Source organism: Jaculus jaculus, chromosome 6 (genome assembly GCF_020740685.1).
Source record: "Jaculus jaculus isolate mJacJac1 chromosome 6, mJacJac1.mat.Y.cur, whole genome shotgun sequence".
Taxonomy (NCBI): domain Eukaryota; kingdom Metazoa; phylum Chordata; class Mammalia; order Rodentia; family Dipodidae; genus Jaculus; species Jaculus jaculus.
Window position 1 is genome coordinate 18,729,044 of NC_059107.1, and position 144,179 is coordinate 18,873,222.

Consider the following 144,179-nt stretch of genomic DNA (forward strand, 5'->3'; position numbering starts at 1 on the left):
AAGGGGGTGCACGCGTCTGGAGTTCGTTTGCAGAGGCTGGAAGCCCTGGTGCGCCCATTCCCTCTTTCTCCCTCTATCTGTCTTTCTCTCTGTGTCTGTCGCTCTCAAATAAATAAATAAAATAAAATGAACAAAAAAAATATTTAAAAAACTGTAAAATCTAAAGATAGATGGTAAGGTTGTGAATATACTAAATGCTGCAGACTAAAATGGTAAATTTAATGTTACATCGGTAAATTTAATACTCTGTATATTTACCATAATGTAATTTTAAAAGTTACTGCCAGGATATATATTTTGCTTAGTGTGATACTGACTCTGGATGATTAGAAGAAAATTTAATATGACAACTATTTTTAAAAGAAGAAAGAGAAAACAAAACAAAAAAAAAGTTTATCCTCCCTGCAATAGCCTTCCATTTATATTCAAGCATGGAAACACTAAGAGTTTGTGTTGTACATTTCATTTAAAATGTGGACTGGCTGGGTGTGGTGGTGTATGCCTTTAATCCCAGCCCTCAGGAGGCTCAAGTAGGAGATCACTGAGAGTTTGAAGCCAGCCTGAGACTACATGGTAAACTTCAGGTCAGCTAGACTAGAGTGAGACCCTACCTCAAAAGAAAATAAAATTAAAAATTAGAAATAAATTAAAAATGTGGTCTCTGTGATAACAACAACAAAAAAGTCTTACCACATCTCAGCCTAAAGGGATATCAGGGGACTATTTAATAAAATGTGATTTAAAAAAATGTGGATGTCTTTTCTTTAAATCTCTCTGTTTGTGGTAGATATGTATTATCTTGAAAAATCCTCCCAGGAGAGCCAATAATATTGTTCCATCAATCCCAGACATCCCCCTCTGTTTCCATCCTACCATGCATCAGATACATTTGTTAGGGTAGCCATGTCAATAGGATGGGTGGGGAGGGAGAGGAAGGCAACAGAGGGGAAGGGAAACACAAATCTAGACCCAAATGGCAATGGTACCATAAAATTCTACATCCTACAAGGCAGACCAAATGGCTGAACCTTCACCAAGCCCTTAGAGGAAACACCTGAGCCACAAGACACTGGAGAGGGTATGATGAATACTGACCTTAATCTTCTACAGCCTCTCTCTCTCTCTCTCTCTCTCTCTCTCTCTTCTCTCTAACTCTTTTATATTAGTTATCTTTTTCTTCCTTTTCTTAGTAACCTGTAACTCCCAGTACCAGCATGTGGCTATCATCCACAATGAGCTTTTGATCAGAAAGACCTACAACGTTTCCTAAAAGAAAGACAGATTTCTGTCAGAGTACTTGATGACCTATCAAAGGTTAGTGGTAAGACCCTACTGCTGAAGACACCTTATGTGGTAACAAGTAAAATGGAATGGCATGGCTGGAAGCTGGAAGAGAGTCAGTCCCCAGACAGTCAGCACGTCCAGTGCCAGAAGGTACTACATGGGCGACTGGAGGAAAATGGACAATATCTGTCCAAGCAACTCATGGTCTAACCTACTTAGCAGCAAATAACCTGTCATGATGCTCACACAAGTACAATAGTGGCGCACAGCCATGGTGGGAAACCAACTGCTCTTGATTTGGCTAACTGAGCCCCTCAGTGGTACAGAACCCATAGCTGGAGCTGGGAAATAAGTCAGAACATATCCAAACATAAGCCTGTTCTCCATTATCAAGCTACCACCAATTGTGGGCTACAAGAGGGCCTACACCTACAAAATTCTCTATAAAAAAAAGTAAAGGTTATCTCATTTGTCTGGTGCTAACTTACTCTCCATTGGAGAATCTGTTTCTCTTTTTCAGGTAGATGTAGATCCTAAGGAGAGAGCCACCCCATCATACCTCAAAAGGGCCCTGGCTGAAACTAAGAACAATTGGCGAAACAATCTGGTGCCAGATACCAGCACAAGGGTGAAGGAGATCAACACAGAGAATAATCAACTCCTACCAAATCAGAGGTCCAGAGATCCAGAGGCCCCCAACACCTCGTCACTGAAGCAGACCAAAAATGAACCCAACCTAGCTCAGGGAAATTTTGCAGAAGAGGGGGTGGAAAGAATGTCAGAGCCACACCTTGGGTCATGATATGCAGAGACATTTATCCTACCCTAACTGTGGGTTAACTCCAGAATGCATTATCCATATACCTCAACAAAGAGTGGCCAAGGGGTGGGGGAGGTCAAGGATGTGCCTAATAATGGTACCAAATTGACTGTACTCACTGAGTACAAAGCTAATTAATTAAAAAAAAAAAGTAACAGACTGGAAAGCTCCAACAACAGAATTTTAGGTGTTCTTTTTTTTTTTTTTTGTCATTTATTTATTGTCAAGCACAGAGAGATAGAAAAGAAGAAGAAGAAGAAGAAAGAAGACAGAGAGATAGAAAATGGGCATGCTAGGACCTCAAGCCACTGCAAACAAACTCCAGACAAATGGGACACTTTATCAGGTTTCCATGAGTCCTGAGGAATTGCTTAGTGTGATACTGACTCTGGATGATTAGAAGAAAATTTAATATAACAACTATTTTTAAAAGAAGAAAGAGAAAACAAAAAAAAGTTTATCCACCCTACAATAGCCTTCCATTTATATTCAAGCATGGAAACACTAAGAGTTTGTGTTTTACATTTCATTTAAAATGTGGACTGGCTGGGTGTGGTGGTGTACGCCTTAAATCCCAGCCCTCAGGAGGCTCAGGTAGGAGATCACTGAGAGTCCCTTGTTAGCCTTAAGGAAAAAGCAAACTAACAACACCTTCAGAGAGGGCTAGGATTGCTATAAATAAGAAGTTATATAATAACAATTCATAGAGGTGTGCAAAAAATGGAACCATTCTACATTTCTGGTAGAAAAGTAACATGGTGCAGCTACTTTCCAGAATGATCCAGCCGTGCTTCCAAATGTCAAACATTTGCCTACTGAACAACTCCACTCCCGGGTATGTGCCCCAAAGGAAAAAAAAAAATTTTTTTTTTGAGGTAGTGTCTCGCTCTAGCTCAGGCTGACCAGAAATTCATTATGTAGTCTCAGGGTGGCCTTGAACTCACAGTGATCTACCTCTGCCTCCCAAGTGCCAGGATTAATATATTTTTTTGCAAAAAAAAAAAACTCGCCCATACATTTACATAGCATTATGATTCATTAATAGCCTAATGTGAGAAAAATTCAAATACAGCTGATGAATCATAAATAAATGTGGTACAAACACCCAGCAAAATACTATTGAGCATTAGAAAATGAATGAAAGACTAATATATGGTCCATAAACATACCTTGAAACTGTTATGCTAAATGAAATGAATCAGTCACTAAAAAAGTAAATAATACAGGATATCTTTATATAAACTGTTAATAACAGGAAACTATACACATGAGAAGAACAAACTATTGCTTTCTTGGAGCTAGTAGGAGTTTGAAGGAAAATGAAGAGGATCTTCTAGGCACTAGGAGAATAAGAATAGTGAAAAAAAAAATCAGTCTGGAGAGATGGTCTAGTGGTTAAGGTGCTTGCCTGTAAAGCCTAAAGACCCATATTCGACTCCCAGACCCCACGTTAGATGCACAAAGGTGAGGCAAGCTCAAAGTCTTACCAGCCCACTAGGTGGCACAAGCATATGGAGCTCAATTGCAGTGGCTGAAGTCCTGGCATGCCAATTCTCTCTGCTTCTCTCTCTCACTCTCTCTCTAATTTTCCTTAAATTTTAAAAAGGAAGAGTGAAAAATCTTCTAAACCATGATCATGTTTGACAATTTTATAAAAAAATAAACCCCATAAAACTGTACACTTGAAATAAATGAATTTTATGTTATATGGATTTTTATGTCAACAAGTTAGTTATTGAGATATAATATTAATTGCTGGTCTTTTAGGTGCCAACATTTTGTCCTCATGATTTTTCAGCAAAGTTCAAATTAGGCATTAACATAGAATAGATAGAGGTTTAGGGGCTGGCTCCATTGGTAAAAAGCTTTCCCTGTAAACATGAAGACTTGAATTGGGATCCCCAGGACTCACAAAAAAAGGTGTTTCAGAACCCACCTGTAATTCCAACATTTGGGAAGCAGGGGGATTCCTGAGTCAGGCTGGTTTACTAATCTAGCAGAACAGGTGAGTTCCAGATTGAATTAACGATTCTGCCTCGTGAAAATATAGTGGTGAGGAACATACTCAACACCGACCCCCTGGGCTTTACACACATGCACACACTTGTGCATGCAAACCCCCACAACATGTGCACTTACACACATGTGAAAATGTAGACACATAGAAAAAGAGAGTAGACATTGTTGACATAGTGGACAAGACATGCTTTTCTGCTTCAAGTTTTTCATGGTAATCATGACAGAACACTTAGCAAGGCCAGGCATGAAACTGGATTCCCTGAGCTCTCAGAACAGTGGTCTACACCAGCGGGATGGCTGACGTGTCTTTCTGATGCACTGCGTATTTTCAAAAGGCACATTACCAAGAGCGTAAGTGGCCCTCACTGGAATTGTGTCATGCGCCGCAGGAGCTGGGGAACATGCTGGCTGTAATTAGACTTCCATTTTAAAAGGTGACATAAGCCTCCCTTTAACTATTTAAGCTTCCCAGGGTTACAAGGCCCAATTTGTTTCTTGGAATCTGCTGTGTATCCTGTACTCCTTCCTTCCTTCATTTGAAAGAGCAAGAGAAAGAGAGAGACAATGGATGCATCATGGCCTCTAGCCACTCTAAAAGAACTCCAGATGAGTGCCCACCTTGTGCATCTGGCTTATGTGGGTACTGAGGAATCAAACCTGGGTCCTAAGGCTTCATAGGCAAGCACTTTAACCACTAAGCCATCTATCCCTCCAGCCCAAGTATCCTGTATCCTATTATCCTGTTCTAGGACCATGAAATCAGCATTATGAAAGGCAGAAACATCTAATAAAACCTGCAAATCACTTCTCTGAAAAGAGCCCAGCAACACCACCTTTTTTTCTACAGGGCAGCAACCCCAAACAGCCTTCAAAACAAAACCTAAATCATTATGGAATTAGGGGAATGTTAAAAAAAATCAACATATGATAGAATTTTGTGACCTAATTTGTTTCTCTTAATTTAATTTTCTCACGCCAGAGGCACAGTCTCAAGGAGTGTTAAAATGCAGACGCCACTTTGCAGAATTGTCCTTGCTCCACGCAGGAGGTTATGCAGATGGCACTGATGAGCATGTCCATGAGCCACTACATTGAGTTAATGCATGGCTGATTTAATGCATGGCTGGTTTAATGCATGGCTAGTTTAATGCATGGCTGGTTTAATGCATGGTTGACTTAGGCCTTTTGCAGTGAATCAGGGTTGATTTCCTTGAGATTTTACTGTGTATTCAATCATAAATGTTTATATTTGATGCTTCCCAAAGGTTCTATGTTGACTGTTTGAAAGGCAGTGAAATTCTGATGCCTAATTTGTGGAAATAATGAGCAAATATTTTTTTCTGTCAACATTGATTCTTCTTAAAAAGCAGCATTAATTAATCAAGAAATTAATACAGCTCAGTAATAGAATGAAAACACTGATACCTTAAATGTTAAAAAAAAAAAAAATCATCAACAGGCAGCTGTAGAGATGGTTCAGCGATTTAGGTTCTTGCCTGCAAAGCCTATCGACCTGACCCACATAAAGCCAGATGCACCAAGTGGCACATGCTTCTGGAGTCTGTTTACAGAGGCTAGAGACCCTGGCACCCCCAGTCTCTCTGTAGCCAAACATGGTGGTGCATTCCTTCAATCCCAGCACTCAGGATACATAGGGAGGAGGATCCCTGTGAGTTGGAGGCCACCCTAGGACTACATAGCAAATTATAGGTCATCCTGGGCTAAAGTGAGACCCTACCTCAAAAAGCCAAAAAATAATTATTATCAACAAATGCCAATTGTTCCCCTACAGTAGATATTTTAAAAATTAGTGTTACATTTACATTGGAAAAGTAATGCCTGCTTCTTAAGGAAAAGGTTCAATATAAAGGCCTTTGTACAGCCTCAGGAGCCACAATCATAAACAAAACCACTGGTAGCATTGTGATGCATTTCCTCCTTGTGCAGTATGCTTTGTTTCGCAAAGCGTCTGTCCGCTATTGTGTGCGTGAGTACTTTGCTATTATGGATTGAATCTAAGTTTCATGTACTCTGCTACTAAGCCACACTCCCAAGCCTCTGTGTACTTTTTGTTTTGAGGCAGGTTCTCACTAAGTTGCCCATACTGGCCTTGAATTTATGAGCCTCGGCTTTCTGTGTAGCTGGAGTTACAGGCGTGTGACATCAAGTCCACCGATAGTGTATATGTTGATAATTTGTGTCCAATATTTAAGTCTGGATAATGCCATGTCCTACACACACACATACACACACACACACACACACACACACACACACACACACACACCATCCATAATTCTCTTACTTAAGGTATATGTATGAAACATTTTGAAGCTAAAAGACTCTTGAATAGCCACCACTCTGATCAAAGCAATTTTCAAGACAGGTATCCTTAAGAATAACCCCAAATCTGAAGAAAAGCAATTGTAACTACAGCAGGATAGAAAGACAGAAAAAAAAAAGGAAATGAGTCCCTCACCCCAGAATCTGGTTGACATCTCTTAACAGTTCAGTGAAGCATAACGACATAGCTAACCAAGTTGGTTGTGGAGATTCCTGCCTACACAGAGACTATATTTTACGTAGAAATATTTCTCAAATTAAAATGTTTAAAATAGCAATTAGCCATGTGTAAGACTGGAATGTATATAACCTTCAAGAATGACCTGGCTCTTTCCACATGTGAGCCTGCAGGTTTCTGGGTGTCTCACTAAAATGACTCTTAACTTTGCTCGCAATGAGACCATAACTCCCTGGGCATCTCATGACCTAGAGTTTTACCTTATAAAATATAACCCCATTCAGTGCACCTCAGAGCCACGCTATGAATGCATTTATGTTCCTCAGCAACCCTTCCACATACAACTGAGGAAGACACCCTAGTAAGATGCACGGCTATTCCAAAGACATTTATGTGTGCCTCTTTCTTGAGGAGCCCATCCCGTATTCAGGGTGTCTTATTGTTTCCCTTAGCGCCTCTCCTTCTATTCACCTCCTTCTTCACTGTGAATAATAGTTAAAAATCTAACTAACTGGGATGGACAGATGCTCTAGTGGTTAAACACTTGCCTGTGAACCCTAAGGGCTCTGGTTTGAGGCTGGATTCCCCAGGACCCACGTTAGCCAGATGCACAAAGGGACGCATGCATCTGGAGTTCATTTGCAGTGACCATTCTCTCTCTCTCTCTCTCTTTCTCTCTCTCTCCTTCTTTCTCTGTGTCTGTCACTCTCAAATAAATAAATAAAAATTTTAAAAATCTAATTAACTGCCAATGATGCTCCGAATAAGCACATCTTGAAATGCTTCCCTGCTGAGAAGTCAAGGAAGCAGACTTCGCTCCGGAAGAGGTTTCTGAGATTTCCTCAACTGCAGGTGTCTCATCATCCCATGTCCCATGTCGCTGACACCACTGGTAATGCTGAGATGTTTTGTCAGCCAGCGCTACCTGGGGCTACTGCTGTGCCTAAGACTTCTTTAAAGAAGTTATTGCCCTCTGGTTGGATCATCATTTCTGCACAGTGGGAGAAATCTTTCCAACAGTGCTGGAGGGGTACAAAGGAAGTTGCCACCACTGGCCTTTGACCCCACAATTACAACTGCCTAGACCAGGTTTCACCTTGCTGAAGCAGGATCTCTGAGCGCATAGAATAATTCTACTTTCTTGTAACTTGAGCATTTGGAGCAAGACAGCCCCGCCATCCTGGGCCTGTATATTATTGGCCTGTGACAGATTAAACTACACTTGTCTGATCCCAAGACTTACTGAGTTGGATCACCTCAGAGCAGCCAAGTGAGGAGAACGAAGCTCTCAGATACTTGGAATGACTCTATTAATTTCCAGACAGACTTCAAGTTGCAAAATGAATGTTTTCTTTAAGAAACAAGCCAAGAATGTGACCTCACCAAACTTCCAGTCACTACAGAGGTAAGGCAGCATCCCATGTAAGTTAAGAGTCACACTGAGGACTGAAGAAGAGACGGTTTAGCAGTTAAGGTGTCACCTGCAAAGCCAGAGGACCCAGGTTCAGTTTCCCAGAACCCACATTAGCCAAATGCTCACAAGGGGGCGCACACATCTGGAGCTTGTTTGCAGTGGCTGGAGGCCCTATGCATCCATTTACTCTCCCTCTCTCTTTCTTCTCTCTCTCTCTTTTTCTACCTCTTTCTCTAAAATAAATAAATAAAAATAAAATAGTCACAATGACTGTCATCAGGATAAACAAGTTTTGGTGAGAATGCAGGGAAACTGCTGGTGGGAATATGTTGGTGCAGCCACTATGTAAATCAGTATGGAAATTCTACAAAAATTAAAAAATAGAAGCACCATATGGTCCAGCTACACCACTCAGTATATGAAGGAAGCTATGCCAGTATAACATTTGCATGACCATGTTATTACTGTATTATTTACAGGAGGCAAGACATGGATCAGACTAGGTGTCCATCAACAAGTGAATAAATAAAGAAATGTGGTGTGTATGTACACAATGGAGTTTCGTTAAACCAATGGAAGAATGATATTCCGGCATTTGTAGGGAAATGGATAGAACTGGTGATTATCATGTGAAGTGAAATAAGCCAGACTCAGAATGAGAAGCAACTATCACCTATTTTCTTTCATAAGTGGGACCCAGATTTAAACTTATTAAAATGGAAATGGGACTGCTTGTGGGGGGGAGATTAAAGTGAAAAGAAAGGTGAATGAGTTTAATGAAGGGGAGACAAATATAGTGTGTTTTCTCTCATGTGGAATCCATATTTAAATATATACATATGCAAAGTATAATGCTTCAGATACATTAAAATGTTATAAATGAGGCTCATTATGTTTGTATGCTAAATTAAAAAAATGATTTAAAAAGTTCATGGGGTCTGGAGCAATGGCTTAGCAGTTAAGTACTTGCCTATGAAGTCTAAGGACCCCAGTTTGAGGCTTGATTCCTCAGTGCCCAGGTAAACCAGATGCACAAGGTAGTGCATGCATCTGGAGTTCTTTGCAGTGGCTGGAGGCCCTGGTGTGCTCATTCTCTCTTTTTCTCTCTGTTTGTCTCTCTCAAACAAACAAACAAATTTAAAAATGCATGGGTTCCAAAGATAAAATGTCTGTGTTAAGATTGCATTGCAACATTTCTTTTCTTTGTAAACTTGATGGCAATGATACCATAAGTATTCTATACATAACTTCCTTGTGTGAATAGTGATAACATCACTATTTTAGTGAACAGTAGAGTTTCTTCTTGCCCTTCCTTATACAATTATGAATAATTGAGGTCAAGCTTGTTTTGATTAATTTTTTTTTAAATTTTGTTCATTTTTATTTATTTATTTGAGAGTGACAGAGACAGAAAGAGGCAGATAGAGAAAGAAAGAGAGAGAGAGAGAGAGAGAGAGAAAATGGGAGCGCCAGGGCTTCCAGCCACTGCAAACGAACTCCAGATGCGTGTGCCCCCTTGTGCATCTGGCTAACGTGGGTCCTGGAGAATCAAGTCTCGAACCGGGGTCTTTAGGCTTCACAGGCAAGTGCTTAACTGCTAAGCCATCTCTCCAGCCCAAAAAGTTATACCTTTTTTTTTTTTTTTTCAGTTTTTTAAGGTAGGATCTCACCCTAGCCCAGAATGACCTGGAATTCACTATGGAGTCTCAGGATGGCCTTGAACTCATCACAATCCTCCTACCTCTGCCTCCTGAGTGCTTGGATTAAAGGTGTGCGCCACCACACCAGGCTGATTTAAATTTTTTGACTTGGGCATTATCTAGCTCTAGATTCTAAAAGAACAGTTGTCCTCGCCCCTTTTATCTCTCAACTCTTTTTATTCTGCTTGGATGTGTGACACCACATGGTACCAGATGACACCCTAACGAGCAACCTGTATAACAAACCGTTCTCATGGCTTGCTTCCCGGAAAATTCAATATGCAAAAGTGTATCAGGAAACATCTGAGAATGAATTATGCAGCAGAATTAGTCACTGCTTATGCCAATTAGGATCCCTTTATTTGTGCATATGTGGTAGGAAGAGGAGAGATAGACCCTGGTACATTTAGATGAACAAGAACCAATACGTATCAGTGGAAGGGAAGGTACGAGCTATCCGGTGTAGAAGGCAGCTGAAAATTACGAGGAAGCACCGACTACAGGAACAAGGGAATTAAGTGCATATTTCTATGCCACATTCATGAGCTAGGGGAAGGATGAGAACCAATAGCAATGAATAGGTGATTGAAAGCCAGCTGTGAGGAGCGGAGAGCCTCGTCGACGGTACACAGACAACTCTCCATTACTGCAGCAAGAGGCACAAACGTGAAGGCTAACCCCACAATGCATGACCCTACACCCCAACACGGAGGGCCCTGTGTAAGGGGGAAGACGGGGGGGGGGGGGGGGAGGCTAACAATAGTACCAACTTGACTGTATTTACTGACTATAAAAGTAAAAATAAATTTAAAAAAATGAGATGTGAAGGATCAGTTCTAAGATTTAATTGTCAGGAGAAATTAGTACTTGTCTTCCCCAAGCCTCTGGGTTCTACAATAATAGAGGTAATAGACCCAAGTAGACAAAAGGAGACCAAAAGAAGGACTTATAAACTACAGATATTGATTCAGTATTCTTGTAACCAAATATCAGCTGGCCAATATAATTATTATCTTTATAAAACAGCTTCTGATCTTAAATAGGGTTTTATGTTTTGTTTCATTTGGTTCTACAATAACACCGGGAAAAGCCTGATACCTGTGGTTATCCAAACCTGGGTGGGCATCAGAATCATCTAGGGTGCTTTCATAACTGCTCAAACCTTAGGCTATTTCTACAAAGTCAATGGCAGTGTCAGGGAATGATAATAATAACAATAAAAATAATATTTATTTAATTTTTTTTCCTAATAGCATTACCTATTTTATTTTTTATTCATTATTTTCTTCATTTTGTTTTTATTATAGCAGTTTGCTTACTTTACATCAAGGAAATAAGCTGAGTCTTGTTTTGATCCAAACATTGATGTTTTAAGGTTGTACACAATATTTGTTTAAAAGAACATACAAAAATACCTTTTGAGGGCTGGAGAGATGGCTTAGTGGTTAAGCGCTTGCCTGTGAAGCCTAATGACCCCGGCTCAAGGATCAATTTCCCAGGACCCACGTTAGCCGGATGCAAAAGGGGGCGCATGCGTCTGGCGTTCGTTTGCAATGGCTGGAGGCCCTGGCGCGCCCATTCTCTCTCTCTCCCTGTCTGTTGCTCTCAAATGAATAAAAATATAAATTAAGAAAAATACCTTTTGAGTAGATTTTATATAAACAAAAACAAAACGTTTTAACCCACAACTTTTCTCTTTCCTAGAATTGCAAGCTACTGCTACAGTTTTAAATGGATTTGTTGTTGTTGTTGTTGTTGTTGTTGAGATAGGGTCTCACTCTAGCCAAGGCTAACCTGGAATTCAGTATGTAGTCTCAGGGTGGCCTCAAACTCATGGCAACCCTCCTACCTCTGCCTCCCGAGTGCTGGAACTAAAGGTGTGCACCATCACGCCGGGCTTAAATAGATTTTTGTTGTTTAAACTATGCATCCAGGAAAATAATTTAAAAATTAAAGAAACATGCATTTAAATGATTTCATGGTAGAACATGAACATTAACTGCAAACAGTAAAGAAATATAAGTTAGAAATAATATCAAATATACAAAGACTCTAGAATCAATTATTTTAAACACATTCCACACACATTATTTAGAAACCATCTTTGTTCTCTACAGGCAAGGCTTACATTTTTTTTTTAATTTTTATTAACATTTTCTATGATTATAAAATATATCCCATGGTAATTCCCTCCCTCCCCACCCCCACACTTTCCCATTTGAAATTCCATTCTCCATCAAATTACCTCCCCATTACAATCATTGTAATTACATATATACAATATCAACCTATTTAGTATCCTCCTCCCTTTCTTTCTCCACCCTTTATGTCTCCTTTTCAACTTACTGGCCTCTGCTACTAAGTATTTTCATTCTCACACAGAAGCCCAATCATCTGTAGCTAGGATCGACATATGAGAGAGAACATGTGGGGCTTGGCTTTCTGGGCCTGGGTTACCTCACTTAGTATAATCCTTTCAAGGTCCATCCATTTTTCTGCAAATTTCATAACTTCATTTTTCTTTACCGCTGAGTAGAACTCCATTGTATAAATGTACCACATCTTCATTATCCACTCATCTGTTGAGGGACATCTAGGCTGGTTCCATTTCCCAGCTATTATAAATTGAGCAGCAATAAACATGGTTGAGCATGTACTTCTAAGGAAATGAGATGAGTCCTTTGGATATATGCCTAGGAGCACTATAGCTGGGTCATATGGTAGATCAATCTCTAGCTGCTTTAGGAACCTCCACACTGTTTTCCACAATGGCTGGACCAAATTGCATTCCCACCAGCAGTGCAGAAGGGTTCCTTTTTTTCCACATCCCCGCCAACATTTATGATCATTTGTTTTCATGATGGTGGCCAATCTGACAGGAGTGAGATGGAATCTCAATGTAGTTTTAATCTGCATTTCCCTGATGACTAGTGACGTAGAACATTTTTTTAGATGCTTATATGCCATTCCTATTTCTTCCTTTGAGAACTCTCTATTTAGCTCCATAGCCCATTTTTTGATTGGCTTGTTTGATTCCTTATTATTTAACTTTTTGAGTTCTTTGTATATCCTAGATATTAATCCTCTATCAGATATATAGCTGGCGAAGATTTTTCCCATTCTGTAGGTTGCCTCTTTGCTTTTTTCACTGTGTCCTTTGCGGTGCAAAATCTTTGTAATTTCATTAGGTCCCAGTGGTTAATCTGTGGTTTTATTGCCTGAGCAATTGGGGTTGTATTCAGAAAGTCTTTGCCAAGACCAATATGTTGAAGGGTTTCCCCTACTTTTTCCTCTAGCAGTTTCAAAGTTTCCGGTCTGATGTTATGGTCTTTAATCCATTTGGACTTAATTCTTGTGCATGGCGAGAGAGAAGAATCTATTTTCATCCTTCTGCAGATATTTATCCAGTTTTCAAAACACCATTTGCTGAAGAGGCTGTCTCTTCTCCAATGAGTATTTTTGGCATTTTTATCGAATATCAGGTGGCTATAGCTACTTGGGCTTACATCTGGGTCCTCTATTCTGTTCCACTGATCTACATGTCTGTTTTTGTGCCAGTACCATGCTGTTTTTGTTACTATGGCTCTGTAGTATAGGTTAAAATCAGGTATGGTGATACCACCAGCCTCTTTTTTGTTGCTCAGTATTATTTTAGATATTCGAGGTTTTTGTGATTCCAAATGAATTTTTGGATTGTTTTTTCTATTTCCATGAAGAAAGCCTTTGGAATTTTGATAGGGATTGCATTAAATGTGTAAATTGCTTTAGGTAAGATTGCCATTTTCACGATATTGATTCTTCCAATCCAGGAACAAGGGATGTTTCTCCACTTTCTAGTGTCTTCTGCAATTTCTCGCTTGAGTGTTTTAAAGTTCTCATTGTATAGATTCTTTACTTCCTTGGTTAGGTTTATTCCAAGGTATTTTATTTTTTTTGATGCAATTGTGAATGGGAGTGATTCTCTGATTTCATCCTCTGTGTGTTTGTTGTTAGCATATATGAAGGCTACTGATTTCTGTGTATTTATTTTGTATCCTGCTACATTGCTGTAGGTTTTGATCAGCTCTAACAGCTTGCTAGTAGAGTCTTTAGGGTCCTTTAAGTATAGAATCATGTCATCTGCAAATAATGATAACTTGATTTCTTCCTTTCCAATTTGTATCCCTTTTATGTGTGTCTTTTGCCTTATTGCTATGGCTAAGACTTCCAAAACTATATTAAATAGAAGTGGGGACAGTGGACACCCTTGTCTTGTTCCTGATTTTAGTGGAAAAGCTTCCAGTTTTTCCCCATTTAGTAATATGTTGGCTGTAGGCGTGTCATAAATAGCCTTTATTATATTGAGATGTGTTCCTTCTTTTCCCAGTCTCTGTAGGACTTTTATCATGAAGGGATGTTGGATTTTGTCAAATGCTTTCTCTGCATCTAATGAGATGATCATGTGATTTTTGTCCTTCAACCCGTTTATGTAATGTATTACATTTATAGATTTGCGTATGTTGAACCATCCCTGCATCTCTGGGATAAAGCCTACTTGGTCAGGGTGAATGATCTTTTTGATATACTCTTGTATTCTGTTTGCCAATATTTTGTTGAGAATTTTTGCATCTATGTTCATGAGGGAGATTGGTCTGTAATTTTCTTTTTTTGTTCTATCTTTGCCTGGTTTTGGTATCAGGGTGATGCTGGCCTATAGAAGGAGTTTGGTAGAATTCCTTCTTTTTCTATTTCCTGGAAAAGCTTAAGAAGCAATGGTGTTAGCTCTTCCTTAAAAGTCTGGTAAAATTCAGCAGTGAATCCATCCGGGCCTGGGCTTTTTTTAGTTGGGAAATTATTGATAACTGTTCGGATCTCCATGTTTGTTATAGGTCTATTTAAGTGATTAATCTCATTTTGATTTAATTTAGGTAGGTCATATAGATCAAGGAAATCATCCATTTCTTTCAGATTTTCATACTTTGTGGAGTATATGCTTTTATAGTATGTCCCTATGATTTTTTGAATTTCTGGAATCTGTTGTGATGTTACCTTGTTCATCTCTGATTTTATTAATTTGTGTCTCTTCTCTCTTTCTTTTGGTCAGATTTGCTAAGGGTTTATCAATCTTGTTTATCCTTTCAAAGAAACAACTCTTTGTTTCATTAATTCTTTGGATTGTTCTTTTTGTTTCTATTTCATTAATTTCTGCCCTAATCTTTATTATTTCTTCCCGTCTACTAATTTTTGGTTTGCCTTGTTCTTCTTTTTCCAAGGCTTTAAGGTGAAGCATTAGGTCGTTTACTTGCGACCTTTCTAATTTCTTAATATAGGCACTTAAGGCTATAAATTTACCTCTTAGGACTGCCTTCATTGTGTCCCAGAGATTTTGGTATGTTGTGTTCTCATTATCATTTGACTCTATAAATTTTTTGATTTCCTTTTTGATTTCTTCATTGACCCACTCATCATTTAGTAGTGTATTGTTTAGTTTCCATGATTTTGTGTATGCTCTATAGCCTTTCTTGCTACTGATTTGTAGTTTAATTCCATTGTGGTCAGATAGAATGCAAGGAATTATTGCAATTTTCCTGAATTTGGTAAGATTTGCTTTGTGTCCTAATATATGGTCTATCTTAGAGAATGTTCCATGTGCTGCTGAAAAGAATGTATATTCTGCAGCCTTTGGATGAAATGTCCTGTATATATCTGTTAGGTCCATTCCTTCTATGACCTCATTTAGTCCAGATGCCTCTCTGTTTATTCTTTCCCTGGATGACCTGTCAATTGATGAGAGTGGGGTGTTAAAGTCACCCACCACCACTGTGTTTGGTGTTATCTGTGACCTTAGTTCTAATAGTGTTTGTTTGACGAATTTGGGAGCCCCCATGTTAGGTGCATATATGTTTAGGATTGTAATGTCCTCCTGTTGGAGTGTGCCCTTAATCAATATAAAGTGACCTTCCTTATCTTTCTTGACTAACGTCGGACTAAAGTCTACCCTGTCTGATATTAGGATAGCAACCCCTGTTTGTTTTCTAGGCCCATTTGCTTGAAACACCGTCTTCCAACCTTTCACCCTAAGATAATGTCTATCCTTTGTAGGAAGGTGAGTTTCTTGGAGACAACAAATTGTAGGATCCTGCTTTTTAACCCAGTCTGCAAATCTATGTCTTTTCGTTGGGGCATTGAGACCGTTGATATTAAGAGATATTATTGAAAGGTGTGTATTTATGTTTGCCATTTTTGTGTGTGTGTGTGTGTGTGTGTGTTACTGGTTCTACCTGTACTCTCTTCTGTTAACTGGTATTTGAGTATAGCTTGTTTTTTCTAGGTTCCTTATATGTGTGCTTTTCCTTTTGTTCAGCATGGAGGATTCTATCAAGTATTTTCTGTAGAGCTGGTTTTGTCTTCAAATACTCCTTTAACCTGCTTTTGTCATGGAATGTCTTTATTTCTCCATCTACTTGAATGGATAACTTTGCAGGATAAAGTAACCTTGGTTGACAGTTGTTATCTTTCAGAACTTGGAATATATCACTCCAAGCCTTTCTGGCTTTAAAAGTTTGTGTTGAATAATCTGCTGTAATCCTGATGGGCTTGCTTTTGTAGGTAACTTGATTTTTCTCTCTAACTGCTTTCAATATTTTTTCTTTGGTTTGTGTGTTTGGAAGTTTGATTATAATATGGCGAGGAGAGGTTCTTTCTGGGTTTTGTCTGGCTGGGGTTCTAAAGGCTTCCTGTAACTGTATTGGCACCTCTTTCCCAACTTGGGGGAAATTTTCCTCTATGATTTTGTTGAAGATGCCTACTATGCCTCTGGAGTGGAGTTCTTCTCCTTCTACTATGCCCTGAATTCTTATATTGGATCTTTTCATAGTGTCCCGAATATCTTGAAATTCCCACTCATACTTTTCTATAAGTTTGTCTTTCTCTTTGTTGGACTGCATTAGGTCTGCCACCTGGTCTTCTAGCTTAGATATTCTGTCCTCTCCCTCATCCATCCTACTGGTGAGATTTTCTACAGAGTTTTTTTATTTCATTAACTGTGTTCTTCATTGCTAGTAATTCTGACTGGTTTTTCTTTATTATTTCTATTTCCCTATTTATGTCTTGTATTGCCTTCTTTATTTCATTAAATTGGTGTCCTGCCTCTTCTTTGATTCCTTTGATTTCCTCTTTGATTTCTTCTTTGATTGTTTTCATGTGTTCTTTGACCTCTTTGAACATATTTATAATTATTCTTTTGAACTCTTTCTCAGGCATTTCCTCTAACTCTTTCTCACTTTAGGACATTTCTGATGCATTAATACTTTTAGGTGGATTTATATCGTCTTGCTTTTTAGTGTTTCTTGTGTTATAATGTATATATTTTTGCATCTTGGATTAAGTTAATGCTTGGATTTTCTAGCTAGCTGTGTATTCTTAGCTGTATCAATTGATTTGATGTAATATATTTTCAGGGTAGGACCTTAAGGTATTAGGTGTGGCTCTTAAGACTCTCAGAGTATCTACAAAGATGTTCTTAGGGGTTGAGTTTCCCTGCTATAGGAGTATTCAAGCAGGCTGAGTGGAATACAATACAGGTAGATTCTAAAATTTAACTAAACACTGTACACATTCAATCAAAAACAGCCCCGAGTATGTATGCAAGAGTAGTTATTATAATGACCAGATCCTCTATCAACAAAGAGGTTTAGATTTCTGGTCTGTTGAGGGATCCAAGTCAGCTTGTGACCAAGTGGGACCCTTCCCTGGTGCAATCCCAGTTACCTTGGGTGATTTTGGTCTCAGTCAAGTTGCTGCCTGGGTCGTCGGGCTGCTGTTCTGATTTCTGGGCACTTGCTTTTCCTACGGGGCAAACCGAGCCGCTGCTGCTGCCTCTGCTGCTGCCGTAGCTGCCAACACCGGAGCCACCACCGCTGCTGAAGCTGCCGCTGCCGTGTCCACCGCCGCTGCTCCCCCCTAAGCCGCTGCTGCGGGATCTGCCGCCGCTGCCACTCCTGGGTCCGCTGCTGCTGGGGCCGCTGGTACCGGTGCTGGAACCGCTGAAGTTGCTGCCGAACTCTGCTCCTGCTTGGGTCCCGCTGTCAGCCCAAGTTGGCGTGGCCGGGTCCCGGGCCGCTGCTGTGTTCACTGGAGCTGGGTTCAGGCGTTGGGGGAGGGGAGGGAGCCGCGGCTGCTCTGGATCTCTCGCTGCTCCATGTGTTCTTCTACCTCGCGGTCTTCTCCTCCACTGCCTGCTGCCGCTCTCCCCTCACGTTTCCCGAGTTGTGGAAAGCGCGGTGTGAGGGTAAAATCCCGCACCTGGCTTTTCCTGCGGTTCGAGCCGAGTCTGGCGGTTTTCTGCTGCGCCGCGGCCCTGGCGGTTGGCCGAGCTGCCGGAGCCGCTTTTTCCGCCTGTGCAGGCTCTGGATGCTCTATAACTCTTCTACTTCTCCGCTGCCGCCTCAATTTCCTATACACCTCACTTTTTAGTGAACGTGTGTATTTTGCTGAGTTTTTTTGGTCTTTTTCCCCCCTAGGCAGCTTTGGCATGGTACCTACGCCGCCATCTTAACCGGACAAGGCTTACATTTTTAAAACCAAAATTGAAAACTGTAAGCCTCTAAAAGAAATTGTTATCCCATAGTATTTCTCACCCATAGCTTCAAGCAAGCAGCCTGGATTTATTAAAGGTGGCAGCTTTTTATTTTGAAGTGAGATCAGACATTTCATGTCACTTTTTGAGCCCCAAACGATCTTCCAGAAAAATGCCAGAAATTATAAATATTTAAGGGTATTACTTCCTATTTTTAGTCATGTTCTGCACTGATTATTAAACACTGAGTAATAAGGCTCTTGCTTAAAACTGATTAATCATTTTTCCAATATTAAATGCCATGGCACCACACAATCACCTTGGATGGGAATGCTGGTTTTCAACTTCCCTCACACTAATAAACTGAGGTGGAGAGATCAAGCCTCCCTCATGAAGAGGTAGGCAAACTTTCATAAAAATGCACATGCCAAGTGCTATACAGATCAGTTTTATTACACTTTGTTAATAAACAAAATCTACTTTCAAACAATTTACTTGCATCTAAAACAGTTTTTAAAAATCCAACAACAAAACCTAAATAATAATGCCAAACAATACCCCTTAAATTTTAGAGTAACCACATAAGAACATTTTTCCCCTTAAAATTATTTCTGTCATCATTGGCATGTTCAAAGTTTAAGGAAGATGTTTCTGATGTTTATGTTCCAAATCATAGCAATAGAGAGGAGGGAGCAACAATGGCTCCATGTTTCAGTAAATAAAATCCTGTAAATCTCCTTGGTAATTCTACTTTACTTAACCCAAGTGGCATCATTCCCCAATAGTGGGGTTAACAAAGGAACTATTTCATACTGCATCTTAAAAAACCTATTATGGACCTAGACATCCTGATAAGACATAAAGGTCCACCCTGAACCTAAACATGTCTGAGCAGTCGGAGCTCTTATGTGGCTACCACCTCACCTCTGTATCCCTCGCATCATTCTGCCTCATTAGCAAGCTGCTACATTTTCAGGTTAACAGATCTGCCAGATATGGATATGAAAATTCATTTTTAATAAGATAGTGTGGCCAAGTATGGTCAAGCAACATCTTTTCACCAACTACTTCAAGCATAAAAAAATGAGAATATTAACAAAAATATACAGAGACACCACAAATTCGTAGCTGCCCATAACATTAAACAAACTGAACTCCTAAAAGTGGCTTCTCAACAGTATAACACTTTCATGATAACCATTGCCTGGTACAGGAAAAACAAACAGGTGTTTTGTCTCTTTTAACACATCACTGCCACATTGTATTAATGATAATTTAAGTATACCAAACTATGAGTAGATGAATGACACATGCCGAGATTTACACTATCAGTGGCCACTGGACTTAGGACTAGTCCAAGACCTTGACCTAGATTTTGACCTTGACCTACACGGTGATCTCGACTGAGTTTTTCATCTAGGTGGTTCTTCTTTCCTGATTCCTTTTCAAATCTTGAGGCAGACTTACAGTGTGTTTTGAAATCTGTTTTAGAGATGCCTCTCAATTTGGTGTGAGATGTAGGCCGAGAACATGATTTATCCTTCATTTTCTTCTTGGGCTGGCACTTGGACCAACATCTTGAATTGGATTTAGATCTTGAAAAAAGATCAGTTTCAGTGTTTGAGTCTATCATTGTTGGAATGGCTTCTGCTACTGCATGGTCTTGTGGTCAGTCTCTTTGTAGGACCATAACAGTGAAGTCCGGATCAGCCTGGACTAGAATGAGACCCTAGCTTGAGGGAAAAAAAATATATATATATATCTTCTATAGTTGTAATCAAAAGGGCTCCTTGACCTCTTCCCATTGTAACTTCTGCATCTATGTCTGTCACAACCATCAAACAATGAAGAGCTGTGCACATTCCTCCCTTGCTTTTATGGTCTGATGTCTTCATTTCTCCTTGTGCAAACCCCATGTCGATTTGACACCCACAAATCTGCATCACAAACATTGTGAAATTGAACATAAGCAGATCCTCTTGGACTTCGAGTGTGGAGATCAAGTGGAACATGCATATCAACTAAAGGACCATAATGACCCCATTCCCACAGCAAATCTTCAGACCTGGGGTCACCCCCCACGTTCCTGAGGAACATAGACATGTTGGGGTCGGCAGGTAGCAGGACACGATGGCACTTTGAGTCTCTGGTGGAGGCACTAACGGGATGAGCAAAAATATATATATATATATTTACCTTATGTATCTCATAACTGTTTAAAAACATCTGAGTATCTGCATTTAGAGACCTGAAACTTTCCCCTATGTGCACCTTGACCTCTGCTCCTCACTCCCTGACCAGCTCGCTGAGATTCAGTGAGACCAGACCACTGACTATTCCTTGATTGAATATACTCAGCCAAGCTCCCCACCCATGAACTTAGCTGTCTCTTCCATCTGGCCAGACTGCAAGTCTCACTCCTCTGCCAACTTCAGATTTGGGGCAAACTTTGTGGTCACATAGATTGACTGAATTCATTGACTGAATTACTTATATGAAACTGTCTCTTTCCACATAGCTGTTTATCCTGTTAGCATGGTTTTCTTTTCTCCCAAGCATTTTTCATGCCATTACAGGCATATCCTTTTTTTGGTTTTCCTTAGTTTCTTATACCAGCTTTCCATTAGCAGTGTAGCAAATCCCATATATTCAGTCTAGTAAAAGAGCACAGATGAATTGTGTTGCTGTGGTGAACATTCCCGGTTAAAATCAAGATGTCGGGAGGCATCTTCCTTGTGAATCCAGGAGAGAATTGGTTTCCTTTCCCTGGACAACATCTACCATTCCGTGGCCCATGGCCCCATCCCTTCATGTCAGAACCAGCAGTCACTGAACATGACCTCTGCTTCGGTAGGCACATCTTCTTTGTATCTAACTCAAGTGCCTTCCCCTGTCTCTTATGAGACCCCTTGTGATTATGCTAAGCCCATTCCAATAATCTAGGATAATGTCTGCCTCTCACAGTATTAACTCAAGGACATGAGCAAAGCCCCTTATGCTATGTCAGCTACCATAGCCACATGGTCCTGAGTATTTGAACGTCACTTGAGGACCACTACCCTATCTATGACAGCTCCTCATATAAAATGACTCTTCACTAAGGATGGATTTCTGCTGTGTTCCAAATACTTAGAGACTTTTTGTGTCATCAGCCACTTGGTAAATTAATTCATTAATTCAGTGGCGTATGACTCTTCCAAACCTGAGATAACCCCAAGGGCTCATCTTGAAGATATATAAGTAAAAAAAATCAATGAATATAAAAATAAACTGCACAGGGTCAGGTGTTAGGGAAGCCAGGAAAGTGACTTTGGAAGCAGAAAATATATCAGTATTCAACAGCATGATTTTTATATTCCTATAGAGAAATTGATTTTTTTTCACAGTGCTGTGAATAACCAAAATATGTTGTCCTAAATTATTTTATGAATATCTGTTTTATGTTTGCTACCATACCCACAAGGGTCAACCTCGATGGAATCAAAGGCAAAAATCATTCAGCTTAAGCCTAAAAAGCAGACAGTTGGAACAAATATTTAGAGGAAATATGCCCCAGATTGCAGGCTCCTCAGACCCACAGAAAGATTATGGCTAAATATTTAAAGGTTACTTGATATATTGCTGTTTTCATATAAGATAAAAATTTCCCAAACCTAAGCTTATCAGTACTTTTGAAGTTGAACTTGCCTTTGAACTCCTTGAGATAAGGAATTATATCTAATTTATTGATTATTCCCAAGGTCTGTTACCCATAAAACATTCAATTCAGGTTTTTAAATGATGTGTGTCAATGAATATATATGCTATGGAATTAATCCCACCCTCAAAACTAAAGATGGACCCGAGAAACAAATTTAGAAAAAGAAAAGAAGGACTTCATCTTCATAAACTAAAGATAATTTTGTGAGATAGGGCCCATCATCATACAATGACTCAGGCATAAATAATTTTACCGGGCTGGAGAGATGGCTTAGCGGTTAAGCGCTTGCCTGTGAAGCCTAAGGACCCCGGTTCGAGGCTCAGTTCCCCAGGTCCCACATTAGCCAGATGCACAAGGGGGCACACGCGTCTGGAGTTCGTTTGCAGAGGCTGGAAGCCCTGGCGCACCCATTCTCTCTCTCTCCCTCTATCTGTCTTTCTCTCTGTGTCTGTCGCTCTCAAATAAATAAATAAAAAATATTAAAAAAATAATAATAATTTTACCAAGAAATAACAGTTGTTGGTACAGATAAAACAAAGCACATCTTGGGCTGGAGAGATGGCTTCACAGTTAAGGTGCTTGCTGCAAAGTCTAAGGACCCAAGTTTGATTCCCTGATACCCACATAACCCAGCGCACATGGTAGAACATGTGTCTGCAGTTCCTTTGGAGTGGTTAGAGGCCCTAGAACAGCCATTTTCTTTCTTTCTGTCTTTCTCCCCTTCCATAAACAGAGTCTGCCTCTTTCTCAAATTCATAAAGAAAAATATTGCAAAAATAAAACACATCTTTGTGTGCAACTAAAGTCAAGCTTGTATTTATGTCAATGCCCTTTTTTTCCTGTTTGTTTGTTTGTTTTTCATTAAGAATATACTTTGGGGGCTGGAGATATGGCTTACTGGTTAAGGCACATTCCCTCAAAGTCAAAGAACCCTGGCTTAATTCCCCAGGACACCCATAAGACACATGCACAAGGTGGTGCACGTGTCTGGATTTCATTTGCAGTGGCTGGAAACCCTGGTATGCCCATTCTATTTCTCTCTATCTGCCTTTCTCTTTATGACTCTGTCAAATAAGTAAATAAAAAATGAATGTATATGTGTGTGCATATGGCCTCAGGACCCAGGTTTGATTCCCTAGCACACACATAAGTCAGATGCTCAAGATGGCATGTGCATCTGAAGTTTGTTTGCAGTGGCTGGAGGCCCTGGCATGCCAATTTTCTCTCCCCCCCACCTCTCTCTCTCCCTTTCTCTCCCTCTCTCTCTCTCTCTCTCTGCCTCTTTGTCTCTCTCTCAAATAAAATAAAATAAAATAAAAAAGTTTTTTAAAAGAATATACTTTGTATGGACACATTATGTGCTGGTACCACCATTTTCCTCCTCCCTTCCCTCATATCCCAAAGGGTTCTCCTTTTTCAACTGTTCTTAAATTTCCCATACCAAAGTTTGAATTACTTTCTAGTTTTTCTCTCATTCTTATATTCCATCTGTCACCAAGATTTGGGGCTCTATTTTTAAAAGAATTGTCTTACAGAAGTAACCATTAGTGGTTAGCATGCACCCTCTCTGTTTGCACAGTCCCTACACTGTGTTCAGTAAGGTTAGAGCCATGTAAAGCACAGAACCTGAAGGGCCAGGCTGAGTAGCTCACCCATTCCGTGGCAAACAGAACGTGGTGTGCGTGCCTCCTCCCATTATTCCAAAGCTACAGTGACATTGATAGCCACGTATTACTGTTTCCATGGTAAGAATTTTTGAATTTGGAGTCACTATTCAGAGGCTAACGGCTTTGAGGAGCTAACCAAACTATATTAATGACATGGAAAATATATACTTCTATGGAGTCACGCCACTACGATTATTTGAATCTAGCAGCAGTTAGCATCAATTAATCTTAAGAGAAAAACATAGGGCTGGGGATGTGGCTTATTAGTTCAGAATGCATGAACATAAGCATGAGAGTCTGGAAAACCCTGAGAGACTCGCCAACTCTGATTCCCTTCCCCCTACCCATGTAAACAGCTGGCTACAAATTTCTATATTCCTCAGTCTTGCAGTCAGCAGAGTTTGGAGAATAGCTGAAGATTGCTGGTCAGCCAAAAAGAAAGAAGAAAGAAGAAAGAAAGAAAGAAAGAAAGAAAGAAAGAAAGAAAGAAAGAAAGAAAGAAAGAAAGAAAAAAAGAAAGAAAGAAAGAAAGAAGGAAAGAGAAAGAAAGAAAATAGAAAATAAGAAAAAGAGAAAGCTAACTCTTAATTGACTGATAGACTCATTTCAAGGACACAGGCAGATGTCTAAAGATCAGGGCAACAAACATTCTCATCTGGCCTTTGCATACACAACACACCCATCAAATAATACACCATACCAAATATACTCTACACACACACACACACACACACACAAACACACACACACACACACCACAATAAGACAACAAGTATAATGCCAGGAATAGTCAGGTAGCAGAATGATTATTTACACATGTAGTACCTGCTCAGAGGTCAAGCGTCAGGGCAACAGGGAACATAAGTTTGGAAGTAGAAAACTTAATAATCCCTGTACATCAAGTGTATATTGGGGCTGGAGAGATAGCCCAGTGGCTAAAAGCACTTGCTTGAAAAATCCTATGGCCTGGTTCAATTCCCCAGTTCCCAAAGAAAGCCAAATGCACAAAGTGCTGCATCATGTCTGAAGTGTGTTTGCAGTGGCAGGAGGCTCTGGTGTTTTCATGCTCCCCTTTCTTTGTCTCTCTCTTTCTCTCCCTGACACTTGAATTCTCTCTCAATTACTCACAAAAGGTTATTTAAATAAGGTTATTTTAAGCAAAAGAAGTGTATAGGATGTTATATATCGTAACTTATGGTCATATGATAAGCAAACATCTCCAGGAGAAATTAGAAAAGAATAAATTAGTAATATGAGCTTCCCAGTCTAGGCCATAAAATTTGTTTTGCCTCTTCCCAAGTGCCTTTTTTTGCCCTACTCCCCACAGTTGGACTGTTCACTTTGCTCATAGCACTCATTGTTAGTATAAATTATATCTGTCTGTTCACTGAGTGTCTCATGGTTACAACTTTGTCATCAGAATATTTTTTAAGTATGTAGCACAGTAGCAAGACTGTGTTACACAATGAGGAAAGAACGCATGAATGTGCTGTGTAAGATGGAGACTCCTTACATTGTTTTTGCTTCTCTTTTCCTGTTTCATTCTCATTCACTACCATGTCTCTCCAACACAGTCACTTGCTTCTCTTTACGTTTGTGCTTTTTACTTTATTCTTCTCTCCCTAAAGGTTGGTCTTCCTGCTTCCAAGTCTGCATAGCAGCCCAATATCTTTTAAGTTATCACCAGGAATAGTCCAATTAATGTACCTGGGTGATGATGAATATGACAATTTGAAGGAAAAAGGCTTAAATATTTCTCTATATCCATAGCAGAAATCTCAAAAGGTATCTACTACACATGTTTTTGATTGATAAATGAATGATAAAGATAATTAATATTTAAAAAACAATCTCCTAAAAGATGAACATACATTTTATTGGGTGTTTTCTCAAGATACTAAACAAATAAATTATTATATAGAACTTAAAAATGTCAATGTAAACAAATTAATTCATGTCATCAACTGTACCAAAGGGTGATAATTTAATAAATATTTCTATTAAATTGAACATAAAAGCAATAGTCTGAAATCTTAAGAATGACTTGTTCAAAATTGCATATATACAACACTAATATAAGTGTATTTCACATTCAGTTTTTAACCTTAAATCTGTTAACACTAATGAAAACAATAAGTCTTCTTCCTAAGCAGATATCCTCATTTGGGGGACTATGCAAATATACACCTGATTGGATGAAGAAATGCCTAAGAGATGGGTGAAGGCCACTCCCCAATGTGTCCATCAGGGTATCACCAGAGATTGTTAGATCATGATAGCTGTAATATAACAGAGTAATCCCTTGGTTGAATAATAAGCTGACAGCATTGTTGGCAGGTACTGAAAGATTAGAGCTGGTGACAAGTTGGAATCAACAGGTCATTAGAGATGTACCTCTGGAGACTGTATCTCGTCCTGGCCTCCTCCCATCTGTCCCTTCCCTGTCCTCCTTAGTCATGGTTTCCCACTCAAGTGAATGGGGTTGACCATGGACTGAATACTCTGAAACTATAAGTCAAAATAAAGCTTTCCTACCTCTAGTTGTTTATGCCAAGTGTTTTGGTCACAATAACAAAAAACAAAAACAGCATAAAGTGTAAATTGTGCTATTCCATAACAAAAATTCTTATCTTTTCTCTACCAAATACATTTTAAGATAGCTAGGTTCTTCAATGTCCCTGTACCTGTAAAGCTTGTTCCTCCTATTTCTGGTTTTTCTTTCTCTACCTTTGAAACTTATGAATGGTCAACGTTTACCACTCAGATTGTATGATGAGACCCTTGAGACTGCCACCTTACAAGGTCATGTCCTTGTAGAATTCAACACTACCTAATCATACAGACGACCACAAAAGTATGAAGCCCTTCACACAATCTTATCATGGTTTCTGTGAGGCAAAGGCTCAGTGTTTGTAAGAGAAAGTTCAGAATTCTGCAGCTCCCAGAAAATGACTGCTTTTCCCACAAGCCCACATAAGTGCAAGAAGAGAACAATGGTATTTGTCTTAGCCTCGATAGAGTTCTGGGAAGTCTGTGGTCTTACGAACATGCTGAGGTGGGAGAAGAATGAATCATGGTGACTCATTCTGTCCTGATATGAAGAGGACAACGGAGTAGATAAACTCACATTTTCAGAGCACATCTCCTAAATGGCTTCTTGGAATAACAAGGGTCCTTCTGATATCTCACCCAAAAATCTGTGTTGACTAGATGGTTATTTGATGGTTCCTTCCATGGAGAGGAGAGGAATTATTTGATTCTGTCATGTAACTTTTGTCTTCATTCCTTTGTGCTACTACCACATGCTGAGTAATGTATAATGAGTGGAAATTTAGTTTCCATATTTCCAGAAAAATCCATGACAAAGATGTCAGACCCTGGGGAAGACCCTCTGACATCTCATTCAGTACAAGGTAGAAGGCCAGGAGTGGAAGAAGTCCCCTCATCAAGCCTCTTTGTAAAGGCACTTTGTCCCATTTGGCAAATGCTCAGGTATTTAAGGCCCACTATTGATACTCTCAATACCCGAATTTGAGGAGGAGACACTTTAAAAACAGTAACAGCAATCTATCTGTAAATATAAATTACCAACAAAGAAAAGCATGCTGGAAAACTCAGGAATATTTTTTTTAAATCTCTGGTGTCTGGGTTTGACTTTCTTATAAACACTTGGACATAACAAGATTTCCAGATGGTCAGTAATCATTCCTAAAGAGGTTTCTAAACAGCTAGGGAAGTAGCTCAGTGGTGGAGCACCCATCTAGAATGCAAAAAGCCACAGCACTGAAAAAGATGTCAAGGAACCAAATAAATATTGTTATCTTATTCCACAAAAATACTTGAACCTTTACATTATGTCATGCACCAGTGTGCAACCTGAGGAAAAATGTCAATCAGATCACTGTTAACAGACTTTGAAAGCTCAGCTTGTACTTTGTAGAGCATGAGAAGAGGGGAGTCCAGAATGGAGGGTGATGACCAAAACATAGCCGTTCTCAAGAAGAACTGGTAAGTCATCACAGCTGTAAAGGGGAAGAATTACCCCTGTAAATGCATTCATCCATTCGGGGGCGGGGGGAGAGTAGATTTCATCAGGAAAAGTGCAGACATGGAAGGCACTGAAGTCCAATTAACAGGAAAGTGGGCAAGGCAACCCGTGAAGAGAAGATCATCGGCACAGGCTCAGTGGCCGGGGGGATAAGGCACTCTCAAGAAATACTCCCAGGCTCCAGCGATGGCTCAGCACTGTACGTGCTTGCCTGCAAAGCCTAAGGGCCCGAGTGCTATTCCCCAGTAGCTCAGTAAGCCAAATGCACAAGGTGGTTCATGTGTCTGCAGCTCATTTGTGGTGGTTAGAGGCCCTGTTGCATCCACTCTCACTCCCTTTCTCTCCTCTCTCTCAATCTCCCCCTTTTCTCTCACTTTCTCTCAAGTTATTATTTAAAAAATAAATAAAAGTAATACTCTCCTCACCAACACCAAAGCAGATTGCTCTCAACAAACACAAAACACTCAAAAGGCTCATCTCGGAGTCTGACCCAGAAACAGTAAAGGTATGAAGCAGGGTTCATTTCCCTTATGGAAGTTATCAAAGTGGTTTGTTCTATATTGTTCAACATGTTGAAGAAAATTTATAATAGTTTCACCCAGACAAAGTTCTTTTAATAAATTATTTTTTAAATTATATGTAACATTTTTCTCCCATAAAAATGATACTTAGTGGTCCAGTATCTCTTTGTGAGCCAGTTATTAGATTAGAAAGCTCATATCCAAGTTTATAATCTTCTTAAGAAAAATATTCAGACCCGATGCAATGCGATTTTGTTGTACATGTTGTGGTAGTTAATTTTCTCATTGTTGTAGCCAAATACCTTATGACAAGCAACTTGAAATGAGAAAACTATATTTGGGTTTATAGTTCTAGAAAGTACCGCCCATCACGGCAAGGAGGCAGAGCAAGGTCAATGCTGCGTTTCATTCATGTTTGCAAACTAGAATTGTAAACTGAAATAAACCCTTTCTCACTTTAATTGATTGGGGAGAGTGTTTTTATTTTTATTTTTTGTTCCGGTAATGAGACCATAACTAATAAAGATACTATCCATGCACTTATCATATTTTATTGTTTTCTAATTCCCACCAAAAATGAGGAAAGAAAAAAAAATAAGTGAGTGAATAAGAACTATACAAATTGATGGTTTTCATATCTTTCACTCTCAAAGTGTGTCACTAGTTAAAAACAAATGTAATTTCTAAAGCTTTGATATTGTGAAACTTCAAGCCTAGGACTCAAACAAAATTTAAAATTTGATGTGGGCATTCTTTCAGTGCATATTTTCCACACCAGGAAGTTTAAGTTTTACTGACTTTAATCCCTGACTCTAAACTCATTTCATATCCAAACAAGCTATTTTATTCAATAAATATTTATAAAGCTCTCTCCTGACACACATTCAAAGTTCTGTCAAAGAGAAAAGGTTAGCAAAGCTCAATTAGACCAAATGGAATGCTTGAGAGAGCAGAGCTGTCCTTGGCATTTTTTAAACACTAATGGTGAGCTAGTGGATTTTGCGTCCTTGGACAAGGAATTTTGTAGCTCTAGGCTTGAACTGAAAAAAATTGTCAGCAGCACCTGCCCACACCAATCTTTGTGAGGATAGAGGGTAAATAAGTCATCATGTCAGCATGATTGTATAAAGAAAAGGCTTATTTCCAGGAAAGCATTTCTCAGTTATTCTGTGTACTTAAATGAGACCCTGTACTGTTGCATTGAGACTTCCAAGCAGTTGCTCTTTACTTCAGAGGATGATCTACTTCACATAGAACTTTTCAGAATAAATATCTAAAAACATATTTACGGGGCTGGCGAGATTGCTCAATGGTTGAGGCGCTTGCCAGCAAAGCCTAAGGAGCCTCATGCAATTCCCGGGTACTCATATGAAGCCAGATACACAAGGTGACACATGTATCTGGAGTTCCTTCGCAGTGGCTAGAGGTCCTGGTGTGCCCATTCTTCTTCTCTATCTGCCTCTCTCTCTCTTTTTCTTTCTCTCTCTCTCTCTTTTCTTTTCTTCTCTCTCTCTCTCTCTTAAATGAATAAAAATATTTTTTAAAAGAAAATATTTTTAGGAACACTTCTGTGTGGAGTAAAGGATGTTATGCAACAAACAACTGAGACTGCATTCATCTTTCAACGGCACCCCATGTGAGAGCATAAAGTTGCTCTACCTCCTACGTGTCACCAGATAATCTCATCAAAGATTGGAAAAGTTGAGACTTAACCTAAATAAATGTTCAGTTAAGGAAGATCAATGCATATTGGAAGGAAACTCCACAGCATAAAAGAAGACACAAATGCAAGACTTTTTCTTCTTAAGCTAACTCGTGTCAATGATAGCAAAAAATTATATTAATAATTAAGAAGTTATACAAAGCTAAGGGATCTTAGAAGAAAAAGCGTAAGAATTTTAAACCGAATTTAATTCTTTTTAATCTCAACAATTAGTTTCCTACATAAACATGTTTCTTCTGATTGTGCCCTATATAATCAAGTGTAAATGTGAGCAGACTCCCTGTGTGATTACCAGAGAGTTATTAGTGAGTGCTAGACATTTTTCTCACCAAATCAAAAATGAACCATTTCTGATACTTTATTACATTATCACCTTGATAATTCATTTTAGGAAATTTTATTCAAAAGCCAGTTTTTATCAAAATTATACAAATAATAGCACCATTTTCCCCATCTCCTAAGATTACTATAAGATTAAAATGAGATAGCTAGTAAATCAAGTATTCTGAATTTGAGTCAGAAATGTCAATTGGTTTAACCAACTGTCCACATGTAGGATAAGAGAGAATATGTTTATATTTATATTGAACAAAAATTAAAATAAAATCTGTCATAGACATTTTACATAACCATTTTGTAGCTGGTAAAATTCTAGTCCATGACAATAGCAGAGCTGTTGTCCATCTCAAGAGATAAAGCAGGGCATGATCTTCTGTGCTGGTCAGAGCTCTCAGACCCTCTTAAGAATATGTGACATATTTGGAAACTTCATAGGGACAAACTTGGATACTATCAGGGATAATTATACAGGACAAGTGAAGTTTCAGAAGTGCTGTCATTAGAAAGCTACATCACAAAGAGAAATATGATCCGGGATATGCCTAGCAATTAGAGCTGTCCATAAGTGAAAAGACAATGCAGCAAACTAATGAACTTCCTGTCATTACATAATCAACTGTCACAGTACATAGAAAAGATGGTCCTAGATGAGCTCCAAAGTCTCTTCCAACCAGACAATTATACACCTCTGAATAAAACAGGAATTCTTACACTAATAACATTGTGCAAAGGAGACACATTATCATCATGTGGAAATAATTTTTTTTCCAATGGAGAAACCTCTGAGTAACATGTTAACATGCAAATATCCACAGGACAATGGTTCTGAAAAAGAACAGAAGGAAAATTAGCTTCTTCTTTTACTATAACAATTATGAAAAATCTTTGTAGATTGGGTGCTACTATTAACTTCATGATTAAAAGCAAATACTTTTCAATGAGAAGATGTAATATATCTTTTGTTCCTATTAGAAGCATAAATTGCTTCTGATCTTAAAATAAACCCTTGATCAATTTGAATGTGTTGCCCTAATTTCATTTTGTAGAAACTTAATTCCAAGAGTTACATCAGTGGTTTTTGGAAGGATTTAGGATTAGAGGAGGTAATGAGGGTTGGGTACCCATGATACAGTAAGTGCCTTTATAAGAACAAAGAAGGCTGAGTGCCTAGTACTGGGCAAGTAATCTCCATCACGCCCACCAGGGTACAGAAAACACTATAGGGTAAGAGGCAGATTACATATGACTACTGCGTCCATAGCTAGTCTGAGATCCTTCTCCAGGTAGATGGTGGTAGATACTGAGGAGACTCAAAACTCATCAAAGCAGAAAATAAGAGGCTACTGAGAGCTTAACACTAAAAGAGGTGACTTAAAACACACCCTCCAAGTCTCAAGGAACATTGCCAAAGTGGAGGCAGGAAGAATGCTAAGAGCCACAGAATGGAAGGCATTTGGTGGGACGCTGTCCTCCCAACATGAACAGACTAGCACATTCATTACTCCATCATGATCACCTATATGCCACTGAGGAGGGCCCCTTGTGGAATAGCAGTGTACAAGGGGGGACAAAAGAAGGTAACATGGGCTGGAGAGATGGCTTAGCGGTTAAGCGCTTGCCTGTGAAGCCTAAGGACCCCGGTTCGAGGCTCGGTTCCCCAGGTCCCACGTTAGCCAGATGCACAAGGGGGCGCACGCGTCTGGAGTTTGTTTGCAGAGGCTGGAAGCCCTGGCGCGCCCATTCTCTCTCTCTCTCTCTCTCTCTCTCTCTCTATCTGTCTTTCTCTCTGTGTCTGTCTCTCTCAAATAAATAAATTAATCAATTAATTAATTAATTAAAAGATAACATTATGGGAATATAACTAATATAATATAATAATTTTATTAGGAAATTTAATATGTGACCAATATATTATGACCAACACACAGTATGTTCATATATTAAATTTCCTAATAAAAAGTATTTAAAAGGAAAAGAACAAGATGGCTTTGTGGTTAAAGCATTTACCTGCAAATCTAAGGACCAAGGTTTGATTCCTCAGAACCAATATAAGCCAAATGGACAGGGTGCCACATGTGTCTGGAGTTTATTTGCAGTGGCTAGAGACCCGAGAATGCCCATTTGAGCTCCATCACTTTCATAGATAAATAAATTAAAATAAAATATTATGAAAATAAAAGTGAACAAGAGAGAGCAAAGCTCATACATTGCATAGCCTGTGGGATGCCCTCTGCCACATTATAAAGCAAGGAGAAAGACCTCATCATATGCCAACTCTCTGCTCTTGGACTTCCCAGCTTTCAAAATCATGATCTGAATAAATCTGTATTCTTTGTGAAATATTAAGCCTATGGGCTTGAATTTTAATACCAGAAATAAGACCATGATAGCATATATACATTTATCAGACGTTTTATATAAACAATTAGCCACTTAAATAGAAAAAAAAATTATTTTCTGTATGTTGTCTCTGGGTCTAGGAAAGTTAGAAATTCATCCTGAAGTTATAATTGACTCTATGATCAAATTCAATATATACTTTGACTTCCTATTTATTTTATTGTGTTGTGTTTTGATTTTATTTTAGAGGCTGCTTTCTGTGTAGCCAAGTCTATCTCAGAACTCGTTATGTGGCTGAGGCTTATTGAACCCTTTGATCCTTTCCACTCCACTTCCCAAGGGCTAGAGCGCAGCATGTACCATCGCACCCCGCTCTCTCCCTGCTCTTTTTTGCTATTCAAGTTTATTGAGTAAGTTCAAGATGAATAAGCTGAGCCAACTTAAAATTCATAGGTCAGAATCATAAGATTTTGAGAACATAACCATCTTTATGGAATGTCTTCTGAAACAGTTGTTTTCAGGGAACAATCGGGTTAATAGAAAGGTACAAGGGAGCAAGGAATAACAGAGCTTGTGCAGAATTATAAATCAAATGCATCAGGGCTGAATCTCCAAACTGATTGATAACCAAATAATGCATGTCTCTGAACTGAATCTACTTGAGACCCAGGTAGATCAAATTCTAGATCTAAGGTCTGGTCATGTTATTGCATAGATAAGAAAACTGAACTAGATGTAGAGCTAAGTAAATGACCTATTCAAGGTCAAACAGCAAGTACATTTAAAGTCTAAGTGTTCTGTCTTTAGTCAAGGAAGGAAGAAAAGAAGGGAGAGAAGGAGGGAGAAAAGAAGCAAGGAAAGTGAATGAAAACAGAAGTAAAGTTGACACCTTCTTCATCATATCTAGTCCCATCATACTTTCATAGATATTTTTCTAGGGAGAACAGGTCATCTTAAAATACCCTGTATGATTACCCTGACATAGAGATTCACAGACTGCCATCAGTATAAGACACTGTGTTAGGACAAATGAAAGAAAAATAACTGCTTTCTTTATGGCAAATCATTTGCAGATAGACTATTAGCCTACTTTTTTTCCTTTTGTCTTGCACAGTCTAAACATCTCATATTGAGAAGGATTCATTTTTTTCTCAGATGAGACATAGCTAACAATTTGAGGCTTCAATCTGGTCATCTGCAAGTATGACAGTGAGCCAGGAATAATCATCATGTTTACATGGGTTATGTCTGTCAGAACATTAAGCAATTGTGTTGGTAAATAGGCCAGAGAAGGGAAACAAAAAATATCTAATGAGTATCATCATTGAAGTGCCTTCCATCTCAGGTTCCAAATTACAATTATTAGTTGCCTCTAAAGACTTCCGATTATATAGGGATTTTTCAATACCAATTTAACTCTTCTAGAAATTTGCTCTTTATTCTTAAAATAGAAGCACAGCACTACCTAGCATGCAATGATGAAAGATGAAAGCATGCAGCTCAGTATATTTCTATGAATGAGTGGGTTTGATTTCCTTTCTGGCAACAGCAACCTCAAGCCATTAGCCTAAATGTGTTCATTCAACAAAAATATGTCTTGTTTGATAGAATAATGTTCTGAGCCAAGTAAAAGAGTCTTATAAAAATGGAAAACATTTATGAGGAAGTGAGTGATATATTCATATCATAATAGAAATAAAACCATTCAGTAGTTTTTATTTAAAGCTATACTTAGATGTTCTTATCTGGAGCATAGATATGCTATACAGATGTTTTCTTATTTCTCAGAAATGCCTAAGCAAATACAATTACCCAGCTGTTCTCTGGGCCCAAGTTTGTTAATATTTACCCAGCATATAGTATTAGTAAGAAAAGTGTCAGAGAGAGTTTTAGTGGTTGTAATCAATAGCAACCAACATTAAACAACCAGAAAATACAAGAGATATATTAGAAGGCAATTGTGTAGCACATAATTCAAAGAGACCTGTGGTGGCATGGATTCTGAAAGGGATAACAAGTAAGGGAACTCTGGCCACTACAGAACTGCAAAACGGAGTTTTGTCTACCCAAATTTAGGACACAGTACTAAGAGTTCTCTCTCCCAACTAAAACTACACTGTAGAGACCCAAGTCCCAAAGCAGAGAAAAGCACAACTGAAACAGGAGAAATGGATAAACCAAAAATTTTGATGGAGCTCAAAACCGTCACTGCAGGCTTCTTTCCAGGCCTCCAAATTCTATTCCTCTCTTCTTGGACGGTAGGGACCTTTAAGGTATGACTGACTTGTGACTCAGTCTACCCTGGAGGAATCTTGCAGTTGTGCATTTTGATATGATAAAAAGTAAATCAAATGAACTGTCACACTCTTCCAATAGAAGGCAAGGGGAACAGTGAGCCTTCCACCCCTTCAGGACCTAGATCACAGTAATGTGTGGCCACGCTTGGTGTTTTACAAGGGTGCGGAAGGTCAGGCTCAATTCCTCATGCATGCGCAGCAAGCGGACTTATCTGCTGAGCCATCTCTCCCACCACAATTCAATTTATTCTTAACTGCTACCTCAGATTTTCAAGTGTAATTTTGCTGACACATATAGAGGGTGCTTCTAAAGTTTTAAATAAAGGGGGACTAGAATTCACTTTAGGAGCGCAAGGTAGCCTAAAATATTTAAATTCCACATGATTTGAAATAAATCAAAATAGCAGGTGATACTGAAGAGTAATTACATGACTAAAGATAAAATTTAAATTCACGATAAAATCATGGGTAATATTTATAGTAGTATGTGCGCTTAATACTGATTATTCCTATTTCTTTGTCCTAATTTTCTTCCTTTTCTTACATAGTTGTTTTCTGTCCAGTGAAAAATACTGTAAAAAAATGATAGAAAAAAGTCTTTAATTTCTACTGTTTAGTAAATGTATACATATTTTAATTTAATACTGTGCTATAGTAATAAAATGCTCACCATGCTACTAAGCAGATTAAATGCAGAACTGCTGTCAAAGTAAAAGAGAGTATTCACTGAAAGAGAAGGGGTTTGCAGAGGAAAATGCCTGCTATAAACAACCACCACCACCAGTCATACAGGAAGGGATGACACTTGCTCACCACTCAGCACCAACGAGGAACTGAGCAGAGCCCTTTACGTGCAATAACTCACTTTATCTACCAGCCACTCTCTTTGTAATGAGTATTATCACCAGTAACTTACAGGCAAGCTGAGAATAAAGACCACAGAGCTAGTAAGCTCCGGAGCCTATCTTTAAATATCACTTTTGTTCATTTTTATTTATTTATTTGAGGGTGACACAGAGAGAGAAAGAGGCAGAGAGAGAGAGAATTGGCACACCAGCACCTCCAGCCACTGCACCTGGTGCATCTGATCATGTGGGTCCTGGGGAATCGAGCCTCGAACCGGGATCCTTAGATTTCACAGGCAAGTGCTTAACAACTAAGCCATCTCTCCAGCCCAAAAATAGTTTTTGGATTAAAAAAAAAATCTAAATCAAACTGATACAAATATTTTAGACTTTTCCTACTCTAATTCATAATGAAACTGACTTGTAAAGAAAGACAGAGAAATCCATGAACAAACATTCAGACACTTAGGAAAAGTATGTAGGTTTATTTATGCAACTCCCCTTTATGTCTTGTTTTCCTTTGTGTATCTTAACTGCTTTGAGAAATCTCTTATTTTATTTTATTTTGGTGCTATATGTCCAATTCAGGGCTTTGCCCATGCTAAGCAAGCGCTAACCTTTTGGTAATGGTTTATTAATGCAAAAATTGGCTTTCAACCAATTGGGTGCTCCAGCCTTCAAGTAGATTAATTTTTTCAGCTATTTCAGTACATTCTCCAAAACCTGGCCTCTAGCATTATCTAAAACAGACAGGGAGTGAAGACCCTTACTGATGAGTGGGAAAACACTTGTCATATGTAACTTAAAAGGCCAAGGGAGTTATTTTTACTCTTGGGTTCAGAAGTTCCAGTTCATCATAGAAGGAAGTATGTGACGGAGCAGAATAGTTCACATCACAGCAGCTAGTGAGTGGAGAGACACAGCCAGGGACCAGGGCAAGATAAAGCCTGTGATGTCTAGCCTTGGTTGTCAATTTGACTTGTACCAGAAAAGTCCAGTCCATTGAAACACATCTCTGGATGTGAGTATGAGGGCACCACTAAGAAAATTATAACATGAAGGCTCCAAACTAATGAATGGATTCATAGATTCGTAATAGCATGGCATTATTGAGAGCTGGTAAAGAGTAGGATATAGGACCTACTTGGTGGAAGTCAGTCACTGGGGATAGGTTCATTGGAGATATATCTCTCTCTGACTGTTTCCTGTATACCCCTTCTTTCTGCCTTTTGGCCTGCGAAGAAGAAAGAGCCTCTTTCACATACTTTCCTTACCAGGATGGGCTGAACCCTTTAAAAACTGTGAGCCAAACTTCATCCTTCCTCCGGGAATTTGTCTGCCAGGTATTTGATCCCCTTGGGTGAGAAAAGTAATGGACACGTGCATGCAGTGGCCTAATTCTTCTAGCTAGGCTCCATCTCCTAAACCTTCCAGAACCTCTCAAAGCAGCAGCACTGGCTGGGAAGGAAGTTTTCAACAATAATCTCATGGGGGGCATTTTATGTGCAAGCTGGAGAGATAGTTGAGTCATTGAGGCATTTGCCTGTGAAGCCAAAGGACTCGGGTTTAATTTTCCAGTGCCCATGTAAGCCAGATGAACAGGGTAGCACATGCATCTGGAGTTCATTTGCAGTGGCTGGAGGCACAGGTGTGCGCTCTTTCTCTCTCTCTCTCTCTCTCTCTCTCTCTTTCTCTCTCTCTCTCCTTTGTTTTGCTCTCTCTCAGATAAATAAATAAGGTATTTTAAAACTAGGAATAAATACTTTAGTTCCAATGAAAACTGAAATGAGAGAACATTGTCCTTTATTCTTCCTGATCATTGGAAATTTCTCTTAAAAATATTTTGGTAGATTGTCTCTTTGGCTATGCAGACTGACTTAGCCTTCTGAATAGCTCTTACCTCCCCACCTCTCAAGAATTTACATTTCACTGAGTCCAGCAGGATTTTTGGATTCCTTCTTATAACTGGGGTACCGATTCTCAATCAAATTAAAGCCAGCCATGCCATGACTGCAACAGCCCCTCCAGAGGCATGTCTTTGCACAATGCTGAAGCATAAGTGAGAGGCATCTTTAACTTTTAACCACATGACCTGTTCATAGAGCCCTTGGAAAATTAATTCACATGGAGATACTAAAGAGAAAAGCTGCTTTCAAAACAGGAGAGTTTCATGGCAAGGAATCACTTTCACACTAAAGTACTCAGAAGCCTTATTCTCCTACTTACTATCTGGGTCAAAGTAAATAGTTGACAGCTCCCCAGTTCAAGGAGAAAAAGTAAGATTTAAATTTTTTTATCTTTTATTTATTTATTTATTTATTTATTTATTTTTTGAGGTAGGGTTTCACTCTGATCCTGGCTGACCTGGAATTCACTATGTAGTCTCAGGGTGGCATTGAATGCATGGTGATCCTCCTACTTCTGTCTCCCAAGTGCTGAGATTAAAAGTATGCACCACCATGCCTGGCTTTGTTATCATTGTTTTAATGCTCTCAACAAAATAAAATTGAATGGCAAAAGCTCCTGACATGGCTCAATGATAGATAGATAGATAGATAGATAGATAGATAGATAGATAGATAGACAGATAGATACTAGATAAAGAGATGAAAATGTGAAAACTGGGGAATATAGATTATGTCTGTCTGGCATGCCTTCACTTTTCTTCCTAATTCTCTCGTCTCCTGGGCAGTTTTAGTCACAATGTCCTTCTTTCTCTGAGCATTTGGAAGAAAACAAACCCCAGAGTGATTGATTACTGGTGTACCCCCCATGTATATGGCCCTAGCAAGAGTACAAGAGAAGACAATCAGGTAGTTGCTTACATTAAAGGCAGCTAGAAGTTCTCTGGGCTTTTCATTATGGAAATATATATCTGGAGATGAAAGAGGCCCTGCTTGTTTCAAGAAGAGTATGCAAATGGTCAAAAAGGAAATAAAAGCATCAACCCAAAAACCTCTTCTGATCCACCACACTGAACTGCACCTAAAGCCAGATCTTCTATTGGATTGCAGGCAACCAATGTCCATATCCAGTCAATGTAGTTGTACTTGGATTTGTGACTTATAGACACAAGAAGCCACACCCAATTTAGTGAATGAATTCTATTTTACAGATGAAAAATCATATGACCTGAAATGACAACTATGTTTCTTCCTATCACCTATAATGGCAAAACAAAGGTTTAAACTTACATCTTAGGCTCTATAGCATGTGTTGGATGGAAATTGGCATGGGCGTCTAAGTTGAGTCTATTTGAATCCACCATGGCCTTGGATTTTTGTTCCTTTTGTTGATGGCAGTTGGCCCATTGTTGTTTAAGTCCCAATCCTTATTAGCACCCAAGGGACGTGTTTCTGAGAGAGTGGCTAACACCAGCATGACTGGTATATCTAATATTCAGTTTAAAAATTTATATTTAAAATGATCTGGATGGGAATAATGAGCAAAAAAAGAAAAATGCTGCCCACAAGGAGCAGTGAAAGAGTGAATGCACAGACACATCTACAAATGACTAATTACAACTCATTATGGAAATAATTACATTATAGGTATTTATGTTCAGTGAGCTTCAGCAGTAAGAAAAACTTATGGAAAGATAGAAAAAGATTATGTTAAGCATCCTTAAAAGGGATAATACTTAAACTGAGCATTAAAGGATGAACAGAGCTTTTCCAGACCACAAACATGTTTTCAGAGACATGGAAACACAGGGCCTGTGTCAGGCACAGTGAGAAGATGTCTTTGATAATTTGATGTCCTCAGCCCTAGCTTCCTCAGCAATGCTCATGCATTGAACGCCCTGTGAGTGGAATATCAATCCTTTACTACTGGTGCACAGTGTACTCTTCTAAAATGTCTTTACCCATATTTCATTCAGTGGAGAAAATATTTGTTAAACACTTTATATATGACAAGCTCTTCATTAGGAAATACGCAGATGTGTGTGCTGAAGTCGGAATGGAGGGTGAGAGGAGGTTACTTGGAAGTGAGCCATATCACAGAAATGAACTCACAGTGGTTATGTTCTTCAAAATAATCTATCTATAGGGAAGGAATTACAAAAAAATGATCTCAATATAATGAAATAAGCACAGGACTTTAGCTCAAAGTCTGATGTGTATGATGTGAGCACACAAAGGGGGATTAGTGACCAATACAATGGAATGACAGAACCCATAGAGGTTTTGATATCTGTCTTCGACCAAAGGAAGAGTTAGATAAAAACACAGTAGGAGGAGCTCACAGTACAAAGAGACATTAGAACACATATAAAGAGGCATGAAACTATACCGAGCATGCAGAGATTTCAAAACAGTATGGGTCTACTTCAGCAGGAGCAAGGGCAGAGTGGATAGTGGCTCCTGGGAGGCTAATGTGCATAGCAAAGCATCTTAGGCAGAGATATGATGAACTCATCTTGGTTTTTACAGTAATGTGAACCATAGAGCTAAGAGGGGAAGAATTGAAGAATTGGTTCTTAATAAGAAAGCTAGGGCAAAATTTAAAGCTATCCAATACTCAGGACTCAACGTCTCTTTTCCAGTATCCCAGTCACTGGCACAAATACTTCAAAATCCACTGGCCTCTTTGAGTTATAAAAATGTGGTCACCGTATAGCCCAGATATGTGGGCTTCAGATGAAAACATTAGATGTGAAAGGAGACCTGGCATATTGAAAATACTCCTGTAATTGGCAGAAGATTTTACATGGTTCTTCCCTTGGCAAGCCTACCTAGAGTAAACATTGTTGGCAGGGAAACAAATCGTACAGTTTATTGCTCAAACCAATTCAGTAAAAGCACCTGTATGGATGTCATTATCTTTGTTTTAAAGTCATATTGAAGTTCTCATTTGAACTTCAAGGGGAATCCAAGATACAGTTTATTTTAAATATTTTTATTTATTTATTTGCAAATAAAGGGGGCAGGGGGAAATTGGCATGCCAGGGCCTCTAGACACTGAAAATGAATCCAGATGTACGTACCCCTCTGTGCATCAGGATTTACGTGGATACTAGGGAACGGAACCTGGGTCATTAGGATTTTCAGGCAAGTTCTCTAACTGCTGAGCCATCTCTCCAATACAGTTTATTTTAGAGTTGAACAACAATAGATATAGAAGGTTATTGTATTCATTTATCTTATTTTGATTTCCATGGTTTTTACTGTTGTTATTTAAAAATCTATAGTCCTAATGTAGTGAATAAGGAAACCAGTTGTAAGGTAGTATTCAGAAAGAATAGTCCAAATAAGTGATCTTTCAGAGTTGGTCTAAACTGGGAAGTGAAAAGGAATGGGCATATGGGAATATTGGAAACACTTATGAACAAGTAAGGATCCCAATAGGCATTCCATATTTGAGGAGAATCTGTTCTAACTTTTGAGATTCTTCTATGTTAAAGTACTCAGGAAATGGTGGAAACCATCAGTATTCATCATGACAGCATATTCATCTATCTTGACAAATGTTAATCTGAGAATTCAGACTTTTATGTTGGATGAATTTATCACATTGTTAGTGATGGAAAACCAATATAATCTTTCTTATGAAGAATTGTTAAAAGAATCCCAGTATAGCTAACAGAATCCAAACAAGAGTAGAACTATCTAGAAGCTACAGGTGTAATATGAGTCAGTGTGGAATCACCCAGGGATCAGACTTGTATTGATTTTACTGTCCCCTCCGCATTAATGCTCTACAAACAGGACAGCCTTAAATGCCAGCCTGTGAAAACCAATTCCTTTCCTTGTGCTTAAACTTGTTTCTCAGGAAAATATTGACTTCTCCCATCCCTCAGAAAGCCATGTGCCCTTTTCTTAGACTATTCAGCAGGAATGTTTATTCCTTTGGTTACAGCTATTTGTTTAAGGATGAGGGTCCTATTTAGCATTGCCCATGCTATAATAACACAAATGGCTTTAAAAACTCGAGCCTGAGAGTTACTACCATGCTGTTAATGATGTTGACTTTATCCATACAGACTACAGTATCCTGTGTGTTGTCCAGGGAACTCTGCCCATGATAGACACTGACACTCAGGCTGATGAAGGGTCCCTTTGGACAAAATGTCAGTGAGTTCAAAGCAAGTAAAGAAAGAATTTGTCCAGCATTCTCATTTTTTGATCTAAAGCAATGGATATTCATAAGTTCAAATTTTCAGAAAAAGGGTGATTCTACCATGGTACAAAAATGTTGCTCAAATTTTTGTGACTAGCCCAAATTGTTCTGTTAATCTCCACCATTATTTATAATCTTCTGCTTACTTATTTCCAGTTTCCAAACATTCCTACCACTATCCCCACCCAGGAACAGCACTAACATCTCTTCTAAACATGGGATTAAGGCTAAAATGTCAATCTTGTTATTACTTGTATCTGGTCTGCTTAGTACAGAGACTCCAACTAATAATATCTGCTTCTTTGTGTCTCAACCCATCTCCTCCCTTTAGTGCTCCACAGGCTTCCTCTCCAAGATACAAAAGACAACTTCTACAAATACCTGAATTTTATATACTTAAACTCCTACAGTGAACAGGCATATTCTCCTTTGGATCCATGCAACAAAATCCTAGATAAAGGACTCTCTCATTAGGACTTTGGGAAAATGCCACTGTAAGATCCACCTTGTTGTTTAGAGTACCGTTATAACTCAGCTTAAGGAGAAAGTTGTTTACCTCTTTAAAAGCACTTATAATAAGCAGGGACTCATGATATGATACAGCACATGGGCTCCTGAGGAAAACACATGGATCAGTAGACTAGAAATTATGACTCATGGGGCTGGAGAGATTTCTTAGTGGTTAAACTGCTTGCTGTAAAGCCTAACCACCAAGGTTCGGCTTCCCAATACCCAAGTAAAGCCAGGTGCACAAAGTGGCACATACAACCGGCGTTCATTTGCAGCTGCTAGAGATCTTGGCATGCCTATTCTTCCCACCTCCCTCTCTGTGGCATGGTCTGTCACTCTCTGCTTATAAATAAACTAAAATATTTTTTTTAAAGTTATAATTCACCATGAAATTCTATTTCTAAGGGAAATACTGCATTCTTAATTGTTAACTTTAAAGTTAATTCCTAACTTTTCAACAGACACACAAGCCTTTTAAACTTGAGGCTTGTTTGTTATACATGAATATTAAAACACATTATTGAGGGCTAGAGAGATGGTTTAGTAGTTAAGGTGCTTACCTGCAAAACCGAAGGACCCATGTTTGACTCTGTACAGCCCATGTAAGCCAGACACACAAGGTGTTGCAAGTGTGCAAGGTTGCACATGTGCCCAAGATGGCACATGCGTCTAGAGTTTGACGTCAGTGGCTGGAAGTCCTGAAATGCCAATTCTTTCTCTCTCCTTCCCTCTCGTGTCTCCCCTGTCATACATAGATAGATAGATAGATAGATAGATAGATAGATAGATAGATAGATAGATAGATAGAGGGAGGGAGTCCAATGTCACAAAAGTCTTAAAAATTTAAGTTCATAGATAAGTTATGACATTTGTAATCTTAGAAATTATAAGAATACTTAAGTCAACCAATCACATTTTTTGTCTTTCAAAAGCCATTTATAGAAAATCATGGAGACACTTTCTAGGTCCTTAATAAGGGAGATGACTTAGGTTTAAAATGCATACTGTGATTTCAAAGTTCAGGAATTAACACTGACTGGAGGCACATATTATACTATTATGCTATTGTGACCAGTCATTAAAATAAAACAAAACAAAAAATTAAGTAGGTTGTGGTGCTTCATGCCTGCAATTCTAGCACTAAGAAAGCTGAGGCTGGAAGATCAAGAATTCATGGGTAACATAGACATCGAGAGAGCTGTAGGCCAGGCTGACAGAGCCTGACTCCTACTTCAGTGAATGCATAAATTAATTATTAATTACTTCACCAAGCAATATGACTAAGACTAAATGGTTACTAAAAAGTAATAGCCTTACTAATGAGGGCTAACAAGGCCTTGAACATCAACTAAAAATGGATGAAAGGAGAAATAAGCCTTTAAGGAGCCATCTCTTTCCTCATTATCTCTTTTTCCCTCAGAGTTCTCATAGCCTCCACTTTGCTAGAAGGGGGCTTTGTTCTTCATCTCTTCTTCCCTAAAGGAGTCAGTTCTTCAAAATTATCCCATTATAAGATGTGGCACCTGGACACTCGGCATGGGGGTGAGACAGACCAGCTCGGCCCCATCCAGTAAATTGTCCCAAGAGACCCTAACCAGAGACACCAAGTGGGATTTCCATTTCCCTTCCTTACTGCAGGAGCTCTGACTTCTTTTTCTCTCGTAAGCTTTATAATCACATTTCTTTAAACTTTACCCACTATGGTCTGCATTTTCCATTTGTTGAAGTCATAAGACAAGACCCTGAAGACAACAGAGTCAGAGGTTTTGTGCGATTGTGGCTGTCTTACACCCTAACTCCTGAGTTACAGCAAAACCAAGAGCCAAAAATGTGGCGCTGTCATTCTCAAAGATACTCTATGTTCTTATATCACTAATTGTTCAGATTCTTTTTCAATCCCATCACACTGTGCTTCAGCTCAAACATAGGGCCTTATGCATCATTCCCAGCCACACTAATCATTCTGTCTTTAGAACTGCATACTTGCTCCAAATTATCCTTATATTCTTGAAATAATGTATTTATTCTTTAATTCAATAGAAATATACCTGTCATTCAAAGTTTTAGTAATAAAATAATTATGAAAAATGTCTTTTTCTTTGGCATTTTTCTTGTTTTATTCTTGTCTAAATATGACCCATTGCTCCTGAATATTTATTATTAGTAACTTGGGAATTCTCCCCAAGATTAATCTCTGGAAACCCTTTCCTTATCATCTCCAAAGTAGCCGATGGGCTTTTCGCATGCGTCCATAGTACTTTTTAGTAATATTTTCATCCTTGTCTGGATTCTTCCCACCCAACCTGTGTCCTTCAAGTTCTTGCTATGTTATGTGCCATACTGTTGGGAGTGCCTAAGACAAGTAACCCTGTGTAAATACTTCCTGAGTCATTGCCAATAAATGTGGCATGTGGTGGTGTGTTCTATCTCCCCAATATTTAGGTATTACAATTGGTCAAGTAGACATAGGAACTAGGTCTTGGTGGTGTAATGTCATACCAAGGAAAGGCTGACATCTAGTGCTGTCTTCATGGAAAAAAATATACTACATATAGAGAAACATAGGGTCAGTGCTTTTGGGGACTTGTTATTTTTGTCACCTTACCAAAATTGTAAGTAGACTTTTCTTATATATCTTTACACAACAAGCATAATAGATATCTGGTTTGGTAGGAGTTGAATGTTCCCTGTTTCTACCTCCTTCACACTTGTGCTGGTACCAGGTTCACCATACCCCTACGTGGAGGGTCCCTGTGGAGAGGGGAGGACAAGGAAGAGGTTAGCAATGGTACCAACATGGCTACCTGCACACTGTATACATAACTAATGAAAATTTTTTTTACAAAAGGAAAAAAGCATTATGGATTACCTTACTCTGAGAAACAGAAACAGAATGCCACTCCATGTTGCTAATTACTGTTTCCCTGTGAATTGAAAAACCAAAAATAAATAAATAAATAATAATAATAATAGAAAAATATCTCACAATAAGGGCTAAGTGACTGAAAATCAAATGGTCCCTGTTGCCCCATTTCTCAGTTGAAAAATGTTCAGGAGGAATATAGACTAAAATGAATTCATTTTCATAACATGTCTTAGGTACAGATTGCTAAATACAGACATGGGAAATACACATTGAACTAGAGAGAGAATGACATCTACTGGCTGAGAGAATTTGGTCTTGACAGTTGGCAATGTTCATTCCCTATAAAGTTTAAACATTTCCCTTTATTCTTATATTTATAATTTTAATTAATGAAAATGAGAGTTATCCATACACAATGGGGAAGAAAATGTACTATAATCTGTGCAACTCTAATAATAAAATCTTGTACCTTTAAATTCCCCAAAGTTGCAGTTAGAAGTGTTTTACAAGTGCCCTTAAATGTGACTTTATATCTGCACACACATAAAAAGTATTTTATGACAATGGCAAGTAAAATAGCCATCATTTTTCTTATAATAGTGATTGATGATTTATTGAAAATATTTACTCTAGTAACCATAGGAGCTTCTTTTATTAAAACCATGTTTGTATTACCCAAAATAATCATACTTGAGATATTTCCCTTCTTATCTAAAGCTCTAGTATGTGTAAGTAATTTCCTTAGACTGCAATCTGTACTCAAGTGTAAAGACCTAAGAGTTGGTCACAAGTCTATGGAAGGCTCCAGATCTCCATACAGAAAGATGAAGAATCTCTTTAGATTGGGTAAGATGGAAACATGATTTTATGTGGAAAAGGATATAAACGGAAGGTACAATTTATAAAAGAGCTAAGTAAGAGTTCTAGGTGTTAGCTTTTGACTTTTGAATACTGGAGTTCATCCCCTGAACACAGTCATCATGAGAGAAACTAAAGGAAATTTGTGTTCTGCATCATATAACAAATTCCCTGATTCTATTTATTTATTTTTTTTTCCTAGGTAGGGTCTCACTCTGGTCCAGGCTGACCTGGAATTAACTCTGTCATCTCAGGGTGGCCTTGAACTCATGGCAATCCTCCTTCCTACCTCTGCCTCCCGAGTGCTGGGATTAAAGGCGTGCACCACCACGCCTGGCCCCTGATCCTATTTTTATCCATATCACATTCCTCTATTAGGCTAGGAGACTTCATGGACGAGGTCTTTTCCTAGACACCTTGACAAACACCAGCATTGGTTGGAAGCATAGGAATCCAGGCAATGCTTAAGCATCTCAACCAACTTGGAGCTGGTCTTCCCAGTAGGTTAGTTCCAAGAAATGAGGAACTCAGAGATTTTCAAATAGCTTCCATGCAGCATCTCTCTGGTGTGGGGAAAGTGAGGCAATACTAGAAGGGTGTCATCCTGGTCAATGCTTGTGTAAGAATCACGTGACTGCTTACTATGGTGTTGACCTAACTGGTATTCTTCCATTTGAACCTGCACACTTAATTTTACACTAAGTAGCCAGATTTGTGGTACTATATATAAATCACAAAAATTTGTTTTCAAATACTGCTGGACTGAATTCCTCACCATGCCTGGCATACCTGCAGTGCTTCTCTCCCTGCTTTTCTTGTCGTCAATCTAGGGCTACCCTGACCTAACCTCACCCTCACCAAATAGCTCCATTTCACCTCCTTTTCCTTCTTTTTGATAAGTTCTCCTCAACTTTTAACATGTTCCTTATAAAATGCAATAGAAAGGTCAGGCTTTGTGGCACACGCCTTTAATCCCAGCACTCAGGAGGCAGAGGTAGGAGGATCACCCCAAGTCTAAGGCCACCCTGAGACTACAAAGGGGATTCCAGGTCAGCCTGAGCCAAAGCAAGACCATACTTTGACCACCCCCCCAAAAAAAGTTAATACAATAAAACATCAATCCCTTTTAATCTTTTTTTAATTTTTTTTGTTTATTTTATTTATTTATTTGAGAGTGACAGACAGAGAGAGAGAAAGAGGCAGATAGAGATAGAGAGAGCAAGAATGGGAGCGCAAGGGCCTCCAGCCACTACAAACGAGCTCCAGATGCATGCACCCCCTTGTGCATCTGGCTAACGTGGGTCCTGGGGAATCGAGCCTCGAACCTGGGTCCTTAGGCTTCACAGGCAAGCGCTTAACCACTAACATGTCTCCCCAGCACCCTTTTAATTTTTGACATGAAGTAGTTTCTAAGAGCCCACCCCATTCTAAGTATTCTAAGTGAGATATATATATGTCACACAAACTTAATGTATTAGCTTTCTGTTACTATGGCAAAATCGCTGAGACAATCAATTTAAAGGAGGAAAGTTATAGTGTAGACCTGGAATGGCCCTCTTAAGGTATATATGTTAAAATCATGGTCATTAGCCTCTGGCACTACTCAAGACAGTGGGACCTAGAGGAAATGAGGAAGAGAAAGAGAGACATTAGAGAAATAAAAGAGAGGAACAGAAAAGAGAGCAGAGAGAAGAAAAAGGAACAGAAAGAGAGGCACAAACAGAGATGAGGCCCCCATATATCCTTCAAGGACACAAGCCCAGTGATCTAACTCATTTCTACTAGGTCTCATTACTTTGCAGTAGTGCCACAGACTTGTGACCAAGCTTTTTTTTTTTTAAATAGAGACGTCTTTTATAGGACATTGCTGATTCAAATTACAGCATTTTCTTTTGGGCACTTGACATAATTTCAGTGTTCTTAGTTCCCTTAGAGTTTACTTGTTTTGGTTTTTGCCTCTGAATAGTAGACTGCAGATTACACTGTAACATGATTTATTTTGTTTGTGATATTCAGCTGTATGTCGCTGGTAGTCACTGTAATTTAGTGACAATAAGACATGGGCAAAGCAGTCTTCTTTGTCAGATAATTGAGCTATACATATAAGAGGGGTTTATCATGATCTTGCGGTGATAGGTTGAAATTGGAAGTATTAATGTGAATTGGTAATTTTCACCACATGAGGAAAAAAAGAAATAGAGGCAAGTACATTGGCATATGTTTGTACGTACTTACCACTGATACCGTGGGACAACATTGTCCACAGCAATACACAGACATTGCTCTCATTCTTAATTATAAGTACCATTCTCCACCACAAAGAAGTCATAATGTCTTTAGAAATGGCTGATACCAAAGCTGAGACAGCAGGAACAAGAAGCACCTAGCATGTATATTTATGTCAAACTACAAACAGGTATTTAAAGAATGATATGGGGAGTCGTAAAGGAGTGCTCATTGCCAAATCTGAAGAAGGTAACACACTAACATAATCGAAGTAAAAGATTATATGAACCAGGAAACCCAGGAACCAGGGGCCAATAATTTAAAGAGTGATTAAACAAGTTAAAAATAAAGTACATTGGTGAATATATAGTAATTAAACAAAGAAAATGTGACTTCAGTGATGAAAGTAAGAGCCATCAGGGGTCTGACCAACCAAAGATATGTGCCCTGTGACAGGAGGCAGAAGGACACAATGCTCTTCTGCAATGTTACCACTAAAAATACAGAATGCAATATAATCATGAGTAAGCTAAACACACACAAAATTGAAGGACATTAGGGAAAAAAAAAATCACTAGTCTCATCCCTAAAATTGTCAAAACAAAGAAAAGAAAACTGAGCAACTGTTCCATGGGACAGGAGAATGAAACCTCATGCCAGGCAAGTGAAGGGACAAGTTCCAAGCTGACCCTTTTCGGTAAAGAAGTTACTGGGATAACTACTATAACCAGAACAAAATTTCAGAATTATTTAATGAAAATTTCTGTGTGTAAATTGGTTTCCAGGGGTAATGTAAGAAAATGAGGTAATATCTAGCATATAGGCTAATACTTCATTTCCAAGAGATAAAAAGAGAGATATCAAAGCTAATAAAAATCCAGGCAAAAAAATTAAATAAATTTTCTGAACAAAATTATGTAGTAATTATACACTAAAATACTACAAACTGATATCAGCACAGGGTGAGGGAGATAGACACTGAGGACACTCAATACCTGCCAAACCAGAGATCCAGATGCTCCAAAGAGCCCATCACTGAAGAAGACTTGAAACAGACCCAACATGGCTCAGGGAATTTGGCCGAAGAGGAGACAGAAAGATTGTTAGTGCCACGAGTTGAGACATTAAGCACAGAGACAGTGCCTTTTCCCCATAACTGACCACTGCCCCCACAATGCATGACCCACAATCCCCATGGGTATGATCAGAATCCCCAGTGAGAAGGGTCCCTTGGGAGGGGGCAGGGAGGGAGAGGGAAAGAATGGTACCAACATGTGCTATTTACATACTGAGTATGTACATTACTAACAAAAAAAAAAGAAAGAGGATTGGTGGGTTGCCTCTTTCAGAGGTAACAAGGGAAAAGCTATTTGTGTTTTACTGTAACCTCAACATTGTTTCAGAGTGTATTAAGGTCCTAATAAAAAAAATTCCTGAATTTTAGATACCTATTAACACTCAGTTATTTTCATCATCTGCATAAACCAAAATTTGACTTCAGACATTGGACATAGCTCATAAATAGAGCTTATAATGATTTTTTGGTTTTTTTTTTTTATATCTTATTTATTTTTTGTTTCTTTCTACTAGAGTGAAACAAGGAAAACTGGAGGGGAATTGTGCCTCTGCAATTTCATCATCAAAGCACATCTTTATGCTTCTTATATAAAATAATATCTGGCTGAGCATGGTGGCACAGGCCTTTAATCCCAGCATTTGGGAGGCTGAAGTAGGAGGATCGCAGTGAGTTCAAGGTCACCCTTAGACCACATAGTGAATTCCAGGTCAGCCTGGACTAGTGTGGAACCCTGCATCAAAAAAAAATAATAATATCTGCATATCTGTCACATGTTTCCTGAATCCAATCACCTGGGACACTGGTTAGCACCCCGTAGTCACTTTCATGCCTGCATAAGTAATGCTCACTGTTTACCAGCCATTGTTTCATCACATGATATATATTGACTAATTGAATCCCCACAAGTATATAAAGAAATAAGGGAAATGAGGAATCTGATAGTTGAAAATATTAAGCCACTTATCCAAGGTTATGGAGATAGTGAAAATCAAAGCAAACTTCAAACTGGGCTCTGTGATACAGGCCAGCAGTATTAGCTGCTCAGGAGGCTGAGGTAGGAAGAGCCCAAGTTCAAGGCCAGCCTGGGATACAGGGTGAGTTAAATGCCAGTCTAAGCAACTTAGTGAGTCTTGTCTCAGAAAATGAAAAGACGGGTAGGCTATAGCTCCATATTAAATCATTTGTCTAGCATGGACAAGGCACTGGATTCCATAGCCAATTAAAAACAAAATGAAGAATTTTAAAGGTGAAGTATTTGGCTTTAGGCTTGCATTTAATACACATTTGATTAAAAATTGAACAAATTTACTTTCCTTAAATGAGTAGCTTAACACTAAAAGGCTGAACATTCCACTGAGTTGTTTTATAACTTATTGGGAATGGACATCTTACAAATTGGTCATATTCCCATAAATTTGTCCTTCCCCCCCCCCCTTCCCTCCATCCCATTCCATTGAGTGCTCTCCTAGTATAGGAATGTGTAATCACTTTGAGGTCATGAATGCAGCAGTCATCCTCTGTGGAGGTGGGAGACAATACCTCAGAACACATTTCCCCACTCTGTGACTCAAACATTCTCCCTGCGTTTATTACACAATATTCCTGAGCCTTGGAGGGCATGTTGGAAGTCTCTTTTAGTGTTTCTCACAGCAGCCTCTTATTGTCTACTTTGATGGGTCTTTAGTTCTTCTCAGTGTCTACCACCATGTCTATGGAGAAGGTTTTTGGCTAACAGTGAGAGCAGCTCTCATATTTAATCTGCCACTTCTTCTCTAGTCTTTTCTAGATGTGATGGGTTGAAAAGAGATGAGTCATCTTGTGCTAGGCAGTGAGCATTCCCTTCATTTCACTTTAATGGGTCTTAGATCTCTCTAGTATTAACTGTATGTGTTCAAAGTAGGTTCTCTGTGGGCTGGGGAGATGGCTCAGTGGTTAAGGCATTTGCCTGCAGAGGTTAACAACCTGAGTTCGATTTCTTAGTGCCAACATAAAGCCAGATGGCATCTGGAGTTTATTTGCAGTGGCTAGAGACCCTGATGTGCCTATTCTCTCTCTGCCTGTGTCTCTTCTCTCTCTCTCTGCTTGCAAATATATATATATATATATATATATATATATATATATATATATATATATAAAATAAGTATTTTATATATTTAAAATATATATATATATAATAAGTATTTTATATATTTAAAATATATATATATATTTAAAATAAGTTCTCAAGCTGGGTGTGGTGGCACATGCCTTTAATCCTAGTATTCTGGATGCAGAGGTAGGAGGATCACAGTGAATTCAAGGCCACCCTGAGACTACAGAGTGAATTCCAGGTTAGCCTGAGCTACAGTGAGATACTACCTTGAAAAAGAAAAGCAAAAACAAACAAAAAACAAGTAAGTTTTCCAACTGGGTGAGAGAAGCACTGTTCAAATGGGATAAACACTAGAAATCTTGTGATGGGCCTAATCTCTCTATTTAGCCAAAGAATAGTACAAGCTTCCCTTTAAGTCTATGACTTTCACAGCTTAAGCTTCTGATTTGGTTCTCTGTGCCAGGCATGAATTCTCTCCCACTGAGCAGGCCTCATATGAATTGTGTCTTTAAAACATCTGAGACATAAATTAGCTTTGACTGCTTGAAGAATATTTGAATGGATGGGTGAATATACGGATTGATAGATGATACATACATGCAGGTGTCTATGGATGTATTGATTGATGAAGCTATTGATGAATGAATAGATGATGAATGGGTAGATACTGTTTTCTGTATTATAGACAAGTACATTTTTAATAAATATCATGGTATCCACATGGGCCACATGTATTTCAGGATGTTATACATTATGAAAATACAAAAACATTGATTTTACAAAACTGATAGCAACTTAAAGACGGTCTTTGATTGCATAATATAAAATTTAATCTTTTATTTAATACAACATATTTTTCCAATAGCACAGGGGTATATAACATATAACATATAACATCAAAATACTTTTAACTTTGTTACTTATATTTTGAGAGAGATAGAGAAAGAGAAAGAGAGAGAATGGGTGCACAAGGGCCTCTAGCCACTGCAAACAAACTCCAGATGCATGTGCTACCTTGTATATCTGGCTTACATAGGTACTGGGGAATAGAACCTGGGCCCTTGGCTTTGCTGGCAAGTGGCTTAATTGCTAAGCCATCTTGCCAGTCCACCTCAAAATATTTTTGCCTGATTCTTCTTTATTTGATATGCTAGTATATCACATATTCTAGCTTATTATTTCTGTATTTAATACATTTTTTAATCATTTCAATACAATGAATGCTAAGGAGTCAGCTGTCCTATTGTTGCTTTGCATATATGGATATATATCTGTTAATCAACAGAAAATAATACACAATTATTTTTAAAGTGTTTTGCAATTACAGTGTGATTTAATTAAGTGTTCCCATAGACTCATGTGTTTTGGGTGCAGGGTTCCTAGCTGGTGGTAATTTGGAAGATAGAGGTTTTCTGGTGGCACTATGTTTCTGGGGCAGGCTTAGAGGTGTTATATAGCAAGCTCCTCCTTGTTTGAAGAAAGTTCCTCCAAGAGCATTAACTACTGACTTCAGGGAAAGTGGTTGTCTGTTGAGAAGATGCTTTTCAGTCAGGAAAGACCTTTCATATATTATATGTGTGTGTGTGTGTGTGTGTGTGTGTGTGTGTGTGTGTGTGTGTGTGTATGAACTTTTGTTGTCATTGGGGTTTGAGCCCAGGTCTTCACACTAAGCATAAGCTTATTAACAATCCAAGGAGAGTATTTTCAATCACCCTAAATCATACCATCACAGACACTTTTCCTTTAGTCTAATACTTACCTTACCTTCGCCAAAGCTGTATCTGCTGTAGGACCTGAGTGTAGACAAAAATGGAAAGAATGCCACCTACTACTGAGTTACAGGCAAGTAAGTAACGAGGAATAGTGATTTGTACTTAACCATTTTCTTGGACAATTTTTTTTTTCCTCCAAATTGTAGATACTGCCAGTATTGAGGCATTTCAGGGAGAAGGAAGAGGATGACCACCACAGGAATGATGACTGGTAGTAGAACGGGAATAATTTTCACAAAAGTCACTTGTATGACCACGTGAGGTATTAATTATTTAATTTTCAGCTGAACAAGAATGGGTAAAAATAGCCTGTCAAAACTACCTTCCATGACTACAATGAAATACCTGAAATAATTAATCTGAAGAAAAGAAAGGCTTTTTCTTTTGACTTTTTGTTTCCATTTTTAATTTGCCTACAGAGGGAGAGAGAGAGAGAGAGAAAGAAATGAGAGAGACAGAACGGGCACACCAGGGACTCTAGTCACTGCTAATGAACTCCAGAGGCATGCACCACTTTTTGCATCTGGCTTTATATGGGTACTGGGGAATTGAACCTGGGTCATTATGCTTTGCATGCAAGTGCCTTAACCACTGAGACACTGCTCAAGCCTCAAGAGTCTTATTTGGCATATGGTTTTGAAAGTTCTGTTCATGATTGAGTGGCCTAATTGGGGGCCTGTTACCAGGGTGTACATCATGGCCAGGAGGTGAAAGAAAAAATAAAGAATCCAGGGTCTCACATTCCTCTTGAAGAACATTCCCTTAAGGTCAGGAAGACCTCTCACAAGCCCCACCTCTCAAGGCTTCCACCAATTGCCAATGCACAGCCAGCTGGAGGACCTAGGCTTAGTTAACAAGGTACCTTTGTGAGACATATAAGATTCAAATGATAGCACAGTATAACAGACTCTTTGTGGTATTTCCCCTCACAAATAATGAGACTGTGGGCTCTCTTCAGTGTTCTGCCCACTGGGGCAATTAGCAACATTTTCCTTGTTGAAAGAGGAAAATCAAGAGAGTGAGCTAACAGTATAGAAAAACCTACCACATTAAAGGAGGGCCAACACCAGAGATGGCTTAGGCCTTGCTGTGTTTTGTCTGGATTCTGTTGCATGCTTAGCTCTCCATCACAGATATCAGCCCAGATATAGGTTCCTCAGAGTAGCAGAACAAGTGAGCCACAGTCATGTCCCTGACAGTGATGGGGATATTTTTTGTGGGTCACAACAGGAAAAAAAAAATCCTCCATTAAACATGATTATCTGAGGTTTAAAGAACAGCTGGTGCTAAGAATCAAGTACTTATTAAGGAAATAAATACATTACCCTCAGATTCAACATTGGTAAGTGTTAATGTTGCTTAACTAAAACTGAAAAATCAAACAGGCAGAAACCTCATCATTTGAGAAAGGTCACCAGGACAATGCCACTCTCTACAATACAAACAAAAGCTTGATTAATGGCTTAACACCCAATGAAGCCCATTTAAATTCACTCATGGGGCAAAATGTAATTTTCAAAGTAAGCTAATAAAAGTCTCACTCTTTCTGAAACTAAATTAACTTCATTAATTTCATCATTCAAATTCATGATATTTAAAACTTAAACTGTATTTAGTGTTAAAAACACAACACTGTATTTTATTACTTCACTATGTCATCATTTAAACACTAAAAACCAAACCTGTCACAGCTGATCAATTTATATTGTGCAATGAACACATGCTAACAAAGGTTTATATGCTAAAGTTAAAAATAATAAGGACTGGGGAGATGGCTCATTGGATAAAACATTTGCTGTGTTGAGCATTAAGTTTCTGATTTCAGACCCTATAACTTACATAAAAGCCAGACACTATAGTCGGTATCTGTAGTCCCACCATACCTATGGCAAAATTGGAGGCAGAGACAGGTAGATCCCCAGAAGCTTGCCGTTAAGCTGGCCTAGAATAAGTGGAGAATAATGGCAAAACCCTAACTCAAACAAGGTAGAAAGTAAGAGCCCACATCCAAGGGCATCCTCTTGCCGCCACACATGTCCGTGGTACAAGGACACCCGAAGTCACACCTGTGGAAATGCACACACACTTATACATAACCAAATGGTAAACAACAAATGTCTAATATGTCAGGTTGTTTGGAAATTTCCTAATTTTTGCATGTGTACTTTAATAACTATTTGGCTATTGTTGGAAATTTGATTCAGATGTCTGAATTTTGTGTACAGAACATCAGACTCCTCAGCTTAGTCTGGAAGAGTCATTTACTATATTTTGCAGCAAAATCTCTAAAGGTATCACTGTTATAGAAAATGATTTTCAACTAAACGTGAGTTTCGTGCTTGGAGAAGTTAAAAAAAAAAAGTCACATCGTAAGTTATTCAGATAAACAGTGAGGATAGAGAACCACAAGAATAGACCATACTTTCTAAAGATTTGACTCAATAAATATACTGTCAGGCAAAGCAAATCGTCAGAATATTGGCATAGCAATCACAGTAACAAATGCAATCGTTGAATCTAGGGTTCAGATGAATGTACACTCATCTTCGTTATTTTAACCCATCACCTCTCTCTCATCTGCTCCACGCTCCCATGTTATTCTTTCACCTCCTAATCCCTAGTATTCCAGCTTCAGCTTTCTTATTACTTAAGATCTGATACTTTTCTTTCTCTTCTCTCTTTAAAACCTCATTTCTCAGGCTGGAGAAGATGGCTTAGTGGTTAAGACATTTTCCTTCAAAGCCAAAGGACAACATTCCCCAGGACCCATGTAAGCCAGATGCACAAGTTGGTGCACACATCTGGAGGTTGTTTGCAGTGGCTAGATGCCCATGCATGCCCATTCCTCCCCACTCTCTCTCAAATAAATAAATAAAATATATTTAAAATTTTTTATAAACCTCATTTCTGGAAGGGGAAATGGCACAGCAGTTAAGGTGCTTGCCTATGAAGCCTAGGGAACCAGGTTCAATTTCCCAGTACCCAAGTAAGCCAGATGCATCAACTTCCTTTCTCTCTCTCTCTTTCAAATAAATAAAATATTAAATAATTATTAAATTAAAATATTAAAATCTCATTTCATCAGCTTTCATGGGCTTCTTCCTGGTTCCCTTTCTTGTAGAAACTATCATTCACAACATAATATATAGCCCTGCTCATGCACCCATGGACATGTGTGTGTGTGTGCGTGCACACACTCAGACAAAGGTTTTAAGCTAGAATCTTATAAGGAAACATATAAGGAAGAATACGTGGTGTTTATCTTTCTGCATCTGACTTACCTCACTTAATATGATATTTTCTAGTTTCATCCATTTCCCAATACATTTAACACTTCTTTTTTCTTTATGACTGAATAGAATCCCATTGCATCTATGCACAACTTCATCATCCATTTCTCAGTTGATGGGAATCTAGGCTGATTTAGTTCTCTTGCTATTATGAATAAAGTGACAGTCAAAGTAAATAAGCAAGTATTGCTATTGCTTCAGTAAAGTGTCCTTAGGTCATGTGTGCGAGAGGAGTGGAGCTGGGTCATATGGTAGTTCTCTCTATTTGAAGCTTTTTGAGAAATCTCCACTCAGATTTCTATAATGGCTGCACCAGTTTAAACTCCCACCAACAGAAAATAAAGGTTCCTTTGCCCCTATACCCTCTCCAGAATTTGTTGATGTTGTTTTTGTTTTGGCTTTTATTGACAGCTTGCCTCTCTCTCTGTCTGTCTCTCTCTCTCTCTCTCTCTCTCTCTCTCTCTCTCTCTGTGTGTGTGTGTGTGTATGTGTGTGTGTGTGTGTGTGTGTGTGTGTGTGTGTGTGTGTGTGTGTGTGATATTATATAATCACAATCTCCATCTACTACCCTCCCTTCCCCCTCCTGTAAATCCCATCCTCACTGAAGCTCTTCTTCTTTCCAACTAGTCACTCTTCTATTTGGAGGATGTCATTATTTTTCCCTCTTATGTGGGTTTTGTGTCAATATCAGTCACTGGGAGGTCATGAATGCTGTGGGAACTTTGAGTCTAGAAGACAGTTATTCAAAGCATAGCTCCCCTTCCTTTGATTCTTACATTCTTTCTGCCCCTCTTCCACAATGGTCCTTGAACCTTGGAGGTTATAATAGAGCTGTTTCTCTTAGTGCTTTATATACCACTGTCATTTCTTCTCAGCAATTTGGTGAGTTTTGAGTGACTGGTGAACCTTTCCTTAATTTATGAAATTCACTGCTATGATTTAACTGAAAATATATGCTATGCACTTTTTCACCTTCTTTCATGCCCATGATCCACAAATTTGGTCATTTCATAGTGATCCAAATATATTACTAATCCTACTCCTACTGTCTTATTAATTTATTTTGTCCACGTTGGAAGGATATAATTCTATTGCCTTATCTTTCAGTTCAGCTATTCTGTCCTCTTCTTGATTCATTCTATTGATTAGGATTTACACAGAGCATCTTATTTGACTTATATTTTTCATTTCTAATATTTGAGTTTGATTTTTTCTATACTGTTTCTATTCCTTTATCAAATTTCTCTTTCATGTATTTTATCTCCTTCCATATTTCAATCAACTGTTTTGTAATGCTTTCTTTGGATTCATTCATTTATTTAAATTCACTGTTATTCTTTCAGAGTGAAGGCTTGCACAGATCGAGAGGGACTAAGTTGATGTAGAATTGCAATGCCATTTTCTTCTACTAACTTAGTGTTTAGGAAAGCAGACTTGAAACCCAGTACCTTCATGCTTATGGTTCACCTGCTCTGTGAAGAGGCTGAAGGCTCTTGAGTGTGCCCTGCTCTCCAAGGATGACAAGTAGGCCAAACACTATTAGGTTTTTCCAAAGATAAAGGCATACCAACAGCACTCAGGTACACCTAGCTCCTTCAGTTTAAAGGCACACCAACAGGTATGCCCAGCTCCCAAGGAACAAAAGTCAGGCCAAGGTTCTAAGGTATGCAGCACACCCTAGACATGAAAGGTGGCTTTGAAGACTGTCACATACACAGCGCTCCCAGAGATGAAGGGCAGATCTAGATTCTCAGGTAGGCAAAGTTCTCTAGAGATAAAAGGTGAGGTCAAGACTCTTGGGTGCATAGAACTGCCAGGTATATGAGGGGTGGATGCTCTTGGGGAGGCAGAGTTCCGCACAGATGAAGGGCAATCAAAAGGTACGATGTTCATTTTTCTTTCAAATTTTCTATGGTGGAAAATTATGGAAACACATGTGATACTGTGAACAGGTAATCACAGATAGTTCAGCCATCAGATTTTATTTGAAATAGTTCAGTGATACCCATTGTCCAAGGTGGCATTCTTGAGTGCTAGGGAAGACCTCCATTTACCTTTCTTATCACTTCATTCCAAAATTCATAGTACTCAGGATCTATCTGTACATTTTCCAGGCTCTTGTGATTATAATGAAGTCCAAGGAAGTTGAAGGGCTGCTGAATCATTATACAAATGCAGCAGTAAACTGAGAAAAGAGGATTTATAACCTCATGCAATGGTTCCCTTTGGTTTGATGGCAAAACTCAAAAGTGCAACAGGAGATAAAGAATGGAGAAAGATTTACTCCTCACAGCGAGTTAGGGAGAACATTGGGGTTATTGTAAGGCCATATTCTTTCTGAACAAGGAAAGCCTGGAAATTTGATGAGGAATCCTGTACAAATTCACATAGGAAAATGCACTTTTGGACATGCCCATTTTCAGGTGTACCTTTTTGAAAAATAATTTTATTTATTTATTTATATGTTAGATAAAGAGGAAGATATAGAGAGAATGGATGGCCAGGGCCTCTAGCCATTGCAAATGAACTCCAAACCATGTGCAACCACATGTATATATGTGGGTACTGGGGACTTGAACCCAGGTTCTTAGGTTTTGCAGGCAAATGTCTTAACCTCTAAGCTATCTCTCCAACCCAGGTGTACCTTTTATAAGTATCTCCTATTTAAAGTCATAGATTAGGGGGCTGCAGAGATGGCTTAGCAGTTAAGGCATTTGCCTGCAAAGCCAAAGGATCCTGGTTCAATTCCCCAGGACCCACTTAAGCCAGATGGACAAGGGAGCACATACATCTGGAGTACGTTCGCAGTACTTTCACAGTAGCTGGAGGCCCTGACACACCCATTCTCCCTCTCTCTCTCTCTCTCTCTCTCTCTCTCTCTCTCTCTCTCTCTCTCTCTCTCTTTCTCTCTTATAAATAAGTAAAGTATATAAAGTCAAAGATTACATATCCATTAAGGAAATATGGAAGCACATTTGTCAGTGTGTTCAGGTTAGAGTCACACCAAACACAGGTCAAAGAAGGAGAGGGCATGAATACTTCTAGACATGCTCAGAGTAACTTGGTCAGTGACCCTGGATGGTTCTGGATAGACTTCACAGAATTTTAGCTGAAACATAAAGAACAGCTTTGAAAGTATCATCATAATCTTTTTAGGTGGAAGAAACAACCTCCCCTGAGTGCTGAGGCTTTCCTCAAAGGCTTCTGCCTTACTTAGTGGCTAGCAAATTTAAGAACAGATATCAAATTACTAGCCAAACTGTTGCATTACTGTCCATCTACTAAAACTGCATTTTTATCACTTTAAGCCCATTCTAACTAACAGACACTTAGAACTGGCCCCTGGAAAATGAACTGTATATCAGTTATCACAGTGATCAGTGATGCTTATGTAACAAACTAGCTTTAATGGGCACTTGAAAAACTGTCCTCCGTGACCACCCTGCAATGACCATAAGAGGGAATAGAGCTGCAAACCCACTCCTTTGAAAACTGGTGAAAATTATCATTAAAGACATTATATTAAGGCTGTGGCAAAGGACTTTAAAAAAAAAAAACACATACAGGAAAATGAAGAAATGAATCAAAGAAGCAAATCTAGTGAAATTTAATAGGAACAGTGAGTCTGTGGCATTCAAAGTATGAAGTTCTCCCTCCCTTAAAGGATGGGGCTCCATTAAAGTCGAATGTAGACGCAAACACAGGGTTGTTCTCTCGTCATGCAGCCAATCAAGTGTTATGACACTTTTCTTTTTGTATGTTCACATGAGGCAAATGGTGTATTTGTCATAACATTCTCCCCTCTACGAGCTCTAAGTCACAGAAGATTTTAGGCATTATAGGTGAGATTTAAAACTCCTTGCTTATACCTTCATTCAAATGAACTGATGTTACCCCTCAGCCCCCAAAAATGTCATGAACCTTTGTTAAAGATTCTACAAGGCTGATGGATTGATTAGAATGTATGACTGTGCAGAGTTAGGATGTTGCAAGTCTGGGGTCAAATTGGTCTATCTTTAGTGCCCTTAAAATTCATTCTTTTCTAATCTCTGTGTATGACCTATCATCACTGGATTTGATTAATTCTAAAAGAGAACATATGGGACTAAGAAAATGGCTCAGCAGTTCAAGGAACTTACTTGCAAAGTTTTCCAGGCCATGCAACACCCACATAAAGATGAATTCACAGGGATGGAGACATGGCTTAGTGGTTAACGCATTTGTCCATGAAGCCTAAGAACCCAGGTTGTATTCCCCAGGACCGACATAAGTCAGATGCACAAGGTGGCACATATGTCTGAAGTTCGTTTGTAGTAACTGGAGGTCCTGGCATGTCCATTCTCTCTCTCTCTCTCTATGTGCCCCTTTCTTTCCCTCTCTATCTCTGTCCAATAAATAAATAAATAAATAAATAAATAAATAAATAAATAAAAACACTTTTTTAAAAAAAGAAACGATGGATGCACAAAGTAGGGCATGTGCCTTGAATTCGTTTACTGGAGCACGAAAAATTGGCACACCAATATTGTCTCTTTTCCCCTCCCTCTCTCTCCTAAACATTAAAGTAAGTAAATATTAAAAATAAATAAATTTAAATTAAAAAGAACATGAACAACATTAGAAATGTGAGAAAACATTTACAAATGTATGTTTGCTAAAGAGCTTACAGCTTACAATCCAGAAAGAAAGTCATGTCACCCAGTTTAATACTTGGCAATAATTTGTGCAGATATCTCCACAAAGGAGATATATCAATGACCAATCAACACACCTTGCTTGAAGTAGGATTGAAAGGCAGAAAAGGTTATAGGAAGATAGGGAGGGAAGGAACCCTTCACCCTAAGTCTAGTTGAAGCCTCTGAGCAGCTGATGTCAGATATCCCAGAACAATTAACAACATTTTGTGTGAAAGTTGCCGATGTAGAGATGCTAATCCTTTTATATGTAGATATGTTAAATTATCGATGAGTCAGACATAATGCCTGAATGTATCTGATCTTGGGTATGGCTTCATCCAATAGCCCCTTTCACCCACACACACATGCACACAATCTGTAAATCTCAAATAAGACTATTAACTTTGCTTACAATGAAAATGTTCTACTTCTTGGTTCTCTGTGAGTTTACACATTGCAATCTTGTCAAGTGCTTCTCAGAAACTTATTTAGTTCCTTAGCAATCCTTAGCAACCCACCAAAATCCTACATATGATTAATGTGGAGACAATAAAGTCTCTTAAGAAGTCCACACAGAGCTGGGCGTGGTGGCACAAACCTTTAATTCCAGCACTCGGAAGGCAGAGGTAAGTGGATCATTGTGAGTTCGAGGCCACCCTGAGACTAAGACTACAGAGTGAATTCCAGGGAAGCCTGGGCTAGAGTGAAGCCCTACCTTGAACAAACAAAAAACAACAACAGCAAAAAGAAAAAAAAAAAAAAACAGTCCACACATTGACTTGAATACGCCGTACCATGCTCTCAGGTATGTTTTACTTTCTGAGCACCTTTCTTGGTCTTTACCCTGTGCTTAAAATTTATTTAATAAACTCCAGCTCTGCTTTGTATTGGCTCATTCTGAAATTATTATTTTATATGTCAAAGACAAAGGAATGTGTCACCCAAATCAAGGTCTCTAAACAAGTGAGGAATTCTCAGGCTTTGCAGCTGCAGTACAAGTCTGTGTCTCTGTCCCTGGCCATCGCTGACCTGCTCACCACCAATAGCACTCGGAAAGTGGCAAATACACACCAGGAGACCCTGAGGTTCATTGAGCTTCCACTGCATAGTCAGTAGGGTGGTTCTATAAAGAGCCAGATCATGATGATGGTTGTAAAGCTTATGGCGAAATCACAGCTCACACACTTCCAGCAGGAACACAAAGCGGTGCGCCTGCCTCAGAAGAAACTTGGTATCGCTGTTACCTTCACACTGCTGGGAAACAACACCCAACCAGCAGCAGATGATGGGAGGAAAGACTTTACTTTGTCTTATAGCCTCGAAGAAAGCCTCATCATGTCAGGGGAAAGCATGGCGTGAGCAGAGGCTGGACATCACTTCTGCTAAAGCAGGTGGAAAACAGCAGCAGGAGAATGAGCTATGCTCTGCCAAAGGAGACCTGAATATAACACCCGTCAGCCCTCACCACACCCCCCAACAACACACCTCCTCTAGCTAGGCTTCATCTCCCAAACTGACACCATCTAGGGACCAAGCATTCAGAACACATGAGTTTATGTGATCAGATTCCAACCAACACATTCTGTTACTTCCTTGGATGCTTAAATACAGCCCTGCCATGTGATCCAGGTTTTGTGCTATCAGGTATGCTTCCAAGTGAAATGAAAACCCATGTCCACACAAAGGGTGTATGTGAACGCCCACAGTACCTACCAGGGCATGGAAGCACCCAATGTTCATCCAATGAAGGAGTGATAAACCCAGCATGATATAATCATGTGACATTATTTTTCAGCACTAAAGTACATAGTGACAGCAACATGGAATGGAAGCAACGAAGAGAGGTAGCATGGATGGAAATCCATTAATATCCTGCATCTCAGTTTTGCTTATCTGCTTGAAGAAAAGACCTAAGGATGCATTGAATGGGCATATGGTTAAGATGATTTTTTCCCCCATAGGTAGAAGAAGAGTTGCTGATAGGCCAAGGGTTAAGGATTAGAAAAGAATGTATGTTTCTCCAATCCTGGCTTTATAAAAGATGGCTGCCTTTACCTTAAGGAAGCTGAGAAGATAACATGGACCATCTCTTGGATTTGGAATGAGCCTTCTGATGGTCCCGGCTTTGGAACACCTGTCAGAGTTAACTGATTTAGCAGGGCAGGCAAGAATCATAGGCCTCACTGCATTTTCTGTTTTCCTTTATAATATTTCTTTTCCAGAGTTACATGGTTGCCATGGAAATGATTGAGCTGCTGAATCAGGAAGCCTTAATTCAAGTGCTGCATAATAAGTGATATTATTTTGAATATTTTGAAAATATTCAAAATATTTTGAAAAATATTGTAAAATTATGCCATGCAGAAGATTCCATAGGAAAAGGTAGTTGATTATTATAATTTAATCATATTACATCAACTTTGTGAAAAATAAATTATAATGAATCAAAATAAGTATAAGAAAAATATTTTATGTACTTACTTATTATTTTATATAAATGAGCAAGTTGTATTCACAAAGTGCAGAGATATGAACCCACTATAAAGGCTATTGAAGTAGGGGACAAGATATTAAATATAGTCTAAAGTATTGCATAAAGTACTTTATCTGTTATCTGAGACAATGAAAAACCTCCAGGATGCTAACGGTCCCTATCTGACCAAAAAAACACCAAGGAGAAATAATCATGAGCTTTCTATAGTACCTATGGTTCCATTTCCATTGTTTTGTTTAAATACAAATTTTCTTTCCCAAATTAAAGAATTTTAAATTGGCTTTATTCATAGTATATTACTGACTACAGAAAATTAGTGTAATGATTTCAAACCATGATTAGCAAGATAGTAGCTGTGCTGAGATAAGTCCTTCTGATTTCTAACTAATCCTTTCTTTTATGGCAGCTGAATTATTGAACACTTGCCATTATGTTTATTAAGAATAGAATATATTCCTCTTTTGTCCCAAAGCTTGCTTAAAACATTCTTTAATGGTTTTCAAAGTTGATATAACTATGAATACTGATAAGCTAAGCTGTAGCCGAGTCATAATTCACTATTTTTCTGAACATTCAATAATATTTTCCAGATTATATTCTACAAACAAGTTCAGAGTCTAAAAAGAAACCAGATTTTCAGTTTACATGTTTCAGATATGAACAGTTTTCTGGAGGTCCTTTGCATGAGAACTTGATATTTCTCCAGCATTGAAATAATAGAATTTAAATGCCACTTTTATGTCTCTATTTTAACTTCATTTATCCACCAAATAATGTTATACCATAAAATCAATAAAGAATACAAAACACAATTGCCTGTTATGGAAGGTCAAAAAAAGTAATTCTCTTCTAGTAATAGAGAGATATATGAGGAGACAGAGGTAATGTTCAGAAGACTATGATGGTGTTTGAAGTTATCTGATCTACCAGGATAGAATAATCAGTAGCTGACTGGCAAGACCTTCATTTGATCCTTCATGCCTCATTGCTCACAAACATCATTAAATATTCTCTGGTTTCTCTGCCAGTTATCTTTGAACTTCCCTATGAAACATTTTTCTCCATGAAGAATTATAATTCAAAGACTTGTGATAGTAATATGTGGTGAAAAGATAAAAAGATATAGTTTGCATGTCACTCATCTATAGCTCACTGACTTTGGGAAACATGCTTACTATTATCATATACACTTGCATCCTCTTGAGAAATCGCTTTGGTCCAATGGTCAACAACATATAATTAACTATGTCATGGTACTAAGCATAAGAAGATACCTAAATAACAAGTCCATTAAATATTATGAGCTACTTACTAAAAAATGAAGAATATTTTATCATACAAGAATTTTTTCAGTTAACATAATTAAAATCACTTTCTCTAGATATGTCAGACTTCAATAAAGTAGTTAGAGAGATAAGATACTTGCTGACTGTAAACAAAAGCTTAGGATGTCCATGTCACGAGTGTTAATGTTTCTTAAATAGCAACACAAAGCAGCACACAAATACCTGTTGGTAAAAGAATTTTACACGTCATCACAAGGCAGGTGGGAGACAATCATTACAGTGGTTCATGTTCATGAAAATCCATAATCCTTGAAAAGATTCTTGTTTGAGAAGGGAAATCAGCCCTTGCATAGGAACCAAATTTTAATCTCATGTTAAAACCACATGTATATAGATATATACACCCACACATTCGTTGCAAAATATCTTACAAACCTATTACAAAGGTAAGAATAAGAGAGAATTTATATAGAGAAGTTAACAGCATTATCTCAAAAACAATATTCGCTATCTTTCAAAAGACACTCTTTAAAAGTTGCTATGGACTTAGACTTGCTTAAGTAGTTTAAACTACAAAAATATACAAATTACATTCAAATACTCGGGAGGCAGGCACCTGAGTAAGGTGTACTATTGGTAAACTGCAGATGCTACACAACACATCAGTAAAGTAAAAGATATCATCTAAATAGATGCAGGAAAGGCATCTGATAAAATACAACAATTAGAATACATATATATATATATATATATATATATATATAGAGAGAGAGAGAGAGAGAGAGAGAGAGAGAGAGAGAGAGATCCTCTTAATTGAGTAAGCACTGTTATCCAGAATGGGCATTAGTCAAAATGTTGAAGAGTCTACCCTTAGTAATGGTGGAGCTATTTTTACAATAAAACCTGCATTTTGTCTAACAAGTTCCCTTGGGAATTGAAAGACAACCATATTGAATAGGACAAAAAATATTCAGTGGAAAGGTTTCACCATAAAATTCTCTCTACTGTCTTCACATTTTAGGATAGCATTTTTTCCATAAAGCTACCAACTGTTTTGCACAGTGAAATAGAAAAGTTATTCAATATTTAATTTTATCTATAAAATAAAATGTGTATAAAAAGTGCTATTTGAAAAAAAGTAATACAATAAGGAAAACATGGCCCATGATTATTTCAGAGGAAAGATTGGATCTTTGGTGCCATAGAAGTGACTTGTATCATGAATTCATTCTACCTCATTATAAACCCTTTTCATGAGTCAGAGAATACATTATTCAGATCACCCGTGAGTCTTCACCTTATCTAGTTAGTGATTCATATAGACAGACTTGCCATCTAGATATTCACAGAAAGCTATTTGTATAATGACCACATCAGCAAGAAACAAACAAACCCAGCCTCACTATTACTGGATTCTAAGTAGCATGCGGATGGCATTTTCTTGTGCAGCCATGCCAGTACAATCCTGAGTACAAGACAAAATATTTCACAGTTTTTAATACTGGGGATTTTCCTCCATCCAAGTTTTAATATTTTTCTCGAGATCATTTTATTTGTATAAAAAGTAGTCAGAATGTAATTGGAAATTTAAAAATTCATTATGGACATAATATATTGAGTAAGAAACGAGCAGTGTATATCATAAACACACTGCACATAAACACACAGGTGAGTGTATAAGCATGTGCATGCATATGAATATATAAACATGTGTGGAAATAAATTCTCTGGACTAACAATAGCAACTGGAAGTTACTAATTCAATTAATAAATCAAATAAAGGTGTTTTGTGAGTTATCATAAATTTCCAAATAATTTCGATGGTGAAGTGAAAATGGCATATATGCTTTATATACTACAGGACTTTCCAATTGCCACATGCTGTGTTACAGAGAGTTTGCATCTGCCATCTCTTTACCTGTGTATTTCTGATACTTGTAAAGTCTCTGCTTGTAGTTTTCTCTCAGTTGTTCTCACTCTGTCATTGAGTTGAGTTCGTCAATTAGTTTCCTATCCTCCAGCTAAAGCAGATGTTACAGTTACCGTGTCACTGCAGGGACAAACACTTGACCAGAAGAAAGAATTTATTTCAGGCTTACAGATTCCAGGGGAAGCTTCATCATGGCAGAAGAAGCTGGCTCGCTTCATCACGCATCCATAGCAAAGAAATAACAGCTAGCACCAGTCAGTATGAGGTGACTCTGAACACTTTTGGCCTAGACTCAAGATCCTCCCCAGTGACACGCTTCCTCTGGCAGGGCTCAGCATGCTGGAGCCTAAACAGGAAGCTTAATCTAAAATACCTGAGGCTATGGAGTCATTTACATTCAAACGACCACAGCAGGTTTACTGGCTAGCATGGGTTGGTGATGCATTATTAATGTTCTGCATCCTGTCATGAAGACAAGTAAAGACTCTTCATCATCATGAGAAGGATTTGCTCTGAAGCCACAGGCATGACTCACTACCAGGACATTACATAGATATTGGCAGTGTCCACAGAGAATCAATAGTTTTCAGAAATCAGACTGCAAGTTCTCAGTAGCCATGGAACTAGTAACAAAGGACTTGATCTTGGGAGATATTAGTTCATAACTACTGTGCTTTCTTTGCTTTCTAAAGGTTTCATGTATAAAGGAAATTCCATGTAAAATGGAAAGGCATATTACTGAACCTGAATGAATGAGAAGTGCATTTCATGTGGCAGTTAGGGACGTTCCACAAAATGCAATGCTGCTGTTAAATGATGTGCTTGGAAGATGGTGGCCACATGAGTCACAGCTTGGTTTGCCTCTCTGTTCTGGTAGGATATTGTGGGATAGAGATGACAAGGCCATAAATTGCTTTTTACCCACTGATGGACAAAGATGGCTTCTCTGAATTGGATAGGTATCCATAGAACAGCAAGACCTGAGACAATAAGAAAAGGATCAGAGTTGGGCTGTTCTTGTAGCCCAAGCATGTAGTAATTAATGCAGATGTGAATAGGGATACCACCATGACATCCTATTTTGAATCTTACCACCCATACCAAAGTGCTAGCACCTGGAGCTAATAGCTGGACATTTATCGGAATGAGAGCCACGCTGCTTATTAGCATCATTATATACTTAGTTTTGCATTTGGTGTCCCTAGATGCTCAGCCTTCTTTGAATTTAGGACAACTTCCTAACTGTACTCTTCTTAGTTTAAATCAGTCTCTAAGCTTTCAAAATTATGTGGAATCTTCAGCTATTTTTACCTAATTCCTTGATAAATGTTAATAGAGAATGAAAGAAACTCTTTTAACACCTTATTTATCTCAATAAAATTTGTTAGTTTGTGGAAAAATGAAATAAAAACAGACATGTATACAAGTGATAAATTGAAGGCATATTCTTTTTTTTTTTTTTTTTGGTTTTTCGAGGTAGGGTCTCACTGAAGCCCAGGCTGACCTGGAATTCACTATGGAGTTTCAGGGTGGCCTCGAACTCACGGCAATCCTTCCACCTCTGCCTCCCAAGTGCTGGGATTAAAGGCGTGCACCACCACGCCCGGCTATAAGGCATATTCTTTGTATTGTTATTTTTACTGAGAACATTAATAGTTCTTTTTTCTGGCACTGTGACTGATGTCCAAGAAAGTAGCTATTATGACTTATGAGTGCTTACAAATAGTACATCACCTCTGATATATTAAGACATGTAGTTTGAATAAGGAAATGAATTTTGTTTTAAGTCACTGAAGCTTTTTGAGTTAATTCACTCAAATTAACTATGATATTACCTAGGGCTATCCAGTTCAGTTCAATGACATACCTAGAAAAAAATACATATATACATATAGAACATAATACAAAACTATCTTCAAAAAGGTTTTTACTTTCCAATTAGCAGGAAGGAAATGGGTTCTCACATTAAATAATTATGGGCCTTTTTATTTAAAGTGTAAGCCCACCAATGGCATGTTATAAACTTTAAAAATCATCTATTAAAAAACACAGCCTCGACAATTCTGAAAAGAATGTGTTTCCATTCAAAAGAGTGGGAAGAAAGATAATGCATAACCTTATCTGGAAAAACAAACTAGGAGCTGAATATCACTCAAAAGTGTGACCCTCCTGCCTATAATTTTGCTTCGATGTGATATCAAAAAGTTGAGAAAACAACAAGGTGCCTGCACCATCAGAAGGAATTAAACATGCACTGCTCAAGCCCAAGGCATTTTAGATGGAACTGTGTGTTAGTGTAAGCCTGTGCCTGCACTCCCGCTACTCGTATATGAAATGAGTGAGGCAGGAACTCAACAGCGGAAAATAACTGATATTCAAAGATAAAATTTAGGTGAAACAGCTCACACTAAGCATATTCAGTAAGCCACAAAAGCTTTTTTTTTTTATTCCACACAAAGTTTTCCTTTGTATTTGAATTAACTATGCCCCTTCTATGGATGCCTTCTTAAGCCATTTTTCTCAATAAGTGCCTCCTCCATATTTTACCCATGAAACCCACTGCATCATTTCAATCACAGCATTTATCCTAACTTGCAATTGTTTATTTTGTATTTTTGGCTTTTTGCATCTCTTAGATTCTGGATTCCATGAAGGCAGTAAAGAAGGCTATCCCTGTAAATATTTTAACCCCAGTTTTAGATAAATTATACTTAGCCCGCTTATGAAATAGTGAGCACTTTAAGAGACTAATATAAAACATAAAAAACTGATAATCTTACTTATACTTATTCTGCCTCTGTTTTTGTTTTTACTTGAATGTTCCCACCAAAAGTCATATAAAATGTAATGCCATTATAAACTATTAAGAGGGTAGAAAATTAGTGGTAAAATTATGGTATTTAGAAGTAGAATATATGCGAGGGAGGTGATTAAGAGAAAATTAGCCCATAACTGTTACAGCAATCCCCCATAACTGTTACAGCAATTCTGATGGCTTTAGGTAGGATGTCCTTATCATTGATTAATACCTTATGCTGTCTCTGGATCCCACCAGGAAGAAGCTCTCTCCAGATGCAGCTACCAGAGGTTGACTTTTCCAGCCATCAGAGCTACAAGCCAAATATTCAGAACTTTTACTAAGAAAGATAGTCTAAGACAAAATACAATTCATTTTTAATGAAGTCCCTAGCTATCTCATGAAAGACAAGTAGAAATTTTATGAACTTGCATTCCAATATTTTAGGTAAGAATATGTGTTATTTCTGTGGAATTTCACTGCATTCTGGGAAGGAAGTTGTGAAATCTACATGAGAGTCTGCAAAAACAGCAGCAAATTGCAATTTAAAAACAAAAAGAAAAACAAAGAAAACTTTAAATAGGTTGGGGACAACTTAGCACTAATATACTCGTCCTTACCCTGCACATACAAAGTAGTGAGATTAATTCCCAGCACTGTCATAAAAGAAAAAAATAAAGAATCTGTAAGCCATCCATCTTTTCAAGTTTTTCTTGCAACCGTGTCTTGGTAGATGAGAGTTTGATTATTTCTTTTTTGTTCATTTTTTATTTATTTATTTATTTATTTGAGAGCGACAGACACAGAGAGAAAGACAGATAGAGGGAGAGAGATAGAATGGGCACGCCAGGGCTTCCAGCCACTGCAAACAAACTCCAGACGCGTGCACCCCCTTGTGCATCTGGCTAACGTGGGACCTGGGAAACCGAGCCTTGAACCGGGATCCTTAGGCTTCACAGGCAAGTGCTTAACCACTAAGCCATCTCTCCAGCCCTGATTATTTCTTTTTTAATGTGTTTTTTATTTTATTTGAGAGAGAGAGAGGTATAGGCATATGTATGTATATATATATGGAGAGAGAGAGAGAGAATGGGTGAGTCAGGACCTCTAGACACTGCAAATGAACTCTAAATGCACATGCCACCTTCTGTATCTGGTTTACTTAGATACTGGGGAATTGAACTTGGGTCCTTTGGTTTTGCAGGCAGTCAAGGTCCTTAACTTCTAAACTATCTCTCCAGCCCCAAGATTGGCTATTCTAAGCAAGTTATTTTGAATGTTTCTGTAAATTGTACTCCAGTTGCAAACTTTAATTAAAATCTCAATAAATAGCAGTATCACGGAGGGTATTACCATGGGATATTTTGTATTATCATGGAAGATGTTAATAAAAATTGAGAAAAAATAAATAAATATAGCAGAAATAAATATGACTAGATTCTTAGAAATTTTATGTAAAAATGGACTTAAGAAAACATTCCTAGAACATTTGAAAGAAATAGCCCATTTGTACAAGTTACTACATTCCCTTAAGCTCCTGTTCACTGACATATATTGTCAAGATATTTCCATGTTTTAAAAAAACAGGTTTAGAGCCAGGCGTGGTGGCGCACACCTTTAATCCCAGAACTCGGGAGGCAGAGGTAGGAGGATCTCCGAGAGTTCAAGGCCACCCTGAGACTACATAGTGAATTCCAGGTTGGCCTGAGCCAGAGTGAGACCCTACCTTGGAAAACCAAAAAAAAAACAAGTGTAAATTTATAGTTTAAACTGGATGTGCATTCCCTTTATAAAAACATCCAAGCTGTTCAAACCCAACTGTTTCAGATAAATATGGTCACATGCTGTTCTCTCAGTAAAAATGTTTCCATAAGTAAGTAAGTCTTTGTTTACTACCTTAGACTTGAAGCTATTTTATGGTTTGGATATGAAATGCCACATACAGATTCATGTTTGAACACTCGCTCCTCAGCTGTAGCTGTTGTTTGGGAAGGTTGTGGAACCTTCGAAAGGCGGTATAAGTAGCTGTCTGGGAAGCAGGCCTTGAGGTGTAAAGACAGACAGACCTCTACTTCTGTTCTGTCTCTGGGAAAATCCTATAATTTTTATTTTACCAGGTATTTGTAAGTAAGCAAATAATAGAAGCTACAATACGTATCACGGTTCCCTTCTTGAATGAGAGCCATATTATGTAAAGATTATGAGATAAAACCCCATTGTGTTAATAAGAGGGATTTACATGGACCCCCTTCAATGTTGCAATTATATTTCCCCTTCAAGATCATTCATCAGCATTCACTGTAATAAGTGGATTCAATGACAACTTGGTTGACCTTCTAAAGCTTCTGGTGCAAATCAATATTCATGTGTAAGGCTGTGTCTGCTATTTATATTCTGAAAAACTGTCAAAGCCAATAATGTTTCTAAAACTGCTTATCAAACTACTTGACTCTGTTTGTATAATCAGGAGGAGAGGGCTTTAGTCTGAGCTATTCCAGCAAGTGCAGAATTCTAGAAGGACAATTTGAACTCATACACACTAGTTATACTTTAGTATGAGCCAGGTTCTGATTAATCAAATTCAGGTTTTACACTTGATGTCAGGAAATCAAAGTAAACATGAGAATGATCTGCAGTGGAGTTTTTAACATGTTGTTTCGGAGCCAGAAATACTGTAAAGCACCATTTTCAGACCTGCCTCTGGTATGTAGCCTGTGCTTTCACAAATCCTCCAGTACAGTTGAGTGCTAAGGTTTAAGAACTATTGCTTTAGCATCTTCTACAATAGTCACTGGCCATTAGGTGATAGCCTGACCCTTGCAGAGGGCCTGTGACTCTGCTCCTGTGACCTGGAGAGTTCCTCCCTCCTCATGCCTATAATGATCTCTGAAGTTTAGGATCACTTCTTCAAGGAACTAGGAAGGTGTCACATACATGCACACACCCCCTCCAGTCTGTGAACACTCACATGCTCTATAACTGGCCATGTTTAGGTCTCATTGTCACATCAAATAAAAATCATCTTAATTAAAATCAGGGTTGGCATTATGCAAGTCTAAACCTATTGCAATGTTTTCTACTAACACATCAGTTTCACCTGATCCACCTTATGTAGCATGTCATGCAATATTTAAACTTTAATAGTTTCATTTTCCTTACTGAACAGTATATACTTAATTGATTTATTTATATAGCCATTATTTACTAATTATATACTTAACTATTTGAATCTGATAAGTACTTTAGGTAATAAAGTCATTTTAATAGTATTAATTCTTCCAATCTATAAGCCTCTGTGGCATTTCCATTTTCTGTCTTCAATTTACCTCTGCATTGTTATGAAATTTTTGTTTGCTGTCTGTCATCTCCTTAGTTACATTTATTCCTAGGTCTTTTATTTATTTTTGAAGCCATTGTGAATGAGGATTTTTTTTCTGATTGCTTTCTCAACCAGTTTGCTATATAAGGGAGTTGCCAATGTTTGTGTTGTTTATTCTGCTATTTTGTTCATTTCTACAATGTACATGTATTTGAATGAAAATTCTTCAGAAATACTCCCATAAGAAATTAGCTGATAGAACCTGGTACTTGCATATAGTTCCTTTTCCTTTGAGTTCCAATTACTTGCAAGTATATTACTGTCAGTAAATCCCTTATACCTTCTCCCCCTCCACCCGCCCGCCTCCACCGTGATGTTCATTTGCTGCTCTTCCTTGAGCTTTAATGATTTCCAGTTCCCTGCTTCTCTACAAACTGGGGCTACAGATGTGCCTGGCCATGCCCAGCAGTTTAGGTGAGTCCTGGGAATCAAACTCAAGTGGTACCTCAGGTCTCCTGTGATTCTCATGCTGCACAAGAAGTTCCCCTAACAATTAGGCCATCTCTCTAGCCTTAATTTATGCTTTTAATTAACAATTGAATGGAATATTCCTTTGTTCTAGGCCATTGGTTCTGATAATCTTTCTTCTGCTTGGTCAAGTGGATTAGTGATGCTTTCTGTTGTAACTTGTATTTGACTTATTAAAGTTTTCATTTCTAATATTTCCATTTTTGTTTTTTCAAACCTCATTTTTCCTTGTGGAGATGTTGCTTATGTTCTTAATCCATATTACTGACTTGCATTCGCTTTGATGGTTTTCTCCCCTGCATTGCTTGCTGTCCTTGGTGTCTCTGTCGTGGACTGTGTCCGTTTGTACTCACTTTGAGGCCATTGTTCATTTTTACAGATAAACATTTGCATTCTTCATCCAATATCAGTGGTAGCCTATTAATTTCAAAGTTCATATCCTCTAAATCCCTGTTGTGATTTTCAGTCTTATTTCTGTAGACAAGACAGAGGATTATTCTATAACTTACTCTAGACCAGGCTTACCTGGAATTCACTATGTAATCTCAGAGTGGCCTCAAACTCAAGGCAATCCTCCTACCTCTGCCCCTCAAGTGCTGGGATTAAAGGCATGCCCCACCACATCTGACCTAGAAATACTTAAATTTCTTGTGATTGTGATTTTGTTTGTAAATAATAGTAGCATTCAAATTCTGTTAGCAGCATTCTTGCAACCACAAGGAAACTTAAGACAAAGCAAACACACATTATCATCAGCAAAGCCTAAATATAGGGAGAATTAAAGAGGTAATAAACCACAAAGACAATTATAATGTTAGTCTTTCCTACTTTTAGGTTTTCAGGATGCAATATATTATTGTACCTTATTTGAATCTACTCTAACCTATATCTTATTTTACTAAAGAAAGTGCTTTTGATGTATTAACAATAAAATGTCTGCTACTCATTAAGGACAATGTTATTGGTGTGAAATTGAATAGTAAAAGTAGCAGTTTGCTATATAAGATGCAATGATTGCAATTACTATCTTTTATGTTTAGAAGCAAGTGGAAGAAATTTTCTGAATTCCAGCTCATTTCAAGACAATAACATGTACTATCAGAATATGGGAGAGCACTAAACTGTGAAACTAATTAAGTTTTGACATGCTATAGAATAAACTAATATACTAAGCAATGCATCTATAATTCTTGACACACCAATATCCATTTGCCCAAATTGACCTCACATATTTTTTCTAAGCCTTTATTTATTAGTTGAATTCCTCCCAAGAATCTCCTTGGACATTTTCCAAAAGTGAAGCTAACAGGATCACACATTTCTTTACCTCTCATTTCTATGCAATTAAGTGATATGCAGAATTTAATTTTAATGGCAATATAATAAAGGGATAGCTTCATTGTAAAATAAACTTTGCTTACAATGCCCTTAACATTGGTTCCTTCTAATTTTACAAGTAAATGATTCTAAAGTATCTTTCATTTCCATGGAACTTAGTACAAATTTGTGTTCATGTAGTAACAGCCACAGAATAAATAAAGCTGGATCTACTCAAAAAATGTGCCTGCATAAGAGTACAGTCCCTGAAATTATACCTCACTTTTCGAACTATTAAGATTCCGAATTATAGTATTTAAGACAGAAACACTAAGATTGAATTTTAGTGATTCCATTTTTGTATCTGTTTATTTCTTAATGTTTTAACTTTACTTATTTGCTTTCAGTAACTTGTCTTCTCATCCTTATACTGAGGATTATATTTTCCAAAACACACTATAACAATATCCTCATACCACATTCTCCTCTTACCCTATAACATTGGCAAAGGTTCTATGAAAAGTTGTATGTGGAATGTCTGGCTTTTGAAGTAAAAGAACTAAACCTTCATGCAGGAAGCCTTGAAGACTATGGATGACCTCACAGTTGAAGGCTCCTATTCTTACATCTGCTGGTTTCTACTGACTGTGATCTGGGAACTCATCTAAAACATTTGTTTTTCAATTTTTGTATTGACAACTTCTATACTTACAGAAAATAAACCATGATATTTCTCACACCTCCCCCATTTTCCCCTTCACAACTCCACTCTCCATCATATCTCCTCCCTATCTCCATTACTGTCTTATTTATTACATCATCATCTTTTTTTTCCTATTATGAGGGTCTTGTGAAGGTATTGCTAGGCACTGCAAGGTCATAGATATCAAGGCTAATTTCTGTCTGGGTAGTTGCCTTGTAAGGAGTGGTGCCCTTCCATTCTTACATTCTTTTCACCACCTCTTCCTTGTGGAAGAGGATGCTGAATCTTGCAGTGTGTGATAGAGATGTTTCAGTGCTGAGCACTCTTCTGTCACTTCTCAGCACTATGTTGTGTTTTGGGTCATCCCAGTGGTCACTGCCATCTGAAAAGAGAAGCTTCTTTAGCTAAAGTGAAACTAGCAATAATATATGAATATGAACATTAAATTTTAAGTGCCCTGGATTATACAATTTCTCCTTTGGGTTGCTTGGGCTTCCTCATAGTATCGTGGTTGAGTTCTTAAAGCTAACTAACTCCTCAAAGTGATTATGCAGAGTTTATATTGCTTTTTTTAAAAAATAATGTTATTTTTTTTATTTTATTTGAGAGCAACAGAGAGAGAAAGAAGCAGAGAGAGAGGGAGAAAGAATGGGCACTCCAGGGCCTGCAGCCACTGCATAAGAACTCCAGACGCGTGTGCCCCCTTGTGCATCTGACTAACGTGGGTCCTGGGGAATTGAGCCTCAAACTGGGTATCTTTAGGCTCCACAGGCAAGCACTTAACCACTAAGCCATCTCTCCAGCCCTTATCTTGCTTTTTATGAGCTATTCTCATACATTACTTGTGTCACAATCACAGTCAGTCTTCAAGGCTTCCTGGATGTAGGTTTAGCTGTGCCTTTTCAAAAGCCAAACACATTCCTTACACAACCATTTCTCCTTCCAAATTTCTGACTAGAGAAGCCATAACCCTGGGACAGTGAGGTAGACTAGTAGATAAAATGCTCATCTATCAAGCCAGAATACCTGAAAACACATAAAAACCCAGAAGTTGTGGTTGGATCCTGTAAGACCAGAAAGAGGACACAGACAGGAGAATTTCCCAGAAGATTATAGCAAGTCTTAAAAAGAACAACAAAAGAAGGAGATGCAGAGAGAGAAACACTGCCTCAGAGTGAGGTGGAAAGTCAAGAACTCAGCCAAGAGTTGTCTTTGACCTCCACACATTTGCCATGGCACACATGGGTCAACACACACACACACACACACACACGCACGCACACACACTCACACACACACAAATGCACAAAAGAAAGGACACAAATTAAAATTTTTCTAAGCCTAATAAAATGTGTTTTTCTTCCATTGTTTGAAAAGATTTGTCACTCAGCCATGGAAAATCAAAAGCTTTACTCATCCTGAATCATTCACTTCTAACTGATATCACTCATAGAATAGAAAACATTCTAGGCTTTGTTTGATTTTTATTAACTTTTTACCTTTAAAATGGTACAAAGAAATAGGTAACAATCTATAATAATCACATACCTCACATGCAACTCCTTTAGAATTAACATCTTCCATAAATATTGTGTTTTTATAACTTAAAAATATGGATATATTACTCTCAACTGAACTCCATATTTGAGTTTTAGTATATATGGTATATGACATATATATAATCATACTTCCTTATATCATGCTTAATTTCCAAATGAAAAGATTAACAAGCTCATAATTCTGCCTAAAATGGCATAACTATCCCTTAGAAATGCACAATCTTTCCCCCAACACAAAGCAAGGTGCCTTGAGAAATGCTTAGTCTCTAATATAATAGGTCAAATACAAATTCAACAACATTTAGCTAGTGAGATAATCTTAATATTGGTTTAGATATGTACAAACACTGTATCAAGATAGAACTGAAACATGGCAATCGTGTTCTCATTTTTGTAACTGGTCATATGGCCTTACCTGGTATTTGTAACTACCTTCTTCTACTACCCATTCTGTATTTCCTCCACCTTCAGTAATCACCTCTGCAGGTCTTGGTTCTTTACCTGGAGGGGTGACTCATACCTTCATTCTTGAAGTATCTGGGCCATTTATCACACTACCTTAATTGGGTTGATGCAGTTGTCCACTGACTTTGATAACAGGGCATGGTAACATGAAAAGACACCCCAAAGGATCTTCCACATTCCAGACATACTCTTCCTTACCTCCTTTGTGGAGCAGCAGTCCAATTCCCAACCCACCCAATATAGTCTAGATCAATGACCTCTGCTAACATTGTAACTCCTTTCTTAGCCTGTTGACTGGAAGGCACCAGGATCCCAAAATGGACATGAGCTTCAAGTTCAATGAAATGTTCTTTGTGCCAGGAAAGCAGAGTATAAGGTTGTGTGAAGATGAAGCAAAAATTTGGCTAATGGGTCACTTGGGGTGATGGTAACTAGGATCATTCTCATTTTCACTCCTTGATTCCTGAACCCATGAATTCAGGCTAAGGATAAACAGTACCATATATAGAATGCTGATTCAGAGCATATACAGCCTGCTGGAGGACACTCCCCCAGCCTTCCAAGCTATTACCACCTAGTTGGCACTGTAGCTGTTTCTTTCAAAGGCCATTCCACCAATCAATCAAGCCAGCTGCCTCAGGATGGTGGGGCACATGATAAGACCTGTGAATTCCATTATAATGAGCCCACTGCCATACTTCTTCAGCCATGAAAGTGAGTGCCTTGAACAAAGCAATGCTGTGTGGAATACCATGATGGTGGATAAGGCATTCTGTAAGCCCATGAATGGGTAGTTTTGGCAGAAGCACCATGTGCAGGAAAGGCAAGTGCATACCCAGAATAAGTGTCTATTCCAGTAAGGACAATACACTGCCCTTTCCATGATGGAAGTGGTCCAATGTAGTTAACCTGCTATGACGTTGCTGGCTGGTCATGCTGAGGAACACTACCATATTGGGAACTCAGAGGTGGTCTCTGATGCTGGTAGATTTGGCAGTAACCAGCAGCCATATCTAGGTCAGGCTCAGTTAATGGAAGTTCATGTTTGTTGGGCCCATGCATAACCTGCATCCATGCCACCATGGCCACTTTGATCATGGGCCCATTGGACAATGACAAGGGTGGCTAAGGAAAGAGGTTGACCACTATTCACAGAACGGGTCAGCTTATCTTCTTGATTATTAATATCATCTTCTGAAGAGGTCACCTTCTGATGAGCATTAACATGGGATACAAATATCTTTATATACTTTGCCTTTTCAGAGAGCTCTATCCACATACTCCTTCTCCAAATATCATTCCACCAATTTTCAAGTTGTTCTCCTTCCAAGTCCCATACCATCCAGCCAAACCATTGGCCACAGCCCATGAATCAGTGTATAACCTCACATATGGCCATTTTCCTTCCAAGAAAAATGCACAACCATGTACACTGCCCAAAGTTCTGCCCATTGTGAAGACTTCCCTTAACCACAGTCCTTCAGAGTTATTCCAGAAAGAGGCTGCAATGCTGCAGCTGTCCACTTGTAGGAGGTACCCAGATAAAATGCTGAACCATTTGTAAACCATGCCCTTGTCCAGTCCTCCTCAGTCAATTGATTATAAGGCACACCCCATGATGTCATAGGCCCATGCTTGGGGACAGAAGGCCTTGTAACAGGAGTAGAAACCATAGACTTTTGGGAAAATTCCTCATGTACCTTACTTATGCCTTCAGGGCCTGCTCAATCCCCACCACATATATACCACTTCCACATAATGATAGACTGCTGCTATGCATGTCCAACTTTATGGCCTGGTAGGTCAGATAGCACCCAGATCATAATGGGCATCAGATCTGCTGGATCATATGACCCAAGTGGCAGAGCACCCTGCACAGCAGCCTACACCTGTTGAAGAGCTTTCTCTTATTCTGGGCTCCAATAAAAGCTAGTAGCCACCAAGTCACATGGTATATATAATGGAGTAAGGCACCCAAATGAGTAATGTGCTGTCTTCAAAATCCAAATAGGCCCAGTAAGTGTTGTGCTTCTTGCTTAGTGGTAGGAGGGCCCAGATGCAACAACTTACCTTTTACCTTAGAAAGAATATCCCTGCATGACCCACACCTCCGAACTCCTAAAAATTTCATTGATGTGGAAGGTCTTTGAATTTTGGATGGATTTATTTCCCATCCTCTGATGCACATATGCTGTACCAGCAACTCCAGAGTGTTTGACACTTCCTGCTCATTTGATCCAATCAGCATTATGTCATCAACATAGTGGACCAACGTGACACCTTGTGGAAGAGACAGGCAATCAACATGCCTGTGAACTAAGCTATGACAGAACTGGAGAGCTAATATAACCTTGAGGTAAATCAGTACAGATTTACTGCTGACTTTGCCAGCTGAAGGCAAATTGCTTCTGCTGGTCCTCATGGACAGGTATGGAGAAGAAAGCATTCACAAGATCAATAGCTGCATACCAGGTACCAGGAGATGTATTAATCTGCTCAAGTAAAGAAACCACATCATTGGAGTCACCACCTGATTAAGATTCTGATAATCTACTGTCATTTTCCAGGAATAGTTTGCCTTCTGAACAGGCCAAATAGGAGAGTTAAAGGGAGACATGGTGAGACCACCCACCTCATGCATCCTTCAAATCCTTTATAGTGGCATTAATTTCTTAAATCCCCCCATGGATGCGATATTGTTTTTTAGTCACTATTTCCCTGGTAGTGGGAGCCTCAATAGCTTCCAATTGGCCTTTCCTACCATAATAACTCTCATTTATTACCAGTAAAAGCACTCTCCTTTTTACCAGTAAGCCCTTTAGTAGCACTGAAGTTGGAGAGCCAACCCCAGAGAGCACCAAGCCCACCAGAGAAATCCACCTGAGTAATTATGTTTCTCTAGAAACCCTTCACTATCATACACATACACACACATATAGTACCTTTTCATTCTGTACCAGGATTACATGCAGGGTACCATGTTCATGTTCATCATTCTCTTCTTAGGCATGGCAGTTTCACAGATTTTCCTTAGTATGGGGTGGCTTTTTCAGTTTTCAGTGTATTTATTACTTCTAGTGTATGTTCACATGCATCCTTTTACAGCTAATAGTAATAAATGCATGTATGAATTTAAGTCAGTGTTAACATTTGTATATCCATCCATCAATTTAGATACATACACACATACATACATCTGACTCTGTATAAACTATATTATAAATGTGAGCATGAGCTGATGTCTCCAATTCTAATTCATTACCATATGGGTCATTACTGCCCTCTCTCCTTACCTATCTATAAATGGCCACTCTAATATAGAAGAAACATTGCTCTCATCATTTGCTCTCCACTTGCTTATTTGTCTGATTCTAAGATGTACATGCATTTAGAATGAAAATTCTTCAGCAATACCTCCTTGGGAAGTTATCAAATAGACTATTATACTTGCATACAGTTTCCTAATCTTTTAAGTTCTAGTTATTTTGAAACTTATTAATTTTAGTAAATCCCTTATACCTGTTATTAAATCCCTTATACATCTTCATTGAGTTCATTGATGTTGTTTAATACATTAGTAACACATTAACTCTATTTTCTTATTATGCATTCCATTCTGCAATCCTTTTACTTCCCAAATAATAAAATGTACATATATTGAGTTTCTATCCTTTGCTCAGAAATTTTATAGGTTTTGACAATTGTGTAGACTTATAACTATCATTTCATGACTTATGTAACCCTACCCTGACAAACCATCAGAAACTTTCTGTAGTTTTGTCTCCTCCAGAATACTATAGAGTTTTAATTGTGTACTAGGGAGCTTTTCAGAGAATTGATTCAATCACTTAGCAAAATGCATTTGAAATTCACTCATGCCATTTTATAGCTTAATAGTTCATTGATTTTATGACCAAATAATGGTTCTTTGCGTGGAGGTACCACACTACTGGTGTTCCTTAGTGACTACCAGTTTTTGTCAACTATGAATTTAGCTGTTATGACCTTACAATATGCTTCTATGTATAATTGGTGTCTTAACAAATACACAAGCACATAATTATTAACTTTATGGCCTTGGATTCTTTGTGTTTATCCAGTATACTTTTGAACTTCCTTTAAATTTTTCTTATTTTGTGTCAGCTTAAGGATACTTCCATGAGTTATGATAAGTAAGCACAGCATATACTACATGTAGTACTGTTTTCACTCAAGACTAACCTCATGCCATGAGTAAAGTATGCATATGTGTTCTTGTACTTGATTTCTACATGTCTCCTTGAAAATTTAGACCTATGCATTGCTTTTAAAATTAGCATACTTTTATTGATAGTCCCCCATTTCAGAGTTCTTGACATAATTTATGACAGAGACTTTAATTTTTTTAACTAGGGAAAAGTTGCTGTCTTAAATCTTGCATGAAAATCCAACATGTGCAACATGAAACAATATGATTGCACTAGTTGAGTCAAATAAATTATTTCTTCCTCATTTGTTTTCAGCCCTTTTCAGAAGATTCCATGATGGGATTAACATGTCTTTAGTATGTCATTTTAAAATACCAAACTCATCTTTCACCCAGAGTAGACTGGCTTTAGAAGGACTGCATATTTTGTCTGGGCTCATAGCAAATGAGCCTATATTTTTACACACAATTGTGGCCAAAGCTCTCCTTCTTGGTAAATCCTTTATAGGTATTTAAATAACAAAAATGAGTTGATCTGAAGAAAAATATTGTGCAAATACTGCTCCAAAAACTGTTCATATTGGTTTTCAAATGGCAGATAATGGAATAACACATTAAAATTAAAAAAAATATACATCATTGATCTACAACCAAACCTCCTAGAAGAAGCAAGATCAGGGACCAGGAGTAGAACGTGCTTTCTGAAACTGAATATGGGAAACTCTCAAAAACCTTGCTTGAACAAAAAAGAAATCTCTAGGGAAATGTAAAATTAGCAGAAGTTGTAAAAGGCAATAGGTTCATATTAAACACAGTTTGCCATTGCCCTTTCTCACTTTATTCTTTGGCTAGTAGCTAACCTTACTAAAGTAAATAATGATAATTAATAATAACAAAAACCATACAAAATTTATGTGGGAAAATGATTGCAGAGGATATCATTCATACACACACACACACACACACACACACACACACACTCATTCATATATATATATATATATATATATATATATATATATATATATACACATATGTTTGTTGTTTTGTTTTGTTTTTTGAGGTACAGTTTTACTCTAGTCCAGGCTGACCTGGAATTTATTATATAGTCTCAGGGTGGCCTGGAACTCATGGCAATCCTCCTACCTCTGCCTCCCAAGTGCTGGGACTAAAAGGCATGTACCACCATGCCCGGCTCCCAAGCATATCTTAGGAAGACCAAATATGAAACCAAAAGATGTTCATGAAGTAGTAAAATTCTACCTGAAATTAAGAAAAAAGTAACTTGAGATTTAATGAAAAGAGACATCACATACAGATATTTGGCTAGGACTACGATAACTAATTTGTTTCTGTTGATTTTTGATCAAACGGTAATCTCTAAATGTTGTTCTGTAAAAGTATCTTTTGGATGTAGCTATTATCTATAATCAGTTGTGTGTAAGTAAATGAAATTATCTTCTGTGGCAGTCTGAGTATAAAATACCCTCCAAAGACCAGACAATTAATTAACCACCCTCCCCCCCCCCCCCCACTGGCCGCACTGTTTGGGAAAGTAGTTTAATTGTCAGAGGTAGAGCCTTATGTAAGGAAGCACATCTCTAGGTGCAAGTCTAGAGCCATTACAACAGAGCCTGGTTTGTTATCTATCCTTCCTGCTGTGTGGCATGTGATATGCATTCCCCATCATGATAAAAGTTCCCCTCAAAACTATACAATCAATTAAACCCCCTTCCTTCCTTAAGCTGGTTCTCATCAGGTATTGTGTCCCATTAACAAGAAAGAAACTAGTTCATGGTTCCTGATGTGGGTAGGCCTGATGCAATGAACTCAAGGCCTTAGCAGCAAAGATGGGAGTCTCCAAAGAAGCTCTGTTCCATCCCTACATTTTTAACTTCTGCCTAAACTTGCTGTGAGACCCACAAATCTGTGATCAAAGTCTCTGACTAAGTCTATCTGCTTATTTTTCTCTTTCTTTCCTTCTCTTTTGTTTTTCTTTGAGTCAGCCCGGGCTCTACAGTGAGACCCTACTCAAAAAGAGAAAAGAAGAAAAATGGTAACAAAAAAATTTAAATAAAGCAATAACAGTTTGCAATTAAATATATTGGATATCTGTCCTCTCCTAATATTGTTTTGGATAAAATATGGTGAAATTATACATTTAAAAATATTTTTCATAAGCCTTACTAAAATAGGAATATTTATACACTATGCCTTGGGCTATTTAGGCTGAGTTTTTGTTTTACAGCACAATTTTTAGTTATTTCTCTTTGAATAATTAGAATGATAATTGGCATAAATTTTTATTTAAGTCCTAAGGTAGGCTATCAAGATCCATTGCTTATTAATTGTTTGACCTGAAGGAAGCACATAATATATTTCTCATAGTATATGGAGCTTGAACATACAAACAGTGCTCTGCAAAATTATATCTGCATATACAATGACGTCTTTAATATTGCAATTTAAGCATGAAATGCTATCACTGGAAGCATCATGTCCCTACAAAAATAAGTGTATACCCTCAAAAACTACTTGGTGCCCTTTAAATATAAAATCTTGCTCAAATTGCATGTTTCATACAAGTTGAAAATAGAGACTACCATTATAACTGTGAGCAGATGAAGTAAATTTTCTCCTTTTGTGAGTGCAATGTTTTTCTTCAGACTCATAGCTGCTAAGGGTGAATGACTTTATCCATTTATCCAGTCAAGTAGACCTTCAATTTTATTTTATTTTATTTTTTGCTTTGTCGAGTTAGGATAGGAAAAAACAGAAGGAATGGTCCATTCCAGTTATATACCATGTTTTTTACATAAAATTGAGTGTTTCTGTTATCACTAACATATACATAATGAAGATGGAAATGTGAGAATTCCTATAAACACATATTTTCAATCAATTCAAGTCCTGTAAAAAGAAAAATGCATTTTCCTTTCACATATCCATAATTATTAAAAAATAATATTAAGGGCGAAATCGGCAATTAAAAGCAATTTTATTGCTAGTTTCTACACTCTGGCATCCACATAAGTCATATGAATGTGACAAATCAGCTTTTGTTCCTGAAAACTAGCTTTATAAACAGTAGTGTCCAGCAAGGGTGCTGTCTCAATGGATAAACTGTTCACTGCTTAAGCCTGGATACCAGAATTGGATCCCTTAGATTCTACACTGAAAAGAGAAAAATGCAGACGCTCATGCCAGGCTTGGGTAATTCCAGCATGCTGGTAAGTAATATCAGTAGCAGAGATAAGATACTTTCCTAGAAATTCATGGAGAGCCCAGCAATGAAAAGTGGGGCGAGAATCCAGAGGGAGAAATGAAATGACAAGGTCAAGACCAACATGGAAGTTGCTCTCTGACGTCCACATGTGTGCCATGGCATGGACACATCTGCACACACACACACACACACACACACACACACACACAAGTACATGACATGCACATGCACACACACACACACACACACACACACAAACACTTTTTTAAAAAATCTTCTCCTGGAAAAAATGCTACTAATCTAAAAACATGGATCTCTGTCTTTAAAGTTTTATATAAATTTTATTAGTTTTACTTTCCTATAAAAGTACTAACTCAAATTTATCTACAATTTGTGGATTCTATGAGAGTCACTTTTATATAGTGCAACTTCAGTAATCATAACATTGAAAGTACTTGACAAAAGGCATTATTTCTTCAGGATAATGAGAAGATTCACTTCAATGATTAAAATTTGTTTCATGATAGGCTACAGAGATAGCTTAGCGATTAAGGTACTTGCCTGCCAAACCCAAGGACATATGCTCAACTCTTCAGGTCCAACATAAGCCAGACACACAAGGTGATGCAAGTGTGCAAGGTTGCACATGCTCACAAGTTGGTCCATGCATCTGGAGTGCAATTGCAGTGGCTGGAGGCACTGGCCTACCAACTCACTCATTCTCTCTCTCTCATAAAAAAAAAGTTAAAATTTGTTTCATGACCAAGAACACACAATATTTTCTGACCCCAGTCTTCCACACTGCCTTTCCTGGCCTCTAGCTACACAGATTCACATTCTTTGGTCCTGTAACACTCACCATCAGCTGAAGCAGAGGCTTTCATCTGACTGCACCACAAGTTAGTTCTCCAGTAGACTAAAAGACCTGGGAGTGAAGTCTTCCCGCTTTTCTCCTTTAAATGCTCAGTATTGTGTGTTTGTGTGTATTCATGTGTGTGAGTGCAGGGGTGTGCATAACACACACACACACACACACACACACACACACACACACACACACACACACACACACACACGGTGGTCTGAGGACAACATCAGGTTGTTCCTCACCTTCCAGCATGTTAGAGGCAAGTTTTCTTATTATTAACTGTTCTGTTCCCCAGGCTATCTGGCCAGAGAGCTTCTGGATGATTCTCCCTTCTCTGCCTCCTTGGTTTTCTTTATTTTTTTCCAATTTTTTTAATTTGCTTGAGAGAGACACAGAGGGGGAGAGAGAATGGGCAAACCAGGCCTTAAGCCACTGCAAATGAACTTCAGACACATGCCATCTTGTGCATCTGGCTTAGTTTGTCCTGGGGAATTGAACGTAGGTCTTTTGGCTTTGTGGGCAAGTGCCTTCACTGCTAAGCCATTTCTCCAGCCCTGCCTCCTTTCTTATTTGGTGTACTGGGACTACAGATGCTCATCCATCTGCTGTTCTGGGATTACAGATGCCGCAGCATCCGTCTTTTTCTCTGCAGACCCCTACACATTTCATATTTCCTCATTCATTGTAAAATGAGGTCAGTATATACACCAAACATTTCCCTTTGGGACTTTGCATTGAATACTTTATTTAATTCCCACAATGCTCTGTGGCATAGCACTGTTATATTCATTTTTCCAAATAAGAAACTAAGGCACAAACTAGGAATGAATCCCAAAGCATCTGGATTCCTAAACTTTCCATGTCTCATAATTGCAGCAAGCACTTGGAGACAGAAGGTCTGTGATCTTAGCCATACCCTTCCAATCCCATTCTAATGTCTCTGTGCCTTAGAAAAGTGGTGAATATAAAAGTAATTGAAAGGATTTAGAAAATAGTGAAATCAAATTAAAGCTACTCATTTACTGAAGATAATTTGGAAGTAAAATTCTTCTGCCTGGCATCCAATTGTCTTTTTAAAAAAATAACATATCCTTTTTTTATATTGAAATAAGTTAGTCTTACAAGATATTGGTAGATGTACTGCTGAGTAATCTTTGCTCATCTTGCCCAGCATTAACATCCTGCTTACATACACTGCGTGATTAGAGCCAGATATCGGCATGTATCAAATGCTGTGAAGTTCAGACCTCATTTGTGCTTTCTCCATTTTCACAAATGCTTTGTTTCCTTGGAGGTGTTAATATGCATGGCTATGCAGTTTTCTCTCATACATAGATCTGTGCGGGCCCCACCAATATCAGTATCCAGAACAGTTTCAGGAGCTGTTCATATATAATTTGCCCAGAATATACAAAGGCTCCTTTTTTCATGTCAAGATTCTTATTGATCAGCTCATAATCTCTCCACTGGGGTGATGGTTTTGGTCCTTTGCATTTCAGCCAATTGTCTTGGCATCACTTTAAATCTATATCTAAACTTTAAAACTTCTGTTTAAATGGTGTTTGTGTATGCTACATGTTGTGGAAAGGTATATACTGTGTTATCTAAAGTTGCCCGAAGCTTGTAGATATGCTGAACTGTTGCTAGGTAACCGTTTCTCATAGCTGCCAGTCAAATTCTGAAGAGAAAGGATATGAGCTCAAAAAGACTTTCTAGAGGGCTTTGTAAATTTGTTTTTAATTAAGCAACTAAGACTACATAATTGTGCAGATGGAAGGAAACATAATTTCATATTAATGAGCCCTCAGACATGCAAAGGTTTTTAAGAGATATTTAGTATAACCTCTCATTTTATGAGCTCATAAAATGAGATGCAAGGAAATTTGCCCTAATCACACAGCAAGTGATTTGGCCAGGTTTAAAACTACATGTTTCCATGTAATAAACTTTCCATAGCACCCTACTACCCTTTTATAAGCAGAAATAAGTGATATGCACATTTATTTCTGGAAAAAAAAATGGAGAGCTCTACAAGGCAAAGTCACTTTAAGATTAAACAGAGATTGATGACAGTTAAAGATTAGTAGTGAGAGTTGCCTAATCACACATGACAATAAATCTTCCATGTTTTCATTTTAGCTTTGACATTTAAATTAGCTGTTTTTCATGAAGGGATTTTCTGATGAGTGAGCTGAGCTAGCCATGTAATATGTAAAACATAAGGTCCTTGAACCATACTGGCTCAATAATTTCAATACTAACAAAATTCAGGAAAACTAAGTGCACAAACCTCCTTACAAAGTCATTGCCCACTTTTTGTCTAAAAATAGCCCCCATTAAAAAAATAATAACATTTCAGCAAAATTCCCTAAGCCTTGGTAGATATATTTTAAGTCTACTTTAGTGTTAAGATCTCAGTAATTTCTGGATTTCTGCTTTGGTACATTTTGAGTATCTTCAGTGTCTATCACGATCATCCTAAATATTGGAAGAGCCACAGAGTGGATGGGAATATCCAGAGCCATCTTCCCCACCACATGACTGACTACTACCCTCACAGCTCTATGGTGAATACCACCAATCACACTGGCGAGGACCCCCAGTGAAATGGGGGCAGGGAGGAGGGAAGTAATGGTACCAACACATGATGCATCCATACAAAGTTTCTACTCAATAAAAAAAGAAAAAAAACTATTCCAAATCAAATTTCTCTGTAATATATGCCTTCATATTAATCTAACTTCATTTATCTTCCCTACTTCATGTAATTTTTATCACTTTAATAACCGGTTAAATCTTCTCTTATTACATGACTCATCATCATAAAGAGCGTAATGAACAAAAGCTGAGCTCAATGTTTGTCCTGTCCATGCTGGCCACACTCACAAGTCCAAAGTTTATTTTAACAAGGTAATCCATAAATGTTGTTCTGTGTCCCAGAAGAAGGAACCATTTATGCTATATCAGCTCTAAAAAAAAATATCCTTTGAAAAAGCAATGAGTAGAAAGAAAACGAATATTCAGAAATATGCTATAATATGTGGCTAAACATTTGGCAATGAATCATTGGTAATTTGTGAAAAAGTGGCATTAGTAAAGTTACCTTGCACGGAGCATGGCTAGCTGTTTTAGAAGGCTGGTATAGATAGCTCTAGAGAAGTTGGAGAAACCTGTTTCCACACTGGGCTTCTCTTCCAGTAAGTTGCATGACCTTGAGGAAGATTCTTTGTTCAATTAGGATTGATCTCTAATACATTTCTACCTCCAAAATATCACCATTCTACTTAAGTTATAAAAGTTGGTTTCCTTATATGGAATATATCTAGCATGTAATTTATTTCAGAGTTTAGAAAATCAAATATTAATTATCTCAGTTTCAATGTGACCCTTATTTCAAGTGAATTTGTGAAAATCTATTTCATACACAAGAACTGAAGAGAATTGAACTTTAAAAAAAAAAAGAGAGAGAGATGTAGGAGAAGCATAGCCAGGGAGCCCCCGGAGGAGGCCTGAGATTACAGCACGTGTGTGACTGTTACTTCCCCTGTGAGCCAATGTAAGCCCTGCCTAAACACCCGGACACCGCTGACACAGGAAACAAGCCAATGAAAAAGGGACAACACAATGCCGAACAACGAAAGGACCAATGGGAAGCAGGGAAGGGATATATAGAGATGTCTGTTTTCCTCAATAAATGAGTCTGCTTTCAGCTGCTCACCTGACTCCAGAGTCTGTGTCATTGACTCTGCGCCTTCTTACTCCCAAGGACTGTTGGGGGGAGGAACCTGGTGTCATGTCAGCTGACCTGGTTTGACCCTCCCTGAATGACAGAACTGGAAGAAAGTGCTTTCCTCTCTCTCCTCATCTTAGTTGTAAGAGTAGATGAGTTAGTAAAATGCACATGTTCTATAGACCTTTCCACATTACTCTTAATGTATGTGTATACATACATACATATATATTATATATAACCTATATTTATAAAAAATATTATATATAACCTATATATAATATATAGTAGTTATATATATTATATATAATTATTAACATAGTTATATATATAATTAATATAATATATATAATATTATATATATATATATATATATGTTAATGACATAATGTAACAGAACCAGTATCAATGGAGGCTAAAGAAAGAAATTAAATACTATAATGAAAGGCAGCATCACAGCTGCCCAGAGAAAATGGGAGAAAGAGATATTCTACAGTCCATAATCTACTAGAGAGAAGGTTGTAGAAGGAAAGTCCAATGTCACCATCAGCTAGGGGTGTGAGTGTTGTGTGCCCTTGTGCTTTCAAATCTAGCCCACGTTTTTATGGGTTTTTTTTTGTTTTGTTTTTATTTTTATTTATTTGAAAATGACTAACAGAGAAAGAGGCAGAGAGAGAGAGAGAAAGGCACACCAGGGCCTCCTGGCCACTGCAAATGAACTACAGACACGTGTGCCCTGTTGTGTATCTGGCTAATGTGGGTCCTGGAGAATCAAGCCTTGAACCGGGTCCTTAGGCTTCACAGGCAAGAGCTTAACCACTAAGCCATCTCTTCAGCCCTAGCCCAGGTTTTTATGTGTATTTTTTTAATTAGGTAGAAACTCTGTATGGATACATCATGTGTTGGTACCATCATCTCCCTCCTCTCTGGCCCCATTCCACTGAGGTCTCTGTTCAGTGATATTTCTGGTATTCACTGTGAGGTTGTGGGTTTTGAGTTGTGAGAGAAGAAATCAGTCATTGTGGAGGGGACCAATACCTCTGGACATTCCCTCCCACCCTGTGGCTCTTACAATCTTTATGGCCCCTCTTCCACAAAATTCCTAGAACCTTGGTGGCTGTGTTTTAATAGTACTGGAATGTTGAGCTCTCAGCAGCTTCTGGGTTTCTGCTTTGGATCATTTTGAGTGTCCTCAGTGTCTGTGACCATCACCCTGGTGCAGGTTGTCAGGCTCGCTGTGGAAGTAGCGCTCTTGCTCAAATTCTTCTGTGATATGATCTGGTCCCTGGCTGATGTGTGAGAGGTGGTTCATCCCCTGATGGAGTCAACTATCTTTTCTTGCCTTGTTGGTAGATTTTGGTTGTCCTCAGTTCTCGCTGCCTTCTGAAAAAGAACAGATTCTCCACTGGAGAGTGAGATCTGCATAGGTTAAGGGGGATAAGTACTGTTAATTTAGAGAGATTTTGATGGGTGTAGCCTCTCTTTTGGCCAAATGCTGGTGGAAGCTTATTGGTGGAGTCCATACTATTGGTCTCCATAGGATTCTGACTTGGTTACTAGTTCCAGTTATGAATTCCTTTGTACTGAATAGATCTCTTAGCCAATCAGAGAGCCATTAGTCACCTGCATGGGCTGGGTGCCACTATTGCGGGTATGCACATCTCGTCAGACCTGTGGCTTTCATATAGCAGTGTCCCTTGCTTGCTGTCAAAGCTGTTGGCCATCTTCCCCCAGCAGCACATGTAGCACTTTCCAGCACTATGTAGCCCAGGTTGTTCTTCTGAAGTGCAGATTCACACACCTGCTTCCACTCATATCCAAATCAGACATGTCTCCTCCATCCTGTTCTAGTTTCACAGTGCACCTGGGAGATCATACAGGGACCTCTGTGTTTTTCTCCTGTTTTTATTCTTATCTCTGAGATTCAGCCATGAGCAGGACCTAATACCACCTGTGAAATGCCAGGACTGCATAACCTTTTTACTGCCTTCAAGCATTGAACTATTCCCATAAATAGCTTCCTTTCCACAAGCAATGTTCCTTCTGACAGTCTGAATAAATAAAGTCAGAATAAGTAAATAAATCTGTAAGAAAGATAACCCTGCTTTAAGAAAAGCCCCAAGTGGATTCCCAGAGCATAGTGTTTACCACTCTGCAATTCTTAGAATTTACTGTCCAAATCTCTGCCTTCATCCTGGCTTACCCTAATCTTCAATCAGTTCCTTCTAAGAGCTCCATGCCCAGGAATGGACCCATCTCATTTCCCCTCAAACACATTGTTCCTGCCTGACAGGCTTTGCTCATTCCCTCCTCTCATGCCAGGGCTCCAGGCCCCTTCATGGGGCCAATTCATGTCCTTACTTAAGAGTTCAATTTGATGTGGGTACAGCAAAGAAGCTCTCCATGGCAACTGCACCAAGACTGATAATGTCCTTTTAATTATTATCTAAGTCCTTTGCTTTCTTTATTTCTCTAGCTATAATGTGCAAATACTTAACTTACCCATCTGTTTGTTTTCAGTCCCTTCCTCCAAATGCTAAATTGCAATAGAGTACATTTCCCACCTAACTTTCTTTCTTTCTTTTTTTTTCTGACTGGGATGGCACACATCTTTATGAGAAAGAGAGAGAGAAAGAGAAGAGATAATTGGCATGCCAGAGTCTCCAGCCACTGCAATCAAACTCCAGATGAGTGCACCCACTTGTGTGCATGCGTGACCTTGCGCATGTGACACCTTGTGCATCTGGTTTATGTAAGATCTGGGGAGTTGAATGTAGGTCCTAGGCTTCACAGGAAGCACCTTAACCTCTAAACCATCTCTTGAGACCTCACGTAATATTTGATGTCTCATACGTAACTCGAGCCTCTTCCACTACAGGCTCATGGCACACATCTGTGAGGTAAGCATGTCCATGTGTTGAGGAACATTTTACCATGAAGGGGCAAACACAACTTTCTCATGAAAATCAATGACAGAATTAAGTTACTTTGTGGCAATTTTCTTTAGTTTCTCTTTTGGTAGATTTATTTCATAAAAAAGAAGAAATCCAACATGTGAAAACTGAGAAATTGATAAACCACATGTTTTATTGTCACTGGTGATTTGAACTTGGATTTTTATTTCATTTGACTCAAAGGTTTAATAGTTTATTTTATCAAAGTATTATATGATATGTTATACCTAATGTTTTGAAGAAGCTAGAATTAGCATACTCAGTAACTTTTGATGCTTTTTCTTCTTCAAAATTTTTATGTTAGCTAGGCGTGGTGGGGCATGCCTTTAATCCCAGCACTCAGGAGGCAGAGGTAGGAGGATCATGGTGAGTTTGAGGCCACCCTGAGACTGCATAGTGAATTCCAGATCAGCTTGAGCTAGAGTGAGACCCTACCTTAAAAACAAAAAATTTAATGTAGAAAGGATTTTATTTACTTGCACTATGAATGCTATAGAAATACCACTGGATTTTTTAATACAACCTCTTGTATTAATATTATTATTAATAAATAATTATATTAATATTAATGAGTATAAAAAGAGTTACAGACACAAAAATTATCTTTTAACATGCTATATAATTTATTATTTCAGGATAAAATCAGTTTACTAAGGAGATTGCAATAAAATGAGATGTATTTTCATTTGAATATTAAGTGATTTTGTATAACAACAGGAGAGTGTATTTAGCTAGCAATAAAAGTGAGTTTTCTATTAAACAATACTTTAGATATAGTTATATTTATGATCACATTCATTATAATCTAATTTTAGACAATCTTTTATTTTACTCCTATAAATTAAAACACATGGGAAACAAATGCATAGGATCTGTGAATAGACCTAACTACCTGTGCTTGAGGTATTTTGCATTATGGTTTCAAACCAGATGACTTGACTTATATAATACTTTCCCATGAACTCAAAGTAAAGGAGCACATCCAATTTTGTACTGTGAACCCTTATACAAAATATTTAATATTTTTTTCTTAAAATCTACCAATAAAAATTAATACTGAGTATAAGTTCCAGAAACCTGTTAAGTATTTCCCATGGTCTGAGAAGGAGCTGATTATGAACTGTAAAAAAAAGTGTAGAACCTCAAAACTCACCTGAGGCACCTCAAATATAAGAACAGCAATAAGACAAAGAAAGATCCTTTCAACTTGGACTTTGGATTGGGGAAGAAGAACTTTTTTGTTTTGTTTTTGGTTTGCTTGTTTGTTTTGTTTCTTTTTTATAGTCGTGATTCTAATAACTTCCATGTTAAAAATTAGAACTAAATCTATTGTGAAATGCCCAGAAGTGAAGTAGATCATAAATACCTAGAAAATACTTGATTCTTTCTTTCTTTCTCTACATTTGTTTGTTTGTTTGTTTGTTTATTTATTTATGAGAGAGAAAGAGCTCCGGAGAGAGAGAGAAAGAGAGAATTGTTGTACCAGGGCCTCCAGCCACTGCAAACTGAACTCCATACACATGCCCGCCTTTGTGCACCTGGCTTACAAGAGTCCTGGTGAATCCAACCTAGCTCCTTTAGCTTTTCAGGTGAAGTGTCTTAATTGCTAAGCCATCTCTCCAATCCAAAATTCTAGCCTCTTGAATGGGGCAAAGGCTGAATATACTAAGCATAAGAGGTATCATCACCTTAGCTGCCAGAGTGGTCTCTAAAGAGTAACACAGATACTCACAAGACTCTGGTCAAAATCCTTTCAGAGTTGGAGACAAAGTTCTGGGTAGGAAACCCAAGGCTCTCTGAGATCTACTTCTCTACAACAACTTGAAGTCTCTCTGCAGCCCACATTCAAAGCTGCCCCACACTTGGGCTCTCCTATTCCTTTTCTTTTCATAACATTACCCTCCAACTGGCTATATAATTTACTTCTGTATCATACTTCCTGTTCTTTATCTAAGCCTCATACAATAAAAAAATAAGCTACCCTGCCACTCCCAAACACCTACTTGAGTTCAAGGCATGTAACAGATATTCTGGCTATTTATTGAATGAGTGATAAAATAAATCCATGATTTCTTCCCATTGGAAAATTAAGTCTGTAGGAGAACAGGGCTAAAATCAAGATTAAAAGATGGAATCTGGAAGAGAGTCAATACCCAGACAGTTAGCTTCTCTAGTGTCAAAAGATGCTACATGAGTGACTGGGGGAAAATGACCAACATTCCAAGCAACTCATGTTCTAAACTACTCAGCAGCAAAGAACCTGACATGGTGCCCATACAAGTACAATAGTGGCACACAGCCATGGTGGGTAGCCAACTACAATTGATTTGTCTAATGGATTTGCTCAGTGGAATGGAAGTCATAACTGGTTCTGGGAAACAATTCAGAAACATATCCAAATAATTAGCCCACTCTCCAGTATCAAGCTCCCACCAGTCATGGGCTATAAGAGGGCCTACATCTATTAAATACTCTCTAAAATAATAATGGTTATCCCATTTATCCTGTGCTGACTCCACTCTCCATTGGAGAATTTGCTTCTCTTTATCAGAAGGGTACAGAACCTGAGGAGAGAATCAGCCCATCACACCTCACCAGGCCCCCAGCTGAAACTAAGTGGGGAAATGAGCAAGAGTGCTGCTTTGTTGGTGAACATGGTATCAGCACAAGGGTGAAGGAGATAGACACAGAGAATACTCAACTCCTACCAAACCAGATATCCAGAGACACAGAGGCTCCCAATACCTCATCACTGAAGTAGACCTCAAACAAACTCAACATGCCTGAGGGAAATTCATGGAAGAAGGATAGAAAGATTGTTAGAGCAATATGTTGTGACATGACATTATGCACAGAGACACTGCCTCTTACCCATAACGGATGGTTAACCCCGTGATGCACCACCCACATTCCCCAAAGAGGAAGGTCCCTTCAGAAGGGGAAGGAGGGGAAGGAGGCTAATGATAGTACAAACATCGTTATATACACACTGTATACATAACTAGTAGTAATAATAATAAAGATAAAACCTAGGAATAAAATATGACCCTAGAAAAAGCAGTGAGGAAAATCTACACTGGCAAACAGCTGGCTTTCTATAGCTGGACAAATAATTCCAGAACTATGATGTTTAGACCCTAGACTAGCCAAAGCTAGGGTCTTCCTCATCCTTTACCTAATTCTCTAGGGATCTATTTGACATCAGGAAGTAATATTTTTGACAGCAGGAAACACTTTCTATGAAATTTCTACAGACAAATTAATAGCAAACAAGAGTTTGAAAACTCATATCTATCCATTTCTCTACAAACCAGCAACCCATTTATCAATGGCATCAGGCCCTGGAGTCATTGAACCATTGATAATCTGGAATATTTTGTTTAATACCATAATGCTTGAGATTTCACCAGCCAATAAATGCATTTTATTTTCATGTGCACTGATTTATTATCTAATAAAATAACTGTGTGAAGATTCAAGGATTTCTACATCAATTCTTGTCTCTAATTAGAACTGAAATGCCATCCAAAATTAACCTTAACTTAAAATTTTGAATCAACTCAGAGGCAAATAGGTACAATGTGCTCCCAGTATGAAAGTTACTTACTCTAGGACTCTTTCACTACAGTTTCATTTGCCTTTTAAAATTGCTACAATAAAAAAGAACTAACATTACTGGAACTTTCATGAATATCATAGTCAGACAACATGATTGAGAAAGGAGTAGCAGGCAGGAAAGATCCCAGCACCAGTGAAAAATGGAGCTATTTAAATAAATGGCAGCTCCCTTCAGTCAAAGTGACATTTTCTCTCACCGGACCATAAGTTCATTTGTGCAAAGAATCTTGCTCAAATTTCTCAGTTACAAATTTTTAACACTTAAAAGAGACTCTAGGCAAAGAGACATGTTGGAGTAATTTCATCTCATGCATGCTTCAGAAACATTCTAGTGTTTGCTGTAGGACTAGTACTGCACAGGGAAGAATTGACAACCCCTCCAAAATACCCTTGTTACAATACCTTTGGCTCTTTGTTGTAGCTATTTTATAATAAGAGTAAAAAGTTATGGATTGAATATGTTTTAAGTGATGATATTAATTATAAAATGTTGACGTCAATGATTTTTCTAAAAACTGGATGTGAATTTACTATGATATTCTTATGATAACTAACATTTAGAGATACAGATGATGCAAATTGCCTACTCCTTTTTAGGAAATAACAGCACATGACATTTTTTAATGAACTGTGATATCTTAAATTATCCATTAACTAGTTGTTTCTTCATTTCTGTTCAAATGTCTTAGTTGTTGGTGCCAGAAAGGACTTATTACCAGGTATTTACATCTTAATATGTACAAGTTTTCTATAAAGCCTTCACTTACCATGGGATTACGCATGGTTAATCACATTGAGTGAGGTAGTTGTGTGCACCATAGCTGATAATAGGTAGCAGATAACTATTACAGTTTGGTCTAGAGAGAATTTCCAATGATGTTAGCCTCACATATACTAGAACAGTCAGACATATAAATAAAAACATAAACACTATGAGAAACTTCATATCAAGCAAATTATAGCATAGCCACTTATTAAAATATTCAAAAGTATCTTTTAATATAAAGTTTTGTTTATATATTAATGTAGAATGTTTTTATACCATATGAACCTCATGGTAAAACTTAATCCCAGTATACCAGTGGTGAGGAGGGTGGGGTTTAATTAAGGCATATAAGTCATGAAGGTTCAGCGTTCATTGATGGATGAATTCCATTACACACAATGCTTTGAGGTATCTTTCTCTATATCTGTTCTGTTCAATGTGAGAGAGTGCCTTCACTCTGAAGGGTTCAGAATTCAAGGCAATATCATACAAGATACCAAACCTGCCAGCATTTTAATGTTGGAATCCCTGCTTGCAAAACTGTAAGAATTAAAGTTCTGTTCTTTACAAATGACAAAATCTCAGGTATACTCTTATACCAGTGCAAAGTGGGCAGAGTCACTATTAACATATTTTAGTAAAAGCTATAAAGAATGTAACTAAATTGACTAATTTATGTGACATATCATTTTGCATTGGTATTGATGCCAGACAACATATTGTGAGTGTAACCTTGCTAAGCATTTTATGCACTATATCTCATCACATCCTTATATTAACTTGATTGATACAGGCTACACTAGAAACCACAATTTATATATGAATAAATTAAAACTCATAGATTAAATAACTTGTATGGCTTAGAAAAGCAACCATAGAGCTTGAACTATAGCTTGAGTCAGTCAGCAAAAACCAGAGACTGTGTAAGAAAGACAGGCTCACAATATGCCATGTAACTTGCCTCAGCCCCAAACTGAAGCCTAAATACCAAAGAGAGGTATGAGATATGTCATGTTACTCTCTCTGCCAAACTATGATAAGAAAAAAAGGGCAAGGCAATTTTTATTTCTATCCACTTGTATTATTTAATTTTCATAATATATATGCAATTGTTTTAATAAAAATGTATTAATCTTTGAAAATAGTAGGAAAGCTCAGGGTTTTTATATGAAATTTTCTCAGTGTGTCTTTGACCCTGAAAGAGAATCATTATCAGTTTTCTATCTCTTAGAACACACTTCCAGTAGTAACTTTGAGAACACCTTTTGGAAGCAAAGCATCCGTCTTAAACTACAGGTAAGCTTCTAGACTAAAAGTGAAATAAATCATGGAGTTGAAGACATCAGCCAGTGTGGGACACCAGGAGAGAATCCATGATCAATGAAATACATTGGAAAATCAAATATGAATACATCACAGTACAAAGAAAATAGAAATGCAAATTGTAGAGGCACAGCAAGGTGAGAAGGAGGTCCAGAGCGTTTTTAGGTAGGAGATAGCAGAACTATGGACGTGATGAGACCAAATTGCCAGTTAAGGTTGATATTTTAGGGGTTGAGGACAGAGCTCAGGTGGTACTGAGGGGCTTGGAGTAGAGCTTTGTTGAGTTTTTTCTACCATGTATGAAGCACAGCATAAACCTATAATCTTCATTCAGCACTCAGAAGTTAGTGGCAAGAGAATCTATAATTAAGCTACACAGTTAAGTTAGGTTGAAACCTTATCTCAAAAACACCAACATTGGTATTTGAGGAATCTGAGAAGCAAGACTTAGGGAATACCAGATTCTTTGATTCTTTGCATCCACAATCTAAACAATAGACAGTTTATATCAGTTTTTTGTTGTTGTTTTTGTTTTCCCCAGTTTACATGGAATCTTATATATGACACTATCAGGCAACTATTCGAAAGGATATGAAAAAAGACACAATTCTTGACAAGGATATTAACCTAATGTGGGATACATGGGGGAAATGAACTTTTCCGACTCTTCAGTAATTTCTGAACAGCTCTTTGTCCCCATGGTTGCCAAGATATGATAGGATGAGGCATTGCAACACAATTCCATCCAGGTAAATGATCAATGTAACAGGTCACTTTCACCCATCCACTCAACAAAGTGATCTTGAACAATGATAATGAAACAGGCACTTGACTAAATGTTTAATAAAAATAAAGAATGGGATAAAGACTGAGGAGAATGTATAGCAAGAAAGAATATTTGAATACTGCACAAATAAATGTGAAATCTTAGTTGTGAAAGGTCATAAAATGCAGAGATTCTTGACAACATGTAAGCAATGGCCAAGAATTACTGGTATCCTCAATCTCTGGAACAAGACACAGTCACATATTCTATGGACTAGTCCAATTTTTGCTTCACCATCTAGATATTTTTTTTTCTTTCTGTCTAGTGTTAAATAACTTCATACCTGGACTACGTGTATTTACTTATGTTTCCTAAACAGTGTAACACCCTGTCTTCATATGTCACAATTATATTTAAGTTGAAAATAAAGGAACAGTCAAGTGTCTTTACTTGGTATTTGCAGCAGACACATTTGTCCAACACTGTTCAATACATGGAGGAGGAAACTCCATATCAACGGAGGCTTGGGGAGAAGATTCAGAGAATTCATGATGACATTTATTGCTGGAAAATATTTGGGAAAAGTAAGGTTATGTTTCCACAGCAACCAACTTTGTTGAGTCCACTGAGCTATATTGAAAATAATGAAGAGAGATAGTAGGAAGAACAGAGTTAGCTCTCTATGGAATGGAAGGGATGCTAGGCAAAAATAAGGGAAGCAGAAACAAGCTCATTGAAGAGGTATACTGTTAATTAATCTTCAATTAATCATGACTACATCAATTTGGTTCTGACCCCTGTACACTATTTATTTATTATTTATTTTTTATGTATTAGCTAGTTATTAATTTAGAATTCAATCATATTATAATATCAAGCTCTACTCCTTCAACAGAATTTTAAGTTTATAATACGTTAATGGTACATAAAACACTATATAGCAAATCTTGAGATGTATTCATCTTAAGCAATTGAATATCAATGACCACTGTACCAACTTTCTTTTTCCTTGTCCTTGGCCTCTTGTGACTCTATGAGTTTGACTATTTTAGATGACTCATGTAAATGGAACAATCAAGTATGTGTCCTCCTGTGATTTAGTTACTATGATTAGCATATGGTCACCATTATTCATCAATATATATTGACATACTTCCTTTTTAAATATACATAGCATTTCACTTGAGCATATGTTGCCTATATACTCATCCACCAATGGACATTTAGATTATCATTACTCCTGGGGTATTGTGAATAATGCTGTAATGTACATTGGAAATCTACTATTTCTTCATGACTCTGATTTGATTTTATCTTTTGTATAAATATCCAGAAGTGGAATTTCCAGAACAAATGACATCTCTGCTCTTAATTTATTGAGGAACCACTATATTGAGTGTACAAGAGTTTCAATTCCTTCACATTTTTACCACCTCTTGTCTTGTTCCCATAAATAGTATAAGGAACTTGAATTGAGATCTCTGTGATTTTTAAAAAAATATTTTGTTTTTAAAATATTTTATTTATTTTTATTTATTTATTTGGTAGAGAAAGAGGGACAGAGAGAGAGAATGAGTGGGCATGCCAGGACCTCCAGCCACTGCAAATGATCTCTTGAACATGTGCGCTCCCTTGTGCATCTGGCTAACGTGGGTCCTGGGTTATCGAACCTGGGTCCTTTGGCTTTGCAGGAAAACACCTTAACCACTAAGACATCCCTCCAGCCCTGTGACTTTTTTCTTTTTCTGAGACCAGGATCATGGTATATGGCCCTGATTTGTCTTGATCTTACTGTGGTCTAGTCTGACCTTGAACTCATTGTGATCCTCCTGATTTAACCTCAATGCTGAGATTAACAGTAGTGGCCAAACCTCAGAGAAGGCTCAGCCATTAAAGGTGCTTGCTTGCATAGCCTGATGGCCTGGGATTAGTTCCCCAGTCCCCACATAAAGCCAGGTGCTCACAGTAGCACATGCATCTTTATTTTGTTCTTTCTCTCCCTCCTTTCCTCTCCCTCTTCTTCCTCTCTCTCAAATAGGTAGATAATTTTTAAGTAGGTGCCAGTACACCTGGTTTCTCTGGTTTGGGTTTGAGTTACCCAGATGGTCAGGAAAACTGAGTATCTTTCATTTATCATTGGCCTATTGGTATATCTTCTTTAGATAAATACCTCTTCAAATCTTCAGTCATTTTTAAAATTGAGTTACTTTCTGGCTTTTAAATATTCCCTTATGTATTTTGAAAGTCTGTTCCCTATCTGATATATGGGCTGCCGATGTCTTCCCCTCTTTCACTCAGTGGTTTCTTTTCTGTGCAGAATTTTAATTTGAACTAGTGTGACTTATCTGTCTTGCTTTTAATATCATATCCATGAAATTAATGCCAATTTCATAAAGCCATTCCTGTGTGGTGGTGGTGGGGGTGGTGGTGGTGTGTGTGTGTGTGTGTGTGTGTGTGTGTGTGTGTGATCTGAGAGTTTGAAAGTTTGAGGCCTCACAATTAAATTTTTCATTTTTCATTTATATAAAGTTGATTTTTACTTAGATTGTGAGATGCATTTCCAGTCTCATTATTTTTGGCCTATCTGGTTTTCCCAATATGAGTATTTAAAAAAAGATCCTTCCTTAGTTGAATATTCTTGAAACATTAATTAGACATTAATTGGCTTGATGTCTGGTGATAAAATTCACAGTGGCAGACTGCTTGCCTAACATGTGCCCATACCTAGGTTCAACAAAAAAAAAAAAATGAAAATAATGTAAAAAAAATTAAATTTAAAAAATCAGTATGCAACATGCTAAGGAATTTATTTTTAGACTCACGACACTACACTCAGGAAATTTGATATCTCAGGGTTTGTGCTTTCTCAACATTATTTTGTATGTTGACTTTTTTTTCATTTCTTTAGAAGTTTGTTTCTCCTCCTGAGCAAAACATCAATGGGGTTTTGATAAAGACTATGTTGTACATGTAGTTGATTTTGGATAGTGTGTAAATATTAACAATTCTAACCTTCCAATTTATGAACTGTCCATGTACTGTTCAGCTTCTTTCATCAGTGCTGTGTGGCTGTCAGTGTTCAGGCTGACCCTCTTTCATCAAGTTGACTGCTAAGATTGACTAATCTTATACTATTATAAATAAAATTATTTTCTTAACTTCTTTCTGTATGGCTAGTATTTAGGGTATAGAAATACAGCTACTTGTCTGTTGATTTTGTAACCTGGAGTTATGTTGAAGTTACTTCTGTTCTAACAGTTTTTATTATTTTAAAGGCTTTTTACAGCTATGATTATGTTCTCTGTGGACAGCAAAAAAAAAAAATTGCTTCCTTTTGATTAAAATCCTATTGATTTCCTTTTCTTGTGTGATTGTGCTCTGGCTAGGAATTGTAGTACAATTTTGAAGAGAATGAAGGCATCCCTGCCTTAGTATCAATTTTAGAAGGAAAGTTTTCAGTATGAATATGAAGTTAATTATGGGGTTGTCATATTTAACCTATTATATGAAGGTATACATTTCTTTTGTATCTAGTTTATTGAATGGTTTTATTATGAAAGTGTACCCAAATTTATCATACACTTTTATTCTGAATCAAATGAGTAGCCATGTGAAGTTCCCTTCATGCTGATGATGGGCATTCAAATTAATTTATTTACATAAGTTAGGCCACTTTTGCATCCCTAGGATAAATGCTACTTAATTGGGATGTATAACTCTTTTAATGTGCTGGAGAATTTTTAAAAATATTTTTATCTATTTGCAAGCATAAACAGAGAAAGAAAGGGAGGGAGGGGAGAGAGAGAGAGAGAGAGAGAGAGAGAGAGAGAAGGGCATGCCAGGGCCCCTGCCACTGCAAACTCCAAATGCATTTGCCACTTTGTCTATCTGCCTTTACATTGGTACTAGGAAATTGAATCCAGGCCATCAGGTTTTGCAAGAAGGGCCTTTTATCAGCAGAACAATTTCTCCAACCTTCTTTTGGTGAATTTTTGATAAATAATTTTGATGGTTGATTTCTGTATCTGTTACTCATTGGGGATATTTGTTGATGGCCTTTTATTTTTATTGTTATTGTTATTTATTTACTTGATAGAGAGAGACACAGAGAGAGACAATGGATGCACCAGGGCCTCTAGCCAGCATAAACGAACTCCAGATGCATGTGCTACCTACCATGTACATCTGGCTTATGTGGGTTCTAGGGAATTAAACTTGGATCCTTACATTTTCCAGGTAAGTGCCCTAACCACTAAGCAATCTCTCCAATACCAGCCTTGTCTTCTTAAAGTATCCTGAAATATCTTTTATTTGTCTGTTGTATCAGGGTAATATCTAGTCTCATAAAATGACTTTATAGCATTCTTTTTATTTATACTTTTGAAAGATTTAATAATTGCTATTAATTCTTCTTCACATATTTGGTAGAGTTCACCAGTGAAGCATTATTTTCCTGGAAATTTTTGCTAGGAATATTTTATTACAAATTCTCTACTAACTAGTTATGTATATTCACACTTTCAAGTTCTTCATGATCTAGTCTAGCTATAATTTATAGTTCCAGAATTTTTTCATATTTTCATTTTTAATTATATTTCATTTATTTATTTGAGAAAGATAAAGGGGCAGACTGAGGAAGAGAGAGAGGGAGAGAATGGGCACGCCAGGGCCTCTAGCCAGTGCAAATGAACTACAGATGTATGCTCCCCTTTGTGCATCTGTGGGTCCTGGAGAATCAAACCAGGATCCTTTGGCTTTGCAGGCAAATGTATTGACCACTAATCTATCTCTACAGCCCCTCCCCATTTTTATTTTTTATTTCTTTTAAACCTATAATAAATTATTTAATATTTAATGTAAATCTTTAAAGTTCAATTTACCTGTAAATTATTCCTAATATGTAATAACTTTCTTATGTCTTTGAATTCTGTTGTGATGCTTCCTATTTCTAATTTTGATTTTATCTAGCACAATCTGAAATCCAAAGCATGAACAGTAATCAACTCTTCTCAGACCTGAAATGTGTGCTGTTCTTTAAGAAGGATATCAAAGATATGGACTCAGTGCTGTGGAATATTTTAAAATAGAAAGTTCTTTAATCAACTGACATGAAGATAAATATACTACTAAGAAGAAAATGGATATGCAAGGCACAGTCTTGTTTCTATATGCATTTGCTAGTAGTAAATATATACTACCCTTCTGCATAGAATTTGTCAGTATATTAACAATTAATATTTGGAGCTGGAAAGATTGCTCAGCAGTTAAGTAGTTAAAGTTAACCACCCATGCTCTATCCCCAGGACCCACATAAGCCTGATGTACAAAGTGACATATGTATCTGGACTTCATTTGCAGTGGCAGGAGACCCTGGTGTGTCCATTCTCCCCACCTCTCTCTTTCTCTCTCCCTCTCTCCTTGCAAATAAATAAAACATTAAAAATAAAGCCAGGCATGGTGGTGCACACCTTTTTTCTTCTTAATTTATTTATTTGAGAGTGACAGACACAGAGAGAAAGACAGATAGAGGGAGAGAGAGAGAATGGGCTTCCAGCCTCTGCAAACGAACTCCAGATGCATGCGCCCCCTTGTGCATCTGGCTAACGTGGGACCTGGGGAACCGAGCCTTGAACCGGGGTCCTTAGGCTTCACAGGCAAGCGCTTAACCACTAAACCATCTCTCCAGCCCTGGCGCACACCTTTAATCCCAGCATTTGGGAGGCAGAGGTAGGAGGATTGCTGTGAGTTTGAGGCCACCCTGAGAGTACATAGTGAATTCCAGGTCAACCTGAGCTAAAGTGAGACCCTAGCTTGGAAAACAAGAAAAAAAAAAAGGTTTATTTTTTTCTTTTATTATTATTATTATCATTATTAACAACATATTTTGTATGGATACATCACTTGTTGGTACCCTGTTTTCCTTCATCCCTCCCCCATTCTACTGGGCATGTACCTCAGTAGTGTTGCTGATATTCCCCATGGGGTTGTGGTTTATGCATTGTGGGAGCAGCAGACAGTTATTTTGGGGGGTAGGGGATGCCTCTGGACATGTTGTCTCAATCTGTGGCTCTTACAATCTTTCTGCCCCCTCTTCTGCAAAATTACCTGAGCCATGGTGGGTAAGTTTTAAGCCTACTTCAGTGATGAGTTCTTAGGAGCCTGTGGATCTCCGCTTTGGTAGATATTGAGTATTTGCAGAGGCTGTGTCCCCCACCCTGGCGCTGGTTATCAGGTTCAGCATGGAATTGGCACTCTGGCTTGTCTTCCCAAATCCTCTGTGGTTTCAGCTATGGCTTGGCTGAAGTACAAGGGGTAGTTTATCTCGCTACCTTCTCAAAAAGAGCAGGTTCTCCAATGGAGAATGAAGTCAGCTTAGTTTATATGGGATAAGTATGATTAATTTAGGGAGAATTTGATGTATGTAACCCCTCTTAGCCAGAGACTAGTGAGAACTCGACATTGGAGAGCATAATCTTTTCTCCATAGGATTATGATCTGGTTCCCAATTCCAAATATGGGTTCCTTTACACTGAGCAGATCTCTTAGCCAATCAGAAAGCTACTGGTTACCCACCAAAGCTGTGTGCCACTATTGCACTAGTGTGTATATCCTGTTCAGGTGTTTGCTTCTGAGGAACTTAGACCTCTGGTTGCTCAGACTTCTGTTGGCCACTTGCCATCAGTAGCTCATGTAGCACTTTCCAGCACTAGACAGGCTAATTGTCTGGGGACTGGGTCTCTTCCAGCTTCCAGCCACATCTCTCCATGCTCTGCGTAGGTAGCATATGGTGTCTTTAGCAATAGGGTCTTACCTTTTGCCTCAGGTGGGTAATTAAGTGCTTTGACAGAAATATGTATTGTTTTGGGGACTTTTTGTAGGTCTCTCCCATCAACAGCTCACTATGGGTAGCAAATAATTTCTGGTACTGGGAGTTACAGGCCAGAGACTTCTGCTTTTTAAGCTTAGGCTTCATCCCACCCTCTCCAGGGCCCATCTTTACAGGTGTTCCCCTGTTACTGCTATTGATGGTTATGTCTTTTGGTCTATGTCTGAGGATAAAGATTTCTAGGGTACCAGTTCATTTTGGATTTAGTTTAGTGTTTTTTTCCCACCCTCTCCTTCCCCTCCCCAATACCCTTCCATCTTTATTATCTGGGTCTTGAGTTGCCTATCAGATATGTCAGCAACTCAAGGTGGTTTGGGTTAGGAACTGCAGGTAAGTGAGACCATTTTGGCATTTGTCTTTCTGTGACAGTGTGAGTTCGCTGAGTATAATCTGTTCCAAGTCTGTCAATTTTTCTACAAATTTCATTTATCAATTTTTCCTTACTGCTGAGTAGAATTCCATTGGGTGAATGGACCATAACATCATTCTTCCTTCATTTAATAATACTCACCTGGGTTGATTCCAGTTCTTAGCTATAATAAATTGAGTAGCTATAAACATGTTTGAGCACATATATCTGTAGTGAAACATGGAACATGTAGGATAAATGCCCAGTAAGGAAATAACTGGGTCTGTTGGTAGCTCTATGTTCATCCTTTTCAGAAATCTCCACATTGATTTCTACGGTGGTTGTCCAAGTTTACATTCCCACCATCAGTGGCTGAGGGTTTCTCTATAAGGATGGCAATCATTAAAACATAGGCAAAGTTTGTTTGTAGTATTCCTCTCTCTGTGAATCATGATCATTACTATCATGTATGCTGCCTTCCTGGCAGCATAAATAAGTTGTTTTCTTACTAGAATTAATTTATACAATTTATTAAACATGTTTACTAGGTCAGGAGACAGAATTAATATTAACCTAACAAGTAGTTTGTCATTTATTCATTCTCATTAGTTCTATAATAAAATGAACTGTGAAACTGTATAAAAGTATATTGGCATTAAAAGCTTTCTTTCCCATTTTGTTTATCTCATATCTTTAAATGCCAATGCAATTGTTAAAGGTTGCTAATTTGAAAAGCAAAGCAAGTTTAGAGTTTGTCCTTGCACAAAGCTGGCATGAGAATTGTAACACTTCTTCCCTAATTTGGCATCATCATACACACTTGTCTTTAAACATCTCCTGATTTAATGGTAGCCAAGGTACCAGACATAATATTAAACTCAGAGACTCACTCTTCTACTCTATAAGATGGTGTATAAAATATATTTCTGTTACTTATACATTATTTAAATGAGGAAAATAGCTCATGTATGACAGTAAACTCATGGATTGTATTAATATAATTCTGGTTTTAGCTAAGAAGTTTGGTCCATATAGAGTCTGTATTTGGCTTATGAATATCCTCCAGGCAAACCTCTTCTAATTTATCAATTTATTTTCTAATTTCTAATTCCTTTCTAAAGTTAACCTACTATTAATAATTATAATATTATTAATATTGTCATGTTTATGAATACTGATGCATTTTCTGATACTGTTAAGAATTCACAGTATTGAATTTAAAATGATTTAATATAGGCATTAATGTCACATTTCTAACAAATCATCAAAATACTAAATAGAATTAAAATATTTATGATAAAATATGAAATGAAAATATAAAATTTCACACAGTTATAACTATGCTATATATGTATTAATTTTATTAGTGGTTAAGGTGTTTGCCTGCAAAGCCAAAAGACCCAGGTTTCATTCCCCAGGACCCACATTAGCCAGATGCACAAGATGCTGCATGCATCTAGAGTGGCTGGAAGCCCTGGCACATCCCTCTCTCTTTCTCTCTCTCTCTCTCTCTCTCTCTCTCTCTCTCTATTTCTCTCTGCCAAATAAGTAAATATAATTTTATAAAACTCAGTAGTGGAGCACTCACAACTTCATGGGTAGGCATATTCCTTTTTCTACAGACACAACACCATAAATAATGTAACAAGGAGAGGGAAGATCCATTCTATAATGGATTCTGAACTCCGTGTGCTAAACACTGTGGTTAAGGCAAACACAGGAACATGCATGAACAAATGGGAAGCAGACAGGATCCCTGATCCCATGGGACCTATGTGCCAGTGAAGGAACTCAAACAAAAATTTGTGTTCACAACATGTGACAATCTGTGAACAAGAACACTGTAGAGTGTCACAGAAGTGCAAAGCATAACCTGACAGCCTGAGAAGCCTGTGAGGAGGAGGAAGAGGGAGGTGTTGAGGAAAAAACCATGGTTCCCCAACTTGATGGAATGGAGCAACATTTGCTGAAATGGTTACACTAATATATATATATATATAATATATATATTATATATTCATCTTATTTGAAACACCAAAGGGAGTAAAGGTGAGGAAATTCTGGCTTCCATTATCAGACACAAAGGTGCCTACAAAAGTGAAGAAACTTTAAGAAGGAAACACATCTGTAGACGGTTCTTTCAAAAATGGAGAAACAGGGGCTGGGGAGATGGCTTAGCAGTTAAGTGCTTGCCTGTGAAACCTAAGCTCCCAGTTCAATGCTCAATTCTTTAAGACCCACATGAGCCAGATGCGCAACGTGGCGCATGCATCTGGAGTTCGTTTGCAGTGGCTGGAGGCCCTGTTGTGCCCATTCTCTCTCTGTCTATATGCCTCTTTATCACTCTGCCTGTCTGTCACTCTCAAATAAATAAAATAAGTAAATAAACATTAAAAAGGAGGAACAGAGCAGTGAAGTATTTTCACACAGCTGGGAAGGAAATCTTTCCCTACTTGTTTACTTTTGAGTCACTGAGTCTAAGAGCTCCCATCTCCCCTCCGTCCCGATTTGCTGGGGAGTCAGTCTGCGGAGATGCTGGTTAGGCAGCAGCTCTCTTCCTCCCGTGCAGGCCTGAATCACCCCTTGAGTCAGGAGAGATGGTTGACCTTTTGCATACACACCCTTCTCCTGCCAAATTCCAAGCCAGCTGTGCTGCAGTCATAAATCAAGGGCTTCCCCCTGCGTTTTTGATCATCTGAAAAATACTCACACAGCATCTGTGGCACCCCGCCATTCCTCTTCTAAAGACCCCTGGGGAAACTACTCAACTAGTCCTACTTTTCTTTTCAATCAATCGTAATCCTCTTGTTTTTATTTTTAAGTGCTTTAAAGCAGGATGTAGTGACACATAACTTTAATCCCAGCTAAGGTGGGAGGGACACCGTGAGTTCAAGGCCAGCCTTGGTCTATAGAGTGAGCTTCAGGTCAGCCTGGGCTACAGTGAGACACTAGCTTGAAAGAAATTTTCTTTAGGGCTGGAGAGATGGCTTAGCGGTTAAGCGCTTGCCTGTGAAGCCTAAGGACCCCGGTTCGAGGCTCGGTTCCCCAGGTCCCACGTTAGCCAGATGCACAAGGGGGCGCACTCGTCTGGAGTTCGTTTGCAGAGGCTGGAAGCCCTGGCGCGCCCATTCTCTCTCTCTCCCTCTATCTGTCTTTCTCTCTGTGTCTGTCGCTCTCAAATAAATTAAAAAAAAAAAATTTAAGAAATTTTCTTTAAATGCTTTAAAATGCTTGCAATTAGGAAAGATCTATGGCAACCACTGACCCCTGGAATCTGAATTAACAGGAGCAACGCTATGGAATGTAAGTATATTAACAAGCTGAGCTTGGGGACCCAGCTGTCAGAAACTGGCTGTATGGCCTTTATGAAGTGACCCAGTCATTCTGGATCAGTAAAGTTAGGTCAAGACAGACTTCCAAAAATGGAGTCACTGAGGACACCAAGAAGCCGACAGAGACACGAGGAAGCGGGTCATCCACATTCCTCAAGAAACCACCCAGCCATCATCCCTTCCTTGCCTGACAATGCCCCAGGTCTAGATTTCCTGCCCCCTTATCACTCAGGTCTCCTGGTCACTTCTGGTCTCACACCCTATGGCTAATATAAAGAATAAAGGAGGGTTTTTTTTCCCCTTCCTCACCCTACCCCAACTGAAGAGCGATATATAGCCCACTATCTGTCATCTCAAAGTTGGCTGTGCTCCACTCTTCTAAGAGTCTTGACAGCTTGTGCTTTTCCAGAATAAAAGCATCCATCTTTGGCCTCAGAGTGGTCTGGTGGTCTGGGTTGGTCCCGAACCTTACAAGCAGGTTTATCTATATGACAGGTTTATATCAATTTTGGGTTCTGCAATAGTGGAGTAACTTCTCTGTGACTGGTTACCGACTTTTCCAGTAAGAAGGAATACACACACATTGCACAAAACAGACTGATTTCCTACAGATGGACAGAGAAACCCGCAAAAGTCTAGAATCACTTGCCAACTAGTTCCTAATGCCCAGAGAAGGTGCCCAGGACAAACAGACTCTTTCTCTCCACAGGCCGCATTTGTACCACACTTGAGGGTTTCTGAGCAGTCTCCTGTCCTGGCTTGATGCAGAGAAACAGCACAGTGCACTACAGCATTGAAGACATCTGGTTTCTAGGCAGGGTCTAGGCCCCGGCCTGTCCAGCCAGCTCCTTCTCAACTCTCAACTCAGGATGTTGCGTCCTCACACTCTAGACACTCTTCAGACACACGGGTGACAAAACATGGGGCTAAGTTTAAGACTCTGCTGCAGTCAGGGTCATATTGCTGGTAGAAATCACCCAAGCAAGAATAGCTTGTGGGAAAAAGAGGTTTACTTTGGCTTACAGGCTCAAGGGGAACTCCACGATGGCAGGGAAAACTATGGCATGAGCAGATAGTGGACATCACCCCCTGGGCCACATCAGGTGGACAACAGCAACAGGAGAGTGTGCCAAATACTGGCATGGGGAAACTGGCTGTAACACCCATAAGCCCGCCACCAACAATACACTGCCTCCAGGAGGCGTTAATTCCCAAAATCTCCATCAGCTGGGAACCTAGCATTCAGAACACCTAAGTTTATGGGGGACACTTGATTCAAACCACCACAGACATGCTAGGCATATGTCCCCAAAGACTTTAATGTAAAAGCTTCATAGTAATTGCAAGTTGAATATAGTTGTGATCTAGTTTTGGTGGTGTTCTTTTTTGTTGTTGTTTGTTTTGTTTTGTTTTTGTTCTTTGAGGTGGATTTTTGCTTAGATTAAAGGCATGCACCATCATACCTGGCTTCCACATTATTTTATACATTGATTGCTTCTGCCTAACAATGTCCAGTGTAATAGCTACCATTTCCTAAAATGCATACTGTGTAGCAAGCATTTTTCCTAAGTTCCTTATAAAAACCAGTTCTCCTGGTGTGCATGAAAATCTACACAGTATTTACTGTTAACAAGCCCCCTTTTTTAAAAAATATATATTTTATTTATTTATTTGAGGGAGAGAGAATGGGCGCGCCAGGGCCTCCAACCACTGCAAACAAACTCCAGATGTATGCGCCCCTTGTGCATCTGGCTTATGTGGGTCCTGGAGAGTCAAACCAGGATCCTTTGGCTTTGCAGGCAAACACATCTGCTAAGCCATCTCTCCAGCCCGACAACCCCTTTTTATTTAGAAGAAAACACTGAAGCACGGGAAGTATTTTAAATTCATCCAGGTTATAAATGAGGGCAACAGGATTCTGATGTAAGCAGTAGCCTTCAGGATCCACACTTCTATTCATTAAGCCAAGGATGGAAGCGTGGGTTATAATGTAGAGGTAGGCACAGTTCCATTTTGACATTTCCAAAAGCAATGTCAGTGCCCTGGAAACATTTCTATGAAATTGCGAGTGCAGCAGGCATGAGGAGGCAGGAGAGATCTTTTGTCCAGTGAGCTATAAGCTCGTGGCTTGGCTTTGAAGCACGGGTGAAAACTCAAGGAAGTGGAAGACAAATCTTCAACCCTGCCCAACATGCTTGACACCACTGTGCGACCCAGCCCCACCTTGCATCCTCGGCTAACATGCGCTTGAGTCTAATCTAGACTAAATTAAATTAGACGGGCAATTTCTAAAGACTATCTAACTTAATTGTATTATTGTATTAAATCCAGAAACACTGTCTTTATGCACAGAGGCCAAAAGTAATATCTTTTCATCTTTTTAATAGGATTTTCTGAAATTAAGTTTTTCATTAAGTTTAATGAATTCATGTTATTTTATTTAATTCAAGAAAATTTAATACACATTATTGTAATCTAGACTGGGGAATTTGGTATGTAAGAAGTTTTAGACTAGTCAGTTCTTGACTCTGAAATTCAGGCTTAGTGTCCTAATGCAAAATGGTCATTTTCACATTCTTTTCTTTCTTTAAGCTTATGCAGGGTCCAGCTTTAACTAAGATAATTTTGCAAAGATGTTTATTATATCTGCTTAACCATTTATGAAATGCTCCTTAAAAAGTCATTGCTTTTAGGGCTGGAGAGATGGCTTAGCGGTTAAGCGCTTACCTGAAAACCCTAAGGACCCCGGTTCGAGGCTTGGTTCCCCAGGTCCCACGTTAGCCAGATGCACAAGGGGGCGCACTCGTCTGGAGTTCGTTTGCAGAGGCTGGAAGCCCTGGCGCACCCATTCTCTCTCTCTCTCCCTCTATCTGGCTTTCTCTCTCTGTGTCTGTTGCTCTCAAATAAATAAATAAATAAATAAATAATTTAAAAAAAAAAACTCATTGCTTTTAGTAGAAACAAAACTCCCAGGAGAAGCAGCTGGTGACATTATGTAGGAGAAATCTACCCCTCCCTGACAGGAAACCTCTGGAAATTTCTTATTTTCTAAGTGGTGGCTAAATTTTCAGTGCCCTAACCACCTGACTTTCTAATTTGACTATGTAGGAAACTTTCTGCAACTAGTCATTAGAACTCTGTGCACATCTGTTTCCCTGAAAAAAGAAATACATAAACCACAAAAAGATTAAATCTAATTATTATGATTTCCATTTCTGGGGCAAGGCCTTTTCATAAATAATTATGTCTTATTTCAAAACTGGCAAATTTCAAGCACTGGCTCCATCATTCATAATAATGAGGGGATTTATAACCGACAAGCTCATTAGCTATGGAAGGGTAATTAGTACTTTAACCAAAAAAAAAAAAAAAAACCCTGCAACCATGAAGCTCACTGGGAGTGTCGTGACTTTTTGGCTACGAAGCCATTTACCTCTTACCAGATGGATTCCGTGGTGCAGGAGTCCCAGGAGCAGGAACAAAGTAGTGTCTGCTATGCTTGGACAGAGCTGGCAGCTCTGGGTAAAAGGGAGAAAAGCAGCATTTCTGCATTTCTGAGGGTTTGTGTACTTGGAATCTGCAAATGGAAAGGGTAGGCGAGAAGGTAATACAAAAGGCACTGGACAGACCTGCGAAGGACCAGGAAAGACCAAGACCATATGGTCACCAAGGGACAGGAATTCAAAGAAAATAGGGGAAAATATTAAAATTATTAGGCATGCATGGTGGTAACAGAGACTAGTTTGTGTATGAGGGTTTTGTTTGTCTGCCTGTCTGTCTGCTTGCTTGCCTGCTGGTGTGTATGTATGTGTATTTGTGGAAGGTATGTCTACCTTCCCTTTTTGTGCCCCATGAGCTTGCCTGCCACCACCCACTTCATCGCTTTAAGTGGAGTTTCTTACTGATGCCAAGGCCTGCTGTTTTTCACAAGACAGGATTATTCCCTCGTGTGTGCATGGTCACAACCACTTGTTTCGGTGGGATCTGGGGATCCGAACTTCGACAGCTTCATGCCCCTCAGGCCCTCATGCTTGTGCAGGCAGCATACTTCACTGCTTTTCCAGCCCTGTGTCTCAGTATTTTGATCTACTTAATGTATCTTTCGATTGTCAGAACAACTTAGAAATGTTGCTGCTGTTTTCTGTATTATCATACATGTCCAGGCTTCTTCTTGCTGCTGGCTGGCTTTTCCTCTGACACTGCATACTCTACTGTGGATGAGCTCATGAATTCCTCACTGTCTATTGTTTTGCCATCTCTCTCATGCATTGAGTCCCTGAAAGCCCTAAAGAGATGAACTATTTTTTTTTTTAATGGCTTCTTTTATTGCCCCCACCCAGCCTAGGAGAGAGCTAACAGGGCTAGCCACTCCAAATCACTCCAGGGGGATATTGCATGTTGGGATGAGGGGTTACACTAAGAAACATTTGCGAGGGATGAGTCTGCTTTCATCAAAGGGACAGTGCAGTTTAATTCAGCAGACCGTAAAGTACTCTTCAAACACAAAAGAGGAGTGGAGAAACCAACAAATGAGACTATGACGCAAAGCAGACAAGCTCGTACTTTATGATGTGCTCTTAGCCCAAATTTACTCCTAGGAGGTAACAAATGATATGTACAACAAAAAGTCACCACTCACTTGTTGTGCCCTGGCTAGCTTAGAGCAAAAATCCCTTAATATCCTGCTTATGACTCCAGGCTACAGTATAATTTGCAAATGAGCAATCAGATCTGGCCTAAAGTGCCTTCCATATGCAATCATTTATGATAATGCCTACACCGGTCTTCACTTCTACAATCTGTTCTACCTATATCCAGTGGCTGGTTTTACCTTTTGCTATTGACTCAGTGTTATTCCGTGAGCTAAGATTAAATCAGTGCTTTCGCAGGTTCATGCAATGTTTCATAACCTTTCTGTAAAGGGCTTCATTGAACTTCCTATGAATTACAATAAGGAGCCAAAGCAAATATTTTCCACTTCCCAAGATGCCATGTTAAAGTTAACTCTTTTCATTACAAATAACCCTGTTGAAAACCTTCTAGGTTCATTTATAACCTTTAAAGCAGACTAAAAAGTAATAAACAATGAAGGGAGACTAAGTATGGGTACTTAGGAGTCTAGACTCAGAAGTGGACTACTGATGCAGGCCTAAAATCTCAATAACTCTGGAAGTAGAGCCAGGAAGATGGCAAGTTCAAGACCAGCTTGAGTTACAAAGTGAGTTCCAGGCCAGCCAGAGCAATTTAGTGACACTTTGTCATAAGATAAAAAGTAAAGACACAAAGGCAGGGAGTATAAATGAGTGACAGCGAACTTACTTAGCATACAGGAGGTCCTGGGGTCAATCCCCAATACCACAGGGCAAGAAAAACGAAAAGGAAAAACAAGAGTCACCATGACTAGGATCATTGTTATGCAAGCATGTTCCTAAAACACTGGGGGTCCAAGCAGCTTAGGGATTTTGACAAAAGGCAAAATTTGACTCCTCTTAAAGATGCTTCTTTCCAATATGCTTTCATGAGAGAAAACATGTTGTCAAGCCTTTACTGCAAAGTGGACATCTCTAGGGGCAAATTATATAATAATATATACTGCTTAACTTTAAGAGACCATGCATATGAGCTATTCTCAGATTTCTTTTAGTCTCAAAGTCTCTTTATAGTCTTAAAAATCATTAAGGACTTCAGAGAGCTTTTGATTATGTGTTATCTATTTCCTTTATCGACTCTATAGTTAAAAGTTATAAATTAAGGAGGTATAACTCATTTTTTCATGGTGATGAAAGTACTATGACAGTTTCATGTGACCCCATGACTGTGAACACATTACATAATCTAAAATAAAAATGTTTAGTGAGAACAACATTATACCTTCATATTTTTATGAATCTTTTTAATGTCCATCTTGACTGAAGTCAGCAGTCGTATTCTCTTATTTTCTTATGAATTAAGTCTGCTGTGATTTTTCATTTAGGTTTAAGTATATGAAAAAAAATCAGCATTATATAGATAAGAGTCTTGGAGAAAGGATATTAAATAAACATATCAACTATTCCTGGTTACAATTGAATCAGTTTGTATCTTTCTCTACATACATTCACACAAAATATTAAGTAGATATGCACTCAAGGGCTGGTATTTATTTTGTTCACTTCTCAGTATGGATATAGAATAAATCTAAGCATCTGGGATCATGAATGCATGGGAGTGAAATGCACTGCACTTATCAGTACAGTCTTTGATGCCAGTACATGGATTTTTTTTTTTTTTTACTAAGTCTTCAGTCATTTAACCATTACCTTTAAGTAACCAAATATCAAAATTAGCAAATGATATTTTCCTGTTGTTACGAAAATAGTTCTAATCTTGTGACTCTTCTGTAAAGCTCCCAGAGATCTCTAAGGTTCATGCTCTTGACCTTGAGAAACATGATTTCAAAGTTCAGCCATATGAGTTAACTTTAAGAATTCCTATAAAAATAGAATGGTTTGTAATTTGGGATTCTTTTTTTTTCTTTCTTTATTTGGTTTTCTGAGGTAGGGTCTTGCTCTAGCTCAGGCTGACCTGGAATTCACTATGTAGTCTCAGAGTGGCTCGAACTCATGGCAATCCTCCTGCCTCTACCTCCCGAGTTCTGGGATTAAAGGCATGCACCACCACGCCTGGCTTGGAATTCTTTTTCTCTAAACAACAAATGTGTCCAACATGTTTTTCTATATAAATAAGAACACACCTTCAGAAAGCACCCATCTATTCTGTCAATAGTTATATTTTGTTGTCAAAGAAATGAAACTGCAGAGATCAATTCAAAGTATTTACATTGGGCTTTAAACCTATGAAGAATGAGACCAAGAATGGAAAGTGACTAGAATCATGCCACCACCGTAAGTCCTCCAATGCACAGACATGTTCTCCTTTGACATTTATGACTCTACCCGGTCACACTTTCTTTAGCACTTGTATTCCCTCCTTTGGGTCCTCCTTCTTTTACTCAAGAACTTCTAATCAGACATTGTAAGGTCTGCAGCATGTATTTTACTAGCTCAAACTCAGACATTTTGTTTTTAAATAGGATCTTGGAGTGGTTTGACTACATTTAAAAGCTGTGTTCTTGCCCAAAGCAATGAAAAGATGTTGTAATCTAAATCTCTGAATGATAAAGTTTAAGGGGAAAACAAAATTCGTAGAGCTCTAATTATCATTGCATGAATATGAAATATTACCAGAGGACAAAATATTGTTTAAACATGAATAATTGCAGCAGAAAAGAAATGAATTCACCCTGGAATGTTCGCTGAACAGAGCAATGCACTCTACTCTTCAGATGCAGTAAATTTTGCCTAAATTAAATATAATGAGTAAGAATCTATTCAGAAAGGAAAGCAGAAAATGCAAGAGAATAAATTGCAATTGATATTTTCAGCCCCAAATTACAGGTTTACTAATTTAGCCAAACTCTATTGCAAATGCTGTTTGATCTGAATCACCTACAGCCAATTTTTCACTACACAGAAGAAAAATGATCGCCTTAACAACTCACAAAGACAGTGTGAGATGGAGATCAAGCGTTGAAACAGTTTAAAATTGTTCCCATTTGTAATCTACACTGCCTTCAGCTATTAAAACGTGGTTAATAATGCCCTTGTCAGTTATTTAAGAGCTATTTAGGTCTTGTTATTTGAATTGAAAAGATAGTATTTTATTACGCGGGGGTGGGGGGGACAAATTGGGTTTGAGTATCTTTCCCAAAATATATTTGCTAAAGGGCCATTCTGTGTTGACCGTTTGAACTATCTGAAAAGTTAGTCGTCATGTTTCTCCTGGGGTCTCAGTGCAATAATATGAATGCCAAAATCCTATGGTAAGTGGGTATTGTAAAGTTGAATTTCTCAGTACAGTTTACAACATGGATTATTAAACTGCTTCTGCATAAGAATTATGCCTTAGCTTATCCTGAGTTGGTATCATAGAGATATAAAGATGGCTTCTGGCTTATGCCAGGTAAGTCTTTCCTCCACCAAAAGAGACAGGTTTATACGTCAGCAAATACACAGAGGAAAGCCTTGTGCTTCTTGTCTCTCTTTCACGGTCCTAATGGCTCACATTTAGAGAGAACAGTGCGGGAGTTTTTCCGCTCTGTTACAAAGACGCATGAGCCATGAATCAAATGGCTGTGGGTTTAGTACATCAATCAGCATGCAGATCATCACCACAACACTGTTCAAAAGTGGAACATAACATCGTTTTGTTTTCTAGTTTATCAATTTAAAGGGATTATCCCAAATTCCAGACCTTCCATGAAACATCAACTCAAATGCTTCTGGAAACAACTTTCTCTGACCCATCGATTTTAAGTTCAAGTCTGACATCTGAAAGCCATGAGGGGAAATGGGAATGGTGGCATTAGGACAGACCAGAGAGTCTTTCCCCAGAGAAGACAACTGGAAAGGTCTGGACAACAGGGAGAGATGGAGGGGTCCTGAGTCAACTCTCCCTGGCTAACACTATTACATTCTTTGTTTTCATTATTTTAGTCACTATAAAGGAAAAATAAAAAAGATGTAATTTCCAGTGAGCCATGGTTCTTAAGGGAGGTGGTGGAGCTGTCAAATGTAAGGCCTGGTTGGAAAAGAAGGCCCTGGTGGCACACCTTCCCTTCCAAGATGGAGGAAAACATCTGAAAGTATAGACTAAAATAAACCACCCTTCTATGTTGCTCCCTCAAATATTTTGGTCACAGCAACAGTAACAAATAATAAAACCACAGATGCAAAAGCAAGTAAAGATGTGGAGGTCAACTTTCTACTGTTTTTTTTTTTATTAGATTCAAACTTGTCCATAAACTATAATATCATTTATAATGATACTTTAAATTGTAACTATTTATGTCTAGTCTTTCTGTTTATATGCCATGATTGAACTAATATCAAATTTGATTTCAAATAAAATGAAAAAATGCAAAAACACAAATTATGAAGATGATCTGACAGAAATATTCAATTCTATTGTGATTAAATTCAGTAGCCTTACAATCTTTATGCAATACAGTATATTTAATCATTCACATTTTAAATATTTTATTTTTATTTATTTATTTGACAAAGAAAGAGAGAGAGAATGGGTGCACCAGGTCCTCCAACCACTACAAACAAACTCTAGACACATGCACCCCTTGTGCATCTGGCTAATGTGCATCCTGGGGAATTGAACCAGAGTACTTTGGCTTTGCAGGCAAATGCCTTAAATGCTAAGTGATCCCTCCAGCCCTCATTCACATTTTACCAAAATATTGCTTAGCTAAGTAACTCTATATATGTATACTGAGCAAAACTGAACTAAATACAAAATTCATAAATCATATCATGGATATAAACAAATAAAAGAAAGAATATTTTAAAGAGCTCTCATCTGGGAAAAGAGAGGAAATATAGACTAAAAGTTTACAATTTTTAAAATTTATATAATCTTTAACTGTAAAGCTATGGGCTAAGAGATCAGCAGAGAATATGTTCATAATTGTGAAGGGTACAATATAGAGAGAAGATGTAACTATAGTTTATGGTCTCAAAATCATAGAAATGAAATTCACAGGAACAAAACCTTTGGCTATACAAGGAAAAGCATACAGCCAGCACACATTCTCATTTTATCTGAATGAGAAAATAAAAATATACATGAGAAGTAAATAACAAATAATTGAGCCAGGTATGGTGGCACATGTTATGAATACCAGCACTTGTAGGGGAATCACTGTGAGTTTAAGGCCAACCAGGAACTACAGAGTGAGTTCCAGGTCCGCCTGGGCTAAAATGAGATGGTGCCTAAAAACCCTCCTCCCCAAAACATTGGTACTGACGCTACCATTCTGAATTAAAAAGTAATTTTTTTCTTCAATCATCCATGAAACACTAATCAAATTGTATTATATATTTGGACATGAACTGTAGTACATTTAAAAAATTTTTTATTGACAACTTCCATGATTGCAAACAATATCCCATGATAACTCTCTCCCTCCCCCCACTTTCTCCTTTGAAATTCTACTCTCTATCATATCCCCACCCCCTCTCAATCAGTAATTTTTTTATTTTGATGACATGATCTTTTCCACCTATTATGATGGTCTTGTGTAGGTAGTGTCAGGTACTGTGAGGTCCTGGATATCCAGGCCATTTTGTGTCTGGAGGAGCACGTTGTAAAGTGTCCTACCCTTTCCTTTGGCCCTTACATTCTTTCTGCCACCTCTTCCACAATGGACCCTGAGACTTGGAAGGTGTGAGAGAAATATTTCAGTGCTGAGCACTCCTCTGTCTCTTCTTCCCAACACCATGATGCTTTCTGAGTCATCCCACGATCACTACCATCTGAAAAGGAAAGCTTCTCTAACCAAAAGTGAGGATAGCATTAATATATAGGTATGAACATTAAGAGAAGTGCTTACTGGGCAGTTTGGTGAGCATAGTATATACACTTAGCCAGACAACAGCAGACTTTACACTCCTAGGGTTCATGACTACCCCTATAGTAGGTTTTCATTATCAGGGATGTATTCCCTCCCATGGAGCAGGCCTCCTGTCAAATTAGAGGGTGGTTGGCTTCCCCCATAGCAGATGTGATACTCTTGTGCCCATTGGCTCATCTGGCCAAGCTGGCCAAATATAAGGCTTGCAGTGTCCACTGTTGAGTATCTCCAGTGGTGATTTCTCTCTCTCCCATTGAACTGCATGCAGAATGGCTTCTTCCAGATTTCTGTCAGCTAGTCTTCATGGAGGAGGTTATCAGCTCAAGTTCTAGCAGGATTTCTCAGTGACTTTGCAGCCCAATATGTGAAATCTTTAGCAATAGGGTCTTACCATCTATTTCTAATGGAAAACCAAGGGCCTCAGCAATGTCCTGTAATATTTTGGAAGCATCAGGGACCTCCCTGGCCAACAACTCACTGGAATGTATCCCATCCCTGGCACTGAACAATTTCTAGTAACCATCCATGGCAGTACATTATTTACATTGGAAAAAATATAAATCACCATCAGTGATGGTAACATGACTGGGGAAGCAGAAGAAATTCAAAGCAAAAACTGTATTTGGCTCTTCAGATAGTCAAAAACATTCACTTCAATTGCTAGAAATATTAATACTCTATTTCATTTCACAACATAAGGATGAATGTAGTTAGAGTGTTCAGTGGAGATGGGAGATGGAATGTGAGCAATTTTTGTGTGTTCTCTGGCCATCACCGTCCTTTGTAAGGATGGTTTGGTCCATGAAAGCAGAATCAGCCAGCCAAGCTCACTGACAGACACAGAGACATGAGCAAAGAAAACCCAACTCTTCATGCTGTAAAGGAGCACTGAGAAAGCAGACTCTGTAATTAGTTCCGGGAACACAGTTTCTTTCACCCATGGGCTAGCTGAGTTATCATGGACACATTTTCCCATCTTTATAATGGGATAACGAGTTCCTTGGTAATTATAAAGAGTGAATAATTTATCGATGGTTTGAGCTGTGTCCTAGCACAAAGGAATTTCTTAGGAATTGTGAGCAACATTCCAGTGGGAGAGAACTCAAAGGGGAAAAGAAGAAAAAAGTATCAAAAGTTATTTTTTAAAAAATGAAAAGGCCTGAAGTTTAGAAAATATCACTAGATTTGACCATTAAGAGAGGCCACTTGATTTTAATAGTACAATTTCAAAAAAGTCAGGGAAGGTCAAGATGAGAAACTGCAGGAGTTAATAGTGTTTGGGCAGAAAGTTTCTAGTGTATCAAATAGGCATTCCTTAAAACTTGATTTATGAGAATTGTTTTAGGCAGTTATTTCTAAAAGGAAATTAAATCATTCCTCTTTTGTGTCCTGTGTTGATGTTCTTTGCTTAATCACAATCACTTAATCTGCTTTATCTAACACGATTGTTCTTTAATATATTTAACAAATATCCATCAGCATTTATGGCCGTGCTCAGCTTTGTGCAAAGCTAGGATGCAACTTCTGTCAGTCTCAGAAGGCAAATCAGATGTGCTTGTTTTTTCTTAGTCATCAACATAATTTAACTCTTAATACCCAATTTCTTACCTATTCAAAGTTTTAATCTCTTTCCCTGCTCCCTATAAAACATATATTTTTATAAAAAACTCAAGACACAAGAATTAAGGAGATCAAGACCAGAAATGGTGCTACACGCTACTAGGGCATTTCTTTTATGACCAGTGTTGCTCCATTTTATTTGCCTCTGCTTCTGGAAACATTGAGTAGATTTCTGATTAAAAGTGGATTTGACTAAGAAGAAAGTTAAATAATTGTCTGTCAACTGACCAAAATCCTCTTCAAAAATACAATTGAGGAAAATACACTTTCCTTTAAGATATATATATATATTTATATGGTATATAAGTCTCTTGTATGAGTTAGCAAATTTTCTCAACACACAAAAACCCTTAACCTCTTAGCTCTAAGAAAGCCATAAAATATTATCTTATAATCATATAATATACTATGAGTAATTATTATGTATTATATATTATATTAATGCTAAGCACTTTAATTATTTTCCAATAATAATGCATTGAAAACTACTAACAATTCCATTTCTGAATGAGAAAAGAAGGAATGTGCAGAAAAAGAAACAATTTACCACAGGTCACATGACTCTAAGGAGCTGGGATTCTGAATCCATATGTGGTAATTATATAAGAACCAACCAGCAGAGTCTGGTTGTAAACAATAAAAGATGGGAAACAAGGGCCAAAGAGAAAAGAGGGAAAATAGCACATAGAAAGTGCAGTAGCAGCAGTAACAGATATCAAACCCCACACCAGATAGGGTGCCTTTAGAGAGCTCTGTAATTACAGTTTATCCTCTACTGGCAAACAAAGGGACATTTGGTCTATGCCTCTGAAAAAGAAAGCTCTGAAACTTACAAAAGACAGCTGACAATAGAATCCAGACAGATACTGAAAAGTGTCTGATTGTTTCTCCAGCTACAAGAACAAAATGGGCATACATATATACCATCTTTTCATCCTTACAAATGAGGATATGCTAGGAAACTGTAGTCTTTCACTTCCTAATATTAAATTCAGTTCATTGGGGGCTTCTAATTTTCCAGGGAAACTATATCATGCTGGGTGTGTTTTAAATAAAATTCAACTCAGAAAATGACATAAAATCATTTGTACAAAAGGTCAAAGATGCCTGGATAATTGGGTAGGGAAATACAGGACAATTAACTGTACTGTAATGTATTTAAAGGAGCCAAGAGAGGCTCTCTTCATATTGTGAAGTAACATATTATCCCTAATTCTTAAATCACTAAAAGATAGGCTAATGATTTTCTTTTTGGAAACAAATAAATTGCCATTTAATTCAATGTCTTTAATTTAAAAGTTACTGGGAAGACAGTTAATCTTTGTGAATTCATTAAAGTGTAGCTGTCATTTCCATCTGCTCTTTGCTCGAATTGTCCAGTATTCATCTGAAAATATTCATAAGAAAGAGAAACAGTGGAGGAAATAAGAAATGTCTGATATCTTCAATATAGCCTCAGAGAACAAGTTGGCACATGGCCAAGTGACTGAGCCATACATCCCCTCTATTGCTAAAATACCAGTAGTCACAGGCTGAATCCTGATTTTTTTTTTTTGAGCTGCAAGAGTCACCTGCCACTGAAAAATCACTTTGCCATTTGTTGCTAAATCTTTTGACATTTAAAGGTTTCCTAAAGATTGCCAGATTTATAATAAATTCTGAATATTATTATGTAGCTGGAAGCAATAATACAAGTAAAGGAAATAACCAGCTGGGTTTTTCTTCAGTATTTTAATTTATTAGAAAATGTGTGATCTGCTAATTTCTTTTTTTGTTTGTTTGTTTGTTTTTCGAGGTAGGGTCTCACTCTAGTTCAGGCTGACCTGGAATTCACTATGTATTCTCAGGGTGGCCTCAAACTCATAGCGATCCTCCTATCTCTGCATCCCAAGTGCTGGAATTAAAGGTGGGTGCCACCAGGCCTGGATCATGTATAACTTTTAATGTGTTGTATCACCTCATGTGTCATGCATCATAGCTAAGAGTCGTAAACCCAAATATTTCCATGGTCCAGACAGGTAACAAACAAAGTGAATCCAGTTGGAACGTAATATCACATATTCTTCTGGCTCTTTATGTTTTTTTCAGTGACCATACACTGAGGATAAAATTTACACACTGTGTGAGCTTGATGCTGAATGCGTGAGCCATACCCAATATTCATGTGAGAGACAAAAGAAGGAACAGAATGGGGAGTTACACCTCAGTCCTCAGTGGTTGGTTTGAGAATGAGGATACTAAACCAGCCAGTCTTCTGACCTGTTCTTTCTAATATTTCTGAAGCATCATATAAAATACACACTGGTTCATTGTAGGTCTATATGGTAGTTAGGAAGAAGACAATATGGATCTAACAAAAATTATGCAAATCTGTATTAATGAAAGAAGTTTGAAAAATGCTTCCACCAGAGGTCTATCTTAATGAATACATAATGTTCTTGGTTTTAATTCTAGGTGGTCTGTCAAACAAAGAGAAGCCTGGAGTTCAACAAGTGGAAGCACCCTGCAGGCAGCCTTGTATACCTGCATACTGTTAACTACTTTGTCACACTGTGCGTGTCACTTAACATTTTAAAAAATATTTCTATATTTACACATGTGTGTATGCAAAAGGACTTCTTGCCACCTTTTGCATCAGATTTTATGTGGGTGCTGGGAAATTGCACCCAACCAAAAAGCTTTGCAAACAAGTGCCTTTAGCCACTGAGCAATCTCCCCAATACTTCAGATTTTTTTTAAAATAACTAAAACTTTATTATTTATAGAACTCACTATAAACTTAGCAAAGGATTAATAGTAGACTTATTGAGTGGGGTTAAGAGAAATAGTTTATTATTTAGTCTGTTAATTACCAGCATGTAAAGATATTAAGTTTTATGTTATTAAAGGCTTGGAAAAGTAGATTTTTCTAAGATTATGCCTTCTCAAGTAAGCTCAATACATTCCTAACCAGTTGAGCTAACCAGCCAGGTATCAAGTAAGTTCAGTACATTTCTAATGTGAAGTAAATCTAAATTACCTACATGTCTAAATTTCTTTTTGTAATATTTTTATTTATTTATTTTTATTTGGGAAAGAATGAGAGAGAAGCAGATAAACAGACAGAATGGGCATGCCAGAGCCTCAGGCACTGCAGATGAACTCCAAACACATGTGGCAACATGTGCATCTGGTTTACATGGGTACTGAGGAATTGAACCTGGGTCCTTAGCCTTTTCAGGCAGGCACCTTAACTGCTAAGCCATCTCTTCAGCCCCCTAAATTTCTTAATTAGTATAAAAAGCATCATTAAGTCGTCTTTCCATTCAAGTTCATGAGTAAGTATATTTAAAAGAAAAAAAACGTTTTAGACTGCTTTTGGTGAATTCAAATGCATGTTTTTCCTCAATAAACTTGCTTAAATAAAAAGAACTCTCGGGGCCGCAGTGGCTGAGGCCGATGCTGACGCGGGGAGTGGGCCGCGGGGCTTAGCCCATAGACATGGACCAGCCGGTGGGAGAGCTTCCTGTGTGGGTGGTGGAGGACCATCAGGAGGCTCTTCCGTTCATATACGGGACCATAGGTTCAAAGCATCTTCCTGCCAGTAACATACGTTTGGCGCATTTTGACTCACATCCGGACCTCCTCATTCCTGTGAACATGGCAGCTCACACTGTGTTTGATAAGGAAACACTCTTCGGAACTGAGTATTGAAAATTGGATTATGCCTGCAGTTTATGCTGGCCATTTTTCTCATGGAATGTGGCTTCATACCACGTGGGCTCAGCAAATAAGAGAGGGCAAACACCACTTTTTAGTAGGCAAAGACACTTCAACCACAACAATCAGGGTTACAAGGACAGATCATGGCTTCCTAAGTGATGGCCTTTTCGTACCTGAAGACCAACCAAAAGCCACTACAGCTGGATGTGGTTCTGGTAAAGCCTTATAAAGTCTGTACGAATCAAGACGAAAATGCCTCCGAGTCTTCTGCGAAGAAGCCCAAGCTAGCACTGGAAGATGGAGAGAAGACGGCCCCTGCCAAGTGTGACTCTGACTCAGAAGGACTGGAGCAGGACACAGTGCCACAGAGAAGTGACCACGCTTGCCGCCAGCCACCTCATTCGAGTTCCCGTGCTGAAACTGAGCAGGGCCAAAGCTCAGCCACCACTGGGGGAATCCTAGCAATCTTGAAGAATGCCAGTGCATTTGTTTTAGATATTGACTTGGACTTTTTTTTTCTGTCAAGAATCCCTTCAAAGAAATGTTCACTCAGGAGGAGTACAAAATTTTACAAGAGCTTTACCAATTCAAAAAGCCTGGTAGTAACCCAACTAAGGATGATTTGATAGATACTGTTGACGCTCGAATTCATCAATTAGAAGATTTAGAAGCAACTTTTGCTGATTTATGTCATGGCGATGATGAAGAGACTGTACAGAGACTGGCTTCAAACTCTGGAATGGGTCACTAGTTCCACTCATGAAGAGTTTGAAGAAGAGAATGGAAGCACCTGACTGTGAAATGGTTCACCAGGCTGGTCTATCTTGTGGTTATTCAGGACTTCCTCACCATGTCAGCACAGAACAAGAAATTGAGAATCTTATTCAATCTGTATATTATTTACTGAAAAATTTGCCAAAACCTACTCTTGTGACAATTGCATGGTCAAGTCCGGATGAGTACTGTCCTTCTGAACAAGTCGATGCCCTTCAGGACAGGGTCCTCGGGGCGCTGCGCTCCCTCTATGGGCCTTTAGACACTCACCTGGTGTACTCGGCAGAGTCTCCTCCACCTTGAAGCAGACAAAACACCGGCTCCTTTGCATCTTGGTAGAGCGACGGGACTTTTATGAATTTATCTGTGAGTCTTCTAGAGAACACTCTCTTTGTTAACTTCCCGTTGGAATTGTTCAGATACTTAGAATCTCCAGACCAGTGGCATCAGCTGTGGCATGGCGTCCCTTCAAGGTGAGAGGCGCTTGTTTAGCTTGGTTTTACACGTCAAGTCTACTAACCCCAAGTTAGCAACAGACAAGGCTGTTGCTTGCTTTTCTTGCTTTCCATCTTTTTGTCTTTGTTGGGTGGGAGGGGGAGGGGTTCTGTTTATTTCTTCCTCCTTGCCAGCCAGGTCTGTGCAGGGTGGAGACGCACTCACTCACAGCTGACGCTCGTTAGGCCCTCACGTGTGTGCGGCAATGTTCAGTGCTGGGTGTGTCGTAAGAACCAAGGGGACAGGATGCCCTCCCCGCTCCTCCTGGTGGGGATGGCCCAGGAGCAAAATGGGTGGTGAACAGTGTTATGAAGGAAAGAACAAACCTGTCGTGGGCATGCTCTTAGTTCTCAGGGTTCCCTACTCTTATAGGAAGTAATGTGACAGCCGGGCGTGGTGGCGCATGCCTTTAATCCCAGCATTCGGGAGGCAGAGGTAGGAGGATTACCATGAGTTCGAGGTCATCCTAAGACTATATAGTGAATTCCAGGTCAGCCTGGGCTAGAATGAAACCCTCCCTCAAAATAAAAAATAAAAAAAATGAAGTAATGCCCACAAACACTAAAAGGATACTGGAAGGCTGCCTTTTCAAGGCTCTTTAAATTTTGGCCACACTTTTGCAATTTTTTAGCATTACTTTAAAAAAAAACTGTTTTTTTTTCAAATTTACTTGGAGAGCAAGAATATGGGCACGCCAGGGCATCCAGCCACTGCAAATGAACTCCAGATGCTTGTGGTCTGTACATCTGGCTTACGTGGGTCCTGGGGAATCAAACCTGGGTCCTTTGGCTTTGCAGACAAGTGCCTTAACCATTAAGCCATCTCTCCAGCCTCTCTAGCATTACTCTTAGTCAAGAAGTCTGGTTGAGTAAACTTGACAAAAGAAAATTTCCCATTTTGCTGCTGCTCTGGTTTGGTACCATATTCCATGTTTTCCAGTCATAGTATTACTTTATTTATTTATTTATTGGGGGGGCAGATAGAGAGAGAGAATGGGTACACTAGGGCCTTCACTGTAAATGAACTTCAGATACATGTGTTACCTTGTGCATCTTCCTTATGTGGGCCCTGGGGCATCAAACCTGGGTCTTTTGGCTTTGCGGGAAAACATGTTAACTGCTAAGCCATCTCCCCAGCCCTGGTTCTTGTTGGTTTTGACAGAAAGGCCCTACAGAAGTGCTGTACTTCACTTAGTCATTGGTTGACATTTAACCAGTAGGTATACCACCTTTTTGGCAGTCAGGGTTTTTAACTCTTCAGACAAAACAACTGTTTTGTAAAAACTTAGAGAAAAGAATTAAATGGCTTCAATTTTAACCTGTCATCATTATTCAGGGACACAACTGTCTTCCACCAACGTCCTTATAATATTGAACACAGTGGGTTTGCCCTTAGGCAAGTGCAAAGCCAACAAGCACAGCTAAGAGATAAAAGAAGGAAGAGTGGATTATTACGTGAAGCAATAAAAGAAAGTACTGGAAAGACTGCTCTCAGGGATGCTTTCTATAGTTCTCTGACTGTAGGATACGCAAACCACGAGGAAGACACGGCGTCCTCTCCTGAGCATGAAGCGGCTCTTGGTGTTGCTTTGCTGCAATGCCACAGGCCGCTGATAATCCTTCCTGCTCTCCTTCAGGGGACTGGAGGGAGAGGATGCGGTCTTAAGAGGCAAAATAAATAATTAATTGAAAATAAAATAAAGTACTGGAGATATTTCCCAAGTAGTGTTTCTTCCCAAAAAAAAGGAGCCAAGTATGGCGGCAAAAACCTTTAATCCCAGCACTGTGGAGGGCTGAGGTAAGAAGATTGCCATGAGACCCTGCCTTGAAAGGTAAAATAACAAGGAAGGCAGTCTCATTGGGAAAGGCTTGTCCTCACATGCTCACATAGAGAAGCAGATACATGTATGTACACAGTTGGAGACCATGCTTCATAAATTACATGTTTGAAAATGGTAGAGAGAACACCTCTGGGACAGAGAGGGACATTGTAATGAGTGAGCCAAGTTTAATCTTAGTGGCCTAGGAAAGTGTTCTCTGGTTTATACCTGTTCTAGCATTGGGGGCTGGGGGAGGGTGGGCCAGGGACATAACTGGAGCTTGATCTGAAACCAAAGCAAGCCATTATTCTTAACTGCCTGGTGTGTTTTCCCTCAGAGGGTGCAATGGTGTGCAAGGAAAGGAGCAGGCAGCCATCACTTTAGCGGGCCTTGTCCACATGTGTTCCTCTAGAGCTACATGGAATCCTCAAATCAGAATGTCACTTAACTGCAGCTAACACCGAAAGATACGTCACCATTGTCACTCAGTGAATGGTACCATATTCCATGTTTTCCAGTCATAGTATTTTGCTCCATTGAATTTTTCTTTTCACAGTTGATTTTCAAAATCTAATACTATGACTGCACATTGGCATTGAGTAAGCCAAAACTACTGGTACAGCTGTCCATCCTGATATAACATGCCTGAAATGTTTCTGTTCTTATAAAACCAGTTGTAAAAGTATGCTATTTATTTTTAAATTTTGAATATTTTTTGTTAGACATCTGTAAATAGGCATTATATTTATGAGGAAATTATTTTGTGTGCTAAATGAAATTAAAAGTTTTAAGAATTTTGAAAAAAAAAAAAAAGAATTCACTTAAATGTGCACCTGACATTAGAGCTCGGGCTCTATGTTTGCTTTTCCCTTAAGACCAGGAGTCAAAGCTTCTCCAATTATAATGTTCTCTTAAAAATCCCAAAATCTATAAAAATAAGTCTATCTCGATGCCAAGGGAAGAATTTCTATGAGGTCTGCAGAATAACAACCTCACCTCTGATGGAGCCATTATTTTAAAAAGAGCTGCAGACCCTGTGGGAAAGACTGCATGGATGTTTCAGGATTAATATAGAAAAGTATTCCAGCTACCATTAAAAAATAACAAAGAAAGAAAAATCAAGAAACATGTGCCATTCCTCATTCTTAGTTGTTCTCCATAGAAAACAGTTTATCTTCTAGATTTGCGAATCTTTTCATAGAAAATTAATTTTTTAAAATTCTAAAAATTATTCCAACTTCCTCTACATCTCTCCAAATTATCATCAGACCTGAAAATTAGACAATCTATAAAACCTCTCTGTTAGGAACTATCAATAACTTAAATTTATATGGATCTTTTATCATCACAAGATAATCCACTGATCATGGAGGAAAGACCAAAAAAAAAAAGTTACTATAGGGGTACAGGATTTATTTTATCATTAAAAGAAATTACATGCCCTGAAGTGGTACTTAATTATTCAGAAGACCAAACAACCATCTCCATGGGCTTTATGCATAATTAACATCTATGTTACTGCACATTGACTGAACTTCTCTTCCGTGTGCTGAATCATCCACATTCAACTCTACAAAGGGTTTCAAGTTTTACCAGATATCAGTAACGGGAACTCTAGCTTGAGTCTTTTTTTTTTTTTTTAACAAATAAACCAACTTTAACAGATGTTATTTTGTATTTATATAGCCCCTTCTTCAAGAACCTTAAATGCTTTACAGACATTATCTTTCACCAATCGCCACAATAGCCCTGTGAGGTAGGCATTACTCCCATCATACCAGACAGGGAGACTGAAGCTCAGAGAGGTTTCCTGACTTGCTGAGGTCACACAGTTAAGTTCACTTTAGAGTCAGGATTCAGGCACCTAGCCTCCCAGCTCCCAGTCCCATACCTCAAGAGAATCTTTAATGAAACGTCTTTAAACGAAGTAACAAGAGTAGTATGTTATGAAAATGTGGTCTTTCTACTGCCATCAAGGAAAGAAAAAAAAAAAAAAACCAAAACCTATACTGATGGTTGAGGCCACAAAGCCCACATGGTAATTTCCATCCTCCCCCTTCCCTAGGCTGTGGGTGGTCCACATTTTTTAGAGGTATTTCAAAGGTGTCACCTTTATTCCACTCCATCCTCTCATTTGTAGCCTGTAGTTGATTGTTTATCACATAGATCCTGCATTTCCATCTTAAATTATGCTTGGACACATGTATTTCTATTGATTTATTTTCCAACTCCACATAATAATAATATATGAGTTGGTTCCAGCCATTTTATATTCTCTCAGTGTTTTTTCATGTATTGGCCAGCATTTATGGCTTCACATAAATTTTAAAATCATTTTTGTACAAGTAACAATCTATGTGGCATTCTAATTGGAAGTCCATTAAATTTATGCTAATTTGAAACAATAGACAAGAGAAAACATTTACTAACAATTTGTTTTATGAGTCGAAGAAAGTTTGTTCTTTTTTTTAACCTAAGTCTTCTGTCTCTTCTTCCTGAATTTATTACTAAATGCTTTTCAGGTAATTTTGCTCCAGGTAATTATTTTTAATTGTACTTTGCATCGTTGAAGAATAGTGTTGACTTATTTTATTGTACCAAACTTTAATTTTGGAAGGTGGAGCTAGGGAGAGGCTCAGTTAAAGGCACTGACATGCAAAGCCTGCCAGCATGGGTTCAATTCCCCAGCCAGTCACATAAGACCAATGGGCATTTGTTTGCATCAGCAAGATACCCTAATGTATAAACAAACACATATGTGCGCACACATACACAAACACACACACACACACACACACACACACACACACACACACACACACGCACACACACAAGGGGGTATGGTTGTTTGATTCATATGTCCCCCAGATACTTAGGTGTCCTGAATGCTAGGTTCCCAGTTGATGGAGATTTGGGAATTAACACCTCCTGGAGGTGGTGTATTGATGGAGGCAGGCTTATGGGTGTTATAGCCAGTGTCCCTTTGCCTGTATTTGGCACGCTCTCTTGTTGCTATTGTCCACCTGATGTTGGCCAGGGGGTGATGTCCACCCTCTGCTCATGCCATCATCTCCCCTGCCATCATGGAGCTTCCCTTTGAAGTCTATAAGCCAAAATAAATCTTTTTTTATCCACAGACTGCTCTTGGTCAGGTGATTTTTGCCAGCAATATGAACCTGACTGGAACAGGGGATTAGAAAGATGCATAAAATGTTTTTTGTTTTTTTTTAATTTGGGTAAGTAATATAAATTTTCATGATTTTTATCTTTCTTTAATCTTTTCCTCCTTCTTTTTGACAGTATCTTTTCATGTAGGCCAGGTTTACCGTGAACTCACTATGTAACTGATGATGGGTGACCTTTTACCTGTGATTCTCATGTATTTACATAGTGAGTACTGAAATTGCAAGTGTCCACCACCTTTCCCAGTTAATGTAGCATTGTAAATAAAACCCAAGGCATTGTGGACGCTAGGCAAGCATTCTTATAACAATTAGTTTACATCTTCAGCCTAATTTCATGTGTCTTAGACAAATATAATCCATCAACAAAACCAGTTTTAAAAAATGAAGTTTTCCCAGTGTTTTTTCTAATTTTGTAGAACTTTTAAGACATAAACAACAATGCTGTAAATAGATATGCCTGCCTTTTATAAAAACAGTTTTTAGTGAACACTGATTTAATTTTGTATAAATTATTTGTAAGTTTTCCTTTACAAAATTTCAAGTATTTAAGAAATGTAAGGATAGAGAGATGGCTTAGCAGCTAAGGCACTTACCTGCATAGCGTAATAATTGTCTGAGGTTTAAATCCCCAGTAACCACCCAAAACCAAATGCACAAAGTAGCACATGCCTGGAGTTTGCTTTTAGTGGCTAGAGGCTCAGACATTCTTCTTCTCCCTCTCCCTCTTCTTCCCTCTCTCCCTCCCTCCCTCCCTCTCTCTCTCTCTCTCTCTCTCTCCTTGCAAATAAATAAGTAAAATATATTTAAATAAATGTAAGTGATTTAGCTTATTAAAATAAGTCAAATACACTGAGCACCATGCTTTAGAGCTACTGTGATATTATTTCTTATGTACTTACGTGGTTAACTTTTATTGCTTTAAAGGTTATCTTTGGAAAAGAGACTATAAATTATTAATGTCTGTATTGTTTTTCTGATTGCCATGACAAAACATCTGGGGGGGAAAAAAAGCCAGTTAATGAAGGAATAGTTCATTTTAGCTCTCTGCTTAGCTCACAGTCCCTACATGGAAGTGAAGCAGAAGGTGGCCAATCACATTGCTTCTGTAGTCAGAAAGCAGAGAGGGAGAGGTGAATGCGAGTCCTTTCTTTACTTTCTTGTTTTTAAATTTTTTGTTTATTTATATCCACAAAGGGGGGATGGGAGAGAGAGAGAGAGAGAGCGAGAGAGAGACTGGGCACACCAGGGCCTCTTGCCACTGCTAAAGCACTCCAGATTAATACACCAGTTTGTGCATCTGAAATTATGTGGGTACTGGAGAATCAAGCTTGGGTGTCTACCCTGCCTTGAAATAACAAAACAGGGCTGGAGAGATGGCCTAGCACATATGGCACTTGCCTGCAAATCCAAAGGACCCAGATTCGATTCCCCAGGACCCATGTAAGCCAGATGCACAAGGGGACACATGAATCTGAAGTTCTTTTGCAGTGGCTGAAGGCCCTGGTGAACCAATTCTCTCTCTCTCTCTAATAAATATTTTTTTTAAAAAAAACCCACAAAGGTAAGGAGTGGTGACATACACCTTTAATCCCAACACTCATGAGGCAGAAGTGGGAAGATCACTATGACTTTGAGGCCTGTCTGGGACTACACAGTGAGTGCCAGGGTAGCCTGGGCTAGAGTGAGAACCTACCTTACAAAAAAAAAAAAAAAAAAAGCAAAACAAAGAAAACAAAGCCTGAGTGTCTAGCCTTGCAAGCAAGCATCTTTTACCACTGAGCAATCTCTCTGGGTCCCTACTTTCTTATTTGGCCTATGGGATGGTCCCATCTACATTCAAAATGGTTCTTCTCCAGTCAGTTAAACCTCCATGGAAACACTTTATATGGCATAGTCAGAAGTTTGTTTTCTAGACGATTCCAAATAACATCAAGTTGACAAAAAGCTTAACAATCATGTTGTCTTTTGAGTATTTTATTTAGACAGGAGACATATGCTGAAATATAATGCTACTGAGGTTTCTCAGATACATTTTTACTCTCTGTAGACATGAGTTATCTCTAAAACACACATTTCATTGTAACCTGTTACTGAAACTATTAAGAATTTGATAAATATTTAGTACTGAAAAGAATCTATAATTTAATTTCTAATCCATAGTAATAATACTAAAGGGGGCTGGAGAACTTGCTTAGTGGTTAAGACACTTGCCTGCAAAGCCAAAGAATACAGGTTCAATTTCCCAAGATCCATGTAAGTCAGATGCACAAGGTGGCACATTTGTCTGGAGTTATTTGCAGTGGCTAAAAGCCCTTACAACCTGGTATGCTCTCTCTCTCTCTCTCAAATAAATAAAATAAAATAAAATAGTATTAAAGTGAAGGTGGTTTCATAGAGTGAATTGAAATGTAGCTCAACTTTTTCTGTACTCTTAACTGAATTCAAATTGGAAGCATACTTGAAACTCATTCACATCTAATTCTGAATGAAAAGTAGATATTATGTTTTCTATTTTCAGAGTTTCTTCTATAAATTTTTTACTTCTTGTGTTTCTTTTTAATTATTCAGATTTATCTTCCTTGAAACCCATTTGTTTGCAATTTTGTTGACCCATAACTCATGTAATATCATCATGTAAATCTTTATAGATATTTTTCACCAAATCCTGAGTAGACTTAAAAAATATCCTCTTTTGGGCTGGAGAGATGGCTTAGCGGTTAAGCGCTTGCCTGTGAAGCCTAAGGACCCCGGTTTGAGGCTCGGTTCCCCAGGTCCCACGTTAGCCAGATGCACAAGGGGGCGCACGCGTCTGGAGTTCGTTTGCAGAGGCTGGAAGCCCTGGCGCACCCATTCTCTCTCTCTCCCTCTATCTGTCTTTCTCTCTGTGTCTGTCGCTCTCAAAATAAAATAAATAAAAAAATTAAAAAAAAAATCCTCTTTTATTTTTACTTATTTATTTGAAAGGGAGGGAGAGAGATAGACAAATAGAGAGATAGAGAGACAGAGAATGGGCATGCTAGAGCTTCCAGAGGATGCAAACTCCAGACACATGTGCCACCTTATATATCTGGCTTACCTGGGTTTTAGGGAATCAAACCTAGGTTCTTTAGCTTTGCAGGCAAGTGCCTTAACCACTCAACCATTTCTCCAATCTCTGAGTAGACTTTTATATTGTTTTAATTACTTTCTCATTGCTAAGATAAAATACCAGACCAAAATCAACATAAGGAAAGAAATGACATATTTTGGCTTGCAGTCTCAAAGGGAAGTTCCATGGTGGCAAGGAAAACATGATGGGATGGAAGCCAGACACCACCTCTGCCACAGCAGGAGGCAAACAGCAATAGCAGAGTGAGCTGAACTCTCCTTGGGAACTTGATAAAACACCTCAAAGCCGTCCCCAGCAACATACCTCTTTCAACAATGTTCTACCTCCCAAATTGCCATGAGCTGAGAACTGAACATTCAAAACATGAGTTTGTAGGGAACACTTAATTTGAAACACTGAATATATCATCTGATTGGCTCCTAGGAACAATGATCTCTTTGTGAAAATACCTAAGAGCTAAAGTCCTATAGGTAGGAAAAGGAGCCATTTAATACAATCAGAATGTCTATGTTTCCTACTTGATACAGGTGGGAACTTTTTGGAAATCATCTCCCAGAATTCCTTAAGATACATTCATTCATAGAAGTCCCAAGATTCTTAGATTTATGAGGACTTGATTCTACAATAAGTATGGAAATGTATAAAACAAAAGGCAGCCAAGCAAATTTCTGAAAGAAGGCTAAAGCTGAAAATATGTACTGCAGAAATATTACTATACAGATCAACAAACTCTCCCATGGCTCAGAATAAGTTGTAGACATACTCATATACATATTGACAACTGCTTTTCAACTGTTTGGTAAGGATTACAATTACACAAAAAACACATAGAAATGAAATATGATAAATACCTCACAATACATGCAAAACTTATCTCAATATACATCATAGAGATATGTTTAAAACACCAAGATGCCAAGCTTCTGAAAAAGTTCATGGGAAAAAGTACTCATAACATTTCTTAATTATAATATGATATTATTAATCACAATAAAAAGTTAACTTTAGCCTCAAAAGATATTGTTAAAGTGAACACTGGGCTCTGGCCTGAGAGAAATAAGTCATGTATCGTAAAGCAAGCATGTTTATTCCAAATACATAAAAGACTCCCATACTCAAAAATAATAACATGAACAATCTATAAAAGTATTATGCACGAGTATCCACATAATCATATCAGCAGATGCATGAATGGCATAAAACCCAAGAAGATTGAACTATTTAGTCATTAGAGAAAAGCATTAGAGAAATTGAAACCATAATGAGATACTACTACATACCTACTAAACATAATACAATAAAAAGATTGATTGAATAAAGGAAAGGTGGAGAGAGGGCTAATCAAAATCAAAGAGGATATAAATAAATCACATAGAAATCTGCTTTTTTGGACAACAGAACACTCAGGAGCCATAGATTGTTACTAGAAAATTTTCAGTGCCAAGGATGGGATACCTTCCAGTGAGTTGACGGCCAGGGAGGTCCCTGATGCCCCCAAAACATTACAGGCCATTGCCAAGGCCCTTGGATTCCCACCAGGAATAGATGGTAAGACCCTATTGCTGAAGACTACACATACTTTGACTGCAAGGCCACTGAGAAATCCTGCTGGAACTGAGCTGATAGCCTCTTGCATGTAGACCAGCTGACTGAAAGCTAGAAGAAACCATTCTTCATGCAGTTCAATGGGAGGGAGAGAAATCACCAGTGAAGATACTCAACAGTGGATGCTGCAAGCCTTATATTTGGCCAGCCATGCCAAATGAGACAACAGGTGCAATAGTGGCACGTTTGTCATGGTGGAAACCAACCACCCTCTAATTTGACAGGAGACCCACTCCATGGGAGGGAATACATCCCTGATGCTGAAAACCTACAACAGGGGTAATCATGGACCCTAGGGGTGTAATGTCTGCTGCTGTCTGGCTAAATGTATATACTATGCTCACCAAACTGCCCAGTAAACACTTCTCTTAACGTTCATACCCATATATTAATGCTACTCTCACTTTTGGTAGAGAACCTTCTGTTTTCAGATGGCAGTGACCTTGGGATGACTCAGAAGGCAGCATGAGGCTGGGAAGAAGTGACAGAGGAGTGCTCCGCTGTGCAATATCTCTATCACACTTTCCAAAGCTCAGGATCCATTGCAGAAGAGGTGGCAGAAAGAACATAAGAGCCAAAGGAAGGGTAGGATTCCTTACAACATGCACCTCCAGACACAAAATGGCCTGGATATCCATGACCTCACAGTGCCTGACACTACCTACATAAGACCATCATAATAGGAGGAAAAGATAATGACATCAAAATAAAAGAAAGACCGATTGAGGGGGGAGGGGATATGATGGAGAATGGAATTTCAAAGGGGAAAGTAGGGAAAGGGGTGGCATTACCATGGGATATTGTTTAAAATCATGGAAGTTTTATATATATGTGTGTGTGTGTGTGTATGTATTTATACATATATATACCCTCTAAAATTGCACATTCTAAGTATGTGTGCTAAAATTATATTTCAATATTTTTTAAAGATTCCTCAACTTCTTTCCTGGTCGGTTACAAAGGTAAGTAATTTGAAGAGACTGAATGTAAAGGTTTATATTCCCAAACGAGGCTTTCCATGGGAATCCAGACACTGGTTTTTTTCTCTAATTATATGAGTTCTGTCACAAGTGACAGAAAAAAAATGTGTATTGTCAAATTCTAGAATATTTGAGAATACGTGATGAAATTCAAGAGCAAAATAATACACATTAAACCAGAGTAAACCAAATATATAAGTACTATCAATAAAATACCAGAGCATATATAAGAGATTAATCAACTGGCTAGTACACTTTTGATGCTGATTGCATTTATGTCACTTACTATGGTGGTAATTGTAATGTACCCTTTCTTTTTTTTTTTTTCTTTTGGTTTCTTAAGGTAGGGTTTCACTTAGTCCTGGCTGACTTAGAATTCACTAATGTAGTCTCAGGGTGGCCTCGAACTCATGATGATCCTCCTAACCTCTGCCTCCCAAGTGCTGGGATCAAAGGCATGTGCCACCACACCCAGCTGCTCTTTCATTTTTATTTTTAAATGAGCTTAATTAATGATGAGTATTCATTAGTACTCACTGTGAACAACCTTGTCTGATGATGTGCTTAGGAATTAAAATCCCTGATCTTGTTGTTAATTCTTTAAAGAAGTATATATAAATTTGATTAATAAACTCTAAGTACTTGTATATGGATTCACTGATCAAAAACTCATTGTAATTCAACAACATCATTAACCCTAATGGTCATGGCTGAAAATACAGATGCTGTTAATATCATGGCCATCAGCATTAGCATATCATGCACATTTCCTCCCCTAGGCTTTAGTGACTTAATTTTGTTTTGACAGAGTGGAAAAGTAACATAATCTGATAATGATTTATAGCAGCAATGCTTGAAACATTGAAAAAATTCCGAATAGAGAAATACTTGAAAAAGATTCAGAGCTGTAGCACATACATAATGCAACTATCAAAAACTATTTTCAGCATATAAATATCAAAATATACAAGAATATTTTTAAGTAAAGAAGGAAACTAGAATAAACTGGAAATATAGATTTAGCGGTAGAATGCTTACCTAGTAGTGGGAAGCTCTGGGTTCAAGTCCCAAACCATCAGCACATAGACAGAGGGAAAGAGAGGGAGAAACTGGAGAATATTTTAAAATAATAACAAAATTCAGGACTTACAGTCAAGACTTATAGTACAGCTCAGTGATAGAGTTGTTGCCTATCATTTGTGAAGCCAAGAGTTTGATTTTGTGTGTGTGTGTGTGTGTGTGTGCGTGCGTGCGTGCGTGCGTGTGTGTGTGTGTGTGTGTGTATTCGGCAAGGTATACTCCTTGTGGGTTTTTTTTTTTGTATAAAAATAACAAAAGTATGTAGGAAAAAATATTTACCCAAATCTTATATAGTAGTTATCTTAGTATGTTAGTTTTCTATCATTGTGACAAATACCTAAGAAAAGCAACTTAAGGAAAAGAAAGCTTTCTTTTAGAACATACTCTCAGAGGTCTAGCACGCACACTCGAAAGTTTCAGGCCATCACACCAGAATGGACATGGGGCTGGGCATGGTAACACACGCCTTCAACCCCAGCCCTTTGTAAGCAGAGGTAGGAGGAATGCCGTGAGTTCCAGGCCAGCCTGAGTGAATTGCAGGTTAGCCTGGGCTAGCCTGAGACCCTACTTCAAAAGCAAGACCAAAAAGTCAACTAAAAACTATAATAAATATGTTAATAAATAAATAGCAAACTAAGGAATCCAATGTTATAGAAGATTAAAATGTCTTAATGAATATCTATTAAATGTTATTCTTGCTGCTTAATGCTTGAACTACTAAGCATTTTGCAGTTCAAAATCATAAATTCTGACAAACGTAAAAGCTTATTAGCTGCACCAGAATCCCTTAGAACTGTCCTGAAATGTGTTCTCAATGGGATATTTATTAATTTCAGAGACAAATACTTTTATTGATCACCCCTGAGCAATACACAGATGATCCAGGATCAGGACAGAAAAAGAGATGATGGATTTTCTTCAAAATAAAAAGGACTTGGATGGACAGGCTTCTCTTTGCAAATTAGAACCATGATAAAAAGAGGGCCACAAAAATACTTCATCTGCTTCCAATTTTACTTAAAAATGAAAGCAAGACTCAAATAATTCAAGACCCAAATACTTTCTCTGCTGTGAAAATTTTTAAGCAATAAATAATAACATGGATAAGAAATTCTTTACAAAGTTCTTAAAAGACTAAGCAAAATAACCAGAACTATTTTGTGGAATATATACTCAGATATAGTGCATATATAAACATATCCATTATATTTAACATATATGCATGTACTACATATGTATACTGATTCTGTTGATACATATGATGATGAAAGTTATGATCTGAAGTTGACTGTGGCACATTTTCATCCTTTTTGTTTGCCTGAATATTCAGAATTTCATAACTTTCTGTTTCTTGCCTTGACAATTAGTACTAAGAGAATTTTTTAAAGCCCATACTAATATGTTGTAACTTTAAAGTAACAGACATGAAACTTCACTCTGATAATTTTTGAAGCCTCATGGGGTAAAAGTTCATCTCACTAACTGCCTCAACTGTTCCATTATGCCTTCCTTTATTCCCTCTCACTCCCACAGTCATCATATGTCGTATGGTGCTCCCAGAGATGTCTCATGTAAATACCAGGGAGGTCACTTGTTTTCTCTAACTCTCAAATTTTCTTTGTAAAATGAAGGCATAGAGCAGCAAGCCTTCCAGTTTAACATTTAGTATTTTATCATTCGTTATGACGTTCTAGGGAGTCTTCTTGTTGTAGTCATTGTAGGCTGGGTTGGCTGAGTATGTAGCATCATTTCTGGTTAGTGAATTTACTCTACTACTCCACATGAATCACACAAAAACATACTCACTAGGCATATATTTTTCTCTCCCAACACACTCAAACTTTTGCAACGTTGCCTTGTAGTGGTCATGTGTAGTTTTCTCGATTTTTGTTTTTTCTGGTAATGCACAGTGCTCATGTGACCCAGACCCTGATGTTCATATGTATACAGCAGGGCCATAAATCCAAAGCAGCAGGATACCTGCAGGCACTGGGTGAAAGAACCTAATCTGCATTAGCTTTCTCTGAGTTATGGCTGGAGTTCTTTGTCTTACAAAGGCAAATTTATGGGACATGATTTAGTTTACTAGAACTGTAAATTTCATCTAGAACAAAAATATCCATGCCAAAGTGGAACTAGGCCCAAGACCACCGTTTCTCAGGGAACATAAATACAAATACCTGGAGAAAAGAGAATGTGACTAATATATAGAAGATAGAGACTTGAGAGAATGCAGGGAGACCAGAACAATGCTAAGGCCTTTGGCTAATCCTCGGACTGAGACATGATTAGCACAGTCTCACACTTTACACCCTAGGTTTCCCAGATACAGGAAGTGCATTTCCTGTTCTCGCTTAAACTAAACTTTTGCTATGGATGTGGGCCCTGAAATCAAAGGGTTCTGGAAAGAACAGGCCAAAAAAAAGGTTCTCTTATGTTTCAGTCTGCTTGGGTGCTTGCTGTTGTTGTAAAGTTGTCTCAAATGCCAGAAATAAATGCTATACTATATGACATTTTCTATATTTACTGCCTAAAGTATAGGAGATGATACTTTGCCATCTAACTTTTCCCTTTCCAAAAAAAATACATAAAATCTTCATAGTATTCAAAACCTAAAATTCTAGAAGCACAGTCATCTCTCAATTGGTCATACAATTTGTCTCCATTCATAATTTCCAACTGTTGGTGGAAACTACCTCTCAGTAAATTAGCATTAAGCTGCAACAGAAAGAAAATTTCTTATTCTACATACAGTCACCATAGGGTACTAACTGCATCACTTATGATCCAGCCCCTTTGTTTCAACTCATCGCCCAGCCGCTGCTGTACCCACGCCCATGGCCCCTCCCCACTTCGATGTTGAGCTAGCACCGTTTTTCATCCTGCCAGAATCCTTTCATTCTCCAGGGTGGGGTACCTACTTCTTGCCATAAGAAACACGGGTACAGAGCTCATGACTCTAACTCCTGGCTTCACTATGGAACTCTGTGCTGAGTCAGTTCATTTCATGATCACTTCAGAACTCTTAGGTCACTGTTCCTCACCATGCAAGGTCAAAAGAAAGCTCTTAGCACTGCTTGAAAGTGATCAATTTCAGTAAGCAAGCTGACAATTCCTACAAATTGTGATGGATTTTTTCCTGAATTGACTGCTTGATTCCTTGGGAACCAACCATGACCCAATAATTTAACCTAGCCCTTTAACTGTAATTAAATATTTTTTGGTTTTTTGTTTTTTTTTTTTTTTTGAAATCACATTCACTTTAGAGACTGTAGAAATCCAGCTATAGCAAACAGGAACCAAAGTATAGTCTATGGTGTATAAAGAATATTTAAAAGATTGATCCTTCTAGAATATTTGAGTCAACAAAACCCAGTGTCAGTTCTATTTCAATATAACTAGGTTCTTCAATAAGAAAAGCACTTCATTTTTAGCCACCAGGTTATTTCCCATTTCTTAATACTCTTAGAACAAAAATTGGTGTGCCTGTATTAGTGACTTTTGTTGGTGATAAGACAGAACATCTAACAGAACCGACTTAGGGGAGGAGAGGTCAAGTTTGACTCATAACTCCAGGGAATATCATGTTCAACATGGTGGGAAAGGCAGCTGCTGGGAAATTCCATCTGTAGTAGAAGCAGCTTATAGAATATCTTGCCCACATCTTGGTAGAGCATAAAGCATAAATTCTAGACCAGAATTCCAAGTAGCTATAACTTTTATAGACCTTCTTATTAATAACCAATGTCTGACAGCTAGGTGCTACATCCCAAAAGTACTACAACCTCCCAAAATAACACTAGCACTTGGGAGACCAAGTGTTCACACACATAGGCTTGCTGGAAACATTTGAGACTCAAACTTTAAGAGTGTCTATCAGTTTTCTGGAAATATTAAGTCTTATGCTAAAGCATCCCTACTTTTTTGCTAGATATCTTAAGGCCTTTTTAAATTCACCAACTCAAGCCATAAGTAATAATGAAGAAAAAAGTAGGAGAAAGCTAGGTTCTCTTAGACAGTTTAAATTAGGAACAGAAGTCCAAAAGAGAGAACCAGGAGTTGCTACCCCACATGCCAATGTGCCTTGGCACAAACGAAACTCATGAATGGAACTCGTGCATGATCAAGACTTAACAAGGACAGCTGCAATGCCCTAGGGCTCCCACAGTCTAGCAGGCTACCTAGACCTGTGGTCTTCACTACGGAAGTGGGCTGGCCCTGGAGCCAGCCCCTTCAGACCTGCAAGCCAATGTGTCTTGCTGTTTATGTACCTGAATCTCATGGAAAAAATAAATTTGTCAATTGACTATGAAGGCTGTTTTGTGGCCTTCTTTCCCTCTGTCTGCCTGTCCTTAAACTAGCCACAGAGATTCACCTGGAGTCCAGCTCCCCTCACTCCCTCCCATCCCCCAAAACCACCACACCCAGCCAGACTTGGCCTGATAATTGTCTGCTTGCCTCTGCTTCATACTTTAAAGTAACTTCTCACTTTAATTACATGAATGATTTTCCTGTGGTCTCTGAATCCACCACGTGTATATTTCCATAACACTCTAGATCTCCCATGTGGGTTCTTCTTCTAAACTCTGGAACTGTGGTCTGTGTAATTTCTCTAAACTTAAGGTAACCATGGATATAACTCTCTTTACTACTTATTTCTCATCTGAATTTCTTGGTCTCTGCTTTGATATTTCCCTCCTGCCATCCATCCTTTTACCATCATCATTTTCCCTTTTTCTACCACAAGGAAGCTTAGGGCAGATGCTGTGTATCTCTTCGACATCTCCCTCCATGATTATGGCTCTGACCCAGCTATTTCTCTTAAGTAAATCACATGAACTATACTGTTTTCCACAAGAAAGCATGTTCCCTACTTTACACATGCATATGATTACTCCAGCCTTCTTCCTAGATCCCAATTTCCATTAAAAAACACCATTTATGATTTCTTCCTAAATAAACTTAATAATTCATAATGTATCCTTCTTGTATCCATTTTTATCAATTCTTTGTTAAAAATAGGACCCCAAATTGAGGGCTTATACATTTTGGGGACCCCTCGTGAATTCTAAAATCCTGCATCAATCACATCAGGTTTTATATAAAACTTCAACTATAACAAGAATAGCATTCTATATATACTTGGGAGAAAATAGGACTATTTGAAGTATGGTCAATTTCTGCCACCCTTATAACATTATGTTTTCAAAGACCAACATAGTTCCTTTCTTATGACTTTTGTGGATTTAAACTCTAGAGTTTCCGCCCATGTGAATACAAGTATAAAATAGAATGAGCTATGACCTGGCTGCTCCCAGGAACCTCATTCTACTCCAGGATAGGCTAACCATCACAAACACACTGTTCTCGAATTTTACACTTCTGCACACTCTGCTCAGAGGGACAAGAATAAAATTGCTTACTAATTAGAAATAATTTAAAAGTGTATTTGAAGCATACCTGAAAAAAATACAAGTTTATTATTTATAGTTACCATTTAAGTCAAGAATAATAACAGATCTTTTTATGCCACTTTGCTAATGCCTTTTTTGGTAACAATCACAAAAAAAAAAAAAAAAAAAAAAAACTAAGTAGGAAAAGAGATATAGCTTAGAGGGAAGCATGTGCCTTACATATACAAGGAGCTGGGTTCAATTACA

General features: G+C 38.2%; 3 pseudogenes; 2 read left to right on the forward strand and 1 right to left on the reverse strand.

Moving 5' to 3' along the window:
* Nucleotides 1-19,643: 19,643 nt before the first annotated feature.
* LOC101611592 lies at nucleotides 19,644-113,568 on the reverse strand (annotated as a pseudogene).
* Nucleotides 113,569-125,394: 11,826 nt separating this feature from the next.
* On the forward strand, nucleotides 125,395-126,707 carry LOC101611307 (annotated as a pseudogene).
* A 1,514-nt stretch (nucleotides 126,708-128,221) lies between these two features.
* Nucleotides 128,222-128,411, forward strand: LOC123461768 (annotated as a pseudogene).
* Nucleotides 128,412-144,179: the final 15,768 nt, after the last annotated feature.